This window comes from Eublepharis macularius, chromosome 15 (genome assembly GCF_028583425.1).
Source record: "Eublepharis macularius isolate TG4126 chromosome 15, MPM_Emac_v1.0, whole genome shotgun sequence".
NCBI classification, from domain to species: Eukaryota; Metazoa; Chordata; class Lepidosauria; order Squamata; family Eublepharidae; genus Eublepharis; species Eublepharis macularius.
In genome coordinates, this window is record NC_072804.1 from 27,362,480 (window position 1) to 27,506,317 (window position 143,838).

At 47.4% G+C, this 143,838-nt stretch overlaps 1 protein-coding gene across 4 annotated transcripts; it reads left to right on the forward strand.

Moving 5' to 3' along the window:
* Positions 1-10,232: 10,232 nt before the first annotated feature.
* FGR (FGR proto-oncogene, Src family tyrosine kinase) lies at positions 10,233-103,293 on the forward strand. Of its 4 annotated transcripts, XM_054999162.1 has the most exons (14): positions 10,342-10,384; positions 20,215-20,278; positions 66,948-67,005; positions 70,597-70,862; positions 71,249-71,351; positions 74,777-74,875; positions 76,579-76,682; positions 86,962-87,111; positions 87,818-87,982; positions 92,970-93,149; positions 94,593-94,669; positions 96,915-97,068; positions 98,502-98,633; positions 102,908-103,293. In XM_054999162.1, the coding sequence occupies exons 4-14, from the start codon at positions 70,610-70,612 to the stop codon at positions 103,114-103,116; spliced, it is 1,626 nt and encodes a 541-aa protein (XP_054855137.1). In that variant the 5' UTR covers positions 10,342-10,384; positions 20,215-20,278; positions 66,948-67,005; positions 70,597-70,609; the 3' UTR covers positions 103,117-103,293. The 4 variants fall into 4 exon arrangements, with proteins under 4 accessions (XP_054855136.1, XP_054855139.1, XP_054855137.1 ...); XM_054999161.1 differs by lacking the exon at positions 20,215-20,278 and having other exon boundaries at positions 10,233-10,384; XM_054999164.1 differs by lacking the exons at positions 20,215-20,278; positions 87,818-87,982 and adding an exon at positions 90,460-90,615 and having other exon boundaries at positions 10,233-10,384.
* Positions 103,294-143,838: the final 40,545 nt, after the last annotated feature.

A 143,838-nucleotide genomic window follows, 5' to 3' on the forward strand; every position in this document is an offset into this window, starting at 1 on the left:
TTGTAAGTTTGTCTCACTTCGTTCTATTTTTCTTTCAAATGGATGTGTCACCTTAGAGGCTTGCTCCGTGTTGACATTTTTTTTATCTTGTTTTCATCCACTTCCGCTCCAAATATCCCATCTGCTTTAATTAATATTTCTGCCATTAGTTTGGAGGCTTCTTGTAATTTGGTAAGTACATCTTCTTCCCAAGAAGCCATTTCAGATTGGTTATATGTATTATGGTTAATCTCTCATCACAGTGGTAAAAAGCTTTGTTTTGTTAACTATGTTTGAAAATTTATTGCTTTCCAGCCGTCTGCTGAGAGAATCGCTTTACAATCTCTCAGTCTCCCCCTCCTCCTCCCAGCTTCAATCCAGTGGCCGCTTCGCAAATAGGCTGGCTAGCCCTCATAAAGCCATAAAAACAATCTGCTTACTTGGTAGAAGGGGTCATAAATCTTTTGAGCTGTCTTGAAGTTTATCTGTCCTGTTCGGAATCTGCTTATATTCGCTGTAGATTTCATTTAATCTTGTTGGACTTTTGGTTTCTGCAGCTTCATGGCCTTAGGCCCTTCAGTTGGTCCCTGCTTTCGGAACCGGTGCTGAGACTTCTCAGGGTTTGCCAGACCCCTTAGGCTCTTCACCTTGTTCCAGCCTGCCTCCCCTCTCTGGAGGGGGGGGGGGACTTGGGGGCCTGAATTATCAGGTCCCAAGGAACCAGGAATGTCACAGCAGGGAGCTCATAGAACTCAGCTGCTGTGGCATTGCTGTTTCATTCCGTAAGTCTGATATCAGCTGTTTGATGATCCGTGAATTCTGATATCTGGAAGGAAAAAAACCCTGCACATCCAACAAGCGTCATCCCAGACTGTCCCATGAGCACAGCAGGAAACCCTGTGACATGTGAAGACCTGAGAGTCTCAAGATCCTAAGAATGTCCCTTCAGTGTGGGCCACAAAGCAATCAGTGCAAATCATGCCCTGATTGTAGCTGTCCAGATTTCTGGGCTTACTCTTGCAGATTAAAATCAGGTCAGCTCCCTTTGAAATCCCTCCACTAATTTTGCAACAATTCATTTTCACTCTCTGGTGCCGCAGACTCCACCACCTCAGGAAGGTGGGTTTGGGCTGAGTCATCCTGTAAGAGTTTCCCAGGGTGTGGAATGCTAATGAAGGGAGACTTCACTGTATCCTGAGGAGGTTCTTTTGCATATGGATTGGTGCTTGATATGCTAATCTTCTCTGCAGGGCTATTGTAGGGTGTAGAGTATTTTGTTAGCCTGGTATTTTTCAGGACTGGAAACCATGCTCTATTCATTCTTAAAGTCTCTTCTGAGTAGATATAAATTACCTGCCAACATCTTCTCCACACTGTGACACTGAGAGATCTCTGTCTTTTGGTGCTACACCTCTGAAGATGCCAGTCACAGCTGCTGGTGAAACGTCAGGAACTACAATGCCAAGACCACGGCTATACAGCCTGGAAAATCCACAACAACCATCATTCTCCAGCTGTGAAAGCCTTTGACAATATATAGAACATGGGTTCAATTTCAATTTGTTCTTTTCCAGCAATATATGATATACTCTTTTCAAAGTGATGTGAATGGGTATTAGAATAAAACAGTGAAATGATAATAAATGTTAACAAGTTAAGAAGTCTTGAGGAGATGAGGTGGGGCATAAATATTTTAAACAAATGAATAAAACATAAGAAGATCCCCTCTAGTCCAGCGTCCTGTTGCATACACAGCCAACCAGTTGACCCTGGTGGCCAACAACAGGGCATAGAATCGGAGGCCTTCCCCTGAAATTTCATCTTGGCAATGGTATGCAGAGGCTAACCGCCTCTGAATATAGAGGTTCCCTTGGGTCACCGTGGCTCAGTGGCCTAGCGAGGACTGAGAGCGCCCTGGGCAAGGCAAATATTATAATGTCATCACACAGCTGCCCATTCCACCACAGCCAGCTCGGCAGCTGCAGGAATACCAACTTTGCACCTAGTGAGCCGGCTGCCCCATCGGTGCGGGCTGCCTCCCCAAGAGTGAGGTGCAGTCTCTTGTGCCCGTACAAATTTTGCACCCAGGGACAACCACCCCTCTGCCCCCCTCCCACGCTACGCCACTGCCATGGCTAGTAGCCGTTGATGGGCCCGTGCCCCAGTTTGACATTTAACCACTACCCCGTACTGTCTGTGATGGAGGCTATTGATCGGAGGTATGTGGATTTTGTTTTAAATAACTGAGTGAAAACTCTTTTGCAGCTTTTCCTGTCCCGAGTCCCTCTATTGCCTTCCCCTTCTCTTTGTTCTGCCAAGTGCCACTTAGCCTCTCTTCTGGCTGGGTGGCAGAGCCTGTCTCTGCCTTTGCAGCCAGCCACTAGTGCAGGTGAAAGAGGAACCTCAGCTTCTGCTCAAAGGTCCTGCAGAGGAAGTACAAGTGGATGCCAGCTTTTTACAGCAATTTCCAGACTGAGTGGAGGTCAGGATAAAGGCAACCTTTGGATGTCTCATTTTAATGAAGCAAAAGGGGGAATTACTCGGTTCAATGAAAAATTAAGTTATTTGACTCTGTGTGTATCTTTTGCCTATGTCGTTGTTCTTGTAAAGACTTAAACACTTGGTTCATATATCATGCAGAAACTTGGTTGATGTTAACTATAAGTAGTCTGTGAGCCCAGCATTTGGCTCACAGACAATTGCTCATAGCCTGGTCTGTCTCACCAAGCATGGGATTTCTTGCCTTCTCTCTGTAGCCTGGGCGGGTGTTGTTGGGAACAAATCAGGATTAAAACAGGATTAAGCCGGGATGTCCATGTTTATACATCATGCAAAACCGTCATGTTAATAAACTACATTCAGCATTTGACACATCCTGACTGACTGTAGGATGCTTCCTTGTGGATGTTTTGGCCCTCCTTGGTTCCACAGTGAAGATCTGTTTTTTTAAAGTATCCTGTCCACACGATGCCAGAAGCCCCTACCTTTTTGAGCCTGCAGGCACCTTTGGATTTCTGACACAGAGTGGTGAGCGCAACCACAAAATGGCTGCTGCAGGAGGTACGGCCAGTCACAAAATGGCTGCCACAAGAGGTGGAGCCAACCACTAAATCTCTGGGGAGAGATTATGCATGACTCTAATGGTAAATCTTCCAACATTTCAGGCCGAAGCTCTGTTTAACAGGATGCTTTTTAAAAGGAACGTACTGTTTTAAAGTATCTTCATTTTTTGCATACATACAGCTTACCATCAGTCACACAGTTAAGATCCATATGCTGTGGTGGCAGCCGCTGCCAAGCAACATTTTTTAAAAAATCTGCACAGCTAATCAGAAGGCCTGCTGTTCAAAAGCTCCATCTGGCCCTGCCCTTTTCCTAAAACACTTGGTGGGTGCCAGGAAAGTTGTTGGCGGGCTCCATGGATGCCCACGGGCACCATATTGGGGATGCCGGCTGTAACCATCCATTTTTCAGGTATGCCCTTGCTTAGCAGCAGCTGTGGAAACAATCCAGAATGGTTGCTGTGTGGATGCAGCAACACTTAATGCGTGGGTTTCTACAGGCCAAATACGCATGATTGAAAGAGACTCTTGATCCCTTTTCTCTTCATGTCCCTCAGAGATTCCAGTTGTGAAAACAGCCCGTTCTCCGTGTGTTCTGCAGTGCGAATCTGGATCAGGCACTGTGTATATGGGGACTGAGGGGAACCCATAATTTACATCTGACTGTTGTTTATTTATTGTCTGCCTTTCTCACTGAAACCTGAGGCTGATTCCACAGTGCTAGTGACTGCAATATAATCAACAGCCAGGCCATTCACTGAACAAAATAGGATTAACAGGACATTCAATGAACAGATACAATAGGATAGAGTAGCAGAAAATTTGAAAACAAGCATAAAGCTGAACACAGAGATTAAACCTTTCCAAAACAAAGCATAACTAATTAACATGACATCTTTAGCAATGTGGAAACTAAGTACCCAATAGGAGCATATTTATATCAGCAGACAGTACCCAATAGTATAGTCTAGGGACCCTGTCCTTTACCAAGGTATCTCTTTGAGCTATTTATTATAACACAGACCTATAATCTGAGTAGAAAGTCCTCTTGAATAATTTTGCACAGTTTGTGGAAAGCCAGGAAAGTGGGAGCTTTCCTGACCTACTCAGACAGGCCTTTCCATAAGGTAGGGGCTACCGCAGAGAAAGATAGTTGTTAATTTAGCCCAACTGCAGGGAGGTATCATATGAGTGATGCTGCCATGGCAGAAGATAGGGAGAGAGGCGCTTGCACAGATATGAGGGGCCAAGATATGAAGGGCTTTGAGTGTGATAGTCGTGAGCTTGAATTGAGCCTGATAACTGATGGGAAGCCAATGGAGTGACTGCAGAATGGGAGTGATATGCATGCTCTGCCTAGCTCCTGAGAGTAAATGAACTGCAGCTTTCTGCACCTCTGGGACCAGAAAAACTGACCCGGGGGGCATTGTTCATCCTCCACGCCAGATTCCCCAACTCCATCCCTGCCTCTGCAAACAGCGAGAAGGACGGTGGTCTGTCTTCTCGGGGGAGGAGCCCCAGAGATCCCAAGATGTCGCTCCACATCCCTCCTCTCCCACCAGCAACATCACCTCCCCGCCCCCCGCCCCCCGGCATGCAGTGGACATCTGCCTGGCTTATCAGATGCCACCAGCTCTGTCCGTCAGAGAATGAGAGTCCACAGTGGTGCTCCCCACCATCCCACTGCCTGCTGTTACAATGAGGGGGGGAAGGGGGCAGGGAAGCTGGATAGGGCCCCCAGGTGCCACTGGACACCTGCTTCTTCTGGAAGCACAGTAACGCTAAGGCACGAAGGCTTCTGGAGCTGCTTTGGACCCACCCCATCCATCCCAGCCCTGAGCCAGGAATCAGTCGCAGGGATATGTGGAAAGACAAGGAGGTGGGAGGAGGGGACTACTGTCATCCACTGGTAAGCAAACAGACAGGCAGTGAGTTGTTTTTCAACACACATTTTACTGAACTGCAAAAAGTGAACACGTGTCTTTCCAATGTCCCTCAGCCAGGAAGGGAGAAAAGGCAGTTTGTGCAGCAGTTGGATCCACGAGATCCAGTCCTCCTGCTGCCCTCTGGTGCTACACCTCTGAAGATGCCAGCCACAGCTGCTGGCGAAACGTCAGGAACTACAATGCCAAGACCACGGCAATACAGCCCGGAAAACCCACAACAACCATCGTTCTCCGGCCGTGAAAGCCTTCGACAATACATAACAACGGGTTCTTGATCGAGTTTCTTCTTGAAGTTCAGAAGGTTCCCTGTGGATTAAAATTAGCAAAAGTTGGGAATATTTGCTTGGCCCTCGTGGTTTAACATCTCAATTCCTTTTCAGACACAGATGGAATTGTAATATATGAAGCTGCGAAGCCTGCAGCTTTTATTGCTAAGGTTTGCACTACAGTTATCCAGAACAAGAAGTTGAGTCACAGAGGTGACAGGTTGCCTGGAATGATTCACTGTTTGTTTTTTTATGTTAAAGAAAAAAATTCCGTATTATAATTATGCTGAATGTCATGAGACTGGAAGTTGGGTTCACTCTTGGAAAGTCTGCACAACTGGTGTGCCAGGGGTCTGTTCCCTTTGGGTACGGAGTTCAGCCAGTTTGGTGTAGTGGTTAAGAACAGCAGGAGTCTATTCTGGAGAACCGGGTTTGATTCCCTACTCCTCCACTTGAAGCCAGCTGGGTGACCTTGGTTCTGTCATGGCACTCTCAGAGCTCTCTCAGCCACACAGCGCGATTGTTGTTGTGGGGGATAATAATGGCATACTTTGCAAACTGCTCTGAGTGGGCATTAAGTTGTCCTGAAGGGTGGTGTATAAATCAAATGTTGTTGTTGTTATTATTTCCTCTGTTTTTACATTGGTAAATCAAACAAACACCTCAGAAGAAATCGTGCCTTCCCTTATCCACAGAAAAGGGTTAGTCAGGCAGTCCGGTCTGTGGAGCTTCTCATCCTACACACCACTGGGTGTGCTCTCAGGCCCCCATGGCAGCAACCTCTGGAAAGCTCATTCAGAGATTAGGGCAGCAACTCAAAACAGGCCCCCTGTTATTTAACAGGACTTAAGTAGTAAGTCAGTCACATTTTAGTCACTGGGGGTGACTCCAAGGAAAGTGTTCTTAAGACTTCAGCCTATGATGTATCTCACTCCCCAAAATCCCAGTAACACCCACCCCCCCGCTCTGCCCGCTGCAAGCTAGAATAGCTATCTAGGCAGGAGCACCACAGGTGAAAGCTTCTTTTCCTCAGGGTTGATATATACTACAAATGTATATTGATTTTATCCCATCTTAACTGTCATAGCTTTCCACAAAGAATTGGGGGAATTATAGACAGGTGGGAATGTCAATAGCTTTGTTAGAGATGGCTGTTCTCCATCCCACCACCTCTTTTCACAGAACTGCAGTTTCCAGAGGAAGATGGAAGGAGAGTTAAACTACATTTGTGTCTTGAGTACAAAAAAAAATGCTAGAATATCCGTGACTGAATCTTCCCAGTGCCTTTTGAAGCTCTATTTAACTCACACAATTTATTTATTTAGAGATTTAGATTATTTTTGCTTTGCTTTTATTCACTATGGAGACCCGAAGTGGCTTCCAATAGCCTTCTCTTTTCCTCCATTTCACCCTCACAACAACAGCTCTGTTAGGTAGGTGAGACAGAGAGACAGAATGTCTTCCAGTGAGCTTCCATGGGAGAGCCGTGATTCAAACCGGCTATTTCAGATTGTAGTCCAACTCTAACTACACACTGGCTCTCTCAAGGCCCCAATTTGGACTGGAGACACAAGGGCAGGGGAGAAGAAATTTAACTCTTTCACCCTCACACAGTTTTACAAACTGAAACTAGGCTGTGTAAGCTATTATAGCACAGATACCCTTCAAAGGGCTGATTATACCACACACACCTATTTCAATAAGCAAAACTGTTCAAGTGTGTTCAGAATTAAACTGTGTCCCCTTCCAATGCAGTCCTGATCCAAATTAGGGGACTCACAAAAGATCCACAATTGGTGTCATTTTTTTTTTACTCTTATGGGGCTAAGAGGAAACAAACCTCACAACTCTCTTTCTGTTCATAAACCACAAATTACAAGCTCAGGCAGGGTGGAGAGAAAGACGCTGGTCAGTATTCAATCTAACTCTCCTCCTTCTATTAGCATTTTAAAGGAGAAAATATGTGATTTTAAATCCGTATCTTTCTTCCTTTAAACTGCTAATGACAAACCAGGAATCTTCAGTTTCAAATATTAAAACCAAGTGGTTTTAATATTTGAAAAGTTAAATCCCGCCCCCTATACTCCTTGCACAGCCCAAAGGCAAATTGAGCATTTTGGGTCTAACCAAGACCTGTAACCTTTGCCTCACCTGTCTGAGCACTTAGATGTAGACAGATCTCCCAAGGCTGAACCACACCTTAAGAGTGCAGCCTTGCCCCATCGTCTCCAGCTCTCTTCAGCAGAGTTAGAGCTTTCTAAGAGCGGAACTACAAGTGACAAAAGGCACAGGTTGGACACTTGTCAGCTTCCCTCAAGTTTTGATGGGAAATGTAGGCATCCTGGTCTTGCAGCTTGGCTCTCTGACTGCTGTCCAATGGACTTTTCAACTGTCACTTGTCCAACATTCCGCCAAGCTGCCTACATTTCCCACCAAAACTTGAGGGAAGCAGACAAGTGTCCAATCTGTGCCTTTTGTCACTTGTAGTTCCGCTCTGTCCACTGAAGTCTTAAGAGGGTGGAACTTTGCTTAGGATTACTCTGTCATCTGCATTTCAACTTGCTCTGAGTTGCACCAGGAAACTCTCTTTGCTTTACCAGCCTCATGTTTAAATTAAACGTTACCTTTCCTAATTGGAAGGAAGGAGGAGTGTTATATTCCTTGTCTTAAAATATGTGTATACACAGGAAATGTTACTGTGAAATTGCTGGATCGAGATTCATTAACAGGTTTCATACTCACCCCCAACCTAGAACAAAGACTTGCTATCTCTTGCTCATTATAGGCGTTAACTAGCCCAGCGTCGCTAGTGCATGGTCTCTGTATTTATTTGAATTTTGCTTCATTCCAGTATGGCCAAGGCGTCTTCCATTTTATGGCCCTTTCACCTGGTAGGGGCCCCACCTCATACCCCATAATTAAAATGACTGCATACTCATTGCATCCAAAGACGTGGGTTCTAGTCCACCAAAGCTGGAAGGAAAGCTGGTGAGTCTTTGGTCTGTTCCACACAGCAATGCTTTCCTGTGGTTTCTTGATTTTCACTGAGGCTACTGATGTACCACAGTTGCCGTCAGGGCTTCCACATCATGGGCTTCCTCACATTTCCAGTGCCCTGTGAGTGGCCACTCCCTCTCCCTGCACCACAGGTTCACCTCTGGGAGTGGTACCATTATATCAATATGACAACCCATTTTATAAAATGAAAAAGACCCTGTTGTGGCACAAGGAGAGGATGGCTGCTAAAGGGACTCTGAAAGGGAAATGGTGTCAATGTGGGGAGGGGGAGGGAACCCACAGACTTTCCTGCTCACGAGGCAGCCAGCTCAACTTTGCTGCAATCCTTCCCAACCCATCAAAACAAAATGAGAAAGGTGGGGGAAACATGGGAGGTGCACAAAAGTGCCATTATGTTGTGGGGAACCCTCCCCCCCCCCCTTTACAATAGCTTCCATGTTGGGGAAGACAACCTGTGTGGAAATCACCTTTGAGCTCTTTTCTGCAACAAGAGATGCAGCTCCACCTTCTGGAATGACAAACGTTAGTTATCCTGTCCCATAAGCCTGCATGCCTGTGAATGCAACTGCCAGCACACTATTCAAGCCAGGCAGAGTTTTTAGGCTGTCCTGGACCACATCTGTGAGCCCATCACATCTGAAAACAACCGCATGAACACACAGCAAGCTGCCTTGTCCTGTGGCAGACCCTTCTTCTGTCAAGACCAATCTTGACTACTCTGCCTAGCAGCCCCTCTCAAGTGGAGGTCTTTTACATCACTGCCTACCTGACACTTTTAAATAGAGATGCTGGCGTTGAACTTAGGACCTTCTGCATGCCGAGATGTTCAACCACTGAGGGCCAAGCTACACATGACGAATGACACTTGAACAGCAAGTGTATTTCTCCCTGTTCACTTGCCCTCCACTCAATCCACTTGCCGTTCAAGTGTCATTTGTCATGTGTAGCTTGGCCCTGAGCCACAGCTCCTTGCCTCTTAGTGGTACCCACCAGGTATAGACCACATGGGTGAGGACTCCTGCCTTTTCCATCCATCCAGGCACTGGTCCTCTGGGAGGGCTATTTAACAAAGTTTGTAGGGCTTGTGCTCTGGCTTTTTTAAAAAAAAAGACTGATGTAATTGATGGTTTACCTTTGGGCAGAGCGAATGTCTGGTTTCATGTATGATGTTTACTATTTTGTTTTCTTTTGCAAGTGATTTCTGATTACTGTATGCTACCCTGAGTATGAGTCTCTCTACACAAGACATCTTTCACAGGACGCTCAAGTGACTTCTGTGTGGTCTTAGATTCAAGTGTACTCTGTCTCCTTGGCAATGCATGCGTGTCCACAATAGGAAAACAGGTGTAAGGTCTTTCACTTGAGCACCCCCGTGTAAGAGGTCTTGCATAGAGACTCTAAGAGAAAACAAGACCTCCGGGTTTTTAAAGCAATAAGAACACCCAAGGTTCTCTTTCAGGTCAGGATAAAGGGCGGCTTTTGTACCGAGTGTTGACCCCAAGGAAAGAAAGTTGCCTTTCCATTGACCTCGGCAGAAAAAATAGGGGTTTTCCAGGGAAGTGTCAAGCATTGGGCAGAGTTATTCGGGAAAAGTCCCAGGGACGGCACGTTGCAGTCCTCGCTTGCGCAGGAAAAAGAAACAGCAACTTCCAAGCCAATCGGACCGGCTTTTCGAAATCCTGCCGAGGAGCTCTTGATTGGCTGCTCGGCGGCTCCTCGGGAAAGCAGCCAGTGAGGGGTGGGCACGGCCGGGGGGGGGTCCTTCTCTGCCAGCTGATGCCCCGGGGTGTGCCCGGCAAGGATGCTCCGGAGCCAGCGCCGCCCCCCTCCCGCGTGAAGCGAGCAAGCGAGGGAGGGGAGCGGAGCGGGGAGGGAGGGCGAAGGCAAGAGGAAGTGGGTTGGAGGCGCCTTCGCCCGGCTGGAGGGTCAGGCCGGGGACGCAGACGCGCGGCCACACGCGCGCACCACACGCCCCGGGGCCGCCGCCGCGTTGCCGGAGGGATCGCCGGCCCAGGAGCGAGTCCTGCAGAAGAGGGGCGCCGGGGCAGGAGCGCCCGGCGGCCACTGCTGCAGCCCAGGCACCGGACCGGACCAGACCGGCGGGCAGCCCAAGGTAGGCGGGGGCCTCTGGCGCAGGTCGGCGCGCTCCGCCTGGGACCGGGGCTGGGGCGGCCCAGGCTGCAGGCGCCTCGCTGGCCCTGGGGCTGGCCGGGGAAGGCTGCGCGGCGGGGCCGGAGGGGAGCCCAGGCTCCGGGCAGTGGGCGGAGGCGCGAGGGCGAGGCGGGGAGAGGCCGGGCTGCTGGGGCGGGGGATCTTTGCGGGGTCCGGCGGAGCGCTCGGAAGCGCCGCTGGGCGGGCGACGGAGGACGGAGAGGCGCTGGCGAGCTGCGCCCGCCGAGGGGCTGGGGCTGGGCCGAGAGCGAGGCGCGCCTTCGGAGGGGCAGGTTGACTCCTCTCCCGCGCTCCCTTCCTCCGGTGCCCTTTCCGCGCTCGGGCGGCCAAGCAGAAGGACCCGCCCGGGCGCCGCGCTCGCCCACGCCCGGCCTGGCCCTCCCTCGCCGGGCGCCGTCCGCCGTCCGCTGCAGCGTTGAGCGGGCCGCGCCTCGGGGCCCTTCGGGGCCGCTTCCCGCCACACGCACCAGACCGGGATGCAAACGCCACGTCGGGGGGACCGGGGAGCAGCCCGCCCTCGCCCGCAGTGCCAGGCAGGGCAGCGCAGCGCTGCCTTGGCTGGCTCCGCCGCAGCGCAGACAAAGGGGCGAAGGGCCGGCGCCCCCTCTCCAGTGGGTGGTATACGGGGGAGGGGTCTGCTCGCCCTCTCCGCAATTCCGACCCAGGCCCCTGTGACAGGCCAGCGGCGTGTCCGGAGGCATCGCCCTCCTCCTTTTACGGAGCCCCCACCCCGCCCCCTGGCACAGGCCTGCTTGCTGCCGCCACCCACCCACCGACCGACCCCTCCTGCTCAGGCCCGCCTCTCCGCAGGCGCTGGGGACGGAGTTCTTGCGGGCAGGAGAGCCCTGCCGGCGGGGGATCCGCAGCTCCTGTCCCAGCCTGTTAAGGAAGAAGAACGTCCCTTTCCTTTCCCTCTGGACTACCACCCTCACTGCCGCCGCCCCCTCCCTTGATCCCGAGTCAGACCCTTACAGCGGAATCCTTCGCAGAGTTACTCCAGTCTAAGCCCTTTGAAATCAGTGGGCTTAGACTGGAATGACTCTGCTTAGGATTTCACTGTTTATCATGGGCAATAGTGTCTGCTCTGGCTGGCAGTGACTGTTAGGCAATATACCTGTCGGCCATGATGGTGAAATGGATCCTCCATGTTCAGGCGCAGTGTATCACACACAATTTGCCTTAGGTGGAGCCAGGCCTTTGGTCTGTCAAGGTCAGGGCAACTCTCCAGGGTCTTGGACAGAGATATTTTCACAGAACCTGATCCTTGTGACTGGGGGTGGCGGGGGTTGAACCTGGAACCTTCTGCATGCAAGACAGACGGCTGGCTGCCACCGAGCCACAGTTCCTCCCCAAAGCAGGATCTTTCTGTCTTGTATTATTTGGGAGTTGAGGCTTGGGAGGGGAGAACACAAGCTGCTGTGTACTGATTTAGACCTTTGGTCTGCCAGTGGCTCTCCAAGGTCTCAGGTGGAGATCGTTCACATCGCTTGCTTCCTGGTCCTTTTAAGAACCGAAGCCAGACCTTCTGCATGCAAGGGGGTATTGCGGCGCTGAGTCCTGAATGAAGCTGGAGCTTGCTATGGGGCCTGCTGGGGAAGCCCATGTGTATGTCCAGGAGCACATGGAGCTTCCCCAAATGGCACCTCTGGGACTGTTTCAGGTTTGGAAAATGGTTCAGGGGGAAGGTTGAAGCCCCTCCTCTGCATGCACTTTGGTCCTGATCCTGATTGGACAGTGCACATGTGGGAATTGAGAAGTCATATGTGATTGTGTTGCGTCTGATGCAGGTTAGGGCCCAGACCCAACTCATGTACTCTTTAATGTGTGAAGAGGTGATGGACCCTGTTTAAGACAGGCAGCAGCTTTCCAGGGTCTCCGGTGGAAAATCTCGTCACCTTCTGGCTGACACCAGGGATTGAACCAGGGAACTGCTACATGCCAAGCAGATGCTCAGCCGCTGAGCTATAGTCCTATCTGATTGTTCAGTGTCCCAAAGGACAGTTGTTTCCGTCTCTTTCCCGAAACTCGCAGATCCGGGAATTGGCCTCTCCTTCCCTCGGAAATCCTGTTTTCCTGAACTAGGGGATGTTGTGGGAGAAGATGATAGGGCTCTTTGGCAGTGGGGGAGGTGGGGAAGGGGTGGAGAAGGGGTTACTATGACTACCCTTGCACACTGAGTGTTTCCTCCCTAGCTGTTAGCAGAAGAGAGGATTCTTTTTTCTCTCCCTGTGTGTAGGTGTTTGTTTTTGGCTCACAGAAAATACAGTTCACAGGTTACAAAAGGGTGGTCCCCACAGACCGTGGACCGTGGTGAAAGAGGCGCACCTCCAATCCCTGCCAATATTGGGGAGAATTTAAGGAGCAATTTGTGCGTTATGTTGCCTCCCTAAAGTCCTCTGTCCAGCTTAGGTTGCTTCCATACGACAATGATTCTCCGATGTGCATTCATTGCCGCTGCAGATGCAGAGACGGCGATAGAGAGGTGGCTTAAACTTTTTCAAAGGAAATCGGGCTGGCAGAATGCCTTGTGGTGATGCCAGGGGATTGAGGCCACAGAGGGATGACGTCTGTAAAATGGTGCCAGTGTGGGTGAAGTCTCGACTACATGCACCTTCCTGTCTGCGCGGTGTGCCAAGCTGCCCGGACTCTGGTCTTTCTGGAGATATTGTAGCAAAGCAGTGGAGCGAAACATGGCAGCAAAGGTGGGGGAAAGCCAGAAAGCACACAAAGGGAGCATGTGCGGATGTTCTGAAAAAGGCAGCAACGTCCAGTTTGAGAGCCAAGGAGGGGTAAAACAGCCATGTGTTGTTTTCCTTAAGATTTCTTTAAAGATATGCTGTTTGGGGTTGAGAGGGTGGTTTAGTGGTTAGAGCGTTAGGCTAATAAGATCTGGTGTACCCGTGGAGAAGAAAGGGGGGGGTATAATTGAAACTAATAATAAATAACTCTGGTGCAGGGGTTAAGCTGGGGCTCAAGCTGCCACATCACCAGGAATGAACTTGGAAACCAGTCACAGATCTCTCGGCCGAACTTCCCTCGCAGGACTGCTGCAGAGATAGAACAGCGCATGCTGCCCTGAGCTCCTTCGAGGAAGGGCGCAATTAAAAATGAGATAGAAGGAACATGTGGATGGAGCAGGATTGGGGTTATATCCCTGGACCCTGACTTCCGCATTCTCATTGGACCACATGTGTGGAGGCTATCCACCTATGGCTGTCTCCATGCCAGCAGGAGCTCTGGTTTTTTAGTCTTCCCAAATTATGCAGAGGGAGAATACATTCATAGACATTCAATGCACAAAAGTGTGGGTGGAGCTTGCTGCCGCGATCTTGCTCCCCATCTGTTCTTTCTGTTCAGATAGAAAACCGTCTGTTTGGCCCATTTATTCCACATCTTACTCATTTAGATATTTATACCTTGCTTTTCTTCCCAGTTGGGAATACCTATAGCCTTGCTCTCCCGTCCTCTATTTTTTTCCTTACTACAACAACCCTGTGAGGTAGGCTAGGACAAGAAAGAGAGGGACCACCCCATGGACACCCAGCAAAACGGATTTGAACCCAAGTGTCTCCGATAATCCAGTGCTCTGACCACCGCATGCTCTTGTTGCTTAGTCTTTGGTATTTAAAGGATTAGATTTGCCTCTAAACATGGAATTTCCATTTATCTCTTATGGTTGGTGACTATCGATAAACCATATCCAAGTTTCCTATTTTATTCCCTCAACAACCTTGTGAGGTAGATCCTGGCAAAGTGCAGATATGAACTCTGGGCTCCCAGATCTGATTCTTAGCACTACGTCGCGTTCAGCTATTAGGTGTGATTGATTTGGGGGAGAAACCTGGGTTTAGATAATCTGGATTAATTCCAGTGTTTTGAGTCTAGACTAGATTTTCTCCAATTTTTCGAGCATCACCTCTTCTAATTGATTCCACTGTCTCCCTGCGCCTCAACCCAGCTCTAATAACGTGCCACAACTGAGTGTGCCAAAGCAAATGATTAATGAGCTAAAATTATGTCATTGGCTGATTATGCTTTTCATTTCAGCAGGCTAATTTGGGTGACAAAGGTTTAGAATGCCAGTTTAGGCAGAGTTTGAGCGAATCCAAGGCGCTGAATGATTCAGTTCAGAATCCAAAGTTCTGGAAGGTTTTCTTAATGCCAGGGCTGGACTCTGGATGTAAAGAGGAACTTGTTTAATGGCATGTACCAGAAATTAAAGGGCATGTCTGGGACAACACTTGCTGTTAAACCCATTGGACTTTAGAACCTACCAAAACTTCCTTATTTTTAATTGCTACTCTCTTCTGGTTTTGGTCACATTTTGGTCAGAGGGCCAGTAACAAATGCTGGATTAAAATCATCTTACATTTTTTGGCTTTGCTGTTTATTTCTGGTTTATTGTGTTTTTGGAAGCCTCGTCTATCATCATGACTCTTTTCATTATTCTTGGGAATTGTTCTTAATTGGAAGAGTTTTTGAGAGCAAGCCTGGGGGGAAGAACAGCAGTCGAGCATCCTAGCTTGGTGGGGCTGCTGTGTTTCCAGGTGGGGTACAAAGAGAACAATCCCAAGCAAGTCAGCTCAGAATCCTAGTCAGGTGTGTTCAGTGGGGCTTCGCTGAAAGAGATTCACAGTGTAATCTCAAACAGAGTTAGGTTCTTCTAAGGCCATGAGCTTCAATGGAGAAGTGTGTGACTGTGTTCAGAATGGTTCAGGCTCGAGTAGATCTTGTGTAGCGTTGCCAGTCCCCTGATGGGGGCAGGGGATGCCCCACTTGCACCCTCTGCCCCTCCCCACCATTCAGCTTGCCAGCAGGGGGGAAAGGGCAGGAACGGGCCTCCCAGAAGAGATGTCAGTGTACAGGCCATGGGAGTGCTCCTGTGCTTTCCGCCAGGCTAATTGGGGCCCCAAACGGGCTTATTCTTTAAGAATCAGCCCAGTGCAAAGTGTGGGAGCGCTCTCACAGCCTGCACAATGATGTCAGTCCCTAAAGGTGAGTGCCGGGTCACCCTCCCTCCTGCCGGGAGGGTAAGAGGCCCTAATCTTGTGCTCTGTCTGCATGTTGAAGCCCCCCAATTCAGTTCCTGGCTTCTCTAGGTAAAGGGTCTCAGGCCCACATATGACACTGGAGAGGGGCTGCTGGGAGATGGAGGAGAAAATGCTGAGTTGGTTAGGTGGGACAGGACCAGCTGTCCCGGGTTTGAACTAGAAATTTTCCATTAAAAAGACCAAAACAAGCTCTAAATATTTAAATGGATGTTGCCATGCCTCAAATTGAAAAACCTGTTTGCTTTTTAAAAGTTTTTATGGAATGGAATCAGTATTCCTATTTATTTATTTAATTAATGTATAGCCCACCCTCCCCGCAAGAGGGCAGATTACAAAAATAGGTAAAAGCATACAGGGGTGAACAATAAAATCACAAATCTCACAAACACATAACTTTGCAGCAATTCACTTGCTCACCACATATGAAGGAGGGTGCAGGTGTGGATTGGTATCCTGTAGCAGCTCACATGTGTGGGGGTGACAACCAAGGGACCCCCCCAATCCCTGCAAGTAGGAGACCGTCAAGGAGATTCATTTGATAGGTTTAATGTTGGCCTCAACCATATGCCTGGCAGAACATCTCTGTCTTGCAGGCCCACTGGAAGGATGTAAGATCTTGGAGGGCCCGAGTGTCCTCCGACAGGGAGTTCCACCAGGTCGGGGCCAGGACCGAAAATGCCCTGGCCCTGGTCAAGGCCAGTCGAGCCTCCCCGGGGCCAGAGACCACTACTAGATGTTTACCTGCTGATCTCAGCACCCTCCGGGGTGTATACAGTGAGAGGCGGTTCCTCAGGTATTGGGGTACTCCACTTACTGGCTTATTACAGGAGTGGGAGGTGGTACATAAGAACATAAGAAGAGCTATGCAGAATCTGACCAGTGGTCTGTCCTCGAACATCCTGTTTTACTCAGTGGCCCTGGAGAGCCAATGGACAGGGCAAGGTGGCCAAAGTCTTCCCTGATGCTGACTCTTAGGGGGGGAAATGTATTTTAGCTGACCTGGGCCCAGTTCAGAGTGCGGGCAATGACCTTGAAAGCCCCAAATAGCTTAGAGCCAGTCTGCCCGAGGTGTCTCCTCTGTACAGATGAACCTACAAGTAGTCTTCTGCAGGAGCCCAGTCTTGCATGGGACATGAAATAAAAGATAGGGCTTTTTTGCCTATTAATGCTATGAAACAACTTGTGGAACTCACCACCACAAGATGGCTACTATCGAGTTGATTTAAAAAGGGATTAGGCAAATTCATGTCTATCTATACAGGGCTATTGGCCATGATGAAGAGACAGAATGTCCACGTTCAGCAGGAGCATTCTTCAGAGGTCCGCCTTGTTCCTTGCATTCCGACATTCTGTTCCTTTATTTGCATGGCATGGGGTGGCTTAAGCTTTGAGCTTTCTGGTGTGATTGTTTGAGTTCCAGATGGGAAGATGTGGTAGTGTGTGGCAGCAAAATAAGAACACAAATCTTGTGGCCATTTAAAGATTAACAAGATTTATTAAGGCATCAGCTTTGGTGACTCGCCTCATCAGATGTTTAATAGACGATTACTTCATGCATCTGCTGAAGGGAGTTTTGACTCACAAAAACTTATGCTGGAATTCAAGATGGGCATGAACCAAAATACGAACCAAAGTTTATCATGAGCCAGGCTGGTTCAAGGTTTGCAAACCAGTGGTTCATCAAAATTCATTTTCTGACAAACCGCGACAAACCACTATGATTTTAGAGCGGTTCATTTGGTTCGTTTTTCAGTTCGTCACTGCTGACAGCCTGGCGCCGATCAATCGGTTTCCTAGGCAATGGGAGGGGGGAGTGGCTTTCTGCAGACCTGCTGCCCCAGAAGTGACGTTTTCACAAACCAAACGAACCAGTTCACAAACCGGGCAATTTCATGCCGGTTTGTGGTTCATGGTTTGTAAAATGCGACGAACCACGAACCGCAACAAACCGCCATTTTTCCAGTTCGTGCCCATCTCTAGCTGGGGTACATTTTAAGATGTCACAAAACTCCTTTTTTAATTAGACTATTTTAATTGTTTACACTGTTCTTGGAAGGAGAATGAGAGTTTTTGTTGTGATCTGTTATTTACTGTTGTTTTCAGTGTGTACTGTTTGATATTTGATATTTTTAGATTCTGTTCATCACTTCATGTACTAGACCTGTCATCGAAACGTAGGATAAAAATATCCTAAATAAATAAATGGTACTGGAGATATTTTCAAATGGCAGAAAACCAAAAAGAAATTACTTTTTCCTTGCAAAAGGCATCACATAAATCTATCCGCTGCATTTCAAATGTTTAAAATAAATAAATAGAGACTTTGGCCTGACAATACATATGCCTGGCAACCCCTTTTTGCATATATTTTTCAGGCAAGAGCCTGAAGCGAAACATATGCATGCCATTCAGAAATGCCGTTCTGTACCTGCTGGTTGTACTCAGGAAATTGGTCCCGGAGTACAGAGTGTAGCATATGAAGCAGCCCCCGCGTTCCCTGCCAAGACATCCCTCTGAGTATTCAAGGATTTTAATGGCATCTGGGAAGTGTGGGCTACTAGGCTGTTGAATGGATCCATGGGTGGGGGTGGGGGGGTTACTTCCTCTGCTGCACCACGCAGATCTACTTGCAAAAGAAATCTTGATCTATGGAGTGAATATAATATAACACTTAATAAACTTGTCATGTAGAAAGTGTGTTGCAAACCTTATGGTATTAGTCCAGGTATCAACTGGGTATTTCACATGCATGCCTGCGTTGGCGATTGGGGAGCCTGTAATGTTTTTTGGGATGAGGTTTTCAAGAAATGCAGACAGGCAGGGGGGACACCGAGGGCAGTCTGGTTGCCCCAAAAATTCAGTTCTGCAGCACTGAGCATAAACTGTGGGCATAAATTAGCCCTTTTCAAATATTCCAATTTATTCAGGGTTTCTGGACCTGCTGACAGCACCAGTTGATCATTCCAAAGAATTAGAAGCCCTCTTTACATGTTACAGTGAATGCACGTATGTTCTGCAGGCACATGCATAAATCTGTTTGCAAGAACGAGCCTATATGCATTCACTTTATGAATGAAACCGGGGACCACTTCCTGAATACATGTGGGGGTCTCATTACACATTGAGCTGCACAGGTGTAGAAGGTAAAATGAGAATTACTCATCATGTGTATAAAGAAAAACTAAGTACTTGGATTTTATGTGTTCACTGTAACTTTTGAATGGGGCTTATGTGGGTCAGGCTGTCCCTCCCCCCCACCCCCCACCCCGCTTTCATTACATGTGATTAAAACAGCTTAAAAGTGCCAGAGGCCATTATTTGATTTTTATACCCCTCTATTGGTCCCCAACCTCCAATTTATCCTCACAACAACCCAGCAAGGCAGGTTACTCTAAGAAATATGCTTCAGATACTAGCCTGACGCTCTGACCTGTACATCTCATTGGCTCCACTGTAAGTTCTAGCATCTGGAGCAGCAGCTTCCCATCTGGGGGTGCCATCAGAGAGCATGAAGTGTGTTTATGCTCCTGCCGCTTTAATTGGCGTGCTGATGCTGGGAGGTTCTCTTGCAGCCCCAGCACCTGGGAAACTGAGGCCATGTCAAGCTCACAGAAAAGAGTTGTGACAGCAGCCAAGTTGTTGAATTGTGCTTTGCTGTGAACCGTACATGAGCTGTGAAGTGTTATGAACTAACAGTGGAATAAGAAAAGAAAAAACCAAAAAAATTGTAAAAGGAATGAAAAGTGCAATTTTGAAACTAGCATGCATGGAGCCCAAAAATCCAAAGAGCATAAGCTGCAACATTAAAAGTGTTTGGTTCTGAATCTTGCCTTCCTTTCCCCTGACACTGTGTGAAAAATAATTTTGTGTGGTGGGCAGGCTGACAGCAGTCAGACTGTTTCAGTGGACGTGGAGCATATTTAAGCACCTTTTGTCATTCAGTGGCTGGAGTGCTGAGCCTGGAAGGAGAGGGTGCAAAGTAGGGCCGGAAACTAGGCAAAAGTTCTTTGAGCTGCTTTAAGTAGGCAGAACTTCTCTTGCCAAGCAGCAGGTCCTCAATCCTCAGGAGCAGGGAGGACAGCAAAATCACCACTGTGTGCAACCCCAGCTCTGCATCTAGTAGAAGTAGGGTTGCCAGCCTCCAGGTGGTGGCTGGAGAGCTCCCAGAATTACAACTGATCACCAGGTGACAGAAATCAGCTCCCCTGGAGAAAATGGTGCCTTGGAAGGTGAACCCTATTGCATTAGAGCCAGAATTACAACTGATCACCAGGTGACAGAGATCAGTTCCCCTGGAGAAAATGGTGCCTTGGAAGGTGAACCCTATGGCATTATAGCCAGCTGAAGTCCCTCCCCTCCCCAAACCCCATCTTCTCCAGGCCTAACCCCCCAAATCTCCAGGAATTTCCCAACCAGGAGCTGGCAACCCTAGGTGGGAGAGGAGAGTTACAACACCCATCATGGGAAAGATTGTCATAAGGGCTTCTGCCCGAAAGCTGAGATGAGAAGCTTCACTCTTTTTTCTTGTAGAACCATGTTAAGAGGTAGGGACTTGATGGGAACAAGTTACTGTGTTCTGCTACTCTGGTTTGCCTTTAGCAGCATCCCAGAAGACAGGGATGATCAGTTGCCCACTGGCTGGGATTGTGATTTATTTTCTGATTGCAATCAGCACCATCAAACTGTATCCCCGTGCAATCTCACGCTTCCCTTTCTGCAGGTTTTCCATCCAATGATGGCTGTTGCTGCCAGCTCCCATCTTCACCTGTAGTTTGCCATGTTGAGTGAGTATATTCAAGTAATTTACGGTGGTTTACAGACCTGAGATGTCTCTGCGTCCCTTATGATTGCCTTATTGGGATCTGTTAACGTCCGAGACAAGCAAATTATTTGAATGTGGATGAATTCTCATGTGTGTTCTTGTACTGTTTCATAGGAATCGTAGTTCCCCCTCCCCTACATCCATCAAATTTTTATTAGAAGTGTGTTCCAATCACAAAAGAATTGTATTGGAGCAGCATGGCTTGTGTTCTTGGCCTATCATGTCTGCATGTGTCCAGCATTTTTTTAAAAAAAGGGATACTGTTCAGATGAGGAGTATTTTGTGTATGCGGGGACTTCCGGTTTGGGATTCATGGAGGTCTAACGCAGCTCCATTCGTGGAGCTGACCGGACTGCCGTTTTAACCGGCCGGAGGGGTGAAAATAACCCGCGGCCGACTGCTCTCAGGCGGGGAGCAGGCAAAGAACGCTCAAGACCCTAGGGTGAGCTAGATCTCGGACGAGGGGGGGCTCTACGCAAGGAGTCTCCCCCCCGATCCTTGAGGTCCCACCTTGCGACGGGTCGGCTATAATCTCTGCGGCAGTCTTGGGGCCAATTCGGCTGGCATAAGACCTACATACCCAAGCTTCGATCGGGGAGGGAAGTTGAGAGGAGAATTTAAGATCGAAACAGCGATTACAACCCGAGAAAGTTGAAGAGAAGGTAAAGATCGCTATCTCTTGAAACGGGACAGATTGATAAAAACAGAGAGGAAAGAAAGTAGATTTTTAAACTGCAACAGCCTAGTGAAAAGGAGGTGAAGACTCGGCAGGAGTTGTATTTTAAAAGAGACTAAATTTAAAGAAGTTATTGCAAAAATCGGACTATTGTTTTGAATACCTGTGGTTTTGGAGCTGTGGGAAAAAGACACCATCGCGAGACCTGCTGTGGGAAGACGGGAGACAGGAAGTGCGTAACAACAATAGAGTGGCTGGAGGGAAGCGGCCCTTGCCGACGGACAGGAAGTAGGGAATCGCCATTTTTGAAAGGGGAAGGGTTGCGGCTTCAGCGGAAGAGGAAGTAGGCCATCTTGGATTACAATAACATAGAGAAACCATAGAGAAAAGACGCCCGACATTTTGGATACAAAAAAATTAATTTTGGCAAAGATTGGGACATTTGAAAAAAAGGAAAACGTTTAAATATACGCCACGGAGCTAAGGAAGAGAGCAGATTAGTGGGAGCGAGCTAAAGCAAGCCCCACGATGTCGAAAAAAGAGTGGCAATCGGCAATAGAAAACTTGGACAAAAAACTTATAGACATGATGAAAGAACTTAAGGATACGAAATTGGAGCTTATTAAAGAGGTCAAAGAAGTTACACAGACAGTAAAGTCGGAGCTGTCAGAAGTGAAAAAAGGCGTGGAAACGATTAGTAGTGAATTACAAGGAACGCAGCAGAGAGTTAAAACAGTAGAAGACGCGATGGAGAATTTAATAGACACGCAACAAACAGAGATGAGGCTGGTGAAGGGGAGGATGTCAGTTGCAGAAACTAAACACATGGAGAAGCAGCTTCGTTTTCGTGGTCTGCCAGAAGTGGAAGGGAAGTCAGCGCAAGAACAGATGACTGAGGTGTTGGCTGATTACCTGGGGAAGGAGGAGGAGGAAATTGTGGCTATCCTAGATGTGGCGTATCGTGTGAATTCGAGAATTGCAACCCAGAGGAAATTACCAAGGGATGTGATTGTGCAGTTTACAACTAGAAACATGAAAGAGAGGATTGTGACAAAACAATTTCAAGATCCATTGGAGATTGATGGCAAGACGATTATTATAATGAAGGAACTGCCCAGATCAGTGTTATTGGACAGGAAAAAATATAGAGTGCTAATTCAGACTTTGAAGGACATGAATATCAGATACAGATGGGAGTTACCGGAAGGAGTGTCCTTTGAGTTTGGAGGGGCAAAAAAACGCATCAGATCTGAGCGGGAGATGGAGAGATTTATCAAGGACAATGAAAAAGACTTACCAACAAAACCATGAATATGGAGTGTAAAGTATTATCTTGGAATGTAAATGGACTAAACTCACCGAATAAGAGAAAAAATATTTTTCATTGGCTACTAAAACAAAAATGTGACATTGTTTGTTTGCAGGAGACCCATATTAGAAAACAGGATGTAAAATATTTAAAATCTGGAAAATTGGGCAAAGAATTTGTAGCGGCCTCTAACAAGAAAAAAAGAGGAGTGGTGTTGTACATAAAAGAGGAGCTGCAGCCAAAATTTGTTATGAGAGATGTTGAAGCTAGATTTGTAGCAGTGGAATGTAATTGGAATTTAAAGAGAGTGTTGGTAGTCGGACTTTATGCACCTAACGGTGCAAAGGAAAGCTTCTTTGAGGATTTAAGGAAGCATTTAGACGATTTTGTATATGACCAGATAATTCTTGCTGGAGACTTCAATGGAGTGACAGATTTGGAACTAGATAAAAAGACTACAACAGCACAAAAGAAAAGAGGACTATTGCCAAAGCTTTTTTTTGAGTTGATTCAACAAGAGACTCTCGAAGACGTATGGAGGAGAGAATATCCTAAAACCAAACAGTTTACTTTTTATTCTGCAAGGCATCTTACATTATCAAGAATTGATATGATCTGGGCCTCAAAGGACTTAGCGTTATGGACTAAGGAGGTAGAAATAATGCCGATGGTAGGCTCAGATCATAATCCAATTATGTGGAAATTTGGAAAAAGGAGAAAAAGGAAAGCCTGGAGAATAAATGAGGACTTGTTACAGGAAAGTGAGAATATGGAAATATTGAGAAAAGAGACAAAGTTTTTCATACAATATAACGTGAATAAAGAAGTACCAACCAGTAAAGTTTGGGATGCGTACAAGGCGGTTGTAAGGGGCATACTAATGGACTTAAATGGCAGAGCAAGGAAAAAGAAAGAGGAGAAAAGACAAGAGATTGAGGAGAAAATAAAGGCCAAAGAAGCACAGTTAAAAAAGAGACCAGGGAAAAAGAAAATACATCAGGAAATTAAAATTCTTCAAGAACAGTTAACAGCAATGAGCAATAAAGAAATGGAGTGGAACCTTAAAAGACTGAATCAAAAAGCTTTTGAGGGTGCTAATAAACCTGGGAAATATTTGGCATGGCAATTGAAGAAGAAAAGGGAAAAGAAAATAATAAATAAAATTTGTGAAGAAAATAAAACGTACCTGGAGCAGACTACCATTAGTAGAGCCTTTTATAAATTCTATGCTAAGCTGTATAATAAAAAAGAAGTAACCAAAGAATCAATAGCATCATATTTGGAAAAAACTAAACTTCCAGAGATTTCGGAAGCTTGGAGAAATAAGTTGAACAGTGAAGTAACTGATGAAGAAATAAGTAAGGCAATACAATCTGCAAATCTAGGAAAGGCGCCAGGGCCAGATGGACTTACGGCTAAATTTTATAAGACAATGGCCAACGAACTGGCACCATTCCTAAAAGAGGTGATGAACGGAGTTTTCAGGGATCAAAGAATTCCAGATACATGGAGTGAAGCGAATATATCATTGATCCCAAAAGAGGGCCAAGATCTGACTAACGTGAAAAATTACAGGCCTATATCATTACTTAACAATGATTATAAAATTTTCGCGAAGATATTGGCGGAGAGACTGAAGGGGTGGCTCTCGGAAGTCATAGAGGAAGAACAAGCAGGCTTTTTGCCGGACAGACAAATAAGAGACAATTTAAGGACAGTGATCAATGCTATTGAATACTATGACAAGCGTTGTGATAAAGAGGTTGGTTTCTTCTTTGTAGACGCTGAAAAAGCGTTTGATAATTTAAACTGGGATTTTTTGTTTGCCACTATGGAAAAGCTACAACTGGGAGAAAGATTCATCAGAGCAATTAAAGAAATTTATAGAGACCAGACTGCAGCAATTGTAGTGAATGATGAACTGACCAAGAAATTGACGATTAGTAAAGGAACAAGACAAGGTTGCCCGTTATCTCCATTGTTGTTTATTTTAGTACTGGAGATTCTGATGATACAAATACGACAAGATGAGGAAATACGAGGAATAAAAATAAAGGACTATTCATATAAGGTTAGAGCATTTGCAGATGACATAATGTTAATTGTAGAAGATCCATTGGAGAACATGCCAAAAGTGATAGATAAGATCAAGGAGTTTGGTGACTTGGCAGGTTTCTTCATTAATAAAAAGAAGTCAAAGATATTATGCAAAAACATGATTAAGCAGAAACAACAATTGTTAATGGAAACAACGGACTGCGAAGTAACTAGTAAGGTGAAATATTTGGGAATTGAACTGACTGCAAAAAATATAGATTTGTTCAAGAACAACTATGAAAAATTATGGACTCAGATAGAGAGAGACTTGATCAAATGGAATAGACTGAATTTGTCATGGTTGGGCAGGATTGCAGCAGTTAAGATGAATGTGTTACCAAGAGTAATGTTTTTGCTACAGACAATACCAATCATCAGAGACTCTAAACAATTTGAAAAATGGCAGAGGAAAATATCAGATTTTGTTTGGGCAGGCAAGAAGCCTCGTGTGAAAGTAAAAGTCCTACAAGATGCAAAGGAAAGAGGCGGAATGCAACTGCCCAACCTGAGACTTTATCATGATGCAATCTGCCTAGATTGGTTAAAAGAGTGGATGACATTAAAGAATAAGAAACTATTAGCCCTAGAGGGATATAAAAAATTTTTTGGATGGCACGCATACCTATGGCATGACAAAGTAAAGGTCAACTCGATGTTCCTGCATCATTTTGTAAGGAGAAGTTTATATACAATCTGGAAGAAGTACAGAATTTACCTACAAGAAGGAACCCCCTTGTGGGTGGTTCCATATGAGGTGATAGATCCGAGAGCTGTTGATAATGAACAACAATGTTTAATGTACAAAGAAATAACTAAAACTGAAGTATCTAAACTCAGAATAAAGACGCAAGAGGAACTGTCACCTAACTATGATTGGTTCCAGTACAGACAGATTAGAGACTTATACAACTCGGACTTTGCAAAAGGGGGCATACGAACAGAGAACTCGGAACTAGAGCAGACCCTTCTTAAAGAAGACAAGAAAAGAATATCCAAGGTATACCAAGTACTGTTGAAATGGTATACTGAGGATGAGATAGTTAAAACACAGATGGTGAAATGGGCTATAAATTTCAATAAAGAAATAACAATGGAGGCATGGGAATACTTGTGGAAAACTACAATGAAGACAACGACATGTATTAATATTAAAGAGAACATTTTCAAAATGATCTATCGTTGGTACATGACACCAAAGAAGATTGCGCTAGGGAACTTGAATACTTCTAATAAATGCTGGAAATGTAAGAAACATGAGGGCTCCCTCTATCATATGTGGTGGTCGTGTGAGGTAGCTAGGCAGTTCTGGGGGGAAATAATAAGAGAAATGAGTGAAATTTTACAGTTTCAAATAAATAAGAACCCAGAACTCCTGCTGCTAAACTTGGGAATGGAGGGAATTCCAGCCCATCATAGGACGTTGATTTTTTATATGACTGCAGCAGCTAGACTTTTGTATGCGCAGAAATGGAAAGTACAAGAAGTGCCAACTATTGAAGATTGGATCTACAAATTGCTGTATATGGCTGAAATGGACAAGATGACAAGAAAACTGAGAGATCTGGACTCAGGGCAGTTTAACACAGACTGGGAGAAGCTGAAACAATATCTGGAGAAGAAATGGGAGGTGGGAGGAAAACTGTGGCAGTTTGAGAACTACTGAAGTATAATAAAAGTATAAAAGAGAGGGGTGACTTTACCGGGGGAGGAAGAGAAATGTGAATTTATAAGCAGTTAGATTAATTGATTGAGATATATATAGATATGTATAGGTTAACTGATAGAACATTGATAGAGAATAATTAATGATAAGGTTTAAACATGAGGATTGAGTAATTAACAATATTTTCTTTCTTTGATAAGATTTATATGCACCAAACTGAATGTACAGAAGAGTTAAATTGATTGAGTATGCGAGGAGTTATATAGAATTACCATAAAAAGATGAAATGAGTAATATATAGAGAACAAATCAAATTGTTTGATTTAAATGTGGGAAATTTTTATGGTTTATGATATATAGGTTTATATAGAAATATTCAAAACTGGAAAATGGGATAAATTGTTTATCTAAAGACGTACAGTTTGGGTGTATAATAAGTAAAGGAGTTAAAGATGTACTGCTTAATATAATGGAGAATGTATATCTGTTTTAGACAGAGGAATTTAATAGAAGTAAGGGAAAAGGGGCAGAGGGTGGGAAAGCTGTTGGAAGTCAACAAAAGGGGGGAAAGGGAGGGGGTTAGAAACGAAAAATTAGGGGAAAATTGATTGTAATGTAAAAATAATAATGTTCTAACCCAATAAAAAACTTTTCAAAAAAAAAAAAAAAGGAGTATTTTGTGTATGCTTTTTGCACAGCCTAATGGGAATTGTAGTTATTTTTTCAAAGGATGATTGATAATTCCTTAGGAAACCATGTGACAGAGCAACCAAATGTCATGACAAAGACCTTCTCTGATTGGCTGCCTTCATCGTGACATGGCATGGGGTGTAGTGGACCGGGATCTGGGAAACCAGGCTCAAATCCCTGCTCTGCTCGGAGACTTTAGGCCAATTGCACCCTCTCGGCCTAATCTTGTTGTGAAGATAAAATGGAGAGGAAAATGGAAGCTGCTTTGGGTCCGCATTGGGGAAATTGGAGGGGCATAAATGAAGTAAATAAATGACCTTGTAGCATACAAAGCAACATGTGCTGTAAGTGCTGCAAGAATGGCTAGTGCACATGTGCAAAGCAGCTCAACGTGGCTTTAGATTGAAGCATCAGACAAAACCTACAAACAATCCAATGAGGGGCTCAGCTCACACATAGATGAGTGCTTTGATCATGAGAAGTTTGAATATTGATCACAGTCATTTTGAAGTTCATATTATCCTTGTCAGAAATTAAAAGGGAGCAGGGTGCAAGCTGCAACATGAGAAGTTACAAGGGTCAGAAGCACATGTTCCCATTGACTGGATTCCTTAGAGACCATTCCTAGTTCCTTATATCTGTTCCTGGTAAATCACTATGTTTTGTCCTATTTTTGCCTTTGAGGAATCTCAGGTTAAAATGTTCATTGTGATGTGTTATTCTTCAAAGTACAATGCCCTCTGTGGGATCTAGCCATTTACATCTTGAAAGAGGACTAAATGCATCACCTCTAACGTCATTGTTTGCACATGAACACGAGGGCCCTGTGCAAAGGTCTCTCTTGAGCACTGCATCACCTATTTAAGGACGATGTGTTTTTCTGTAATTTATTTGTAAACTTTTAATTAAAAGTTAAATTTTAAAAAATTATTTGTAACCTCTCTGTTACAAACGTCTGTTGCAACTTCCAACCCAAATTAAAAGAATACTAAAATACATTAAAAAGATAAAACAATAATCCATAAAACTGCAGCAATAAGACAAAAATAGATGCTGAGCTGAAATAACAGAATTAAAGTATCAGCAAGGATTAAAATAGCAGCGGGACCATAAGGAGGAGAAATAGGGAGAAAATGTGGCAAAATGGTTTAAGTGCTGCAGGAAAACGGATCCGGCAATAAAAAGAATGTGAGGAAACTGGGCAGAGGAACGAAAAGCACAATAAAACAGAAACTTCTGCAAAGGCCATCTAGAGGCCGCAAAAAATAACAGGTGTGGACAATAACAAATATCCGCCTGATGCTTGAAACGCAAGATTGGTTGCCAGGGCAAATCTCTGTGTGGAGAGCATTCCGTAGCCAAGGTGCCGCTGCAAACAAGGCCATTCTTTTTGTCACACGTGAAGCTGCTTTATACTGAATCAGACGATTGATCTGTCAAGGCTAGGATTGTCTACTTGGACTGGCAGTGGGTCTCCTGGGTCTCAGGTAGGGGTTGTTCATATCACTTACCAGGGCTCATTTTGAGGGGAAACGTGCAGGAACGCAGTTCCGGTAGTTCTCCAAAAAGGTCACATGTCAGGTGGCCCCGCCCACCTGATTTTGGGCCTGTTTCGGCCTGGATCAGGGCCGAAACGGCCCAATTCGGGCCCAAGATGGCCAGGATCAGCTCCCAAATAGCCAGGATTGGTCCCAAAACGGCCAGGATTGGGCCTCTGACGGGTGGTGGATCACTGTCCTGCTCAGCAGCAGCCCAATCCTGACCATTTTGGGCCCCTTTTTGGCCATTTTCAGCCCCCTTTTGCTATTTTCGGCCCAATTTTGGCCCTGAATGGCCGGGATTGGATCCAAAACAGCCAGGATAGGTGATGTCAGAGGGTGGGGCATATGCAAATCAGTTATGCCAATGACACAATTCCTGTGATGTCAAGGGGTGTGGCCGATGCACATGAGTTGTGCTAATGAGTTATGCTAATGAGTTCCTGCAGCCCTTTTTCTACAAAATGACCCGTCACCTACTATGTGATCTTTTAAATGGAGATGCCAGAGATTGAATCTGGGGGCTTCTGCATGCCAGGCAGATGCTCTGAGTCATAGCCCTTCCCTCATCTTACTTCAGAAGGGGCTTTAAATGTCACTTGATGGGCAGATTAATAGTAGAGATCGGTGCGAACCGGGAAAATGGTGGTTCGTTGTAGTTTGTGGTTCACAAACCATGAACCAGCATGAAATTGCATAGTTCGTGAACTGGTTCATTTGGTTTGTGAATACATCACTTCCGGGGCAGCAGAACGTCTGCAGAAGGCCCATCCTCCACCCCTCGTTGCCTAGGAAACTGATTGATCGGTGCCGGGCTGTCTACAGTGACAAATCAAAAAAACGAATCAGCCTAAAAATTGTTGCGGTTCGTCAGAAATGCCCTCCAATGAACCACCGGCTCACGAACAAAACGCTCCAAAACCGGCCTGGTTCATGACAAACTTTTTTCGTATTTTGGTTTGTGCCCATCTCTAGTTGATAGTTAACCAAAAGAATAAGCATCTGTTTGGTTTCTAAATGGGCAGAGGACAGGCAATTGCAGAGTGAATGTATACTTGCTGAAAGCAGAGCAAAATCTTTGGCAATATGGGTTTGGAGGTGGGGTGGACAGTGATCGTTTGATATGAGAATTAGGATGTCCTAAACATGTCTCTATATTCATCTCTTTGGAGATGGGGCATAGGATAGAAGGGGTTCAAAGTCTTTCTTTCCTCCTGAAGCAAACATTGGCTGATTCCGCACACGTTGGATAATGCACTTTCAATGCACTTCAGCAATCGTTTGGAAGTGGATTTTTTGTTTCACACATGGAAAAATTCAGTTCCAAATGATCTCTAAAGAGGATTGGAAGTGCTTTATCCAACGTGTGTGGAATCAGCCAGTGGCAGAGGCAGCTGTAGACATTTTTTTTATAGTCAAAATAATATTCCTTGTTTTGGACTGCAGTCTTTAAAACAAAACAAAACAGATTATAGCAGGGATCCCCAACCTAGTGCCCACCAGAGTGCTTCCTGGTGCCTGCACCCTTCTTCCCCAAAATAAAGAGCCAATCTTGGTTTTCCTCCGCCTCAGTGGGGTGGGAGGGGCTTCAGAAGAATCCGGGAGGCATCACCTTTGTGCCTGCCGGGAGCACGCATTTGGAAGCAGTTGTCCTTATCATAGGAGGATGCTTGGCTTGGAGCCTCCGGACGTTGTGTGATCGGTCCCAGAATACCCCACAGCAGACATTTTGTGGTTGACTGCACTCCCCGTCCTCAAAATTCCAGTAGCTCCCAGAGACACAAGTTCAGAAGAAAAAGAATGGTGTTATTTTGGGAACCTGCTGCTCTAAAAAGCAGCTTCTCTTTGCTTTGTTGTGAGGCCAGCCCTGTTCATATGCCACAGTTTCTGATGGATGCGACATTCTGCTCTGGTGACTCTCAAGCACACGGTTGCACAGGAAGCTATGGAGAAGGGCAACATATTCTAGAGCTTTGCTGACTCATACCAGAGCTCTGGGCAAGATGTTTCCTCTTCCTATGGCCCTGATGCCTCACCCTTCCTTTGGGAAACATAGATGCTAGTGCAGTGTCTCCTCCAGCCGGCAGCCCTGGTGGCTGCTGACACGTCAGAGATGGGGCAATCCATGGCTAGAAACTGCTGAGAAACACAGGAGACAGAAATATCATGAGGTATGCCATTGTGGGGGAGGATGTGGTAGTCAGGCAGATTAAACAGCCATCAGCGTTTGCGATGGCTGTTTAATCTGGGTCTTGTGGTGGGAATACGACTTTTGCACAAATAACTGCAGAAGGCTTGTGACTCAACTCTCACACTTATTGATTAGCTCAAAGAAAGCAACATCCAAGCCCCCCTCATGGCCAAATCACGTTAAATAATAGTAGCGTTTTCAATAAACAAAGCAGATCACATTTTCCTGTCATTCTAACAACAGGCTTGTAAAGTAGGCGAGTATCGTTGCCCTCCTATTACAGATTTGGGGGCACTTAGGCAGCGTGCTTGTACGCATGCAGGTGTGCCTGCTGGCATATACAGCAACAGTAATATTTAGAATGCATATAGCATTTTCAGTGTTCTAAGTACTTTATAATTATTGGCAAACTATTCTTTGAAGTAGACTCAGAAGTAAGGCTATTTAGGGTTTTTTTTGTTTAATTATAAGTCTGCCTTTCTCCTGGAAAGATAGGTGACAAAATCAAACCAAACCATCAATAAAAGTGACTTAAAACATTAAAAATAGCTATTAGGGTTGCAGCCTCCTGTAGTTCTCACAGAATCACAACAGCTCTCCAACCAAGAGAAATTGTCCCACGGGAGGAAATGGCAGCTTTAGAGGGTGGACTCATACCCCTGCTGAACGCCTTCTCTGAACTCTGCTCTCCTCAGGCACGGTTCCCCAAAGCTCCAGGAATTTGCCAAGCTGCTGGCTGCTATTCTTCTACTGTACAGGAGGGGCTGAGGCTGTTGGGACCCTCCAGGGCCAGGCTCTATATTTGAGGGTAGGGCTGCCAACAAGCCTTGAGAAAAATGTTCTAACCCTTTAAGAGAGGCTTTGGGTTTGGAAATGGGCCGTTTGAAGCTTTTCATGCCATGGAGGTCGATAATTTCACCATATTTAAACCTCTGTTAAAAGGACAGGGCATTTTTTTGTTCTCCAGGTAGCTGGCAATAGGGTTGCCAGCCTCCAAGTGGTAGCTGAAGATCTCCTGGAATTACAACTGATCTCCAGGCAACAGAGATCAGTTCCCCTGGAGAAAATGACTGCTCTGAAGGGTGAACTCTATGGCATTATATCCCACTGTGGCTCCTCCCCTCCCCAAACCCCACCCTCTCTAGGCTCCACCCCCCCCAATCTCCAGGAATTTCCCAACCTGGACCTGGCAACCCTAGCTGGCAATTTCTGACATCAAAAAGACGACTGCACCTGCCTCTGTTTATGGCTTCTCACAGGATCTTGACCCAACCCAAGTCCTTTCAGGATGAGGTCCCAGAAACGTCCAAGAGAGGGATGGGGCTGCTTTCTCTGGGACCAGTGAGGTCTCAATCTAGGCCGAGAGCCTTGCTGGATTCAACTGTTTTGATTTGATTGGTTTGCAAGTAACCAGTGGTTGACAGGTTTCTTTGAGACAGTGACTGGATCCAGATGTGGAGCGGGTCTTGTTTCTGTCTTTCAGTCTGTTGTCCTGTGGAGTTTCCATCCAGTGACTTTTAGGAGCTTTTCTGCTGTTCCAGCATCCTGCCAGCTGAGAGCAGAACAGAGTCTATGAGACAGTAGCTCATCTCATGGCACCTACTGAGTTGCCGTCAGGTTCCCAGCCAGCCTCACAAATATAGTCACTACCACTGAATACTTCTGTATGTCTCTAGGTGCTGGGGCTGCGGCTCAGTGGTGGAACATCCAACGTTGCGCAAGAAGGTCCCTGTTTCAATCTCTGGAATTTCAGAGTAGACAAGACTGACCTTGACTGGGAGCTGCTGTAGCAGTGGTGGCCAAACTTGCTTAATGTAAGAGCCACATAGAATAAATGTCAGATGTTTGAGAGCCGCAAGACATGATGTATTGAAGTGACTTCAGATGAGGAGGTGGGTTTGGGGGAGTGTCCTGAAAGTGACATCATCGGAAGGGGGAGGGTTTGGTGCAGTGTGTTGGAAGTGACATCATTGGAAGGGGTGGAGCTTGGGAAGAGCCATCACCTGACCTTTGACTTGGAAGTGACATCACAAAAGTGACTTCACATCCTTCCTAGGCTCCACCTCCAAAGTCCCCAGATGTTTTCTGAGTCAGACCTGTCAACCCCAACATTTTAATTGAAAATAAGAAAGTCATAAAGGGAAGGAAGGAAAGGAAAAGAAGAGAGGGAAATAAACTAAACTAAAATAAAATGTATGGCCATGGTGATACTCGGAGACCTCTGGGAGCCACACAATATGTCTAGAAGAGCCACATGTGGCTCTCGAGCCTCAGTTTGGCCACCCCTGTGCTATAGCATAGTGGCTGGGCTGCAAATCAGCACTCTGCTAGTTCGACTCCCATGATTGCCATGAACTCTGCAGGTGGCCTTGGGTAAGCCGCTCCTCTCAGCCCCAACTCCCCAGGTGTATTGTGGCAATAATAAAAACACTGAGTTTGTTCACCGCTCTGAGTGTGGTACTGATCTGTCCAGAAGGGCAGTATATAAGCACACTGTTATTATGTTAGTATTATTAAGGGTTGGAGTCAGTAGAAGGTAGCTTCTTGCATAAGGGGAGGGGCGATGGCTCAGCGGTGGAGCGGAAGGCCCTGGCTTCGATCCTGGCAAGGATCAGACAGAAGTGATATAAAAGACCTCTGCCTGAGACTATCGAGCCGTTGCTGGTCAGACCATGCTGAACCTGTATAAGGCAGCTTCAGGGCTAATTTCGAGGGGGGAACGCACCGGAACACAGTTCCGGCAGTTCCCCCAAGAGGTCACATGTCAGGTGGCCCCACCCACCTGACTCGGCCATTTTGGGCCCGTTTCAGCCTGGATTGGGGCCGAAACAGCCCGGATCCGGCCTCTGATGGGTGGTGGATCACTCTTCCAGTCAGCAGCGGCCTGATCTTGACCATTTTAGGCCCCTTTTTGGTCATTTTCAGCCCCTTTTGCCATTTTGGGCCCAATTTCGGCCCTGAATGGCCAGGATTGGGTCCAAAACAGCCAGAATAGGTGATGTCAGGGTTTGTGGCATATGCAGATCAGTTATGCTAATGACACACTTCTGGTGATGGCAAGAGGTGTGGCATATGCTAATCAGTTATGCTAATGAGTTCCTCCAGCTCTTTTTCTACGAAATGACCCCTGGGCATCTTCATGTGTTTGCATGTGTACAGGTGAAGTCAGAATCATGTGGAAATTAGCATAAAATGAGGATGAGTTGATGCTGCTTTACTATTGCTTCCCATCTCCAGTCTGCATGGGTCAGTCTCTCAGCAGAGGATTGGTGCCAAGTGTCTCCCGCTCAGGGTCAAAGTGTACATTCCATAGAGTTGGCTGCAGGTCACCTACTTTTCACTTTCTCCTCTCCCGCAAAAGGCGACATCCGCATCCACAACGTCAGACCCTTTTAATCAGAACTTTTGAAACTAGATTGTAGGAGGCCTTGTTCACAGGGACGCAAACAGCTTGGGTCCTGCCTAGTTGAAGGACTTCCTTCTTCTGTACCAACCTGTCTGAACTCTGAGGTCAGTCGTCCTGGAGATCAGTTCCCCTGGAGAAAACGGCTGCTTCGGAGGGTGGATTCCATGGCATTATACCCCACTGAGGTCTCCATCCAATCGAAACCCTGACCTTCCCAGGCTCCACCCCCAAATCTCTAGGAATTCTCCAACCTGGATCAATCTGTGATCAATCAATGCTGCCTTCCTCGGGCAACCAAGTTGATCTGAAGTGCGATGGATTGGGATCCATGGGGGAGGTTTTTTCAGCTGCTCCCCCAAAGTCTGGATTTCCTTCTTCAGGAGGTGGGAAGGGCCTCATCCCTACAGATCTTGTGGGGTGAGTTGGACCTTCTTTTTTCTGGAAGTCCTTTGTGGTAAATAGACGCTCGGTTGAGCTGTTTTTGTCATGAAGTTTTGGGTCGTTGATATCTTAATTGATGCAGGTTTTAATTTCACTGCTTTGAGATCTGGATTTTGATTTCCAAAGTGCATGCCTTTCGCCATGGAGGCTTGTCCAAGCCAAATGGTGGTATATAAACTTGCTTAGTTAGTTAGTTAAGATATTCGTATCCCTCCTCTCATAAATACTTGTGAGACCGTTTCCTCTGTAAAAGCAAAATAAAACAAAAATACAACCTCCCAATAAAACTATCTACAAAAGTAACCTTTGTTTACCTAACCCACAAAAAACCGCTCTAAAATAATTAGAAGAGTATAACACCAAACTGAATTGTGTCAAAATATTTCTTTAGAAGCTACCAAGAAAACCATAACTATCAAAATCAGTATTAGTCAATTTTTAAAGAAAAAAATTGAAGCCCCTTATGGAACAATTTCAGCTGCTGGAAGGGAGGCCAAAGCAGCACCATAAAAATCTAGGGGAAAAGAAAGATGTTCACCTGGCACCTATGTCACTGGCTAGGCGAATCACTGTAGGGAAGCAGTTCCTATGGGGCCACTACAGAGGAGGCCGTGTCTCTGGTAACCACCCATCTCACTACAGAAAGTGGGAGTACACTAAGCAGGTCCTCCGAGGTTTTAATTTCAGGCAGGCTTTTAGGAGACTGAGAATTTTTCTCCTGTAGTGCCTTTAAAATTTTCTTTGCTTCACTACGACCTCAGTGATAGGCAGTTTGCAAACATGTGACTGTTTTTCAGTGACTGCATATATGCCTATGAGTAATGTCTATCTCCTCTTGCCCATGCATCCCTTGTGTTAGAAGTGTTGGCAACCTTAATCTTCATGCCATTCAGGAATCTTCCCACCATCCCATTCCAGAACCTGTATGCCAAATAGGAAGGGTAGAAAATGGTGAGGTTGTATTTAACTTCCTTGAGTCGGTGAGCTACGATGTGTGGATTCTGTGTTTTGGGTTGCTCTGTATAAGGTTTTTAAAAAATTATTATTTAATCCATTTATACCACAGTTTTCTGTCCACTGGGGGCCCAACATAGCTTACAACATTGTCACCCTTCCCAGTTTGATCCTAACAACAGCCCTGTGTAGGGCTTTTTTTCAGCTGGAACGAGTTCTGGCACCTCTTGAAAATGGTCACATGGCTGGTGGCCCCGCCCCCTGATCTCCAGACAGAGGGCAGTTTAGATTGCCCTCCGCACCCCTCCAGCAGCGCGGAGGGCAATCTACACTCCCCTCTGTCTGGAGATCAGGGGGCGGGGCAACCAGCCATGTGACCATTTTCGCCAAGGGCAATTTAAACTTTAAAAAACTCCCTCCTTGTTCCACCTGACCCAAAGTAATGTCATTGTGGGGTCCTGAGTTCCACCACCTCTTTTCCCAGAAAAAAATCCCTGGCCCTGTGAGATAGGTTAGACTGAATGGTTCTGAAGTAGTAGTCCTTAGTCTACCCATGCACTAAAATCAGTTCATAACTAGGTGGCAGAGTTCTGATATATTTATTTGTTTACTTCATTTGTACCCTGCCTTTTTCTCTAATGGAGACCAAAAGCAGCTTACATCATTTTCCTCACAACAACCCTGTGAGGTGGGTTAGGCTGAGAGGGTATGCCAGGCCCAAGGTCACCCAGTGAGCTTCCACTGCAGAGTGGGAATTCAAACTCAGACCCTAGTCCAACATTTTAATCACCACACCACACTGGATGGACCCACGTCAGACTTCTGGTGAGAGATGGTTGTTCCAAGTTCTCCTACATGACTAGTTCCCTGTAAATGGAAAACTAGCACAGCATATGAACAGCCAGACTGCAGTCTTTCACCCTGGTTATTTACATTATTTATAGCATGGCTTTCTTGCTGAGATTCAAGGTGGGTTACAAAATATAAAAGCAATGCAGTCAGAGAGTGTAAGACATCCAATAAACACATGCAATAAGATTAAGATTGCAAAATGAGAAAACACAGCAAACCAAATGTATAAAATAACGTACCATAAACAACACGGGGACTTGATTTCAAAAGTAGAAGACAATGTAGTAAGGGCAAGAGAATACATTCAATAAACAGGACAATAGTCTGCAATCTTGCTACCTTTCTAAAAGCACTCTCCTGAAGCATTTCATTTCATTCTGCTACGACTCTATGCAGGAAATTTTTCTGTGTGTGATGAGATGTCTGCCTGGCTGTGTATCTATCAAAACATGACGCCTCCTCCACCTGCTTTCTGGAATGTACCACCTCCGAATTCTACATCTTATCCCACTTCACAGGCAGAAGAAGCCATTCATTATGAGGATCGGGTGCTTTTTTGATTGTGAAAATTTCTAGTAGCATGAATAAGATGGTTTGATCCGATATGGAGATAGCTTCCATGTGCAGTGATTTAAACTGAGCTTCGTAGGGCAGTTGAAATGTGCCACTTCTGAGGGTAGACCACCTCTTCTGGTAGCTTCTACTGGGCATGTAGCTCAAGAGGCTATGGGAACTAGTGTGGTGTTGTGGTTAGGGTATTGGAGCAAGATCTGAGAGACCCAAGATCGAATCTCCACTCTGCCAGGGAAGCTTGCTGCATGGCCTTCGATAACCACTCAGCTTAACCTCTTAGGGTGGTTGTGAGTTAAAAATGGAGAAGAGGAATCCAACGTAAGCTGATGTGGAAGAAAGGTGGGATATGAATGAAGTAAAGAAATACTACGTAAGCCAAATCTCATGCAGTATGCCAAGATAAGAAACCAAAACCAACCCACACACTAGATGTGTCCGTAGTGAATCTGATAAAGATGACGGTTGCTTCCAGACTCCGAATACCAACCCATTTTTAATCCTGCTGTTCCTCTGAGTAGCTTAGGGTGGCATACACGGTTTTCCACTTGCTCATTTTATTCTGTCAATAGCCCTGTGAGGTAGGCTGAAGCTCACTCAGGGAACTTCATGCAAAATGGGGATTTGAAGCCAGGTCTTTCCAGCCCAGGTCTCCAGCGGTACCTGCAATGGCTCTCTGAAACCAAGTATCGCCATGACCCATGAATTCTCAGAATAATATTTTGGAATTTTAAACCCATCTTATACCTAGAATTCTCAATGGTAGTCCTGGATATTTAAGAGGAAAGAGAAATGCAGGCTTTTAGAGAGGGGGCAAAGGCCCACCCTGGCCAAAGAAAGTCTCCGTAGGGTTGAATTTCAGATTTTCTGCTCGTACATCACTCTGTGCCTTGTAGGCCTTTTATGCTAACTGGAAGTGATTGCACCCAAGCTTTCTCTTCTGCATATGCAAATTATATTCCGACTGTGTCATTCTCTTTGGTTGTGTGCTGTGTGCTGTAGTAGTATTGCTGGTGCAAGTGGACCTGTGCCGAGCGTGTTTTCCTTTTTACTCACACTTCCTGCCCATATTCTGCAGAAATAGAAATGGCCTAGAAAGTGACATGAAAAACACAGTATTGAGAAAATCTCATCTTTTGAATGATTTTAGTGGTTATTTTAATGGTGTTTTGTGCAGCAGGAGGGGGCCCTTTGGAGCGCAGAATTTGCTTCCAGCATAGAGCATTGCTCAGAAACACAAGGAATGTTTTTCAGCCCCTTCTGCTCACCTTCCAGACCCCCACAGCCCTTTGCAGGTGTTCACATTCATGCAAACAAGGAGCATGGGGTTCCTATGATGCACTTCAAAGGCAGTCACCATAGCATGTGAATTGAACACTGCATGGATTTCCCATGCATGTGCCATCTCCATTGTGTGTGTAAAAAATTCATGCATTCTACAATTAACAGAATGTAACGATTGTGTATATCAGGTGGACTGCAGGCTCTCAGTTTGCATGAACGTCATTGCAGGAGTTGCAGGCTCCCAGTTTGTGTGAACGTAATGACTGCAGAGGGCTGACCGCCCAGGGCTGAGAGCAAGACGGCCATTGTGAAACGGCAGGTGCGCCTCTCCTTTCACCCGAATCACTACTCCTCTCTCGGCAGTCAGAGAATATAGTTTTGCAGCTTCTCTCCCATCCCCCATCCCAGTGCAATTGCTTTGAGCCGGACCGGAATGTTGTGGCTTCCTGTCTCCGTCCTGTTTCCCTCCAGCAAACGCCCTCCGCTCCCCTCCGCCACTTCCTCCCTTGCTTGTGGGTCAGACCTTCATTCGTCTTTGAGGCTTCTTTGTGCGAGATCCCCCTCTACGTGCAAGAACCGTCAGAGAGGAGCACTGCAAACATTTATTACTTTTGATTACTCAAGGGTCTTTATGATCAGCATGTAACAAACTGACCTGTAAACTCCTTTTTCAATCCCAAGCATTCTTCTGCAAGGCTAGATCAAAACTGCAGAACCAGAGCAGATGAGAAGCGGCACAGGGCTCTCTGGAGCAATGGGGGCATGTCCCAGCACTTGTTAAAAAAGAGAAATCCCTTAAAATAAGGAACACATCTAGCCACAAATATATTTCAGGCCCTTTTTAACTGAGGTTCTTATAAAGTGTGCGAGCCATTCTGTGAGCCAACTGAGCCTGAACTGTGCTGCCAACTTCTCACAGGCTCACCTCGGTCCCTTGGTCCTACCTGCTGAGCCCATGGTATGCTCAGCCCACATGCTGGAGACCCTGCCCCCCAGCTCGAATGGATCACACCAATCATGTATGCTTACCCAGTCTCCTGCTATAGCAGGAGATCACCACCTGCCCACTGTCTGGGTTGCTGCTTGGCAAGGCAGAATGGAGAGTCAGTCTTTGCACTGTTTCACTTCTGGCACCAACCAGGGCATGACATTACCATGTTGACATGATGCTGTAGGATCCCAAAACCACAGAATTTTGGGGAGGGATCCTAGAGCCTTGCAGAGACATAGTGATGTCCCTTCAAGGTTTGTGCCAGAAGTGGCATGTGCTGTCAGTGCAACGCCATTTCCTCCATCCCCACCTCCTCCAATGTCCTGCCAGTTGCAATGGCTGGCAACCCTAGACCAATGTCATGACAGCACCAAATTGTGTCTGATTGCCCACTGCAACTAGCAGCCAATGAAAATGCAGAATGCTGTGATACCAGGTCAAACATCAATTTGACTAGAAGCGTGGGGAGGAGGGAGGAAGCAGCCAAAGTCCGTCTAATTTGGCTCTGGAAGATGGCAAGTTGTCCTCAAGGCTTTGAAGGTGAGAGGCCGACGTTTTGTCTCAACACTCTGGCTGCTGTACCTCATTGACTCATCAAAGGGCATTTTGTCCTCGTTCCCCCTACCCTAATCCAAATTCTTTCAGTGGCTGAATTAGAGAAATTTTTCAGAGGGTGGGGAAATAAGTTGCAATGCAGAGTTTGCTTTTCTTCCAGCATAGAGGATTACCCAGCAGCGCAGGGATGCTCGACCTCAACCACTTCCTTATTATTTACTTGTTTAACTTCATTTGCATACTTTATCTTTCTCCTGAATGGAGACCCAAAGTGGCTTACACCGTTCTTCTTTCCTCCTTTTTAACTTCAAAACAACCCTGTGAAGTTGGTTAGGTAGAAAGTGTGTGTGACTGCCCCAGGGTCACCCAGCAAGCTTTCATAACAGAGTGGCAATTCAAACCTGTCTCCCCAGATCCTAGTCTGACACTCTAACCACTACACCTTCTATATTCCTTCTAATTGTATAGCCTTTTGCAGGTGTTTTTATGCATGCGTGGAGGGGGGAAACTAGCACGTCTTGTCCTGTGCTCCATCCTCTACGGTTTGGGTCCCTGCTCTCATGTTCACACTTGACAAACTGTGCAGAATCCCAGCATCTCTGCTACCCCGTCATTTCCATCTGTCTTGGCATGCAGGCTGTGGTCTCGTTGCCAGGAGCTTGGGATGCTGGATGGAGCCCAAAGACCACTCCGCAGCAAGCTGCTGCCTCTCCCCTCAGAGAAGACCACATCTTACGCAAACAAGCTCCCTGGTAGCCTTTGGCCACAACCACTTCTGGTGCTGAAGATCAGAGTTGCACTTCAGATGTCTTTAATTTCCTTCACAAGCAACCATTATTGAGAAGGGAAGGATTTGGCTCAGAATAGTGACGAACCCTTAAACTCCGGGCTGTCTGGAGATCAGATCACGGACCTTTGGCATCTCCTCTAGTTGTGCCCTTTGGCTGTTTTGGGAAGGGACGCATGGAAGGTTTTTGCACTGCTAAGATGTGTCATTCAGATGCAAAACACTGCATGGGCCAGAATTATTTTTCTCTCTTCCACTTTCAATGCTAGACCTGTGATACCCACACGGTGGCTTGGGAGGCACTTGTGGCTCTTCCATTCCCCAGAGTGGCACCTGCCCCATGTTCTAGGAAAGAGGGCCAGCCTGTTGCCAGTACGGCGTGTCGCTGGCAGGTGGTTCCTCCCTCAGGCAACTGCTGCCAGAGGAACTGGAGCTGAATCCTCCCTGCACTGTGGGCCTCATGCCAGGGGTGGGAATCAAGGGCCTGGCGTTCCCAGCAACTCCACAGCCTTTGCATTCCCATCGCTGCACTCGCACAGCTGGCAGGAAGAGCAAGCTGGCCACGGTGGGGTGGGTGGCGATTTTAACTTTTCTTCGGAGCCAGCTCTTTTTCCACCAGTCACCTAGCAGTCTCGCTCTCTCAGCACTGCCGTACCTCATGCTGAGGAGAGAGCAAGAAGGTAGAGGCAAGCCCTCCTCCCTCCCTCCCTCCAGATACACAAGCGCTGGCAAAGGTGGGAAGAGACAACTCTACATGCACAGAGGTACTCTGAGGCAAATAAAAAAGCTATAGCTATATATTTCATATTAATGGCCATATCTTATATTATTGCATGTGGGTGTTCTGTAGGGCATACAGTGGCCACGTGGATCTTTGGATTGATGGGAAATGCGGGTGGCTCTCTGAGAGCTAATGTGCCCCACTTTTCTCCCCAAGGGAACTCTGAGTGGCTTAATGCTATCCTCTCAACAACCCTGTGAGGTAGGATAGCCTTAAAGTGACTGGCTCAGGGTCACTCAGCAAGCTTCCATGGCAGAGTAAGAATTTGAACCTGGGTTCCAGATCTGAACCGTGGCGTGCATGGAGAAAGGGCTTCCCCTGCACCGTTTCCCCAACCTGAAACAATTTGTGTGCGAGAGAAAGACCCACATATATCTCATATGATACTGTGAGTCCTTTGGTTTCGACCTCCGTTTCCTTGAACACCTGAAGCTGCCCTTTGTCTATCATGGTCAGTATTGTCTGATCTGAGCGGTGGGAGCTCTCCGGGGTCTCAGGAGGTCTTTTGCATCACCTACTGCCTGGTTCTTTCCACCTGGAACCATCTGCATGCAGGGCTGATTCCTCAAATGCATGGCAGAGCTTAGCCTGTATCTGAGATGAGAGAGGAGCCCCACTTTAGAGTCTGCAGGGGGTCCAGCTTGCTAGAAGAATATAACAGAAGTCTCAGGTGCACCTTAAAGACTAGTAACATTTATTTTCTCCGTAAGTTTCAGGAGTCAGAGTTCACTTCTTCAGATGCTAAGAAGTGAGCTCTGACTCACAAACACTCCTGCTGGAATCCATGGTAGTCTTTAAGGTGCCCCAGGACATCCGTTTTATTTTCTACAGTGGACTAGTACAGCTGCCTGCCTACGCTTCTGGAATTAGCACAGCTAGAAGCTCCGCCTGCCTCCTTGAGGTTCGTCTTTTTCTTCACTTTCCCTGGCCGCTGCACCAGGGCAGAGCCTGTGAAATCTTGAGTTTTTGCTTTGCCACTTGTGGGGAGTGCTGGCAGATTCTCTGGGGACAGGAGGCCGAAGGGGAACTTGTTAGTGGGATGTGGGAAGTCAGGCCTTCCTCCTAGCCAGAGGTCACTGGGTTCAGCTATTTTAAACTAGCTTTGTAATTCCTGTGACTGCCCTTTTAATTATTGCAGGAGCAAGCCCAGCTTTGGATTTGGGGCAAAGCGGAACAGAACCCTTTTAAAGGAGATTTCCTTGCTTTGAGTACAGGAGGTGGCATTTGTGAGCATCCTCCTGCAGTCTGCACAGGGCAGCCACAACAGAGGTCACCTCTGTGCCTGGAAAACAGAACTGGAGTCCAGTGGCATCTTAAAAGAGTCACAAAATTTATTCCAGCATAAGAATTTGTGCATCAGAGCTCACTTCATCAGATGCATGAAGTGTACATCCATAGCAAAAAATATTTATACTTACACTTACAAATATGTACCAAATTTAGCTGTGAATCTTGGAGTATGTTCTCCAGTACATATTTATTTCTGGACATCATCTTACAAGACAGTGCATCCAAGGCTATGGGCCCCTAAGTATACCATATAAAGGGCCAAGCTACACAATACAATTTCTAACATGTGATATCTGAATTCCCTAATACCTGACTCAGACAGATACCAAGAATGAGTAAGAAACTTATTTCCCAAGGATGAAGGGCTCCATCTTGTATTGCAACCATGGTGCAGGGGGGAAAGGGGCCTTCACCCCCCCCCTTTCTATTTTCACAATCAAAAACAGCCTGGAGGTGCTTTTGCCCCATGGGAGGAGGGGGGCTATACATGAACTGATAGTCGACATGTTCAGCCCCAGAGTATGGCTCATAATGCTCCCGGGGGATGTTTCAGATCAGGAAAATGGGGAGGGGTGCTGAAGATCCTTATCTCCCCGCTATGCAGTCCTGATCTGAATTGGGGTCTGGAGCGCTTGGGAAACCAATTCCTTCGCTACTAACATCTAGCTGACTGAGTCAGTATCAGGTTGAGGGAACCAGACACTACAAGTTAGGAACTTGCAATATGCTGTTTGGGTTTAAGGAAAAGGGCACCCCTGCCAAAGGCATAGATTTCCCCAGGGCAAAAAACAGTCTTTAAAGTGCCACAAGAATCCTCTTTTATATTTGCTGCATTGGTTACCCTTCTGGAATTATTACTTGCTAATCCAGACTCAGTTTGCTGGGTCCGAAAAAGTGTAGCATTTAAAGCAAGGTTTGTACGGCATCTTGTCAAACAGGAGAATGTGTTTCAAAAGGGATGGGAAAGGTATATTTTAAAGAAATACGTTGTATTTCTGGACCTCATAAAAGTTGGGTTCAAACTAGATGTAACATCTTACATGGGTGAGGACATGGATGCCCTTCCCAACTCATGGTCACCCAGAAGAACGGGTCATTTTACCTGAGCAGTGCTCGGTAAGACTCTGGAGTGCTGCAGCCAGGAGAGGCGGGCTTCTGGCTTCCCTCCCATTCTGTTTTCTCCAGTGGAAATGGCCACGGGGGAGGCCTGTTTGCTCCTAAGAGAGCCAGAGAAAGAGACAAACACCTGATGAAAGCAGCGCAGGAGGGAAGTCAGATGCGCCTCCTCTCTTGAGTTGCAGCACTCTAGAGTATCATGGAACACTGTTCAGGTGCCCTGCTCTTTATGAACAGCGAGCCAGGGCAGGCCACCCCTGTCCCAACCTGCATAAAGTGTTACATCTAGTTCAAGCCTACGTTGCCCCCAAACCACTTGTTTGCAACTCGTAATGTCAACAAGTGTGGTATCTTGGTATAATGGGGACTTCGTGGTGTCCAAACTAGGCAGGCCTTGCAGCCTGCTCAGTTCCTGGATGATAGATTTCATGGAGGGGAACGCCATGTGTTTTTTTCCTAAGATTAGGGTAGAGGGGGAGAGGGAAAGATCTTTGCCACTTGGCCACGACTTAGTTTTACAGTCTGCAAAAAGCCCTCAGGTGCTGGGGGGCGGGCGGGGATGACACCAGTGTGGAGAGAGCCTTCCAAAATGTGTACCTTCCCATCCAGTCTAATGTACTTGGGTTGGGTTCTTTAAGAAAGATCCCTCCTTTCCCTCCCTGCTGAGGGCAGGGAACACTTAGAGCCAAGCTACAAGTGACACCTGACACAGGTTGCACACTTGTCAGCTTCCCATAAGTTTTGATGGGAAATGTAGGCATCCTGGTCTTGCAGCTGTAATGGAGAGCCAAGCTGTAAAACCAGGATGCCTACATTTCCCGTCAAAACTTGAGGGAAGCTGACAAGTGTCCAACCTGTGTAAGGCGTCACTTGTAGCTTGGCTCTTAGAGGATGAATGGATTAGGAAATGCTGATGGATGCTCCCCACCCCCTCAGCACTCTTGGGAAAGGAGTAGAAAAACACCCTTGTGGAAGCAGCCTGTGTTTGTAAGAAGGGCAGAGAATTACTTAATAGGGGTGGGATCTTAAATCGGAAATGCTGATAAGGTCAACATTGGGAGGCTGGTACAGGAGAGGTGAGTTGCGAAGACTGTTTGGAAGCTCTGTAGGGACCCCCAGTAAGGAAGAATAAACTGGAATCAGCATTTTATCCCAGCATAAGCTTTATTGGAAGGGAGCCCACTTCATCCAATGCTGGTAGTAAATTTAGTTTTGTCTTTAAGGTACCACAAAACGCCAACGTATTTTTGGTTACAGCAGGCAAACACGTCCAAAACGAACTTATGTATCGAGGAAGGAAGGAATCCTTAGAGCTCTAGCAGTATCTTTTGGTCTAACAGGAATGTTGATGTCAAAAGTTTGCAAGGAAGGGCAAGGACAGAGGGTTCTAAGAGCAGAGGGTGTGGGAATCAAGCTAGAAAGGTTGATCCAGCCTGTTTGGTTAGAGTTGCCAACAGGCCTACAGAAAAATGTTGGGCTTAATGTGTTGAAATGGGCAGTTGATGCTTTTCATGACATGGAGGAAAATAACATCACTTGGTAAATAACATCCCATTAAGCCTCTCTTAAAGGGACCGGGATAGCCCAGGTGAGCCTGATCTCATCAGATCTCAGAAGCTAAGTAGGGTTGGCTTTGATTAGTAATTAGATGGGAGACCTCCAAGGAAGACCAGGGTTGCAGAGACAGGCAATGGCAAGCCACCTCTGTTAGTCTCTTGCCATGAAAATTCCACCAGGGGTTACCATATGTCAGCTATAACTTGAGGGCACTCTCTACCATCACCAAAGGGACAGAACATTTTTTCTCCAGGCAGTTGGCAAGCCTGTTTTAGATGTTAAGAGCTCCACAACACTGAGCCAGCACCATTTGTTGGAGAACCTCAATGAAGAAATAAGCAGCTTGTAACATTTCAAATGAAAGGGATCAGAGCATAAGTAAATGGGGGTAAACTTTGCAGTCGGCTGCTAAAGGAAAAGCAGCTCCCCTAGACAGGGACTTTGCTGAGCACTGTGCCATTAACAGAAGTGAATTAAGACTAATATCAAAATTTGAAGATGAATTAACACCAGAAGAAAACTGCTACTTTTGCAAAAGACTGTCATATACAGTGTGTTCATTTTTCCCCTCCTAAAATGGGAGCACCTTTAGGAAGGTAATTTTGAAGGACTTAAAGTATCAGAACGTTTGGGCTCCTTAAGCTCAGTTTATATAGCCTGCAGGGCAGAGCCTAGAGCCATCACGAGACTGTTTAAATATTGGCAAGTATGCAAACTCCTTTTCTCTTTCAAACATAAAATTAACACTTCCAGTCTCCTTCCCAATTTCCACTCCTCCTCCTAGTGTAGCTGTTGTGATGGCTTGTGAGAGGGAGATGGGCTGCCTTCTACAACAATGACAACCTCTGTGTGTACCCCAGTGATACTGGGGTTGTGCCAACCCCTCGTGTGCCTGACTGGAGCAGGGCGTGGGAGGACAGAGGAGGTCTTCATGGCGCATTAGCCAACTTAATAGTGGCTCTTGTGTATCTCTCAAGTCTGGGATGCCTCTTTCATATTCATAGCAGGCCCCAGGGGATATTTCATGGGTCAGGGCACCTCACTCTGTGACGCACGTTGTGCTTCTCTGGGGCTTTTGACCCTCTGGGTGAGATGCCAGAGCGCCTAGAGGGCAAGATGGGTCATGCTCTGCCCTGAAGTACAAGCAACCTTTAAAACCACCATGTGGAGCTCAAGCAGACAGTGATATGTATTTCTTCGATCAGTGCTCAATTCTTACTTTTTTAAAAACAAAAGTGAGATCTCAGCCGCCATTTTGGGTTTCCTGAGCAACCAGGAAAGCTGACCAGTGAACTCTCAGCTGCCATTTTGGGCATGCTGTTTTGGGTTGCCTTTCTACTTGTGTCCTCATGTGGTCCTCCTCTTGATAACTTTTCATCCTGGCAAAGTGTGGTCAGATGTCTTTACTCATAAGCAAATTTATGGAGATGTTGTGTTCCTGCTAAATAAAGAGCTTTTGATTTACCTCAAGTCTGAACCCACTATTTAACACTGGCGACGAGGCAATTTAACCCACTATTTAACACTGGCGATTAATATTTCAGCTCAGGTCTTGGGGCTGCATACCCAAGCACCCTGTTAGTGATTTCGCTCTGATATTGGGGCTGCATTTAATCAGAGATCCCATCCTTATCGCCAGTGTTAAATAGTGGGTTCAGACTTGAGGTAAATCAACAGCTTTTTATTTAGCAGGAACACAACACACACTGACAGACTGAACAGAAGCCCTCAGTATATATACAGCAGCTCCACCCCCAGAATAACTGCTAGCCAACGAGAATACATACTTTACAATACCATCATTTGCATAAACTATATACTATGTTTGTTTTTTTAAAGAATTTTTATTGTATAGGTTTACAAACTTAAACATAAAAATTATTATCATTATCCACCCTACTGCATTTTCCCCATCCTTTCCCCCCCACCTTTTCTGGTGACTCCCAGCAGTTTTCCATACCCAACTTAATCTAAAAAGTATATCATATAAATTCTTAAAATCTATAATAATAGTATAATGTATATCTATATTATACATACTAATCAAATCTCTTATCTTAACTATCTACACTAACTATATTACTTATCTTAGTTAAAAATATAAAAATTATATAAGTAATAGGTACATATACTAACTAAAAAAAATTCATATATATATATATATATATATATATATATATATATATATATATATATATATATATATATATATATATATATATATATATATATATATATATAACATACTATTCCTACATACCAATTAACTATATTATCTATATTTCACATATACTCCCTATAACCTTATTACTCATACTTATACTCCCCTGTAAATATACTATACTAATCCAATAAAATACAATAAAGTATACCCCTTTTTAAGCTTAATTGAGTTTCTATCTCCCCTAATTCTCCAAAGACCACAATTTCCCCTTCATGTCCCACTTTTTTTCCACATATTTCTTAAATTTTTCCCAGCTTAATGTATAGTCCAATTCTTCTTGTTCTTTCAATTTCCTTGTTAATTTGTCCATTTCTGCCATATTCCAAACTTTCAGAATCCAATCTTCCATAGATGGTATCTCCTGAATCTTCCACATCTGTGCATAACACATTCTGGCTTCTGTGATCATATAAAACACCATAACTCTGTCCATTTTATCAAAATCTTCTAGGTTCATACATAATGACAGCAATTCCGGGGTTTTATTTATATTCCTTTGTAAAATATCTGACAACTTTAACTATATCCCCCCCAGAACTGCTTAGCCTTGTCACAAGTCCACCACATATGATAGAATGAACCTTCATGCTGTTTACATTTCCAACATTTATCAGACATCTGGCTATTACCATTGGCCAACTTCTTCGGTGTTAAATACCATCTATACAACATTTTATATAAATTTTCACGCACAGTGGTACATGCTGAAATACTTTTTCCCAAGCTTCCATTGAAATTTCCTTATTCCAGTTTATTGCCCATTTGACCATCTGAACTTTAACTTCCTCCTCTGTAAACCATTTCAGTAACTATATATTATGTTTGAAGTAGGCAGGCCACTGACTGGTCTTTATTATAGAGGACTGATAGGCTGCTGCCTTGAAAAAGTAACCTGTGATATTGTAGGGATTAAGGACCAATGAGAATGCAGGCATTGAAAGCCTTGACTGAACCCTAAGCTCAACACAGTATAGTGCATTGCAGTCAATACAGTAAATACCTTAGAGGCCTTGCTCGGCCCAGTACACAACACCCCTTAGTTTGGAACACCCTGTTGTTCGCAGATAGGCTGGGGAAGGTGAGCCAAAATACATTAGAGGCCCTGAGCCCAATACATCACAGGAGACAAGATCTCTGATGTGTTTCTGAGCCATGTTTGGCTGATGGGTCAGACAGCTTGGCTTCTCATACATGACTCATGGCTCTGACGCATCTAACTTTTCCCTTCCCACTCTCACTCTCTCTGGAATCCCTTCTCTGCTGTCTTAGCCACCCTTACTCCCCTACCTGTGACATCAAGCTGTCTTCCTTTGTGCCAGAAGCCCATGTGGTGCCAGGGAAGAGAAGTCCCCGCAGCAGAACACCAGTACAGCAGAATAAGCTGCTATTTGGGAGATGCAGACAAGGATCTCAGCACTGTGCCTGCAGCTGCATCCAATCTGGGCCCATTCATATGTTAACCTGCGCAAAAAAGCGTGCCGGTTCTTCAGGGTAATATTGAATGTCCAGAGACCATGTAGGAAGGGCAGAGGTTATGGTTATCCCCATGGTGACCGGATTAACTCCTGAGGAATGTCCCCATGGGCCATGTGCCTGCCCACTTGGTTTCCAGCAGCATTGGCAAAATTTGATTTCAGTGGGGCCAGTTCTCCAGCAAAATCACACAAGCAATTGTGTGGGGCAGCACAATGTGGTGGGTGCCAGCGCCCCACAAGGGACTTGCTTGCTCTCAGCCACTTGCAGTCGCCTCCTGGACTCATGCCACCTCTAATCTGGTCTAGGCTGAGCCCTGAATCCACCAAGCGCACCTTCTTTGGGATGACAAAATACCTTGAACAAATTTGAATTTGGTAGCACTTTAAAGGTCGACAAAATTTCCCAGGGTATAAGCTTTCACGAGTCAAAGCTCAGGGTGTCAGATGCTGCATCTGATGAAGTGAGCTTTGACTCACAAAAGCTTATACCCTAAAAAAAATTGTTGGCCTTGAATTTTGTTCTGTAACTATAGACTAACACAGCTACCCACCTGAAAATACCTTGATCCTAGGATTTAGAGAAGAAGCAACAACACCACATAGGTAGGAAACATAAATATCAGTCCCTTCTTTGCCTCAATTTATTCTTTTATATACTTATGCCCGACCCAAAGGGCCTTGCATCAGTCTGTCTTTTATCCTCACAACAACCACCCTGTGAGGTAGGAAAGAGAGAGTAATCAGCCTAAGATCACCCAATGCACTTCCAGGACAGAGCTGGGATTTGAACTGCCAAATCATAGTCTGTCTGATATTGTAACCACTATAGTTTCAGGTGGGTAGCCATGTTGGTCTGTAGTAGAAGAACAAGATTCAGGGTATGAGCTTTAAAGAGTCAAAGCTCCCTTTGTTACTTGGGTTGTGGATTTCAACCTGGTCTTTGAAAAGGTCTGGAATGGGAGGCGTGGGGAACCAGCCTCTGGACTACCACTAGGGATGCTGGCTTCTTTTTTATGTTTCTGTTGGGCTGAAATTCAGCCGGTGGAATCTATTCGTCATCTGAGGGAGGGAAAATGCTGTGCTAATTTTCTGCAGTTGTTAAAGGTTTAGGAAACCTGCCGATCGGAGCTGGAGTTGTTTTTGGTTTAATTTTGGAGGTGGCATGTTTAATGTTGACTTTATTTGTTCGTGTTGTTTTTACATTGATACTTGCTATGGGTCCCGCTATGGGTCTTTATTTACATTATTTATAATCTGCCTTTCTCTGTGAGAGTCAACGTGGATTGCACAGTAAGTGAATGCAGTCAGCAGCAGGGACATTCGATAAACAATGCAGTAGGGTATACAAATGCAACATTAGCAGAGATTTGTAAACAAGCAGACATCAATTGCAGAGCTGAAACCGTGCTGAAGCAAAGCATAAGCTATTCTAAACCTGACATATTATAAAATGCAGAAATTGCTCAATAGGATCATACTTAAAACAACAGGCAGTTCGTGGTATAGTCTATAGTTCCTATACCTTTACCAGTGCACATCTTTGAAACTGCTTCCTTACAGTACAGCCCTTGCTGCAAGGTTTGCAGCAAGCTAGGAGAGCTACCCTGACCGCTTCAGCAGGCCGTTCCCCAAGGCAGGGGTCACCCTAGAGAATATGTGTGTACAGGCAGTTGCTGATTTTGCCCTTGTGCAGGGTGGCACCTGTTAGAGGGCCATGTTCAGATGTGTGAAGCTTCCCTGGCAAGGCATAGGGAGAGAGGTGGTCTCATAGATATGAGGGATCGAGACCATGAAGTGATAGCCAATACCTTAAATTGAGCCAGGTAACTGATGAGTAGCCAATGGAGTAACTGCAGAATACTACTACTAACGACAACAGCAACATTTGATTTATATACCGCCCTCCAGGACAACATAATGCCCTCTCAGAGCATGTTATGTTATTATTATGTATATGTTGTTATTATTATATGTTAAGTATGTTATTATTATCCCCACAACAACAATCACCCTGTGAGGTGGGTGGGGCTGAGAGAGCTCCTAGAAGCTGTGACTGACCCAACTGGCTTCAGGCGGAGGAGTGGGGAATCAGATCTGGTTCTCCAGATTAGAGTACCACTACTCTTAACCACTACACCAAATGGAAGTAATATGCAGGCTCTGTCTGATAATAATTGAACTGCAACATTTTGCCCTGTAGTCTCCGAGCTGAGTTTGAAGGGAAACCTATAAAGACTGCCTTATAGTAATCTAGTCTCAATGTTGCCATAGTGGCCAGATCAGCCACGTAGGGGGGCCAGGTGGTAGGATTGCCAGGTCCAGGTTGGGAAATTCCTGGAGATTTTGGGGGCATAGCCTGAAGAGGGTGGGGTTTGGGGAGGGGAGGGGCCTCAGTGGAGTATAATTCCATAGAATTCACCCTTCAAAGCAGCCATTTTCTCCAGGGGAACTGATCTCTGTCGCCTGGAGATCAGTTGTAATTCCAGGAGATCTCCAGCTATCACCTGGAGGCTGGCAAGCCTACCAGGTGGCCAGATCAGCTGTGTTAAAGTAGGGGGGCATCTTCTGACTCTGTAGAAGGCATTTATGCAGCTACATTTACTTGCTTCTCTAGCAGCAGTGCTGGATCCAGTATAACCCCTATGCTCTTAATTGAGTCCAAACGGGTCAACTGAACCCCATTGAAAGTGGGGAGTACAACATCCTTCAATATCTCTGTCTTCTCAACCAGCATTGCTTCTGTCTTGTCTGGGTTGAGTTTCAATTTGTTCACTTTCAGCCACTTGACCGCAGCTGTCAAACAGGGACTTAAGACCTCTACTGCATCACCGGGGGTTTGGATAACGAGAGAGAGAGAGCTGTGAGTCATCATCATATCAATGATACCCAGTTCCAAAGCTATGAATGATTTCTCCTAGAGATTTTACATACAGTTTGAAAAACATGGGGGAATCCCACAAGATAATTCCCATCCAAAAGATGTCGTCTCCAACAGCAACCTTAGAGTCCATTTCTTAAGGAACAATTTAAATCAGTCCCCTGCTACCCACTTCTGCCTCCAAACTCCTCAACAGAATGGCATAACCTACTGTGTCAAAGGCTGCAGATAGATCCAGGAAGAGCAACAAAGAAAGAAATTCTAAATAAGGAAATAAACCTGGCCGGGAAAAGGGGGATTTTTAACCTCAGCGTTTTAAAAACTTCCCTTTTACAAGAGTGTCATTTATTTTTTTGTAGATCAGTATTTTACACTTCCCCCCTCTTCCTCCCTTCTTCGTTCCTTGAGAGAAGGGATTTTTTAAAAAAACTTTTAATTTAGGAGGTGAAATTAGCTAGAGGGCTGCACCATACCAAAGCTTTCACCAGAGTGGGGCCACTGGCCCTGCCTGAGTATTTCCCCCTCAGGAACCATACTTTTAGTTGGCAGTTTCTGTGGGAGGAATGGGAAATGCTTTTTTTCTGGGTTTTGAAATAAAAATCCCCTTTTAGCTACTATGACATTAGCTTTTTAGTGAACTTTTTTTGGTAACTAACATGACTTTGATTTTGCTGGGCATGTTTGGCTGCTGTGTCATTTTGCTAGCTTTCGGCTGTTTCACCTCAGCCATGCCATCACTGCTTTCACACGCACTTCATACCAATTGGCTGCGTAGGCCATAGTCCAGTTTGCGAAGGGTGTTGACCCACCAAATGAGGAAACTGACTGTGGCCCTGGATCAAGTAAGTCATTAGCTGGCCAGTTGACAGTCATGCCTTTATGCAGTCACGGGGCTCATCCATCCTTTTTATACCTCTGATACCCTTTCTTAGGGCGTACCAGTAAGGATATGGGATCCCATCTCCCCTGGATGCTTTTGGTAGTATTAACCTCATGTCACGACTCACAAATCCTAAATTAAAGGTGAAAAAAATCTTGGAGTTGTGAGTTTTTTAAAGCATGGGTGACCAGTGTTACGCTGACCTAGATGGGCAGGTCTCCTTGTGAGTTGGAGGAGTTAGTATTCAAGGAGACAAAGCAAGAGGGGGTACCTGGGAAATCTCCACCCATGTATACCAGGATTATTCCCCTTAGAGAACTCTCAAATAAATAAGCAGATGTTCTATAGGAAAGGTTTCTTTATTAACAGAGCAATAAAAGGCAAGCACAAAGAAGACACACACAGAGCTAACTAAGAAAATGGAGGAAAATGGGGGAGAGCAATTGGAATAGGGTGATTTTTACCAGTCTCAGGGAGAAGGAGGAGGTCCACAGAGGAGCAGCAAAATGACCACAAACAGAAGAAGGCTCAAGTGAACATGAGGGTGTGTGGACAGTTACCAAGGCACACAAATAGAGAGCACATGGTTGGAGAGCCCAATTATAGTGCAAAATGTACCCTGAAGCAAAACTAACATCTTTGCCCCCAAGCAATGGCTTAATGGCTCGTCTGGTGGTAGGAAGGCATGATATGGCTATCTGGCTGGACTCTTGGTAAAAATCTAGCTTGACGAATTGATAAGTATTGGCTAGGAAGGCTATCAGATGTGCTGAATAGCCCCATTAGGTAAGTGGGAGAGGAAAGGTGGAGGAAGGCATTGATGAGATTAGGCAGGGAAGTGTCTAAGGAAGGTTTAGGATTAGGCAGGGAGGTGTCTAAGGGCCATCAGTCAGTCATTCCCCTATGACTCATGTCTTGGTAACTTTCCAGTCTAGTCACCAGCTGGCATCGTCTCTGCCTGGAGCCAGGCAGTTTCTGGGACTTCTGGCGAGGGGTTTCTGATGTTTCATATCCATAAACTGCCCTTTTAAGTATGAGATCTGACTGCTAACATTATGGGTAGTGGGAGTTTGCAGTATTCCTAGATGGTACAATGATTGGACCTAAAGGCCTTCACTCCAGCCGATTTCTCCTGTAGCATGCTATTTCAGTGCAGAGTAACATTATCTCACTCACTGGACTGGACTTGAGTACCCTTTCCAAAACACTGTGGCTGTTGCTTCTTAATGGACATACTATTTCACCCCAGATTAGTGGACTATAAATTAATATATATTGACACATGCATATTTACTCTTGACAAAGTCCTTGCAGCTCTAATCTGGTCTCCACAATGGCTTTTGATTGGGGAGAGGCCGTGGCTCAGTGGTAGAGCATCTGCTTGGCATGCAGAAGGCCCCAGGTTCAATCCCCGGTATCTCCAGGTGGTAGGTGATAGGAAAGACCTCTGCTTATGTCCCTGAAGAGCTGCTGTCAGTCTGAGCAGACAACTGTGATATTGATATGGTGTGATTCAGTACAAAGCAGCATCATGTGTGTTGATTAGGTGGACAATGGGAGCTTGGAATTTAGTTCCCTACTGCAGACAGGTGTTAATCTGAGTAGTTCTTAGTAATGTTAGCGGCTGGCAGTCTGTTTGGATCAGCAGAGTTTTCACACGTGCACAGTTTTGTAAAAACAATGCAAAGGTATTCAGCAGCCATTAGAGGAGTGCGATTCAGGTTTTGTATGCGGGTAAAGTACCCAAATCAGACCCAATTCTCAATGATTCAGGATTTCCAAGCTGGGCCCAATTCGGAAACCCCGAATCAAAGCTTCCCAAAGCAATTCAGGTCGGGGGTTTAACTGCCCTTTTCCGTGCTGCTGCGAAGCTGCGGGGCATTTAAACCCGTGGATCAGCTGTTTGGCAGGGAGATCCCCAAAGCGGGAAATTCGGTTTTTTTAACAGTGCACACCCCTAGCAGCCATGCAAGTTGTTCAATGCCAAACTAAACAGATCTGACAGTCAACTCATGTATGATCAGCAGTCTGATAAGAGGGTAAGTTCAACTGTAGAACACATGGGGAATTTCGTAGCATCCCTATATACAACTGGATTTTCCTATGTGGTCCAAATATTCCAGTTGCAACTGATTGCTATAATGCGATATCCAATGATGTGCAAATGCAGCCTGCGAATAAGACTTGTTAAATACAGTAAGGTTAACTGCTGTGTGAGCAGGTAGAGAATCAGACTACAATCACTGGATTTTATGCTGCAGATTTGTAGGGTTGCAGTATCAAGGTTTTCTCAAGTTGTAAGGAAGAGGAAGAAGCAGGGCTGCTTTCAGTTTCCACAAAGCGCCTTTCAACATCTCTGCCAGAATCCACCATGCTCCAGGCATGTCCTGAGATTCAGAATTTGCAACCTTGCCACAACCCACCTTCCTCTTCCTTTCTGAGAAATGCAAGTCTCAGCCTATAGTAGCCTGCAACCATACGGAAGTGAGAGTTGGGTTGTAACTCAGAGCAATAGACCCACAAGGCCAGCGTCTTCGTTGTGTTTGGAAGTGTCCCGATGCAGGCTCGCACAGGCAGCCGGCAAGGGGAAACTCCCCAAGTTGTCAGAGCAGGATAAATCACAGTTCCAGGGTTCAGGCACCGATTAGACAACACTCACAGCTTCTAGTCCAAGGGGGTATTCCAGAAACAAGTCCACAATAACAGGCCAAGGTCAGAGGCAAGAGACTCCATTCCAACCACAGCAGCAAGGTCAATAGTGAACAGCCATGCTACTTCCACACAGCCACTCCCTTCTTTGCTGCTTTTAAGCCTCTCGCTGCTCAGCCACCTGTGCTGCATCCTGCACCTGTCAGCTGTCTCAGTCCGGCTCCTGCAAGCACTCATCATCACTATTGATGCTGGGCTGGTGCTGTGCTGCTAGCCTGGCACTGCGCCTTCTGGCTTGGAGGGCTCTCCTAGCCCTCCTCTGACGGCGCTTCCGAGGCTCTGGTGATGAAGGGGGAGAGCTGGCCCGTACCTGGCTCTCTGTTGCGAGCCCAGGACTGGGAAGCTGAGGGACCGATGTGCTGGGACCTGGCTGTGGATCTATGTCTGAGTCTTCAGAGACTGCCTCCTCCTGCCACAGTGTCTCTGCCACTGGCTGTGGATCTGGGTCAGGTCCGCCAGCTGCCTCTTCCTCAGAAGAATCCTCTGTGCCTCTCTGCTCTGCTGGGCTGGATTGGTCCATGACCGGAAGGATCTGAGACCTAGGATGGCACTTCGGAGTCTCAAGGAAACCGAGCCAGAGATCCGTGCTCATGTCTCGACATCTAAGTGCACGCTGGTTTTGTAAGGTGACTTTCTCATATCCAAGAGATGCTAGACTTGGGTCATCACCAGGGCTTTTTTTCTAAGAAAAGAGGTGGTGGAACTCAGTGGGTTGCCCTTGGTGAAAATGGTCACATGGCTGGTGGCCCCGCCCCCTGATCTCCAGATGGAGCGGAGTTTAGATTGCCCTTCAATCCAGTGGCATGGAGGGCAATCTCAACTCCCCTCTGTCTGGAGATCAGGGGGCGGGGCCACCGGCCATGTGACCATTTTCAAGAGGTGCTGGAACTCCATTCCACCGCGTTCCCGCTGAAAAAAAGCTCAGGTCATCACAATGGATGACCGCACTGTGGAATACTGTCCACACACCCCTTTGCCTGGTGCCAAATCTTTTCAGTATCAGGTCAAAATGTCATGTGGGAATCCAACAAAACAAGAGGGTGCTGGGTATTTTAAAATCTTAATCGATACTGCTAATTTTAAAGACTGTATCAATGGAAATTTTTCATACTGATTTTATCTAAATCTGCTTTTATCAAAAGCTTTTCCATTTTTTAAAAAGAAAATGTAACATTTGTAGGGCTTTTAATGTTTGAGATGTTAGTAGTGTTTTTATGAATTTTGATGGATTTGTTTGATTTTTATAATTTTGATGCCATGTAAACCATTTTGAGTTCCAGAAGAGGATAAGATTGGGATATATAAATACAAAAATACACATGAGGTGGGGTAGTGGTTAGACTTTTGTGTTAGGATGGGGAAGACCTGGTTTGAAAAACTGATTAAGCCATGAAGCTTCCTTTGGACCAATCACTGTCCCTTGCTCTAGCCTACCTCACAGGGTGGTTGAGTACACAACTAACAGAGAAGTGAGGTTGCAGAAGCAATAACTTGCCCCAGTTTGTGGACATTCTTAGGAACATGCACATAGAGTCTTATCTCATGCACATAGAGTCATATGTATGTATGATTTGTGAATGCACACTGTACGTACATAGATGTTTGCATAGATGTTTGAGCCAGTCGCATTCTTTCAGCTTAACCTACCTCACAGGATTGTTGTGAGGAGACAATGAAGGAGAGAATGATGTAAGCCGTTGGGTGCCCATTGTGGTGAAAGGCAAGGTATAAACGAAGTACAAATAAGTATGCAGAGGCCAAGGGCAAAGCTTTTTATCACGACCTTAGTCCACTCAGTGTGCATTCATTGTATACCTACACAGGCCTCAAATCATGACTGACTGGCAGTGGCTCTTTAACTGGAGATGCCGGGGATTGAACCTGGGACCTTCTGCATGCAAAGCAGATTCTTTATCATTGTGAGCCAAACTAGACATGATGGGGTCCATGGGCATGTGCCGTGGACACCACTGCCATTTTAAAGTGATTTAAAATACTGCAAGGGCCTGATCCTGATTGGCTCCACAGCATGGCAGGCTGCAGCACAGTGGTTAAGTGGTTCGACTGCGAATCAGCACTCTGCTGGTTTGAATCCCACTCCTGCCATGAGCTCAGTAGGTGGCCTTGGGTAAGCCACTCCCTCTCAGCCCCAGCTCCCCAGCTGTATTGTGGGGATAATAATAACACTGACTTGTTCACTGTTCTGGGTGGAGCACTAATCTGTCTAGAAGAGCGGTATATAAGTGCAGTTATTATTATTATTATTGCACCCCCTCAATGAATTGCCAAATAGCGATGTGGTGGCAGGGGTGGGGATGCAGCCCTTTTGTCATTGGAAAACGCACCATGGGGAGGAGGACAAGAGTGCCTGAGCCTACCATGCAGCGTTTTTAAGTTACTGTCAAGGACCCCTGGGCGCTGTCACATCCAGTTTGGCCCGGAGCCACAGCCACCCCCCACCCCCCAGAGAAGGAGCACAGGATATGGATTGAAATGTGCTTGTTTGAACCATGGGAAGTAAAGCCTTTCTCAGGTCTCTTTCAACTCATAAAAAAACCCCTTTGTGACTCCAGGTTCTAAGCAACCATCTGTGGCCACAATGATGCTGGAGTTTTTAAAAAATTGGCAAAATTTCAATGGGGTAATTTTGGAAAGTGTGAAATCATTGTGCGTTGTTATGAGATGAACTTTCCATTTTTTGTCAATTAAACAAGAATTTCTTACAATTAATTAATGGAGATATATATGGGGAAAGCAGAAATCTTGAAGGGCGTTGTGCTCACCACTTTGGTTTGGGTTCAGCTGACCCTTGCAGAATCTGCTAGGAGCCTAGGAGTTATGCATTGCAGCACTGCAGCTAGAGAAGCAAGTAAACGCAGCCGCAAAAATGGTTTTCTCAAACTAGCCTGGGAGACAGCCCCTTACTTTGATATGGCCAATCTGATCACCTGGATCTATGCCAAGGTAACATCAAGACTAGACTACTGTAATGCACTCTACATAGGTCTCCCCTCAAAGACACTCCAGTTGGTGCAGAATGCCTGGGCTCAATTATTATCAGGAGTTATGTGGAGCGTGCATATCACTCCCATTCTGCAGTCACTCCATTGGCTTCCCATCAGTTACCAAGCTCATTTCCAGGTATTGGCTATCACATGCAGAACCTTTCATGGTCTTGGTCCCTCGTATTTACAGGACCGCCTGTCTCTCTGTGCTGCACCATGGCAGCTTAATTAGTCTGAACAGGGCCTTCTGCAGGTGCCAGCCTGTAAATGGGCAAAATCGACATTCTCTGTGGTGGCCCCCATGGCCTGCCTAAAGAGGTATGGAAAGCTGTCTTGATTTTCTGCAATCTATGGAAAACTTCAGGAGGGCTTTTATTCAGGAGGGCTTTTAAAGTTAGATAATAGGGCTGTGCTGTAAGAAACGGCTCAGAGAAATCCTTTGGTAAAGAGTCAGGGATTGTAAGACTATACTAATGCTTTGTTTCAGCAATGTTTCATCTCTGTATTTAGATTGATGCTTGTTTTCAAATTTCCGTAATCCATATCCTATTGTATTGTTCACGGAATGTTCAATATGTTGACCATATTGACTTAACACTGCATAATCTGCCCAGAGTCTCAGTGAGAAAGCTGGACTATAATCACACAGATAGCCAAATAATATTGCAGGCATTGCAAGTGTTTGCTAAATAGATGTGTGGCAGACTGGGGTTTTTTTGCATGTGTGAACGCCTGATTTAACTGTGATGCTGGCAGGCAAGAAGAACGTAAATATTGGGGGAGGGCTGTGGCTCAGTGGCAGACCATCTACTTTGTATGTAGAAGGTCTCAGGTTCAGTCCCCAGCATCGCCGCTTAAAAGGGTCAGACACTAGGAGCCATGCTACAAGTGATGCCTGACACAGGTTGGACCCTTGTCAGCTTCCCTCAAGTTTTGATGGGAAATGTAGGCGTCCTGGTCTTGCAGCTGTAATGGAGAGCCAAGCTGTTAAACCAGGATGCCTACATTTCCCATCAAAACTTGAGGGAAGCTGACAAGCGTCCAACCTGTGTAAGGCGTCACTTGTAGCTTGGCTCTAGGTGATGTGAAAGGCCTCTGCCAGTTGGCAGGACTAATCTTGATAGACCTCCGGCCTGATTCTGTATAAGGTGACTTTATGTGATGTCAGAGCATCTTGCTTACATTGAACCCTGAGCAGCTACTCTGCATACTAGCAAACGAGCCTGGGTGATCGTTGCGTTGATGTGCTAACCTTGCGCTCTGGGCATCTGAGAGCCCAATATGAACACATTTCTGGACACGTGCAAGATTGCAACCAGAGGCACCTGCCAGGATCATGTTGAAACGATGCTTGTGTCTCTGTACCAGTGAGTGGTACGCGTGTGTGTATGTGTGTGTACACATACACACAGTGTAACAGAACAGCTCAGGAAGGTGTTTTTAGAAAGGAACAGGGCTGTACGTCTTACGGCGATCTGACTGCATTGTGTTCTAATTCTGTAAATCCAGTCTCTGTACTGTTTACCTCTCACACCTGATTTTTTTTTTTGCATCCCCCCCCCCCTAATTTTTGGAATCCTAGTCCTATCGCACTGTTTATTAGATATCTCATGCTATCATGCTGTTTGACTGCATTGTTTTATACTGTGTGTGTAATCCACCTTGTGGCTCTGGGAGAAAAATGAGCTAAAAATGAAGTAAGTAAATAACAACATGGAGGGATATTAAGAAAAGGGTTTGTATTGTTTCTTGGTATTGCAGGGACCCTCATTCCTTGGCTTGGTTTAATAGCCAGGCTGCTGTTTGGGATCACTGCCAATCCTTCTTAACTCCCACCCCCCACGCCCTTCTATCATCTTTGCACGCAGGAAAATTTGGACTGATGTGACATCTAAACTGTGTCAGCCATGGGGACTGGGGGTCACACTGCAGCTGAAAGTTCCCTCTGGGAATTCCATTTGGAAGTGCCAGAGAAGCCTGATTTGGGTCAGGACTGTGGTGCAAGGGGGAGACGGGCCTCAGCCTTCCCTCTGCACCATCTTCCTTGGTCTTGAACGGCCTTGGGAGTGTTGTTTGCCATTTGGGGGAGCTACATATGCAGTAATAAGCACATGTGCAGCCCACCCAGGGAGCAAATAACATCCCCCAGGGGCCATTTCAAGTTGGGAAAGGAGCGAAGGGGAGAAGCCGAAGCCCCGTGCCATGGTCCTGCTCTGAACCAGAATGGAGTTCCCACAGAGAGTTCGCAGCTGCAGCGTGACTGCCGGTCCCTTTGGCGCTCCCATTCCATTTGCCGAGCAGAAACAGCAAGTCTCGGCTGTACAGCTGCTGCAGAACTCAGTTCTCCAACCGAGAGAGGGGAGGAGGTTTTTCTATGGCAGACTTGGCAAATAATTTCCGCCGCCCACCTCCCAAGTTGAACAGCGTGACGTGAGAACCCCAGAAGGCACGGCGTGCCGTTTGAGAGTCTCATCTCCCTCTTGCTCCGCCTTTTTTCTCTGCTGTGGACCATCAGAAATGCAGGATCAAGCATTTATGTCTCCTGCGGATGCAGCTGGATGTTTACTGGCTTCCAATCTGAAGTCCAGCCATGATTAAATTCTCCTTCTATTCCCCCGAGGAACAATGCAGGTTGAAATAAGAAATTGGGCTGGCTGTAGCTCAGGAGGTGGATTTTATTGGCGTGAGATGGATTAGAATAAAGGTGACGCTTATTACGTCTGGACTTGGTTATTGTTGGTTGTTGTTTTTTTCTTCCCACCAAAGAAATATTTGGGAATTGCGTGTGAATGAGTAGAAATATTAAAATGCTTGGCTTAATAGGATTTTTCTTTTAACGTTTCTGTTTAAAAGTCATTGTCTAAAGTAGCTTACAGAATAAAAGCTGTAGCATTTTTACCCTGTTCTTCTTCCAAGAAGTTCAGGACACTCTATGCAGTTCTCCCCTCCTCTGTTTCATCCTCACCACAGCCCCATAAGAGTGCATTAGCGGTCCAAGATCCCCCGGCGAGTTTCTACGGCATAGTGGGGATTCGAATTCGGGTCTCCTGAATCCTCGTTTGACACTTTAACACTACACCACACTGGCTCTCAGGTGACCCTGCAGGCACCACTTAGCTTAGCTTCCTCTAGGGGTTTGAACATTCCTGTCCTCCCCTGTCTGAGATACCATTGCATGTGAGTCTGCGCACCTGACGTGGCAAGCTGCAGGGCTTTTTTTCAGCTGGAAGGCGGTGGAATGGAGTTCCGGCACCTCTTGAAAATGGTCACATGGCTGGTGGCCCTGCCCCCTGATCTCCAGACAGAGGGGAGTTGAGATTGCCCTCCATGCCACTCCAGCAATCGAAACTCCCCCCTGTCTGGAGATCAGGGGGCGGGGCCACCAGCCATGTGACCATTTTCACCAAGGGCAATTTAAACTTTTAAAAACTCCCCCCTTGTTCCAGTTGACCCAAAGTGACGTCATTGGCCCTGGGAGCATGCACACACTTTGTTCGTGCGCATGTGGTACCAGGGGCACCACCTCCCGCCAAGAGTTGCCCCCTGTGCTGGCAACCCACTGAGTTCCACCACCTCTTTTCCCAGAAAAAAAGCCCTGGCGAGCTGAAACATGCAGTAGAGAAGCCTGGTGTGTTTGTGGGGGGTGATAGTACTGGACATCTACAGCAGAGGTTGAGTCACATGAGAAGCCGGGTTTTGTTTCCAGCCTGGTGCTTTCTGACAGGAAACGGGGCAGTGAGCCCTGAGATGCAAATTGCAGTAGTACTCATGCGGGTGAAACCACAGGGCTTATTTTTGTGTCATCTTGTCGGACTTTGGCCAAGTTGGTTTCTATTGAAGGAAACGCTCTCAGAATCTGGTTCAAAAGAGGACTCAGTGTGTCATTTTTAGGGGGCTTCCGACTTTTCAAAACCATGGCTTTTCTTGAGAGCAGTTGAGGGTAGCTTGTTCTGTTGCAATAAGACCAAATAGAAAGCAATGGCTTTCCTGCCCCGACTTTCCCGCTTAGGTCATAGGCTGTGGAGGCAGTTACAAAAATGGAGATGTCAGTAGGTAGGGAGTTGAGGAATCTTGATCAGGGAAGAGAGAGTTTGCCGCACTTATTAAACAGGCCTAGACCACACATTGTTAAGGCACATTATGCCAGTGGAGGAACCGTGAGTGGTAGACCACCTGGCATTGCATGAAGAAGGTGCCAGGCTCAGTGCCCAGCATCTCCAGCTAAAAGGGTTTTGGGTAGCAGGGCTGGGAAGGATGACCACCAGTTAGAGGACACAGCCTTGGACCAATGACCTGACTTTGCATAAAGCAGCCACTGGAGTGTTATGGCATCGGTAAGACCAGAAGCACCCAAAGCATCTTGCTAGGACATTCAGGGTCCCGTCCTGTCCAAAGGAATTAAAGCTGTGCAAAGGCCCTGGCAGGCTTTTGCAATGTTTGCCTTCAGAGATATGTTTATATCCTAAGGTAGAGAAGTGTTAGAGAGGACTGTGGCTCAGTGGTAAAGGATCTGCTTTGTGTGTGGAAGGTTCCAAGTTCAATCCCTGGCATTGCCAGTTAAAAGGATGGGGTAGGAGATGATGGGAAAGGCCTCTGTGCTGAGACCCTGGAGAGCAGCTGCCAGTCAGAGTAGGCAAGACTGATCTCAACAGACTCAGCAGAAGGCAAGGCAGCTTCAAGTGTTGATGTATCTGTGCACATACTTCTGTGGGAAGAGAGGAACTGTGGCTGTCTTTGATGGACAAATGGCATGTGTGCTCAACTCCCATTAATTTCAATGGAGAATGGGGAAAAGAACTTCAGTCCTGCCTGCTTTTGAGAATAAGGGCTGTTGCCCCCTTGGAGCATGTTGAATCAACGGACCTCTGAACCCAGCTTCCTGTTGCCCACAGTGCCCAATCAGAAGGACCACAAGTGATGGCAAAGAAGTTAAAGCTTTTCTCTGTTGTTACCCCAGTTGTCATTCAGAGGCACATTTCTTCTCAGCATAAAAGAAGTTCCCCTTATTCATTCCAGCTCGTAGTCTTTGATGGGTTTATTGCTCATGAATTTGTCTAAGCTCTCTTTATAACCATTGGCATCGCCATCACTATATGCTGTGGGAGTGAGTTCCACAAGTTAAAAATGCATTGTTTGGGGTAAAGGTACTACTTTTCATTCTGTCCCGTAATTATTTGGTGTGCCAAATAATTTTGACAGTTGTAGCATAACTTCTCATCACTGCTGTGGTTGTGGAAATCACCAAGTGGGTCTGTTTTTGTGGAAAATCAAGTGGGTCTGTTTTTAGCGCATCTGGGGGTTGACTTACACAGAGCGAAGGAAGTCTGTGCGTGTTGGCTTTTAGAATCATGGCAACCCCTAAACAAGATACAGAAAAAATTGCAAAAATCTGACAGGTCTGTGGATAGATGCATTGGCAGCAACAGATGGTGAACCCAGATAAACATTGCAGCATGGATAGGTCTCCTTGCATGCCGCCCAGTAAAGGTTAAGTTGCTCTGTTTGGCATGGCTGGCTCTGGCTTCCCTGAAGAGACGACTTCTCCCCAGCCCACAATTCTTGCTTTCTAGGCTGCTGTGAAGGACATTCCATGCCTTAGAGCCAGGACATGTCCGCTTGCGTCCATCCTTCTGTGCTGCCTTTGTGTTAGGGCACCCACCATGGAAAATCATTTCACAGCCCAGCCATCAGGAGACAAAGATCTGGACTAACAACAGCATGCCCAGAATTTGGGCCTGATGGTAAAGCAAAGTCAGTGGGCCCAAAGCAGGGGGACCAGCCCCTGGTGTCAGACTTGGGAGCGGCACTTATTTAAGGCATATTGGAGCCACCATTTCCCTAAAAAAAAAAAAAAAAATCAGCCAGAGGCCCAAGCCTAATCTCTCTGGGTTTGCCGTAAACATGCAGCATGGGGCCCCTATCTGTGTGATTTCAGAAATGTCATTAAAACCACATTGTGGTAATGGGCTTGCAGCCTGGCCTAGCCCCTCTTGGGCACAGCAAAACTATTTCCAGGTTCTTCTCCATGCTTGGGCTTGGGTTGCCAGCTCCAGCCTGGGAAATTCCTGGAGATTTAGAAGAATGTGATGTCACAGATTCCGAAGCTGCTGTTTCCTCCGGGGGAACTGATTTCTGTGGTGTAGAGATGGGGTGTAATTCCAGCAGAATCCCAGGCCCCACTAGGAAGATGACAACCCTGGCTTTGGCCAGGGGTGGGAAGTATGTGGAACAGGTTAGCTCCAAGGTTAGCTCATGTTTATCTTCAGTGGTGAATCACATTCCAGACAGTGGGAAGAGACAATCAGACAAGCACCAAGTGTCCACCCCTAGAAGACTGCTCATTTCCCCTGTCTGATTTATTTGCATTTAATCCTGCCCTTCCTCCAAATGTACATGAGGTTCCTTTCCTCTCATTTTATCCTCACAACAACCCTATAATGTAGGTTTATGCTAAGAGATACTGGCCCAAGATCACTTACAGTGCCCATCCTAAGCAGAGTTAAGCTTTTCTAAGTCCATTGAAGTTAAAAGGTTTAACTCTGTTTAGGATAATTCCACGAGTCAAGGGGCACCTTAAAGACTAACCAAAATATACTGCTGCATGAGTTTTCATGAGTCAAAGCACACTTTGCTAGATGCACGTTCTCGAACTCTCTGATGCAGGCGATGAAGTGAGCTTTTACTCATCAAAGTTTATGCTGAAATAAACGTTAGTCTTTAAGATGCTTCTTTTTAATTCTGTGTAATTTTGCTACAACTAGAGTTGTAAAATTTTTGGAAATTTTGAAGCTATTGGGCAAAAAATACCTTGCCAGACTAAGCACGGTAGTTTGAAAGATTTAGACTGGAGTAATTCCTGCCATGGTTGAGCAGGAATTTGACCCTGGCGATCTCTGTTTAAAGACCAGCCTTCTTGGTCACCACACCAGAGGCAACCACATAACTAGTGCTTCATAGTCTGCCCTCCCACTCCTCAGCCACCAGACTGCTCAAACCCTGTTGCAATAGGGCTGGTGCGTTACAGAGATTAATCCCTTCAGTAAGAGCAAACTGGGCTCCGTGAGCCTGGAAAGCTCACGCACTAAGAGCTTGGTGTAGTGGTTCATGTGTCAGACTAGGATATGAGAGACCCGGGTTCGAATCCCTGCCTTGCTCTGAAGCTTGCTGGGTGGCCATGGGCCAATTTTTCGCTCTCAGCCTAACCTGTCTCACAAGGTTGTTGAGAGGGTAAAATGGAGGAAGGAGAACCCTGTATTGCCTCTCTGAGCTCCTTGGAGGAAGGGGAAGATGAACCTGTGTTCGAGACAGAAGTTTGGGACCTGGTGGTGGTCGAGGTGCAGAATTGCATTCTGATTTGTTAAAGATTTCAAGACGGGCGAGTGGCATCTCTAGCAACACAGTAGCAAAATTATTATTAAGAACAAAAAGCAGGACAGTGGACTGGCACCCCTTTTGAAGGCCTGGGCAGTTCAGTAGTGCAAAGCGTTCACTCTCTTGAATGGGATCTTCTGATAGAAGTGTTGATGAATTTGTCCCCCCCCCCACAAAAAAACCCCAAAAAACCAGCAAGACCATGATACCACCTTAACGATGACCTGGGTATTATTTGTCATTCTTTTATGTTGTGTGTGATGGATGAGAAATGAAAGCAGGAACCCGTGTCACAGGAATGCAGCCCTTTGCAAGCAAAGTGGTTCCCCCCCCCCGCTCTTTCCATTAGAGAGAGAAACTCTTAACATAACATAACATTGGTTGTTGTGGGTTTTCCGGGCTGTATTGCCGTGGTCTTGGCATTGTAGTTCCTGACGTTTCGCCAGCAGCTGTGGCTGGCATCTTCAGAGGTGTAGCACCAAAAGACAGAGATCTCCCACACTGAGAGATCTCTGTCTTTTGGTGCTACACCTCTGAAGATGCCAGCCACAGCTGCTGGCGAAACGTCAGGAACTACAATGCCAAGACCACGGCAATACAGCCCGGAAAACCCACAACAACCATCGTTCTCCGGCCGTGAAAGCCTTCGACAATAACATAACAGTTTTTGAAAAGATTTTATGCATGTCTCATTTTTTTTTCTCCAACTGAGAAAACCAGGGAAATTAACACAGTTGCAGCATGAAGGACGAGTTCCCCTCAAATAAACAACCAGTTACTAGGCCACCCAAGGTCTTTATTTTTTATTTATTTTATTTACTTTACCAACCATTATATATAATCCGCCTTTCTCGCTGAAACTAGAGTGTATTACAATAGTCTTAAATCAATACAATCAACAACAGGGACATTCGATAAACAGCGTAACAGGGTATGGAAATGCACATTTGCAAAGTTGTGAAACCAAGCAGAAATCCAATATAGTGCTGAAACAGAGCAGAAGTAATTCTAAACCTGACATCTTAAACAATGCAGAATCTACCCAGTAGGCTCATACAGCAATAGAGAGTACATTGTGCCGTAGTCTATAGTCCCTCCCTATCCCTTTACTCATGTGCAGGCAGTTTGTACCTGCATTCACTGTAAGATGTGAACAGGGTTGGTACGTAAACTCTTAAAAGGGACTGACAGTGGTAGATAATGAAAATCAGAGCTGCCCAGGTAAACAGGAAAAGTTGGGAACATCTGCGCACTTACCGGTAAGGTATGACAGCTTAGAAGATGTGCCCTTTGGTATCTGCCTGACCCTCTGTGTGTCTCTTTTTGTGTCTCCTTCTCTAGGTGCTTGTTCTCTAGTGAGAAGCATGGAACAATAGCATTGAGCTGAAGGGGCATTTTGGTGAGTACAAAAATAATCCGTGGTTAGGAACTGTCAAATGGAGGGCAAAGAGTGTGATGTTTGTAAATAGTCCTGAACAGACTGGGAGTGTGAAGGAAATAAAGGGGGGGGGGGTGGAAGACATCTTTTTCAAATCTCTCTAGGATTCTCCGCTTCAGAAAATGAATGATCCCCCTTTAACATCTCTCAGCTGCCCTCAACTTCTTCGCATTCTGAAGTGTGTTCAGTCCTCTGTAAACCAGTTTTCGAGGCAGGGGGAGGTATACAAAGTCAAGATTTTCTGCATACTTGGGAAGTCCCCTGAGTGTGTAGAAACCCTTACTTTGGTTGTGGGGGCCCAATAATGCGGCTTTTGTTACCACTGCAAAGGCCAGCCATTTTACTATTAATTATAGTGACAGGCTGGAGCTTTGTAAGCAATTTAAGGGATCATAAAGAATTTGGAAATTCCACCCAACCCTTCAAAATACCCATCTCTACAATTCTCTAAGTACGCAGGGCTTAAGCTCGCTGACATCTTCTGTCCTCATTTTAAAATTAATACTGAGCTGCCCTCAACATTCTGTTTCTTCTGGGGAATGTTTATTCCTCATTAGGCCAATTTGTAATGGTTTTCCCTTTGGATGAATTTACAACAGTCTTTTTTATGGACTTCCCTGAGTAGACGGAGGTTCCCACTTTATCTGTGGATGGCCCAGTTTTGCTGCTTTGGTCATCTGCACAGGGGCTAACCAGTTTGCTAATACTTATAGGGAAGAACTTCCTTCCTAACAGGGTGGAGAAAGAGCCAAGTGCGTGGGCTGACAATATAACTCCAAAGCAGCTTCTTGGAGGCTGATATGATGTATTTAGCAGGAGAATCCTGTATTGAAGCCCTGGCCTCTCTGGAGCAGCTTCAAAACGATGGATTGGCTGTTTTCACACTGCTTACTGGCCACAGAACATTGTGCTGAGCTCCCGGAACGACAGCATCTTCCTGGCGCGATTTCGCTGTTCTCGCGCGAAATTGCGCCAGGAAGATGCTGTTGTTCCGGGAGCTTGGCACAATGTTCCGTGGCCAGTAAGCAGCGTGAAAACGGCCATTGAGGGGTGGCCTTGCAAGAGAGCAGCAGCAACAGACAAAAGTTTAACCCTTTCTACACTGCTTGCTTTCCCCCACAAATTGGAACCCAGCCAGGGAGAATCTGGAAGGAAGCTTTCTGTCTTCTCCCTGAATGGAGGGGCATTGTCGCCCCCCAAATTATGACCCATATTTTGCAGGAAGCGAACTTGATTCATGAAATGTTTGGCACTCATGCAGACCCTCAGACATGCCTCTCTGCAAGCTGTTGCCGCGGTCGCTTGAGCCTTATAAGGCATGCCCCAGTCTCTGGCTTGTGAGCAACATCCCCCAACACAGTCAAGGATTTTCAGTGCCTGCCTCCGAGAGACCAGTGGCAATGCTCTTCTCCCCCCCCCCGCCCCGATTTGTCATTGGCTCTCAGCTGCCCCACTAACCCAGGGCTGTCAGTGGCAGGTGGCTGGGAGAACTCTTGTCACTCTGAATTACGAGATGTGCCTCCCACTCCCCCTTTTGCTCATGTGCTCTCCCCTCCTACCGATCTTATCCTCTCTTTCTTCCAGCACCAGACGCTGCCCCAGGGGCTGTCTGGGTGCAGCCTGATTCTCCTTGCTTTCTTCTGTGAAGATGGGAAGGGCCTATGAAGATAGTGCAAGAAGCCCAGGGATATTCCTGCTTTTCTCTTTCAGTGGGCAACCGCAGCTTCTACTCCTGGAAGTTTCCATGGCAGCAACATAAGGCCCTGGCATACTTGCCACTAACGGCATGTGTGGAGGCAGCATTTCCATGCCCTGAGTGGGAAGGGGGGGGGAACTCCCCTCCCTTGCCTCTCCCCATGCAGAGGGCATTCTTATAGCTGTCCTATTGGTGGTGGCTTGGGGAAAGGTTGAGTTCTGACCCTGCTCCGTTGCAAGGATATCTGGCACGGCGATCCTGTTCATCATTTGGAGGGCCTGGTGCCTCCTGTCCGATAAAAACGGGAGTCCTGGTTGTGCAGAGGGGGAGGATGTTGTTGCGTAGCCTGCGGGGCCCGTCTGAACCTTTGAAAGCTGACCCATCTATGATCTGCAGGTTTTTAGGTTTCTACCACGCCTCCTGTTACATATGGCTTTCTTTGGCTGATGTACCAACCATGTTGCCATGCAACCAGAATGTGGCAGGAAGAAAGAGAGTGAAAAACTGACAGTCCTTGAGAAGAACAAAGCTGGCAAATGCCCTTTATCCTCCTTCCTTCATGTGGAGTCAGGCACAGTCCCCCTCCCGTGTGCATGCCTGGCTGCAGAACATTCTTGATCCGCATGTGCCCTGCCTTTCCTGATGTGCAGGAGAGTGAAATTGCAGTCTTTTCTAATCAGTTTTGCAGGCTGGAGTGCCATTTTTCAGACCCCATATGACTGTTCTTCAGAACATTGTGTAGTCACTAGCCAAAAAACCTCTTCAAATTCTTTCTTTTTCTTTCTTTCCAATTCAGTCTTGAACAGAGATGGGCTTTTGCAAAGTAACTAGGAGTGTTCCAAGCAGAGCAAACAATTTTCAATATGTCTGGAAGGGTAACTAGTCCAAATAAAGTTACCCTGACCTTTAGCCATGAACCAACTAAGTTAGTTCTGGTCATTTTTCTGGTGCCACCACAAATTTGAAGCAATATTCTGCTTTCGGTGTGCACTTTTCCACACTAGCTGTGTGTTTCTGTGTCCCTGAGGTGGCAAATAACTCAGAAGATAAGCACTCAACAGCAAATTTGTCCAACCAGATTACTTAGCCCATATTTATACCATACTGTGTTCCCTGAGAAGTCCTATGCTTTATAAATTGTGACTCACCCATTCCAGCGATCTTGTATTAGGCTGGTGTCTAGAGTGTGAGAAGAAACAGCAATACTTGTTTAGGCCTAGATTGAGAGTCCAACCTCTTGAATACATTTCCGTTTTATTGCTCTGCATGCCATTCATCTACCTGGGTGCAGCTGCACGTGGCTACTCTGAGGTCTTTGATGAGATGGCTGGGGTAGTTAAAATGTTCAGCCGTGGGCTTTTCTAGAACTCCAGAAAATAAATCCCACAGTGGACAGAGCCCAAAACAACGATCAGCCATCACTGTCACCCTCCAAATGTCTTCCAAAAGACGCTGCCATGGAAGCTGGCTGGCTGTCCTGGGCCAGTCGCACGGTCTCAGTTTAATCCACCTCACAGGGTGATTGTTGTGAGGATTAAATGGGAGAAGGGGAGAAATGTGGGCCCAGAAACAAAACTGAGCTGAGCTGAAGAGCGGCAACAGCAGGCCGAGTCCTGCCATGACTTCCCCCTGCAATCTCTCCCCCTGGCTGCAGTGCAGGGAATAGCTGGGGGGAATTTATACCTGTCGTGGCTGCTGCCGGCCAGCCTCAATGGATCTGCAGTGTTACCACCATGGCTGAGGCTTAGCTCAATATGCTCCAGACTACCAGCAGCCTTCTGGGAAACTAAAACTGCCTTTGGCAAATGCCCTCCCTGTGCGCTCGTCTCACTTCTCACTCTCTCCTCTTCCCACAGGTGCCACCTAGCGATGGGTTGTGTGCAATGTAAAAAGAAGAGGGGAAGCAAAACCCAGAGCAATGGCAGCGACGGGGCAGCCAACACGATCCAAAGCTCCTGCTACGACCCTGACCCCACCCCCCAGAACCCCCCCAGCAGTTTCACGCGTATCCCAGATTTTAACAACTTCACAGGGACACCGGGGCCTTCAACGCCTCCCTTCCTTCCAGGCTCCGGCATCTACCCTGCCCCCTCCGTGCATTCACACGGAGTCGGAGTTGCAGGTCAGTCTCCTGGTCTGCAGGTGGGTGGGCTGAGGGTTCGAGGACTCCAGGGTGGGGCTTGGAGACAGGGAGCGAGCGGTCTTCGTTTTCTTTCTTTTAGTTAGGGGGGTGGGGAAGACTGCTGTGTGTGCTTACAGGTAGTGGCACTGGGGGTGTTGGTGCATTGGCTGATTGTCTGTGGGAGGAACACGGTCAGGAGAAACGACATCCCTTGGGTTTCTTTTTTGTGTGCATGCTTAAATTATTCCTTTCCAACCCGCTGGATGGACACCTGGGTGGTTGGTACTGGACTGGGGCGCAGTTGTGGAGTAGGATCTCAGAGACACCGAAGCTGGGCGTGGAGCCGTCTGCTGGGCTCTCACCGCCCTCCTGCTAATGCCCTGCAGGTGGAGGAGTGACCCTTTTCGTTGCCCTGTACGATTACGAAGCCAGGACCGAGGACGATCTCACGTTTATGAAGGGAGAAAAATTTCACATCATCAACAACACGTGAGTTTCACTCTGAATAGGAGGGGAAGCTAAGACAGTAAGTATTCAGGTATTCCAGACCTGGCACACACTTATTGACAAGGATGTGACATCAGAGACACATGACAGGAAGTTGAGGAGCTGAGTTACGACCTCACTAACGTCAAGGCTAGGACGGTGAGGGACAAATGAAGAGAGTCTGGGAAAGGAAACACGAGCAGAGTGCTGGGAAATGTATCGTAGTGAGGAACGAGGCAAGAGGTGATGCCGCAGAGGAATCCTCTCTGCTGTTGAGTGACCTCTCACCTCACTGCATGCATGCAAAGAGAGGGAGGAGGTGTGGCATCTTTCTCGCTGCATGTGTGCACAAGCAGCCGGTCCTCCCAAAAGGCAGCCAAAAAAGGGCAGCTTTAGAGGGGTTTGAGACCCATCAGTCAGGCCTCTGCGACCCACTAGGGTCTCCTGACACATGGGTTTGTAAAGCCACTGTTCTAACATGCATCTCTGCTGCCACACATGAGATTATCTAATAGTTGGCTAGCAGCTTTGGGCGTTCAAACGAAAGTTGCCAGTAGTATGAAGGACTCCCTCCTTGTGGTGAGATGCGCGCGCTCAACTGGACCTTGTGCGTTCCATTATTGCAGGTGAGGTGGGGTGCATGCAAGGCCACACACACGGCTCATTTCTCAGAAAGCATGAAGAGTCACACTTAACCCTGCTTGACTATCTGCACGTAATGTGGCTGTATATAATAATGCCTCTTTCAAGAAGCCGAGTTCGAGAGCTGGAATTCATTTGCTCCAGCAGGAGCACGCCAGCCTTGAACTCCATCACCAAACCACATTATCAAAATATTCCCTATGATGTTGTCTGCAGATGCACTTTAAAATCAGGGCAGGCTGCTGTGCATGCTTCAGCCCAGCCCAGCTCCCCTGCACCTCCCACTCCCCACCTTGGCAAAGACCTGCCGGTGAATTCAGCATTAATGTGGTAGCTTAACTCCCCACCACCACCACCACCTCTAGTGTTTCAGGAGGGCTGTTGATCTTTTGTTTGTTTGAACAGTTGTTTGGTGCTGCCTTGGAAAACACAACTTGCACACACACACACACACACACATCCATTTTTTTAAAAAGTAGAAAAGCTGCTGCAGGAAAGGGGAGGGCAGGGAGCTTGTGGCGTCTCAAGGATCAGCCAATCAGTGTACTTCGTTGCTGGGTTTGGCTACAAACAGGAAGAAACGAGGAAGGAGAACTGGTTCTCCCCTCCCCCTCCCCCCCGCAGTCATTCTTGAAGAAAAGTCTGCAAAAGCGGTCTTCCCTGCATCCTCTGTTCACGCTGAGGCTCTGTGCCCACGTTGTGGGGAAACCACATATGCAAGGAGCACGGGGCAAGTCCGCTCAGTCCTGTATCAGGGGGGGGCTAGTGTTTTCTTTTATATTTATTTCTTTTAGATATATATACACCACTTTCTTCCCAGTGGCTTACAACATCGTTCTCCTCACCCCATTTTATCCTTGTAACAACAGCCCTGTGAGGTAGGCTAGGCTGAGAGAGAGTGGCCCAAGGCCACCTAGTGAGTTTCTGTGGCAGAGTGGGTTCTTCCAAATGCTAGTCTGGCACACTACCCAGACTACGCTGGCTCTCTCTCCTTAATATCCGGTGGGGATTGGGCCGGCTCCTAGAGTCTCAATGCTGCTCATATATATTGCCTTGAATGCACCTGTGTCGGGTGTACTGGGCTTCTGTGCCTGAACAAAGTGTAGACTTTTGTTGCAGACCCACTGTATAAATTACGTTTGCTTGAACGCAGTCTGCTAGTCCAACCTTCCAGCCAAAAGGCAACAGGGAGACATGGAATAGCCCCATTTCTCTCCACCATGGCGGCTGCACTCATCTGAACAGGGCCTGCTGCTGAAACCACCCTACAGTTGGGCAAAACCAACAGCTGCCCGTACACAGGCTTTCTCTGCGGCGCCCCCCCCTCCCGCCCACACCTTGTGGAACGGCCGGCCTGTGGAAATCAGGGAAGCTCCCACTCTTGGCTTTCTGCAAACTATGCAGAACTAAATTTTCCAAAATGGTCTATAGAAACATATATTATTTAATTTGACTAATTTAGTATAGTTAGCATAATTTGGGGTATTATAGTATATTATTGCTGCTTGGAGGTAACAAAAGCACAACAGCAAATATTGTCAAATACTTTATAATACAATATAATATTTTTAATATTTGATTTAATAGTGAGATATAGTAAAAGAGAGGAAATAATCTCTCAGAATGGTTGCTATAAACTTGAATATGATATATAAATGATACATGGTTGTTGTGTTCTAAATAAACTATAATCCAGAGGAGTTTGCCGTGTTAGTCTGTAGTCGCAAAATAGTAAAGAGTCCCGTAGCACCTTTAAGACTAACCAACTTTATTGTAGCATAAGCTTTCGCGAACCACAGCTCTCTTTGTCAGATGCGGTTCTCGAAAGCTTATGCTACAATAAAGTTGGTTAGTCTTAAAGGTGCTACTGGACTCTTTACTAAATAATCTATGTAATGGGTATCTCAGTCTTCCTTTAGTGTAATGTGTAGCCCTGTTCCTCTTTTTTTTTCTTTTCTGTATCCTCTCTGTTGTTTAGAAAATAAAAAAACCCAAAATAACCTAAACTAAATTATTCAGAAGGGCTTTCTACCCAGAACATAGGACTATGTCATAAGAAATAGCCCAGAGAGTTCCTTTAGAAGGGACAGGGACTATATGCTATGCTATTGGGTACTGTCTGCTGATGCAGACAGGGACTAGAGAGTTTCCATGTTGCTTACCATACCGTGTAAATTAGTTATGCATTGATTCAGAAGTTTTCATCTCTGTGCTCGACTTTATGCTTGTTTTCAAATCTCCTGCTGCCATACCCTATTGTAGCTGTTCACTGATTATCCTAACTGTTGTTCATTATGTTACTTGCTCAGCGAACGTCCTAGCTGTTGATTATATTGTATCTCACTTGCACTATGTAATCTGCCTTGGATCTCAGTGAGAAAGGCGGATTATAAATGAATAAATAAATCATTATCAGAAATCATCATCATTCTGTTAGTATTTGTATCCCTTCCTTCCTCTAAAGTACTCAGCATGGCATTACATGATTCCACCCTTCTGTTTTTCCGTTGCAACAACCCTTTGAGGTAGGTCAGGCTGAGAAAGGAGAATAACTGGCCCACGGTCACCCAGTGAGTTTTAGGGCTCATTTGAATCCTAGTCCTAGTCTGGTGCTAGAGCCATCGTACCACACTGGCTGTCTTGTTTCCTCTTCACGTTCCTAGTTGAGATGCACACCAGAGATGCCGGAGTTATGATTTTTAAAGAGGCGGTTCAAGAGAAGCAAGGGTCTGCTTGGCTGCCCGAAGCAATAGCCGGCTTCATGTGATTTTCTCCTGTTTCTTCAGAGAGGGAGACTGGTGGGAGGCCCGGTCTCTGAGCACGGGAGCGACGGGTTACATTCCTAGCAATTACGTGGCACCTGTGGACTCCATCCAGGCAGAAGAGTAAGTAGCCCCCGGCTTGGGCATCTGTTTGTGTTTTCCAAAAATTGTATTTCTGCAAGGGGTCTCCCCTTACACGTTCAGACAGAAGATCCTAGCGCTTACAAGGCCAGATACCGCACCCTGGGATTTCGGCCAAGAGTCATGTTGATGAAACTGCCTTATACAAAGCCAAAGCACTGATCCATCTAGCTAATGCAGTACTGTTGACCTGCTCTCTGGGATCGCAGACAGAACAGTCTTTCCCAAGACTTACTTCCTACTTATATTTTAACTGGAGGTGCCAGGGATCAAACCTTCTGCGTTCAAAGCAGGTGCTCTCCCCCTGCTCCCTCCTCAAACGGCATGCGTTCAGGTCACAGGAGGGTAATTCCAGCTTTGAGTGTTCCTTGACTTTTTTTTTTCAGAAACCTTTCCTGCATGTAGAAAACTTGCTCAGCAGGGAGGATGGTTCTACCCCCTCTTTGCTTTCTGCACTGGCTTTTTGTTGCAGGAAGTTTTTAGGTTGGGTGGGGCATTCCAAAAATGCAAGCTTCCCCGTGCAGTCTGGTGCAGTCCGTTCTTTTGCCTCAACATCCTGCTTGTGTGAACCCAGATTCGTTAACTCTGCTCGCAGTGCTGTGCTTCCTCACCTGAAGGCATGAAAGCGGATGCTCAGCAAAGGCCTCCATCATAACAGCTGAGTTCCAGTGCAATCCCATGTAGAGTTTCTCCAGTCTAGGCCCCTTGATTTCAGTTTTCTTAGACTGGAATAACTCTGCAGAGGATTTCACTGTTAGTCCTGCTACTTAAGTAGCTAAATGAGTTGGGCTGGCGTCTTCTGCCTTTATGTGGTGTGATGCACCACATATGTGTGGGATGGGGCTGTGGCTCAGTGCTGTGGCATCTGCGTTGAATGCAGAAGGTCCCCTGTTTGATTTTTGGCATCTGTAGTTAAAGGATCAGTTAGTAGATGATAGATCCAGAGGAATTAGCCATGTTAGTCTGTAGTTGCAAAATAGTAAAGAGTCCAGTAGCACCTTTAAGACCAACCAACTTTATTGTAACATAAGCTTTCGAGAACCACAGCTCTCTTCATCACGCACAGAGAGCTGTGGTTCTTGAAAGCTTATGCTACAATAAAGTTGGTTAGACCTAAAGGTGCTACTAGACTCTTTACTATTTAGTAGATGATGTGAGAGACCTCTGAGACCTTGGAGAGCCACTGCCAGTCAGAAGAGAAAATGTTGACCTTGGTAGTCCCACAGTCTGCCTTAGTGGAAGGCAGTTTCATGTGTTCAGTACTTGAAGCGTTTTACGGGGAGGTCCTGTGGCCCAGTGCTGGAGCATTCGCTTGGCATGCATAAGCCTCCCCAGTAGGCATCTCCGATTAAAAGCATTGGGTAGAAGGTGGCGTGGAAAGCCCCCGGGACCCTGGAGAGCTGCTGGCAGGCAGAGGAGTTATTGCTGAGCTTGGTGGATAAAGGATCTGGCTCTGAATAAGTCTAATTCATAATGCAGTTTAAAAAGTATCCTCGAGGGAACTTTATGAATTTTAATAATCCAATTCCGGGCATTCCTTCACATGCAAGAAACGGAACCTAGCGGGAGGCTGTGCCAATTGGAGTCGACTCCGTCGCCAGGCCCTGATCGGGAAGCCGAGGGGCCAACAGCTTGAGTCAGTGTAAAGCAGCTTGGTGCATTCACATGTATGTCTCCTTTCTCAGGTGGTACTTCGGGAAAATTGGCCGTAAGGATGCAGAGAGGCAGCTCTTGTGCCATGGCAGCCCCCGGGGGACCTTCCTGATCCGCGAGAGCGAGACCACCAAAGGTAGCTGCACTCAGGACAGGTGCTGTTCTGGCCAGGGTAGTTTCTGGGTTCTGTGGGGTCAGCAATATCTTCGGGGGCCTCCTAGTCTGGCTTCAGTAGGGGAGTCGATCCCGTGTTGGGGCTGAATGAGACCCTCTGGCATTTCCACCAGAACCGTGTGCTGCATCAGAAGCAGATGTGGGGAGACCAAGATGTGGGCAGGATGGATGAGGGGAAAGATGTTGGAGGAAGGGAGTTACGCTTTTTGGACTGGGATTCCAGATGGGGAGTTCAGCTCTAAAAAGCAGCCACAGAAGGGAAGCCTGATGTGAGATCAAGGCTGTGGATTTGGGGAAGTTGTGGTTAACTCTCGCCTCATTGCCATTCCCCCAAGACCATTAAGTCCAGAGTCAAAATTGACCTAACTGCACCACTGGTGCGGTCCTCTCTCAAGACTCCTATCACTTCAGGATGTGCCTGTGTGAATTGCTTGTCAAAACCTCCTTACCTGTTGGAGGGAGAGGGGAGAGAGAGCAAACACGAGGCAGTTTCTGCAAGCAAGTAGATTTTGACAGGAGAATATACCCTCAAAAAAGCTGTCTTGCAAGTACATCACAGAGATGATAGGACTGTACCACATCCCTTTGTGGAGCTTTGAAGGAGCTCCGAGAAACGTGTCATTTGGAGAGAAGGTTGATGTTGGGGAAGGGTGTTAAGATTTAGATTTTCGCTTTCATTCATTGAGCCCTGACCTCGATAGCCCAGGGGAGCCTGATCTCATCAGATCTCAGAAGCTAAGCAGGGTCGGCCATGATTAGTAATTGGATGGGAGAACTCCAAGGAAGACCAGGGTTGCAGAGGCAAGCAATGGCAAACCAATTCTGTTAGTCTCTTGCCATGAAAACCCCACCAGGGGTTGCCATAAATCAGCTATGACTTGAGGGCAAGACACACGCACATTGTCTATTGCATGTGTTTGAAATACATCATGATCCATGTGGCCTCTTGAACTGGGTGAGTTTAGAAGCCTAACGCTTCAGTCCAAGGCAGAATTGCACTCTTCTCTGATTATTGAAGTCTATGGGCTTAGCCTGTTCCTATGCTGGCTTTGGCCAAGTACCTCTCTCCCATATTTTCCTTTAAAAAATAAAGAATCCTTATCCACTGCTCAAGATCACTGAATCAAAGGAGCTTGAAAGAAAAGGAAAGGACTGGCCCTGTTCACAAGTTAAAGTGAAAGCAGGTACAGTCGATGTACAGTGCACACTTGAGGGGGGTTTGTTGTACGTGCTTTGAGTAATTCTGATGTGACATTCAGTGTGTGTACAGCTGAACATGTCATTGAAACTGCGTATTTATCCAGGTGCTGGTCCCCCATTTCATTTGTAAAGTGAATGTGCATTGGGTCTTTCTTACAAACCAATATATGCACATACATGCAGGATGTACATGCATTCAGTATAACATGTGTACAGGGATTCTGTCCGTGGGATCAGCTGAACAAGGTGGCAAATTATGCCTGTAAGTGACTGTTGGAATGGCAGCAATTGCTGAACTGGATGTTGCCATAAGCAACAGTTTCTGAGTTCATAATAGAGGTGATTTTGAAATTCTCATATCTTCCATTTCAACCCCAAAATCCCTGTTTCGATTTCACTTCCCCCTTGTGTGAGCTGAACCTGTGATTGCTTAGTTGTGCACCAATTTCTTTTTTATACGCACCAGATTTCCACCTCTAAGTGTAAGCATTTTCCAATTTTTGCGTGCATTAGCACATCAGTCTGAAATGTTATCCATGCACATGGAACAGTGGTATCGTGTTTTATGAATAAACACTATACACTTTGCATACAAAGTCTATACAATCTGGATACGTAACACAAACAGATCTATGCAACTAACTGTGAAAAGTGAGCTTTAAAAAGAAATAGTCTCTTTTTGTTTGTTTTGTATATCATCTTGGCTTTTAAAAATTTTTTGCATACTTTTTAATTTTCACACATCCATATATTTAGTAAAAAAAAACCAAAATTCAAGCATATGGCAGAACTGAATGTTCATTTGCAGTCCAGGGATTAAAAACAGAGCACAAAAAAAACCCTAAAAAAAAGACTTAGGCTGCAATAGTAACAATGTTTTCCTGGGAGTAAGATCCATTACATAAAATGGGATATACTTCTAAGTAGACCTGCTTAAGGTTGCAGCACAATCCTATGCAGAGTTACGCCAGTCTAATCCCTTTGAAATCAATGGGCTTAGACTGGAGTAATTTGGTGTAGGAACAGATGAGTGTGCATAGGATAGCAGCCATAGCTTTTCCTTCCCTAGGAATTTTTTTAAAAGCCCACAGCCAGCCAAAGATGTGAGGGTAGATTTTGGATGAACATTAGCGGAAATTTCCTAGGAAAGAGAGAAAGTCAAGAATGGAACCAGTTTGTGAAGGGGGTGGCAGGCTCTTCCTCACTGGAGATCTTCCAACAGACAGGACAGCCATGTGTCAAGGGATGCTCCAGTTTTAGATTTCTTTCAGCAACAAGGGGTGGACTAGATGGCCTCTAAAAAACTCCAACTCTTGGATTGGTTAGTTTAACCAGTCAGAGATGCTGAAGAAGGGAGCTCTGACTCTCAAAAATTTACACTCTGAAAATCTGGTTGGTCTCTAAGGTGCCACTAGATTCATATCCTGCTGTATGTGAACTTAAGGTGGCTAACTGCCTGGAGGGAAAAAACCATCCCTTTAGTAGAGGCTTAGTGTGATATTTTTAGCAGGGGATGTGTCACGGGCTGGGCTTGCCCAAGCTGATAGTCCAAGCACTAACACAAAGCCAAAGGAGCGTTCAAGATTCAAAAGGCAGGTCCAGTCCATAGTCAGAGCACAAGGTAAACACCAGGGGTGTGTCCAGTCAAGTCCAGTCCGTAGGTTGGAGCACAAGAGTGTCAAGTCAAGGTGCAGGCAAGAACAAGATGCAAGGTTCAAGGAAGTGGTCACAGGTAATCAACATGTTGCTTCCACGCCTGGCAGTTTCTCCAGACTGGCTTTTATAGCCAAGCGTGGTTTTCAGCCAGCTGCTGGGGCTCCATCCTGACGTTACTCATCATCGCTCTCCAGCGGCTGGCGTTGGCTCAAGAGACAAGCACTGCGCCTCTCTCCTGCAGTTCCAATCTCTGGCGTTGTCTGCAGCGTTCTTTGGGCGTGGGTGAATCTGGGGATGGAGATCCCTGGATGAGCTTCCCCTGTGGTATTGGGGCCGGAGGGTGCTGGTGCCTCTGCCTCATCTGCTGGCTGTGAGCTCTGATCACCACCGGCTTCCGCTGAGTTGGGGCTAGGGCTGGTTACACAGAACTCCTCTTCTCCTGAGGAGTCCTGGCGGGCTACATGAGGTTCCTGTCCTCCAGAGGAGACCTCACCCTCACTGAGTCCAGACTGGGCCATAAAAGGATGTTACTTACTAGAGATGGGCACGAAATGGGGAAAAAATGAACCCTGAGTTTCATGGGTCGTTGCATAACACGAAACATGAACTTTCACGAAATTGTCCTGTTTCGCAAAACGATTCATTAGTTTAGTGATTCGTCAGATCCCGGGGCCTACAATGGCCCCCTTCATACCCAGAGATGCCAAACTCACATGGAGACTTCAGCAGGCTCTCCTCCAGCCACCCTCCAAGTAGCTCTCTACAGGCTCTCTTTGCTGACTTTTCCCTCTCGTCCTCCTGGCCTCCTGCTTTCTGCTGCTACTGGAAGAAAAGTCAAGCAAAGTGGATCTGCTTGGGTTGTCCTCTCTTCAGGTTCTCTTTGCTGATTTTTCCTTCCTGTCCCCTTCTGCTGCTCTGACATGCCCTCCTCCCTGCCTCCAAGTTCTCAAAGGAAAAACTGAGCAGAGTGGATCCGCTCAAGGGTGGGAAGGCATGTCAGAGCAGCAGGAGGATGGAGGTGGAGAGTCAGGGAAGGGTTCCTGAAGCTGACAAGCAGCGAGCAGCAGCAGAAGGAGCTGCTGAGGCTGCCGCCACCACTACGACTCCACCATCTCATTCTTAAAAACGGAGAAGGGAAACGGAGTGAGGAAGGAGTCTCCGACTACAGTTCCCAGGTAAACTTACGCAGACCCGCATTGCTCAGCTCTCAGGTTGGCAGGGAGAGCTGCCTATCAAGGTTATGTGGGCTAAGATTGGGGTTTCCATGGCAACAAAAGGTCTGCAGACATTCCAGGCCTGTGTTGCCTAGGGAATCAATGGATCGGTGCCAGCCTGTCTGGCATCATGAAGCATTCATGAATTGAACGAATCAGCCCCAAAAGTCATGGATTTCATGAAAAATGCAGCCCCACGAAACACGTTTTCGCGATACATGAATCGGCCCAATTCGTCACAAAATTTGATTCGTATTTCGATTCATGCCCATGTTTATTACTTACCTCTGTCATGAGAAGCTTCCACTACCTGCTGGCAGCAGTATGAGGGTCCTTTTACAACTCCTTCATGGTCAGTCTTCTGTGCAGATCCACATGGGACTGTGCATGCGCAGGCCTGCCAATCAGTAGGTTTTGCAGCTTTAAAATCCTTTAGGGGTTTCCCTCCTCCCCAGAGTGCATGTGTGGCCGTTTCCCACCAAAAAAAGCCTACACTCTGGGAGAGGTAGCGCCCCTAGCTCTTTGTTCCTCTTTCACCACCGATCTAAGAGGTCCTACTGCAGCACGCTCTTCCGTTCTTGCTGCGTTGGACCCAGGTCTTCCGACGCCACTGATCACCTAATGGGGAAAGAAAGAAAGAGTGGGTGGGTGATTGGAGATGTTCAGAATTCTCCAGATTTGTAAGAATGGCTGGGAAAGCCTTGTTCAAAAGATGCATTCAGTGCAATAGCAAGATGGCATTCTCTTTGCCTCATCTGCCTGGGGGAAGAATACAATGTGAACTCTTGCAAGCACTGCCAAAATTTCAACCCTAAGGTTCGGGCAGGAAGAGCCCCTATGCTCCAAGCTGCACTGTGGGAGTGGGCTCTATCGGCCCTGAGCAGCCTGTCCATGAAAACTGCTAAGTCCTCTGCTCTCACGGAGCTAGCTGATCGGTTGGACCTAATGCCACTATCTGCCCCTGCGTCAGGTGCTCTGAGTCCTTTGGAATCAACGATGACGTCTCAAATTCCGCACTAGCACCTGGCTTTGGACACTTCGAGCCCTTCAGATGCGTCTTGGATCTCACAGCAGCATTCAGCCTCAGGCTCTCTGAGCCCGTCAGATCCAGCTCAAGACACCCAGGATCCGACAGCACTCAACGTTGAGGGAATCTTCGGTCATGGTGGCCAGAACCCAGTCCCTGGGACCCATAACTTCAGGTCCACTCTTAGATCCAAACATGGAGAGATCCAAAGGGATGGAGAGACCAACTCCAGAATGACCAGAACTACCCAGGAAGAAAGCCCCAGGTCTGTGTCATGGCACTCTTCCACACAGAAGGAGGCTTCTCATAAGAAGCCGAATATTGAGGTGGAGACAAATGGGGTTGAAATCATTGAGGCTCCACATACCCCCTCTGAATACTCCTCAGAGGAAGAGGCAAACTCCACGCCAGCCTTGCTGTGCACATAGATGCCCATCCTGGTTTCAACAGGTCACGGGGACGAGGTCTAAGCTAATTCCAACAGGTCGCAGGGATCGTTGGCAGTGCTCCCTAAAAGATGTACCCCTGCAAGATACGTGCAGAGCAGCGACATGGACTTCAGCTGATACCTTCATCATCAGACGTTATGCCGTGGATGTACACAACAAGAAGGAAGTGGCAGCGGGTCAAGCAGTCCTACAAACGCTATTCCAGTGAAGAGCCTGACGCTCCTCCTCGGATACGTGGCTTGCTAATCTCCAATGTGGGACTGCAGAAAAGACCGACAATGAAAACAGGGTTGCACTAACCTGTAACTGTTGTTCATTGAAGTCTTCTGTGCAAGCACACCATTCCCTCTCTCCCGCCCCACCGTGTGTTCTTCTCTATTTACCTGGCAAGTCCAGTGGCTCAGGAGAAACTGAGGGCTGAGGGCACTGCCTTCCCCAGAGTGTGGGCTGTTTTGGTGGAAAACAGCCATGCAAACAGTCTGGGGAGGAGGGGCATCCCCTAAAGGATTTTAAATCTGCAAAACCTACCGATCAGCAGGCCTGCGTACGCGCAGTCCCATGTGTGCCTGCGCAGAAGACCTCAATGGACAACAGTTCCCGGTAAGTGCGGTCTTCTTTTCCCGACTTCTCCTTGGCTCTCTTTCACCAACTTCAGGCTGTCTGATCATGATGCAGCACTGGCCACAGAAACCACGAGTGGCAGGATTCTCTTGCCCCAGTCTAGTCTAATGAGGCCAGGCAGGCCCACGTTCAACTTTCCACTCTGCCAGGAAACTCAGGGTGTGATTTTGGGCCAATCGCTCTCTTTTACCTCCATCTAGTTTGCCAGTAGATAAAATACAGGAATGGAGAACTACTGCTGTCCCCTTGAATTCCTTGGAAGGGCAGGTTAAAAACGTAACAGGTAGATACATTCTAGTAGGAGCTGCTCTGTTCTCTTGCCTGCCTAGGGCACCAACCCTCTCATCCCTGGGGCCTGAATGTCATTCCCCTACCCCCAGTCCCACACCCTTCATGGCTCTTCTACAATCCCCCACCCATTGCTTTTCAAATAGTTGCTTATTTAATCCCTTAACCGGTTCAGATGTTCACCAGCTTAGCAAAAGCAGGGAGGCTGCTTTTTCACCAGTTTACTGCTGTTGCAAAATAGCTTTTCTTGACGACGTTGGATATTTCATAACTATCTCACCCTCTACTTCCTGTATTTCACGGCCTTTGGACACTGCAGTTACTTAGTCACCTTACTTCCTTTATAATCTCGCGTATGTGTGTGTAGTGAGAACCCACCACATGCATTTGATACCAGGATGGAATCCAGAGGAGGCCACCCTCTCTAGTTGCCTTAGAGGGTGGATCCAGCCTCCCTGGTGACTACCCTGTGGTCTCATTTAGCCTTTGACTTGTGTCGTGTTCTCAGATCCAAACTGCATGATATGTTTGGGCACCAGTTCATATTTTCCACAGCCAGATGGCAGCTGCGGAGAACTTAATCACACAGGTAATATAAGATCGAGACTATGGGAGGAGTTCATTCTCCCCCCTGTACAATTTCCCTGATCCTAAATGGTTCCAGGGCCATTATTTTCCACACTGGGGAGATGCACTTGAACTAAATATGCCCGTCCCCCCACACCGACTCATGTCCAAACATATTATGCAGTCTGGACCTCAGTATTTAATCCTTTCCTTGGGCTAGGTTAGCAGAAGTACAATACAACACAAGACTAAAAGTCACACTTTCTGAATACAGTGGGTGCGAGAACTAAAAAGGTGTGAAACCGTATCGCACGGGGAGGGCAGCACAACTCAAATCGGGAGGACGCCATCACCGCCAAGAGAAAGAACTTCTATATAACTTCTGACTCCTGCACTATTGCGCCATCTGCTGGCTCCCTGGGTCTCTACATCTAATAATAATAATAATAACTGCACATGTATACCGCGTCTCAAGAGTCGTTCTACCTGGCTGGCAGCATTTAAACAAGGAGGTCTACCAGAGTGCCATTAAATGGCTTCAGCATTTGGCTCAGGGGCAGGGCGTCTGCTTTGCATGGAGAAAACTCCCAGATTCTGTCCCCGGCATCTTCAGTTAAAACGATCCGGTACAAGGTGATGTGAAAGGCCTCACTCTGCCCATCAGAGTGAACAGTGCTGACCCTTGATAGACTAAGGGTCTGATTCAGAGAACAATTGGACTGGGATCTGGGAGATCCGGGTTCAAATCCCTGTTCCATCATGGAAGCTGGCAGGGTGACCTTGGGCCACTTGCTCTCTCTCAGCCTAACTTACTTCACAGGGTTGTTGTAAGGACAGAATGGAGGAGAGGAGAGCAATGTTAGATGCTTTGGGTTCCTATCAGGGTGGAACGTGGGTATCAATGTCGTAAATTATGTTAAATTCTTACAGGCCAAATGACATATGATCCACAACTGGTGGCAGTGGAGAGTGCTGTCAAGTCATAGCTGACCTTCAGTGACCCCTGGTGGGGTTTTCATGGCAAGAGACTATCCGAGGTGGTTTGTCATTGCCTGCCTCTGCGGCCCCGGTCTTCATTGGAGGTCTCCCATCCAATTACTAACCAAGGCTGACCCTGCTTAGCTTCCGAGATCTGACAAGATTGGGTTTGCCTGGGCAACTACATCATTAAATTTGGCTGAATAAAGCAAATTAGCCAAGCAACTAAAAGAGCTAGGCTGGAATGTCTTTCCTTGCTGGGCTAATTTCGTACCGACAGGGAGTTTTTGACGTAAGAATGAAAACTAGACTCTTCCTGCTTGCACCTTACATTTCAGCCATCTCATTCCACCGCTTGAGCAGTTCGGTACCTTAGTCCCATTCCTGCATTAGATGATGCAGGCTGTTGCCTATGAAAGCTCCTTCCGGCACGCATATTTATGGCATGACAAAGTAAAGGTCAACTCGATGTTCCTGCATCACTTTGTTCGGAGAAGTCTATATATAATCTGGAAAAAGTACAGAATTTATCTACAAGAAGGAACTCCTTTGTGGGTGGTTCCATACGAGGTGATAGACCCGAGAGCTGTGGATAATGAACAACAATGTTTAACGTACAAAGAAATAACTAAAATTGAAGCATCCAAACTCAGAATAAAGACACAAGAGGAACTATCACCTAACTATGACTGGTTCCAGTATAGACAGATCAGAGACTTATATAATTCGGACTCTGTAAAGGGAGGTATACGAATAGAGAATTCGGAACTAGAGCAGACCCTTCTTAAAGAAGATAAGAAAAGAATATCCAAGGTATACCAAGTACTGTTGAAGTGGTATACCGAGGATGAGATAGTTAAAACACAAATGGTGAAATGGGCTATAAACTTTAATAAAGAAATAACAATGGAGGCATGGGAATACTTGTGGAAAACTACAATGAAGACAACGACATGTACTAATATTAAAGAGAACATCTACAAAATGATCTATCGTTGGTACATGACACCAAAGAAGATTGCGCTAGGGAATTTGAACACTTCTAATAAATGCTGGAAATGTAAGAAGCATGAGGGCTCCCTCTATCATATGTGGTGGTCATGTGAGGTAGCTAGGCAGTACTGGGGGGAAATAATAAGAGAAATGAGTGAAATTTTACAATTTCAAATTAATAAGAACCCAGAACTCCTGCTACTGAACTTGGGAATGGAGGGAATTCCAGCCCAATACAGGATGTTGATATTTTATATGACAGCAGCAGCTAGACTTTTGTATGCGCAAAAATGGAAAATACAAGAAGTGCCAACTATTGAAGACTGGATTTACAAATTGCTGTATATGGCTGAAATGGATAAGATGACAAGAAAACTGAGAGATCTGGACTCAGGGCAGTTCAACACAGATTGGGAGAAGCTGAAACAATACTTGGAGAAGAAATGGGAGGTGGGAGGAAAACTGTGGCAGTTTGAGAACTACTGAAACATTGAAGTAGAGGGGGGAGACTTTACCGGGGGGAGAAGAGATAAATGCGAATTAATAAGCAGTCAGATTAATAGATTGATTTATATATAGATATATATAGGTTAACAAACAGAATATAGAGAAAATAATTAATTATAAGGACTAAACATAAGGATTGATTAACTAACAATATTTTCTTTCTTTCTGGCAAGTTTTGTACCAAACTGAATGTCTGAAGATATAGATGGGTCAAATTGATTGACTACGTGAGGAGAGATATATAGAATTATTATAAAAAGATAGAATGAGTAATATATAGAGAATAAGTCAAATTGTTTGATATAAACGAATGTATGATCTATATGGTTTATGATATATAGAAATATTTGAAATTGAAAAATGGGATAAATTGTTTATCTAAGATGGAAACAAAGACTTACAGTTTGGGCATACAATGTTAAAAATAGTTAAGGATGTACTGCTTAGAATAATGGAGAATATATACATGTTCTAGATAGAGGAAGCTAATAAAAGTAAGGGAAAGGGGACAAAGGGTTGGAAAGCTGTTGGAAGTCAACAAAAAGGGGGGGAAAGGGAGGGGGTTAGAGATGAAAAAATTGGGGAAAATTGAATGTAAATGTGAAAATAATGGATTCTAACCCAATAAAAAAATTTTCAAAAAAAAAAAAGAAAGCTCCTTCCATAAGATACCCGATAAGATGCCGATTTTGTCTTCTGGAACTCCCTCGAGCATAACCTCTCTGCTCTTCCTTCCGGCAGGTGCCTACTCCCTGTCTATCCGCGACTGGGACGAGGTGAAAGGCGACCATGTCAAGCACTATAAGATCAGGAAGCTGGACAATGGAGGCTATTACATCACCACGCGGGCTCAGTTTGAGACTGTACAACAGCTAGTCCAGCATTACATAGGTAAGAGAGCAGTCTAGGGGTCAGCAGAAGGGTTTGCAACGAGAAGTCTGACTCCGGGAAGCTGCTTCTGGACTCTTGGGGGGAAGATTAGTGATGCTGGTTGGATCAAAGAAATGCTGGCCCGAGAGTTAATGTCCTGGAGCTCATTGGCTACTTTATGGGCGATTGCACTTCCATTGCATTGCAGCGGTCTTCTGACGCTGGATTAACTTGGATGGATAAGCCCAGCCAGAAGGTGAGCAATTGCTATAATGCAGATATCCCCACCATGGTGCCCACCGATGTGTTTTCTGACCTGCTTGTTCTTCCCTAAAGCAGAGAGCCAATGCTGGCTTTCTTCTTCCTCTTTGGATCAGGAGATGCTTTAGAAGTGCCTGGGAGGCATCACTTTTGGGACTTCAGGGAGTACCTGTTTGGAAATAGTCGTCTGCATTGTAGGAAGACATTTGGCTTGGAACCTCCCAACATTTTGTAGCTGCTGTACTGATGGCAGCCATTTTGTGATAGGCCCCACTTCCCATGGCAGCCATTTTGTGATGGCACTCAGTACCCTTTTACAGCAAGGTTTGTTTATTGATTTCAGAAATTTGAAAGAGTCCAGCTCAAGGCAGCTTTTGTGAGGTGTTTGTTCCTGCTCTCTCATTATTTTCTCCCTTTCTTTTGATGTCTCTCTCTCTTTCTCTTTCCTCACTTTTCCTTCGGCAAGAGAGAGCCGCGGGGCTCTGCTGCCGCCTGGCTGTGCCCTGCCACAAGGGGATGCCCAAGCTGGCAGACCTTTCCGTCAAAACCAAAGATGTTTGGGAGATCCCACGCGAATCGCTGCAGCTCATCAAGAAACTGGGCAACGGGCAGTTCGGGGAAGTGTGGATGGGTAGGGCTGGCCTCAAGATGCTGGGAGGGCTGAGTGGGAAGGGAAGGAAGAGGAGGAGGAAGAGGGCACCAGGCCTCTGACCAGCCACTGGCAGGCGGGGGGTGGGATTAGCCGCACCAAAAAGCTGCCACCACTTTGGAGATGGATGTGCTTTCATAACATTCACACTTCTAGGGCAGAGAATCGCTCTCCCATTTCAGTTTGCTTTTTATCCCACATGGATGGATGTTCTACACGATATGCCCAACATGTACCAGCTCAGGAGTGTGCAACCAGACTCACAGACCGACGTACATCAGGGGAAATCACCTTTAAAAGAGCTCGGAGCTGCAAGGGGGAGAGGCAGCTTCCTGTTTCCCTCCTATCCCATTTTTGCCATCCGGGAAACAGGAGGCTTCCCCCTCGTAGCTCCTTTTCCCCCTTCGCAGCTCTGCTCAAAGAAGCGTTTTTAAAGGTGAGTTCCCCTGACATGTGGCTGCAAACCCAGTGTTGCTTCACCCTCAGTTACATCTTCAGCGGCATAAGCTGCCCCTGCACTTGCCACATTGAGGAAAAATATTTGAAAAAGGAAAGACGGGGTTCTCAGATTGGCACCTTCTTGCCTTTCTGCTCTTCTCTTGCATATTTATACACTGCTTTTCTCCGCAATGGGGACCCAAAGTAGCTTACAACACTGTTTTTCATTCCTCTATTGTATCCTCACAACGACAGCCTTGTGAGGTAGGTGAGGTTGAGAAAGACAAGCTCAGGATCACTCAGCACGCCTCTGTGGTGCATGAGTGTAAATCAACCCTCTCTGGGTACATGCTGTGCTATGGCAGACGCAGCAGCATGGAGATTCTCCTAATGGTGCTGCTTACTCACATCTTCTGGCAGTAAATGCTCCCCCCCCCACACACACACACACATACAGGCTGCAACATCACACAGCAGACTGCAGCTCTTCGTCCCAAGTGGCTCCACTGGTAAAGAAAGGGTCACAGTTCCTCCTCAAAAGAAGTTCTGCTAGGAGCTGCTTTGGCCAAAAGACAAAAAAAAGTTCCCTATCTGGGGCCTTCCCCTCCCCTAGCCAGAGAAGTGAGAGAACTCTGTTTCCCTGTCGTAATAGATCATTGCAGGAGAAGGGATTCCCCTTGCTGTTTCCCTGGGGCAACCGGATCCTGACAAAGAGCAGAACCACAAGTGACAAAAGGCACAGATTGGACACTTGTCAGCTTCCCTCAAGTTTTGATGGGACATGTAGGCAGTTTGGCGGAATGTTGGACAAGTGGCAGTTGAAAAGTCCATTGGACAGCAGTCAGAGAGCGAAGCTGCGAGACCAGGATGCCTACATTTCCCATCAAAACTTGAGGGAAGCAGACAAGTGTCCAATCTGTGCCTTTTGTCACTTGTGGTTCTGCTCAAAGCCAACGGACTCTGACACAATCACATCTGCCATTGAAAGTGCAAGAAGGTTGAAACATGAATTTAAATCCATGGCCGTTGATTGATTCCGAAATCTGGAATGTGTACATGTTAGGCACTGTCAAGTTGCCGCTGATTTACGGTGACCCCTGGGGGATTTCAAGGAAAGACTGACAGAGGTGGTTTGCCAAGAGCACATTTAAAACTGCCTTTTTGTGTGCATACTGCACCGTTACAGCTGCCCTTTGGTGTTTCACACCTGCATACCAGCAGTTGGAGAAGGGCTGGAAATATTTTAAGCCACACTTATGAACATGGTGTTTGTAGGCCACAGCCAACCTCTGACTGGCTGGACATCTGACCAGGCAGCCTCAAAACTAGCCACTGGGAAGGGCAGGCAACACAGTGAGCAGGTTGGCAAGGCTCCTCCTACATTTGTTAGGCATTCTTTAATGGACCCGTCACCTTTTTTTTGAGTTTAGCATTCCAGATCTGTTCTACAATTTCCATTTTTAGCCATTCAGTCTAATTACCTCAAAGCTCTACAAAACCAATTATCTGAAGATCTAAGAGGGCCTTAGAAAATAACTAAAAAGTCCTTTCCAAATTCCATTTTCTCCATAACTATATGAAAGGTTAGGCTTGACCTGAGTGTTCCAGGTAGCCTTATCTCATCAGATCTCAGAAGCTGAGCAGGGATTGGCCTGGTCAGTATTTGGATGGGAGACAATCAAGAAAGGCTGAGATTGCTATGCATAGAAAGGCAGTAGAAAACCACCTCTGATGTCTCTTGCTTTGAAAACCCTACAGGATTGACATAAATTGGCTATGACTTGATGGTGTGCACAGGCTCACATGCAAAAGGTTACTACCGCTATAAATGTAAACTGAGGGCTCCATCTGGTGGTTAAAGTTGATATTGCAGTCTGGCAACATTGGAGGCCTGAATTCACCTCCTTGTCCTCCTCCTCTTCCTCCTGGGCTCTTGCGCGGGCGCATGCCAAACTCATCATTCCATTTTCCATCTCGCTCTTTCTCCTTCATTCATCCCACACCCATCCCACCCTTTACAGAGTTCAATGATGGTCTCTGCCACCTACTAACCACGGTTTGCCCCAATATGAAACCCCAGACAATGGGACTGGCCAAAGACGCGTGGGAAATCGTGCGCGAGTCCATATACTTGGAAAAGAAGCTTGGCATGGGATGTTTCGGAGATGTGTGGATGGGTAAGGCAGGGTATATGTAATGCTGACAGCCTGCGCACAGCTTGGAACATTGGCTTAACAGGAGGTGTGGGCTGAGATCATAGTGCGAGATACCTTTTAGCATCAGCCAGCTTCTCCACGGAGACTAGTGGTTGGAGCGGGAATGCCTTAACAGTGACAGAGAACATGTCTTACAGGTGTGAGTTAGTCTCTTTTATCTCAAGATGAACCGGGCTTGGGTAGAAAGGCCAGGAAAGACTTCTGCTGGAATCCTTGGGCAGCTCTTGAGTGGCTCTTTTCAGCAGGACTGGGCTAGGTGAGCCAAGAGCCTCTCTCAGTTTAAGGTAATTCCTCGTGGCTCTTAAGAGGATTTTGTGGGTTCATTGCACTGTGTAGGGCTATACATATTGCATGTATCCAAGATTGCACTTTGCAAACACAGACTGTGGTGGTATATGTGTGTCAACCTGAGAAGATGAGAATTATTTTGGAAAGAAAAGCATGTTTCTAGAGTAGAGATGGGCACGAACTGGGAAAATGGCAGTTCGTTGCAGTTCGTGGTTTGTCGTGTTTCACGAACCACGAACAGTATAAAATTACCTGGTTCGTGAACTGGTTCATTTGGTTCATGAACACGTCACTTCCGGGGCAGCATAAGGTCTGCAGAAAGCCCATCAACCCCACCCCCCCGGTTGCCTAGGAAACTGATTGATCGATGCCAGGCTGTCTACAGTGACAAACCGAAAAAACGAACCAAACCAAACTAAAAATTGTCACGGTTCATCAGAAATGCCCTCTGACGAAGTGCTGGTTCGAGAACCAAAAAATGGCCCAGTTCATGACGTACTATTTTGGTTCGTGCCCACCTCTATTCTCAACCTTAGGATTTCTCCAGCTAGTATTTGAAAGGGTGCAGGTAAGGTGCTCAGTATGAGGGAGGAAGGCAGAGTTTGATGGATAGTCAAAAAGGTGGGCATTCAAAGTCCTGTGTGGCTTCTGCAGACCTTTATTAGGATGATCCCATTGATCTCTAGCAATGTTTTTCTTTTTATTTAATACATCTAAACTCCATACTCTCAAGATAGTCAGCAGTTGTCCTTCAGGAACACCATCAAGTTACCTCCATCAGCAGATCTTTAAAGCATTTAGACATCCATTCTGGAGCAGCAGCGAGGCTAAAAAAAGCCAAACAATGACCAGTTTTCTTAACAACCAGTTGGTGGCACCATCCTGAAAAGCCAATTAGCAATGCAAACCAACAGAAGCAAAACTTAGCACAGAGCATCAGCATAAATTTGCTATAAAAATGCTAAAACAATAAAAGGAGTCTCTTGGCAGCTTAAAGACTAACAGAATTTATTGCCGTGTGAGCTTCCGTAGGCTACAACCCACTTTGTCAGGTACTTGAAACAAAACCTCAGTGCATACGTACGAGCTTGTGCATGCACTCCCACACACACAAAGAGAAAAAGACAGGTTTAGTTTTTGCAACCCAATGCATTGTGTAGTACTGAAAATTCCACAGACCTGGTTCTGGGCACACAGCTATCAGGAGGAAGTTCTGCGGTCAGGGTGCCACAGCGGAGAAAGCCCTGTCCCTTGAAGATGTCCATCTCAACCAGAAGGAAAAATCTGTTAGTAGCTTGTACTCTTGTGTAGTAGCTCCCTGCCCTTGCCAAGTTTTACTTGCTGGTTTTGTGCAACTCAAGCATCTGTTCAAGGCACAGAAGACAGCCAGCTGGGGATAGTTTCTGCCCAGCATCATTCTGGTGCCTTACAAAAGACACTGGACAAACAAGCCTCAAGCAGGTCTCGGAGAGGGAGGGAGGGAGGGTGCTTTTTCCCCGGGCTTGTCCCAGTTTAAAGAGGTCTGCCTTGGGAATTAGACAGATCCATGAAGGAAAAGGTCCTTCAATGGCTACTAGCAGCAATGACTGAGAGCCACCACATCAAGAAGCAGTTAACCTTGGAATACCAGTGCTAGGAGTCGGCATCGGGGGGAAGCCCTTGGCCTCTGTGCCCTGTTTGGTGGCCCTCCAGGGCAACTGGTTGGCCACTGTGTGAGACAGGAGGCTGGCTTAGATGGACCGCTTGTCTGATCCGGCAGGACTCCTCTGAACGTTCGTATTAAAAAGGGGATATGCTAGGTGCCTGGGAAAACTCGTTCTTATCTTCTTTATCCTGGAGGCTTTATTTTCACGGCTGCACATTTTCTCACCATTCATGTTGTCACTCGCACCATTTCAGTCTGGTCATGACTTTGCCCGTCCATCTCCATTTTCCACTCGGGTTTTGGGGAGGGTGCGTGCATGCAGGGCATGCTGCCCATCCTCCACCTCCGTGGACCTGATGCCCCTTTCTTTGCCGGCTCTCAGGCACCTGGAATGGAACCACCAAAGTGGCGGTGAAGACCCTGAAACCGGGGACCATGTCTCCAGAAGCCTTCCTGGAAGAGGCCCAGATCATGAAGCGCCTGCGGCACGACAAGCTGGTTCAGTTGTACGCCGTGGTGTCCGAAGAGCCCATCTATATTGTCACCGAGTTCATGAGCCAAGGTCTGAAACGAGGGCTGAGTTCAAGAGACAGCAATGAACCTCTGGGCTTGCAAATGGCAGGCAGGGAGCTGGGGGTTGCAAAGAGGGGTCTGGATTAGAAACATAGAAGCAGAACGGACTCCAAGGGTCATCTAGGCCAACCCTCAGCACAATGCAAGAAATTCACAGCTCTCCCCCGCTCAGTGACCCCTGCTCTATGCCCAGAGGAAGGCCAAAAAACCTCCAGGATCCCCGGGCAATCTGGCCTGGAGGAAAGTTCTTTCCTGACCCCGAAGTGGTGATTTTCATTACCCTGGGCATGTAGAAAGGGCCACAAGAGCCAAGCACCGGCTCATCCCTTCATGCCCTCCCTCCCCTGATCTGCCGACATTCATATTGAGCCATAGAACCATCATTGCAGCCTCTGCGTAAATACCTCCAACGAAGGCGAGCCCACCACCTGCACAGAAAGCCTGCTCCACCGAGGAATTGCTGCAACGGTCAGGAAGTTAGAGGTTAGGCATACCCCAGATGGAGCTGGGACCTCCTTATAGCGCCCCTATTTATGCACTTGGTGAGAGCTGTGGCTCTGTGGTTATTCACTGTGGAGGGCTCTTCTCTGTGCAGTGGAGGAATGTGTCCTGCTTTTTATCCTTCCCTTCCTCTAAGGAGCTCAGGGTGGCACACGCAGCCCACTTCTTCGCCATTATATCCTCACAACAACCCTGTGAGGTGGGTCAGGCTGAAAGAGACGGACGGCTCAAGGCTGCCCAATGAACTTCAGGGCTGAACCCAGTCCTCTTTCAACACTATGTCACACCACACTGGTTGTCCAATAGAGCTTGCAGTGAAAGTGGTTTAAAGGCAAATGGTTTAAAGTCGTTCCAAACAGACGACGTGTATCCTTGAATAGGGCAGCAGTGGTTCAAAACGGCACTTGCAGCCACAGCTTATGAAAAGGGCAGTTTATGCATCTCACGGCACATGTGCACGTATTTCTTTGCATATGCACAGGGAGCAAAATGTAGCCTGTCCCCCTCAGGTGTAACTTCTGGCCATCTAGAACATCTCAGACATTTTTTAAAGAAGGCCCCTTCCTCAAGGCAACTGTGATTTCCATGGGTCTGGAAAAGAGGGCCCGTCCAGGCCAAATCAGGACCCCCCTGAGTGGCTGGTGGAAAACGCTGAGATCTTCGAAATGGAAAGTTGTGGGAACTGAGCAGTGAGGGTTGGTGGTGTTCTTGGGGCTTTGCTTTCTAACCCGATATAAAACCGAGGAGGACTGCCCAGTTTCTTGGGTTATTATGGGCTGGATCCATCATGCACGGCTTGCCTCTCGATAACGAGAGGAGCAGAAATGGGAACAAGAGGTAGAGAGCGTGGGACAGCCTGGGAAGGACGCGTGGGGAGGGGTTTTCCCCACACACGTCTGTTTTGCTGACCTCCCTGCCCTCTCCTCTACAGGGAGTTTGCTGGATTTTTTAAAAGACGGAGATGGGCGCTTCCTGAAGCTCCCGCAGCTGGTGGATATGGCAGCTCAGGTAAGCAGGAGGTGCTTTGATTTCAAAATCAGACTCCCCCAGCAGGCGTCCGAAGAATAAATAAGCCTGCACTTCGGTCACTGATTAAAAATGTCTCCTCCCCATTACAGTTTGCCCCAACAGATTAATCAACTGACGTGCATGGTTTGAGCAATCTAGCAATTATGTTGATTAAAGCTTCCCGCTCCAGCTACGAACGCATCCCTCGGCCGCTGGGTCACCAGGCCGCAGTGTGAAGAATGTGCCTATCGCTTTAAATTTCCCAGCAGAAGGAGAAACAGCTTTATTTCTGTCCTCTCTCCTCTTTGCACCCCACTGGGTGGTCAACCGAGGGTCCTACTTTGTTGCAGTAGATGGGGTATGCGAAAACAGGTTGGACATGGCCAGGGCTTTTTTTCAGCTGGAACTTGGTGGAACAGAGTTCCTGAACCTCTTGAAAATGTGACCGTTTTCTCTGAGGGCAACCCACTGAGTTCCACAACCTCTTTTCCCAGAAAAAAAACCTCGGACATGGCCAAGGCCAGCTGTATCCCCCGGAGCCAAGCTCCACCCTCTGGTGCCTTCTACAGCTTCCCCCTTTAGGCTGCTGCTTAATTATTTGGGGATTGGCTTTCCCCACTTTGGGTAAATGTGTTGAATTCGGAAACATGATTGTATTGCAAACATTATTGTTTGGGAACTGAGATGTTGTGCAACTAACAAAAATTAAAACATGGGATCTCAGTGTGAGAATAGGCAGGCAGTCGCGGGGGGGGGGGATGTGATTTGTGACAGTGGAGGAATGGGATCAGATGGCAGTACTGGGGGAGGTAAAAAAGGTAAAGCACCGAGTCATTACTGACCCATGGGGGGATGTTGCATCACAACATTTTCTTGGAAGACTTTTTATGGGGTGGTTTGCCATTGCCTTCCCCAGTCATCACACTTTACCCCCAGGAAACTGGGTACTCATTTTACCGACCTTGGAAGGATGGAAGGCTGAGTCAACCTTGAGCTAGCTACCTGAACCCAGCTTCCGCCGGGATCGAACTCAGGTCGTGAGCAGAGCTTGGATTGCAGTACTGCAGCTTACCACTCTGCGCCACGGGGCTCTGGGGGAGAGGCATTCAGAAATGCTCACACCTTTTTTGTGCTGGAAGAAGCCATTTTTTCGGAGTCGTTTGACTTGAAGAAGCCAGTTTTCAGTGCTGCTGATGGAGTTATTCCCCTATGATGTTACCGCCACCTTTTATTCCAAAGCTGTTTTATGGTTAGGTTCTTAAAAAATATTTCCCGAGGGGAAGTGGTAGTTTTAAAATATTAAGGAAGCTTGCATAAATTATGTATGTAGTTTTGGAAAGGATTTTAAATGCAAGCAACCCACACCTGCGTCTATGGGAGAGGACAAGATGGAGGGGTGACCTGTAGTTTAACTTAGAGGCCAGGTAAGATCTCTCCGTGAGGACAGAACTTGCTGAGACCATCGTTTCAGTGTCAGCATCTGTCTTTAACCTCGGTATGGAAGTATGTTCTCAATTTGGCTGATAATAAGAAGACATTTTGTGGTTACAATTCCAGATGGGCAGTTGGGTTGGTCTGTAGCAGCCAAATAAAGCAGGAGCCCGGTGGCCTGTGAGAGACTGGACAAAAATGAATTCAATCTTAAGCTTCCATGAGTCAGAGCTAACTTCATCAGATGTGTAGGAGTGTACATCCCACGATGTCGTTGCATTTATATTTGCCAAAGAAAGGCAGCAGGGAGGGGAGATTTTCCAAAAGACGTTTGCTAGGCTGTTTTTATGGCAGTTTTTCCCCTGGAGAGACAGCAGCTTTTTTTAAAAAATACCTAGACAGGCAAAGAGACAAACCAACAACAACAAAAAGCAAACAAACCTCTGCTGTTCCTGGTTTGCCAAGCTGTGCCTTGCAAGTCCCAGGCTGCAGCTCGTAGGCTCAGGCCTCTGGCCCTGCCCCAGCGAAATCCCTGCAGGAAGAGAAGCGAAGGAAAGTCAGCCAGATGGAGTCCAGTTGCTGCTCACTTTCTGCCATAAAGATCTCCCTTATGTCCCCCCTCTGCTAGGGAGAGAAACGTTGACCATGGACTTCGACTTACTGTGTTCTCTTATCGTGCTGGGGAGGGGGGCATTTGGGTGGAAATTCTTCAGAGGGAAAACAGTACTAGACAGCTGAGAGTCAGCCCCTGGATGACTGATAAAGGTGGCGATGCATTATCCATCGGATCATCGCCTTCTCTTGTCCTGCTCAGATTGCAGCTGGAATGGCCTACATTGAACGGATGAACTACATCCACCGTGACCTGCGGGCAGCCAACATCCTGGTGGGAGACAATTTGGTGTGTAAGATTGCTGACTTTGGCCTGGCTCGCCTCATTGAGGACAACGAATACACAGCGCGTCAAGGTTAGCTTCTAGGCGTGCCCTGCAAATAGGGCGGCATCGGCAAAGTGAGCCTGGAGAAAGAGGGTTGGAGGAGTAGAATTGGATGCTGGTACTGGAGGCTCAAACTGATGGGAGGAATATCACACATCTGGTTCCATCTATGAAATTTAAATTGCTGACTCCTCAGCCTCAAATTGCCTTGGGGCTATGCAGGGAATAATAACGTTTGATTTATATATCATCCTTTAGGATAACTTAACGCCCACTCAGTGTGGTTTACAAAGTGTGTTATTATCCTTACAACAGTCACCCAGTGAGGTGGGTGGGGCTGAGAGAGCTCCAGAGAACTGACTAGCCCAAGGTCACCCAGCTGGCTTCAAGCGGAGGAGTGGGGAATCAAACCCGGCTCTCCAGATTAGAGTCCCACACTCATAACCACTACACCAAATTGGCTGAAGTGAGAAGAGGTTTTACCCTTCATCCTCCACTTGATTTTGTTGTTTGGAACAAGATTCCCCAATTTGTCATCATCTTTTTTAAAAAAGCAATGATTAAAGGACATTCCCCCCCTTTAAAATTCTAATAGCGAAGCAAAGGAGCTGGTTCTGAATCACACAACTGATTAGAAATTAAAGGGTTAAATTCCCCCACATGCCCCTGAGGCAAAATGAGGCTGAACAAGTTTGCAGATTTCATTTAATGGACAAACCAAAACCCGTGATGTTTGTCTCACTTCTTTGAGCCCTAAGGCAAACATAATCCACTGTTTGGCCCTATGGACCATGTCAAAATTAAGACTGCAGGCAAGTTCTGACTTAGGACATAATCACTGGATAAGCAAAGAGGCACTTTTATATTTTTATTTTTGCCTCTAATGTGACTTGTGTTTTGAACTTGTAGATTTTGTTGCTGCAGTGTGCACCATTTCTATTGACTGACTGAAACATTTGTACCTCCCCTCACTACAATGTGGCTCAAAGCACCTTATAAGCCACCTATTAAGACAGAAAAAATAAATAGCAACCTTGAAATCCAGAAGAATAATACTCCAAGCCCCCACCACTCTTGGTGAAATAACTCAATAGTTAAATACCCAGAGAAAGCACAGCTTTGTGCTGGTGATAGGAATATCATCAACGAAGACCTACAAACCTCCCTGCGAAGCCTTTCCCCAAGGACTGGGGCTCTAGCAGAAAGACCCTTGGTCTTACTGAAGAAGTTCATATCTGACAAGCAGATGTTCAAGCCTCCAGAAACTGCTCTGTGGGCCTAAGTCAGTTTGCAGGCAGTCTGTTTTCAAATGCCAGTGCTGAATTTCCTAATGGCTCCCATTTCTCCAGAGTGGCATAAAGCCTCCAAGGAGTGAGCAAGCAGGTCAATGGACAAACGTATGATTGTTTAGGCACACTTCTTTTTCTGAACTCTCATCGTCTCACCTGTCTCCTTCCTGGCAGGTGCCAAATTCCCCATCAAGTGGACAGCTCCTGAAGCGGCTCTTTATGGCAAGTTTACCATCAAGTCAGACGTGTGGTCTTTTGGCATCCTCCTGACTGAGCTTGTAACCAAGGGCCGGGTACCATACCCAGGTAAAGCCATCTTAGCAGTACAGCCCTCTCCTGGGGCCACTTCTCCCTTTGACTGGGTCTACTTTTGAGGAGGGGATTTTTACATTCTCTTCTAGACGCTGAGGGCTCAGGTGATACAGGGATTAAATTTGAATGACAGGGGGCACAACGGTCTTTTAAATTTAGTGGTTTTTATACCAACTCAACTGTCACCATTTCCCCACAAAGGATCTTGGGATTTGAAGCTCGGCAAGGGTGCTGAAAAAATGCTGCCTTACAGAACTACAGTTCCCAGGGTTCCTTGGGACGAGGGAATGACTCTGAAGCCACCCCCTTTTTGTAGTATAGTTCCACCCTGAGACAGAAGTCTTCTTGAGGTCACTTGAACAAATGAAGTTTAGTTGTATTTACTTCATTGATAGTCTGCCTTTCTCACTGAGATTCAAGGCAGATTACAAAATTTTTAAGAGCAGTTCAATCAGAGAGAGAGGATCTCCAATAAACAACACAGTAGGACTAGATTGCAGAACTGGAAAACAGCAGCAACAAAAATTGTCTAGCTGTGACAATGTAAAAAGTGGATTACAAAGGTAGAATATAATGCAGAATGTGCCTTCTGCTGATCCAGACCATTCATTCATTCGTTCGTTCGTTCATTCATTCATTCATTCAAACTTTTTAACCTTGCCATTCCTTGTGGTTCAAGGCAGCTAACAATAGTAGATTAAAAACCTTTACAGTTAAAACCAAAACAGCCCGCAATTCTTTCTTCCCCTACTTCAAAGATGTCTGCCGTTCAAACCTTGGTCTACCAAGATCGGCATTGCCTGTGCTGACTGGTGCGGCTCTCCAGCGTTTCAGGCAGAGGCCTTTCATCTTACCTGCTATCTAATCGTTTTAAGTGGAGATGCCCAGGGCTTAACCTGTGACCTTCTGCATGTTAGTGGACCACTTAGGGCCAAAGTAGACATGATGGCACCCTGGTGGCCACCACAAGGGCGACAATGTCATTTCAAAGTGATTTAAAAATGTCACAAGGGCCCGATCCTGATTTGGCCTGTAGCATTGCACTCTGGTTCCCGCACCCCCAGCCTGTGTTCACCTTTTCGAGGACTGATATAGTCACAAGGAGGAGGGTGCAGCCAGTTTGGCACTTGATAAACTGCGGCGGGGAACAGAATCAGGCCTTATGACATTTTTAAATTACTTTAAAAGGGCAGCAGCATCCCCTTGGCAGCCACAAGGCCACTGTCATGTCTATTTTGGCTGTTAGTGATGGCCCTTTATTAGCATTATTCTTGGTCAACATGTCCCTTTCAACTTTTCTTCGTCAAAAATAATACATTTTAGATCAGTAAGCAAGCAAACATGGGAAGGGAAGGGAAGGGAAGGGAAGGGAAGGGAAGGGAAGGGAAGGGAAGGGAAGGGAAGGGAAGGATGTCTCTAATAATTCAGAATCAGATTGAAAGAAGAATGAGATAAAAACGTGAGATCCAAGTCCACCACTCCCTCTTCTGCTGATTATCATGAGGGCCCGCAAACCTCGTTTGAACTATTAGACATTTTTTGAAATTTTGAAAACAGATTAGATACCACAACAAAATGGCTGCCTTGGAGGGGGGTATTCACAAAATGGCTGACACGGGGGCAGGTTCCAATCACAAAAAGTTGCAGGGGGGGATCCACAATGCAGGCAGCTGTTTTGAAGTTGGTACTCCACCCCCTGCAGACGCAAAGGGTGATGCCTCCTGGGCTCTTCTGAAGCACCTCCTACTCCAGATGCGGAGAAAAATCAGGATTGGCTCTTCGCTTTAGGGAAAAGACATTTTGAAGAAGAAGCAAGTGGGCGCCAGGAGACACATTGGTGGGCACCATAGGGCTCAGGGGCACCACCCTGGGGGCCTTGGCATTAAGAAATGCCATTCTGGTGCTATTGTATGCTTCAGTAGGCTTGTACTCAGGAGATTGTGGTGTGAGGATGTAGAATGACTGCATGATGCATACAGACTAAGGTTCCTATCCCTCACAGCCATGAAATTTAAAAAAAAAAAATCTAAAATCACCTAAAGAGACCTTATCGTAGTAGGTAAGTATTGGTTAGATTTTTATCTCACCTTTTCTTGTAGAAATGCAGGATGCACGTTCTTTCCCCTCTTCTGCACAACAACCCTGTGAGGAAGTTTAGGTCTTTAAAAAAAGAGGCCTAAAGTCGCCCATGGAACTTGAAGCCTGTCCTGGTTTGACCCAGGGATTTGCAACCGTGTATGGCTCAGCATGGAACTAAAAAAAATGTAATGATTCTGCACACGTTGGATAATGCACTTTCAATGCACTTTATCAATTGTTTGAGGTGGATTTTTTGTTCCGCACACAAAAAAACCCCGTTCCAAATGATCTATAAAGAGGATCGGAAGTGCATTATCCAACGTGTGCGGAATCACTCAAGGTCTCTTAGAGGGGTAGGTGGGATGGTAGAATAACCGGTCCATGCATGGGGATTGGCAGGCAAAGATTTTGATGAGACTAAAAGGCTTCTGAGGGATGCTTTAAAGAAAGGGAAACAGAGATGAACAGTTGCCAGGAATCCAAGAGGGAACCGTGTAGATTTATGCCAGTGCACTAAAACAATAGGGCAGGGTGCTCCTCTGTATATTTATGACTTATTGTGAGACATTGTGTGTGCCATTTCCAAATGAAGAACGTGCAGCATCCACCATTTGGGTTATTAATGTGTCAATGGTTAGTTGTGCGAAGTTGTATTGTTTCAGTTATACAAGTGGGATTTATTACTAGACATTGGCACGATCCAAAAAATAATCCCAATTTAGCTGATCGCGGCGCCGAACCCAGGTACCCGAACCTCGCCGATCAAGTCCCGTTTCCGATACAGAATCGGGAATCGGGAAGGCCGACGCGGGAGGGCGCCCCACCACCAACACTCCCCCAGACCAGAGTGACCAGGCACTAGAGTATGTAATACTGTGTGAGCCCTCAGCCAAGGAGGTGCCCACTGAGCTTGGCCCCAGAGCTAGACGGCAGCCCTGGAAGCAGAGAGAGAGAATAGGAATAGAGCCCAACCCCAGCTGCAACACTCCCCCCCAGACCTGAGCCCTCAGCCGAGGTGCCCACCGAGCTTGGCCCCAGAGCTAGGCGGCAGCCCTGGAAGCAGAGGAGATAGCTCCCTAATTCCCTATCTGCTGAAGCCCAAAGCTAAAGCTCCCTCTCCCTCTCTCTCTCTCTCTCTCTAGCGCTTTTCCAAAAGCGGCAAGCGAGAGCTCGCCTCTGTCCCACTCCACCCGCAAGTGGAAAGTGAAATTTTGTTGCGCAGCACATGGCTATTTATAAAGCCTGGGTCTGCTACTCAGGAGGGCTGTGCTTGGCCGTAAGAGCTGCCTCTCAGGCTTTGCAGGGATGAGATTCGAGTGCCCATGGCTACAGAAGAACACCCCCTTCCCCCGCCCTCCCCTCTCTTCTCCCAAATGGACGAGACGGGCGCGCGCTTTTCTGGCTGCTCCATGGTTGGAAGGAAGCCCTGCTGATCAAGGAAAGCTGGGCTTCCATTTGCGTTTCCAGGGCGACAGAAGGAGGGCAAACAGCTCTGGCATTCCCCAGGCTCCGTTTCCACGGGGCTCCATTCCCTCGGGAACAGATGGCTGGCACCAGACTGTCTGCAGACTGCAATCCTGAACGTAAACTGATCGATCCGATCGAGACCCGATAGAGCGCCCCCACCCGAGCGCTGAACCGGGAGCTGTGGACGGAACCGATCAGCCCGGTCCCGATGGCGCAAATGCCAAAATCGGGGCAGTTTTCAGACCGTAATTCCGATTGTGCCCATGTCTATTTATTACCCTAGATCTGTTCTGCCCCCCACCCAGCAGCCAGCCTCCACCTGCCTCACTTCCCGGCCTTGAGTGGGTTGCTAGCTTGTGGCAACAGCTGCTGCCTGCCCTTTGCTTGAGATTAGGGTCAGCCCATCGGCCCACTGAGACTCTTCCCGGGGGCCTTAATGGCTGACCTGCCCCCTGATTATTTATTTATTTACCTCACTTTTACCCCATTTTTCTCCCCAGTGGGGAACAAAGCGGCGTGTGTCATTCTCCGCTCCTCCATTTTACGCTCACAACAAGCCTGTGGAGTAGGATAGGCTGAGAGTGTGTGACCGGCCCAAGGTCACCCAGCAAGGTGCCATGGCGGAGTGGGGATTTGAACCTGGGACTTCCAGATCCTAGTCCAACACTCTAACCACTACACCACACTGGCTCCCTGACGCAGTTCCTGTTTCTCTTCTGCAGGCATGAATAACCGGGAGGTGCTGGAGCAGGTGGAACGGGGGTACCGCATGCAGTGCCCGGGGAACTGCCCGCTCTCATTGCATGAGTTGATGGTGCAGTGTTGGAAGAAGGAACCCGAGGAGCGGCCCACCTTTGAATACCTCCAGTCCTTTCTCGAAGACTATTTTACTGCCACAGAGCCTCAGTATCAGCCGGGCGACAACCAATAATAGTGGCCCGGGATGTCAGCTGGGACTCTTGACTGTGGGCAGCGCACTGCAGCTGCCGGGCCCTCGTTGGGGCTGCGGCATCTTGGGACTGTCTGTACAAGGAAACTGCTCCTTCCCTCTCGGAAGCAGAGGGCAAGGCTCTCTTTTTGTACTATTGGGGTTGAACTCCAAAGTTTTTTTAATACTTCTACTTGGGGGGCGGGTGTTGTTTGTGAATTTGTGTTTTAAATTCTGCCTCTTCCTGGGTGACTACCATGCCAGTTTGGGGAGAACGATGAGCCAAGGTTAGGGTTAGCAGGGAGAGAACGCGGGTTTTGTATAGTGCACCCCTTCCTTTACACCACTGCCTCCTTTCTCCCACCTTGGCCCGTGCCAATCATTCTGGAAGGTGGTGAAGAGGTCTCAACAGGGACTGCTCTTTTCCTGTCCCTTTGGGTCGCCCTCGTGCCCCCACCTCCCTGCTTACAGCTACCTCCTCTGCCACATCCGTGGGCCGTCTCACGTGGGCCATTGGGCTTGTTGGCATTGTGGCTTGAGGGTACCCATGTAGGCTGCGTTCAGCTCCTGGCATAGCAGTCATCCCACTGGGCGGCAGCATGCCTTCCATATGTGTTGGCAGAGAAATCTTCCCTTGATGCTGGGCATTGAACCTGGGACCTTCTGCATGCAAGGCAGCTTCTCTTCACACTGAGCCACAGCACCACCCCTGCCTAAGTAGCAGAAATGTCATAGCTAGACATTTCTGCACACAGAGCAAACTTGAAAATCAGGGCGAGGGGGCAGCTTACATTTTTGAACAAGGGTGACCATTGCAGTTCTGGGGTTCTCATTTTCCCCATCTCTAGCCCTTGCTGACCCTTCCCCTCCCAGCTACGCCTGGGGTACCTGCACTTGTTACCCTACCATAATAACCACTCGTCAAAACCCACCACTAGCTCCATTGAGGTGATCCATCCCTCCCTCTATCTAATAATGACATTTTGTTTCCCACCCATCCTTCAAAGAGTTCAGGGCAGCACCTGTGATTCTCTCTTCCTCCACTGTATCCTTATAACTACACTGTGTGTCCGGTGAGGCTGAAAGAGAGCCAACGGCCCAGGGTCGCCCACCCAGCATCCTGGCGGGGCATAGATTTGAACACAGGTATCCCCAGTCTTGTGTACTGGGTGGGTCGCTTGCGTGGACTTGACAACCAAGTTCAGATCCAGATCTTGAGCTGCATATCCAACTCCTGTTAACATAATGCACCATTTGGCCCTTAAAATGGGGGGCGAGCGATAAAGACATGCACAGTGTAATGGTGTCATTTCCATCAGACTCACCCAGTTTCCTGAAGACGTCATCCTACACAGGACGGACTGGCCCTTTTACTTCCTGGGAAAGTTCCCGAGCCAGGCCCAACAGCTCTGCCAAGGCCAGATGGGCCACTTGGTTTAGAACCTTCCATGCCCATCATGGTCAGTGCCAGCTCACCAATTGCTTCCTCCCCATTGTTGCTGCTGCTATTTGGCTCAAAGCTGAGTGTCTGCTGGGAGCATCACTGGAGCAGTTCAGGTGGGCTCATTCCAGGGCTGTTGTAACTTCCCTGTCCACCCTGATCACCGAGCTACCTTTGACATGATTGTCCCTTGACCTCATCGATGGGCTGTCTGAGTTGGCTTGGAGACGATCTTCAGGATAGCGAGTGGGCAGGGGGACTTGTATTTCCACTGGGACCGCTCAAGCAGAACAGGTGTTCTCTGCCCCCCAGCCTTGGAGCTGGTAGGCACAACACCAAAGATCTGTGATGAGCTTCTTCTATGTTTTAAAAGGCTAATTATCAGGTCCTGGAGCTGCTATGAAGATCACTGGATGCCCAGTCTCCTGCCCAGCCCCACATCCAGTTGAGAGGAGTGTTTCACATCTTGGGAAAGACATGAGAAGAAAGGTTGAAACCCCTCGCCCCTCTTTCAGCAGCTCTTTGATGCAGCTGCCTTTAAAAAGAGCTGCAGAAGATCCTAATTTCCTATCAGTTTTTGGCTCTGGCTGCGTGTAGACCTCACAACACATGCTGAGTGAGCCTACACCTGTGGTGTTCATCACTGCAGTGCAGGTTCCAGCTGAGCAGTCTTCTGTGCCTGGCCTCCAATCATGCTCCAGAGCTGCAGCCTGCCAGGAATTTCCTGGTAAGTTAAAGCATAAGCCCACCCCGGATTCAAACCACCTTTGCCGCCCTGCCTGAACCGATAAGCCTGACGTGAAGCCCAGATATTTTGCCACCGATCATTTTTGTGTTTCACACCTTCCTCACCAATTGTCCCCCCTGCACACACACCCCACTTCTATGTTCTTAACCAGAGCCGAAATTATTAAAGCCATAATCTGCTGGTTGCACGTTGAGAGAGTGGACAGTGGTGAAAAAAAACGCAGCTGAAATTGGGGAGGGAGGGAGCTATGAGTAACCGTACAAGTCCTGCTCACGGCCGGACCAGGAAAAGAGACTTAGCCTGAGAAGGGAACTTGAGCTGCCATGTAGCTGTTGTATTGTGCCTTCTGATAATGACGTAATGTCCCTTAAAGGGTGGGGCATGCAATTCCCGATGTCCTCCGCCTGATGAAGGAAGCCAAGTCTGCATCTGGATCTCCCAAATTCATATTTGAGACTTCTGGTAAAGTGCCTTACTTGTGTTTACACATGCGCAAGTCCAGTGGCGATCGATCCGTGGTCAGGCCGGTCACAGAACTTGGATTGTGAGCCCCATATAGCTGTCATTTTGCTGCTTCTTGGAAGACTGGGCTGTTAGTGCACACATGCACAAAGCAAGGGCAGGGTCAGGGGAAGGTAGAGTATGGGGAGGATATACCATCACTTCTGGATGACAACCTAGGAATGTCCCCCCAATCTCTGTAGTAAAGACCATAAAGCTGTAGGGAAATTCCTGGAGTGTCATCATGAAGAGCATTCTCAACCATTTGTTCTCCTGGTCTTTAGTTTCACAAGGGTGGGGGATTAGGGCTGAGGGCAAGGGTTTATCTGCTATACGCGGACAAACGGCACGCCTACTTTCTGCCCTATGCTTGCAGTTCTTGGGATCTCATGTAGCCCCCCTTCTAGTTAAGGGTGAGTCCTGAGTCTGGAGAGGTTGGAGACCAGAGCTGTTGACCTAACCACTTTGGAAGGCAGAGAGCTGCAGTCGTTAGGTTTGTGTTCAATCCATCAAGGCAGTGGTTCTGCCTTGCTTTTTTGGGTGGGGAAAGATTCTTTTGTTCACACGATCCAGTGGTCTCTTCAGTGGTTTGGACATTCAGGTGGGTCGTGTTTTGGGTTGCTAGCCCCCTCTAGAGTTACCCCTTTTTTGGTTACCTTTTGAAAGTGCTGCTAGTGAGTATGCGTCAAGAGCAAGCCTCCTGCTTCTCACATGCTGAAAAGAGTAACAGCTTGGCAAGGTGAGGTCACTCTGTTTGCAAAGAGCTCTTCTGTGGCTCTGATCCTGGCTTGTCCCTCACAGGTGCTTGGCTTCTGGTTCCCAGTCTTCGCTGTCTTGGCTTGCTGCCCGCAGTCCTGGTTTTGACACCAGGGAGGGCATAGCTATAGCTCCCCCTGCCCTGTCACGTGACTGTAAGGCCCCATGGTTTCCTATCATGCGCCTGCACCTCTGTGGCTCCCATGCTTGGTGAGTCCAGGGTCTGGAAAGGTGAAAAGCCATTGCTGTACTCAATAGTATTGTAACCCTGGTTTAGGGATGTCAGGATATCCTAGAATTCATTTCTGTTCTGCATTAGAGGGAAAAGTAGGGGGAAAGATCTATACTGCAAACATGCAAGAAGTTGCCTTATGCAGAATCAAACCAGTGGTCCATCGGGGTCAGTCTTGTCCATTCTGACTGGCTGTCCATGCTTGCAGGCAGAGATATTTCATATCACCCACTGCCACCTGCTTTTAACTGGAGAGGCTAGGGATAGAACCTGAGGCCTGTGTGCAAGGCAGAGGCGCTCACACTGAGCCACAGCTCCTCCATTGTGCGGTACTGGGTCCAGATTGGGTCCTAGATAACAATGTGCAAAGTGGTGCAGTTCAGAAGCCAAGTGGGAAGCAAAAAAGCCTAACATCTAAACTGGGTATGCTGCTAGCAGGCTACCCATTTCGAATGTGGCCATTTTCCCCGCATAAGCCATTGGAGGGCACAGCAAGCAGCCAGCAATGTGGCGAAGAGCTGACAGGTTTGAGATCCTGGTAGCAATTGTGCCATGGGCATAACATGCATCCGGCCTCCAGGAAAAGAACTGCAACACACTGAAGAGCTGCTTGATTTAGAGAAACTGAAGGTGCGAGTGCTGCCATACAGCAAAATATTTGGTGCAAGAGGGGAAAGCTCTGTTCCCCCTAGGATTTCTGAAAGTAAATGGAGATGTCTAGCAGAGACTGCGGGCTCCTCTTTGGAATGAAAACTACACGATGGGTTAGCCACTGGAGGCCTCTGGGCCTCATCTGTTGCACGAATGGTGCCAATTGGATCTCCAGGTACCAAACGAGAGGCAAAGGTCCTCTGCAGAAATTGGCATCTGTAGGTATAGAACATCCACCAGGCCGATTAAAGAGAGGTGGGAGGTGGTCGATTGTGCTGGTTCATCATTCATCTCTTGCTTCTTCAAATGCTCTCCCCCGCCATAAAAGAAGTTGCTGGGAGGAGCATCAGATGTGAGCACTTGCAATTGTCACATTCATAAATGTATGCATATTCTACTCCTTTTTGCTCTAGTGCCCCCCATCACTCTTGAGTTAGATCTCTCTACTCTGTTTTTTGTGCTCAGTCCATCCCATCCCATATTCCTGCTGCGGCTTCCACCTGCCCTTTCCCTTGCTGGAAAACAGTATATTCAAGATAATGCTAGCCACTACAGCAATTGCTTTCTTCCATAAAGTGCAGAGTCATTTTTCAAAAACCCTGAATTCTGCACCCAAATAAAAATTCCATCTCCGTGCTGTGTGTGATTGCTGGGCAGGTGGCTGAGTGCAAAGCAAAACAAAGCCTCTGCACTCCCTGGTACAGAAGAGGATTTTGACTGCTGTGTTTCTAACACTTAACAGAAACCAGCTTACCTGCCAAGCAACCCTTTGTCCACACGAAGCAGAGAAACCTTGGTCTCTTTGGGGCATCCTAGAAGCACAACACCTGCTTGCGGAGTTTTGAATTGGACATAGAATTCAGCGTCTTGTCAAATGACCTCAGGGTTGGCTTTGGGCTTGGGAGCCCTTCGACAGGATGAGACGATCCGCTTGCGTGGCCAGAGAGACAGCAGGCAAACGGGGCAAGGAAGAGGAGCAGACCCCACCACCAATCAAAAGGACATGGCAGGAGAAATGGCTCCTCCTCGCTGTTCTAGCAGCTCAAGTGTCCAGTACGATAGTAGATAGGGAGGTCAATAATGGGACCTTCTATAGTAGTTGGCCTTTAGTAGTTGCCCAAGGAGGCTGACACCAGCCCTGAATTACACCAGGCATACTGTGGAATGCTGAAAGCCCTATGCTAAATTTATTTGTTTGGTACATTTGAATCCTTCCCTTCGCCCAAGGAGCTTAGGGCAACATTCTGTACTCTTCTATTTTTACAACAACCCTGCAAGACAAGTTAGGCTGAGAGAGAAAGACATCACCCTGACTGGTGCTTTGAACCTGGGTCTCGCTGACACTAACCACCACACTGTGCCTGGTAAGGTGCCATCTGGAGTTGCAGAGGCATGCCCAGACTAATAAACTAAACACTCGGGCGTTGGGTAATTGGAAGAATTCTTTATGAGCCTTTTGAACAGTGGACAGGAACAAGCCAGAGGGACCAAGCTACAGTGTCTTCCAGCGTGTGAGTATTTAGTATGCTTTTATCCTGCCGTTCTTCCAAGGAGCCAGAGAGAATGCACGACTCTCCTGTCTGTGTTTTATCCTCCCAACACTCCTGTGGGGCCAGATAAGCTGAAAGAGGGTGACTATCCCAAGGTCACGTTCAGTGAAATCCTAAACAGAGATACTCCAGTCTAAGCCCATTGATTTCAATGGGCTTAGACTGGAGTAACTCTGCTTAGGATTGCACTGTTAGCTACATGGCAGAGAAGGGATTCGAGCCCCAGTCTTGCAAATCCTGGTCTATTACTGCTCCACCCAGTTCTCATTCATTATACTTCCCACCTTTCTTTAGCTTTTTAGAAGTAATTTTTTTAACGTTTTTATTTTTTTTGTAACTGGTAGGGGGTACAGAATAGAGGGGAAAGGAAAAAGAAGTCATATATTTGAAAAATTTAACATATTACACCGTTCAGTCTAATATATTTCAGCCTCATAATTCTTACTACAGATCTTTATGTTCAGCGACTCATCTGTTATTTTCTATTTTTCCATTTATTTTTAGTTATTGTCCATAAAGGTCTTCATCTTGATTGTAAGCTAGGTTTCTTCAGTCTTAGCTTTTTAGAAGTAATTTTGATGTTGCATCTAGCACATGTACAGCTGAACGGTTTAGACCCCACATCTATCCAGTTAGTGGATCCTGGTTTTGTTTGTAAAGTGAACATATTTTAGCTCTTTCTTACAGGTGTTCACCCATACATGCAGGATATATTTGCATCCAGTATAACACACCAATCGAGCTTTGGTCTTCGGTTTCTGGGTAGAGATGCTGAGAAAGTTCCTTCCAAAGTTCCACCCTTATTCCCATGGACCATACTTAGATGAATTCTCAGGTTCTGATTCTCCCAGAATCCGATGTGGGTCTGTGCACTGAGAAAAGTTACTATTCACTGCAGCGGTGTGAAATATACACGTCTTCACACCGCTGCAGTGAATAGTAGCTTCAGTAAGGTATAGGCTTGTTTATTTCATCAGGATTAGAACGTAAGTACAGAAGAGGTGCCCTACCGGACCAGCGGTCTGTCTGCTCCAGCATCGTGTTTCATACAAGCCAAACAGTTGCCTGAGAGGGCCAACTAACAGGACATAGAGGCCAAGGCTTTCCCCTAAGGTTGATAGTGGACAGCCAATAGATTTAGAGATTCTCCTTCATCACTGTGGCTAGTAGCCATGGATGGACTTCTCCGTGAATCTGTCTAATTTCCTCTTAAAGGCATCTATATTGTGGCTATCCTATCCACCAACAGCACATCTCAAAATTTACTTCTCAATAAAAAAGTACTTCTTTCTGTCTGATTTTATCAAATTCACTGGGGTGTCCTGGCGTTCCAGTATTAGGGGAAAGAGAGAAAAAGTTCTTTGTAACCACTTTCTGCAACTTGGCCATAATTTTATAAACCTCTCTTCTGTCCCTGCCATAGTCATCTTTTTCCCAAACCAAACTCCAGCCTTTCCTCTTAGGAGAAGTGCTCCATTAGCTTAATCATCTTTTTTGCCCTCTTCTGCACGTTTCCCAAGATTTTAAGAAAACATTTCAAAATGTAATTCGCTCAAGGGTGTGACAGACAAACCACGTGCCAACACAGCTGGAGTACAAGCCTGGCATGATAAAGTTGGCAATATCTTTCTGGTCAAGAGTGGCCACATAAGGAGGGCAACAACTGATTTGTCATGAGAGAAGTCCAGTGCACTTTGGAACTGGGAAAAATTGCAGTACAGACAAACATGAATAGAAAAAAAGGGACTTTGGAAATTTGAAAACTGTGGGGTGAAAGCAGGTATGACATGTTGGAAGCCAGACCCAGAAATTTCCCCGTTTATCTGTATACCTTTGAATTACCTTTTCTATACTACGCTACTGGATTTTTTTTTAAATCTGTGAATAAGGATAAATAAACCTTAGCAAGTATGCACCATGCCAGTTGCATTGTAAACCAATGCTTCTTCAGAATAAAGTCAGGCTGGTTCTCAGAGCTCCTGTTGCCATGGGTCACTCACAGGAATGAAGTTTATAATTTTATCCTAGCAAAAGCATGTCAGTTTGACAATGTGCTTGTCTGGAACAGGAAGATGCTTCTCTCTCTTCCGTGGTCCTTTCCGATGGTCTCTGACTCCTTTTCTTTCCCTCCCCAATGGGATGTGCAAATCCTCTGCTCAGCATAGCTGCTGGAAAGGACATCAAAGCAGCACGTGCTTTAAAAGAGGCCTGGCTGCCTGGGAACCCCACCAAGCCAGACACAGTCGTGGGTAGAGCTGTTTAGATTTAGGACAGACAAAAGGAAGTTGTCTTCATCTGTGGGATACTTAGCTTGGGCACACACTGCCACGGGATACAGTGGTGACCAGCAGGGCTTTTTTTCCGGGAAAAGCAGTGGTGGAACTCAGTGGGTTGCCAGCACAGGGGGTAACTTGGCAGGAGGTGGTGCCCCTGGTACCACATGTGCGCGTGCAAAGTGCATAAATGCTCCCAGGGCCAATGACGTCACTTTGGGTCAACTGGAACAAGGGGGGGAGTTTTTTAAAGTTTAAATCACCCTCGGTGAAAATGGTCACATGGCTGGTGGCCCCGCCCCCTGATCTCCAGACAGAGGGGAGTTTAGATTGCTGGAGTGGCACAGAGGGCAATCTCAACTCCCCTCTGTCTGGATATCAGGGGGCGGGGCCACCAGCCATGTGACCATTTTCAAGAGGTGCCAGAACTCCGTTCCACCGCGTTCCCGCTGAAAAAAAGCCCTGATGACCAGTCACTTCATTAGTTTAGAGGAAAAGTCCCTCCATGGCTATTCCCCTCAAAGTCAAAATTTAACCCCCACCCCACCCCCATGTCAGAGGACGTGTTTCTCTGGATACTAGTTCCTGGGAGGCAACAAGAGGAGAGGTGCCAGCCTCTGTGCCCTTCAAATCTCTGCTTGGTCACTTAAACTCACCAGGTGATCTTCAGCTAGTAGCTGTCTCTAGGCATTACATACCTCACGGGACTTTTGTGAGGATAAAACATAGCCAGATGCTGGACTAGATTTACTATTTTCTGATCCAGGGCAGCTACCCGTACGTTCTTCCATTCAGTGTGGTTAGAAACAAAGCGCTTGTTTCATAACTAAGGATGTACGATGAGTGCAGAGCAGTGAAATGAACTCTACATGTACATTTGTGTGCCCTGAAAGCCCAAATGGTGAAGTTGGTAGGGTGCTGGAGCTGGATTGTGGGCAGACTGGGAACTTAAAATGGCCTGGGAGCCAGACCGTCTGACTGGCCCCAGCAGTGCTGGCGGTGCTACTGGGACACAGCTCTGTTTGCTCCTGGTAGGCAGCAGCCCGCCTGGAATCTTCCCTGAATGTTAAATAGTCAGTCCACCCCTACTCAAACCTCTGCTTCGCCAGTTAAACTCACCAGGTGATCTTCAGCCAGTAGCTGTGTCTCAGCTTTGCATACCTCGCTGGACTGTTGTGAGGATCAGGGCTTTTTTTCAGCTGGAATGTGGTGGAACGGAGTTCCGGCACCTCTTGAAAATGGTCACATGGCCGGTGGCCCTGCCCCCTGATCTCCAGATAGAGGAGAGTTTAGATCTAAACTCCCCTCTGTCCGGAAATCAGGGGGCGGGGCCACCGGCCATGTGACCATTTTCGCGGAGGGCGATTTAAACTAAAAAACTCCCCCCTTGTTCCAGCTGATCCAAAGTGATGTCATTATGCGGTCCTGAGTTCCACCCCCTCTTTTCCCAGAAAAAAAGCTCTGGTGAGGATAAAACAGAAATGGGAGAACCATGCCACCCTGAGTTTCTCGGAGGTAGGGTGGGATTTAAATGCCCTAGATAGATAGAGAAGCTTGGCTTATGGTTGCTGATTTGGAGAGGGAAGGAGTGAGATGCAGAAGAACTCTGCATCATGAAAGCAGTTCCCATCTGTCCAAAAGGATAAGAGATTCAAGGCTCAGAACGTGCATATGGAGGGTCACCAGATTCAGACCAAAAGATGCTGCACCTCTTGTGCGTTGAAGGATCATACAGAATGGCTGTACCCATCAGTCTGGGTTTTCTGGACCCTGCTCTTGTAAGCAGCAGCAGCCAGGTGGGCTGTAACCAGATTTGGGCCACCCAGTGTGGGCCCTGCCAGCTCTCTGCACCTTTCTCTGCCTCTCTCTCCTCCCTTCCCTTCCCTTCCACAGCCAGGCATATTCCCCTTGCTCAAGGACAGAAGCACAGAGAACAGCTTGCGGGAGGCCTGGCACCCAGGATGTCAACATTGATCGCAGTGAGAAAAATGCAGCTAAGCGAGAAACCTCCTAAGCCCCTGCCCTTTTCCCCATCCAGCTGGTGCTCGTGACATGGCCTCCCCTGCCGCAGTCTGAAAACTGGCAGCAGCCAAACTCACGCTGCCAGCCGCTCACAGGATCAGGCCACCAAGCTCTGCCGGCCCATCTCGCTGCTGCCAGCCTGCTAGGAATCCTGCTCCAAGCCATCTGCAGAGGCCATTTGGTGCAAGCTCCCCTTGCAGCCAAGCTTGCTGGGGAGTTGTTTTGATGCTGACCCAGCCAGCGAAGACAGCAGGCTGTGCAAATGTGTAGAAGGGTCAAAAGAAAGAGGGGAGAGAGGTGGCTTTCTCTGGGAGGGAGAAGGAAGGTCCAAAAGGAATGGACTTGCTGGGTAGTCCTGCCTTGGACAGTGCTGGTGCAGTGCAGTGGTGGGCTAACAATGTGGCAGGCACGGAGTAAGGAGATCTGCGAAAGCTGGAAGGAATTTACAGAAAGGTTTGAAAACAAATGCTTGTTTCACAGAGGAGGAAAAAGGTCCAAAATCTGTTGTCCTACAAACCAGTCATTCCCAAGCACGGGAGGCATAGACGTCTACCCCATTTGGTTGACAGAACGTTCACACTCAAACTATGCACAGTAGTAAATATAATGCATGAGGAGAGTGTAAAATGCTGAAGATGTCACACCACTTTACCCCAGTTCATTTCCCTTCTAGAAAAGCAGGCTTTAGCTATCACCTAAAGTTGGAGTGTGAAGACAAGGCTCAGTTTTGAGCCGTTTGTTGGTGCATAAAGCCAAAAAATCATTTGAAACAAGAGACACTGAATGGAGCTGGTATTTTTTAATTTTTTTAAAAAACCCATCAGTTTCTATGCCTGTGCAAGAAGCAGATGTTGCGGTTCAGTAAGGCTACAAGGGGGGACCATTCCATGACATGAAGTCAGGTGCAGGTAGCAGACATGCGGTATCCACAGGGTCTAACTATATGATATGTTGTTCCTTGGTTCATACTGCTGTCTACCCTGGGTCCTGCAGCTCACCTCCCGTGTCCAGGCCCTGGAGCAACCAGTCCCTCCTTGCCAAACCAGGAGGTTGTTTTGTCTGGAAGTAAAACAGCATACTGCAGCTCTTCGCCAACAATGATGGAAGGTTTTTATTTATTTCATCCAAATATTTATACTCCACTTTTCTCCCCAATGGTGAGCCAAAGCAGTAGACAACATGGGTTCTCTCTTTCTGCAGTTTTATCCTTGCAACAGCCTTGGAGGTAGGATAGGTGGGGAAAGAAGGACTCGCTCAATGAGCAGCATGGCAAAGTGGGGGGGCATCAGACCTGGGTCTCCCAGATCCTAGTGTAGCACTCCCAACTGCTATGTCTATTATGTCTTCCTGAGCTTCCCAACTCTGCCTTTCTTATTCTTCCCATTTTGCACTAGATTTTCCAAGATTTCTATTATGCTCCAAAGAAGTAAGTTAGGGATATCCTTATCTGTAGGAAGACGGTGTTCACTGAAAATAACTTTAAGCTTCTGCAGTTAAATTCAGGAAGGGTGTTGCGGGCCATGGGAGTGAAGATTTATTTGCCTCCAGAGAGGCAAATCTCCACCCCACCTATGTTTGAGCTCCAGTCTATAGATTTAAATTATATTAAACTAGCTTGATACCTGTGCTTTGCTACAGTATTTAACTATTTTAAATCCATTTTACTTCAGGACACATTCAATGACTCCCAATAGCAACTGCATACTGTTTAGAATGTGGGGGGTGAGGAGTTGGACCAATCAGGATGCATACTCAAATGACCTCTGTGTTCCAACTGTCTGTGGAGGGAGGGATGAGGTGTGGAATGCTGTGAGCCCCAATCACCCCACATATGCAAATGACCATGAAAGGCTGGCGCAATCAGGGACGAGCTGGTAGTGGGCAGGGGCGCAGGCAGGCAGCAGCTGCCAGCCACACAGGCAAGCTGTATCCCTTTGGGAAAACACATTTTACCCCTTTTTATCCCCTTAGGAGGTGGATTTCTTAAAATCCCTTCTTAGTGAGTCTCTACATCACAAAAGGAATGTTCTCCCCAAATTTCACATTTTTAGGTCCAGGAGTTTGGGCTGGGCGTTGATGAGTCTGTCAGGACACTTCTCTTTATATATATAGATAGTACATTATTTAGAGTGTGAGCCCTTTGGGGACAGAGATGCATTGGGGGTGGGGGAGAGACCCTGGTGTGATCTGCCCTGAGTCCCTGGGAGAGAGAGTGATATAAATAATTTTTTAAAAACTGTTCTTCTCCAACTTGTGGGTTTCTGAAGCTAACACGTCATAGAAAGTACGCAGAGCTACATGGGCCAGGCAGCTGTTCTAGATCATGAGAGAATGGCCTGTTCTCTGTTCATTTCTGTAGCCACATCTGGAAAGGGAACTTTGTGAGCAAGCCTAAGCAGGTCTCATCAGAAGTAAGTTTCACTTTATTCAAGGGGCTTACTCCCAGGAAACTGTTCTAGGGCTGCAGCCGATCTCTCCTTAAGCAGGAAGGCTGGCGGCAGCCCTGGTGTGGCACTCCCGGCAAACAACCCACCACGCCTCACACGCTTGGCTTTCCCTAGTTCCCATAGCTGATGGGTTGCACCAGTTGACTTTTCTGTCTGATTTGATCAGAGTTAGCTGTTGCCTTTACTGTGTTCTCACCTTTGAAGGCCATGCCTGCCTGTTGACTTGAGGCCATCCTGCTTTTGAAAGTCTGAGGCCTGTTTTAGGGATTTGTTCAGCACCCACTGTCTGGCAAGGAAGATGCAAGAGCGCAGCCAGACGAATGGACCATCCTTGTTTTTGCTGCCACAGTACAATGGGTGACTTTTCATGAAGTCCTCAAAACCAGGCCACCCATGGAGAAGAGCTTCTACCTGTTAGTGAGACTCTCCTGGTACACAGAAATCAATCAAAAGAAAAATTAGCCAAAAGAAGAAGAAACCCACCCACCCCCACACCCAAACAGCCTGATGTGGACTGAATATGTTTCTGGCAACATGGAATACTTGGCAGCCACTTAGAGGGCTGAGGAGATTGACTTAATATCACCCTTGAGAGTTCACAGTTGGAGGACAATTCCTTAGTCATTTCTCTTTCCCCAGTGGTTCTTCATTGTTTCCTTTCATTGCTCATGAGGTAAAACACAAACAACGTAAATATATAAAATAAAAAGGGAGACAAGAGTTGCCAGAAGAGTCTTTTGTTGGCCTGACAGGGAAAATTCTGTTCTGTCAAGTAAAGGGTATTGGGTTCTGATCAGGCCTTTTTTTCTGGGAAAAGAGGTGGTGGAACTCAGTGGGTTGCCCTCAGAGAAAATGGTCACATGGCTGGTGGCCCCGCCCCCGATCTCCAGCGGCGCAGAGGGCAATCTAAACTCCCCTCTGTCTGGAGATCAGGGGGCGGGGCCACCAGCCATGTGACCATTTTCAAGAGGTTCCAGAACTCCGTTCCACCGAGTTCCAGCTGAAAAAAAGCCCTGCTTCTGATAAAGTGGATTCTGGCCGGGCGTTGCCCCTGAACCCAGGCTACTGCTATGCTCTGTTTATCATGGTCCCATTCTGCATTGAGATGCATCAGGACTGTATTCACATACTGCTTCAAATGGAGAAGGATGTGAGCTGTTTTGGATCCCCATTTAAGGGAAAGATTGGGTACAAATGAAATAAATGAATGAATAAAAGATCAGTCAACCTTTCTGATGCTATTAGTGTGCATGTGTGGGAAAGAGAAGGGTGGTCTTAAATGCGCATGCCCCAGTGTTCTGAAACAATGAATACAGGAAGGCTGATTTACAGCCTCGTTTCTCCATCCCTGTACTTTCCAAGGCACGGACACTTTCAGTGTAAGACTTCAGGCCAGCCAGCTTCATCAAGGCTGACAAAGTCACAGCCATGATGTTGCAGTCGCACAAATTATGGCAAACGGCGCTCTCGTAAGGACTATTCAAGAAGAGTTTGCCTTCCTGAATACATTCACCAGAAGGGGCATCCTGCACTATAGTGTCATATGGAATATCCCACAGTTCTCCAGTGTTCTTCTGCTCCCTAGGCCATTTCGACATGCCTTTATAGGGACAGCCCACTCACGGAACGCTGGCAGTTTCCCCCCAGAAATCCAGACATCTCCATTTGCAAAATGGTTGCTGGCTGTTTGGCTTTCGTTTTTTTCAGCACCTTTTCTGGGAACACACTTTCTGCAGTCCCAGAAAAGGCACTGAAAAAAACAGAAGCCAAACAGCCTGCAACGGTTTTGCAAATGAAGATGTCACCAGCGTTCCATGAGTGGGCCGCCCCTATAAGGGAGTGTGGAAATGGCCCTTAAAAGGAAGAAACCACTCTCTCTATGAGAGACAGAGGCCGTCGTCACACGGGCATCTCTTCCGTTAAATTTACAGCATATAGCGTCCTACCTGTTATCGGCACAGTAACGTTTCTTTGGGTCACCTAACGGCTCTTCGCGCCACCAGCTGTCCACACCGAAGCACTCTGTTCTGTTCTCTCTAACCGCGCAGAAGCAGCTCCCCCCCCTTTTTTTATTATTCTGGCGTTTAATTCCGCTATAACGGAATAACAGCATATAAACATTCCGTTAGAGCAAAACATTACGACCCTTTTGTTTTTCCAACTTTGAAATTATATAAGTAGCCCTTTGCCAGCAGAAAACTCCCTGTCTGATGTGATCCCCATCGCTGAAGACTCTGCCATGGTGATTGAGTCATTTTTACTTCAGCAGAAAGTTTGCATTGTGTTATGTCGTTATGGCGTTATAAGGACATAATAAAATTTAAAAAGGGGGAGTCGCAGGAAGAAATGGATTCTGGGATTGAAGGGAGGGCATAGGACGTTGCAAGGCGAAATACATCGATATGAGGCATTCACACTGAGGCACAAAATAGCACGACTATCAAGCACAAAGCAGAAGAGAGAAAATCGCTACAGTGTTGGAATAAGGTGGGTGTTTGCCAGGAAATAGCGCCATTTTAGCGCTAAATAAAAGCCCGTGTGACGACAGCCAGAGGCACCCTGGGAAGGGGCAGGTGCCCTATTCTAGTAATGTTCCCATGGGCAAAAATGAAACTGCCTTATTCTGAGTCAGACCATTGGTCCAGCTAGCCACAGACTATCTATTCAGCTGGCTGTGGATCTCCAAGGTATCATTCAATGGCTTTCCCCAGGATCACTACCCAACATACGAGGAGCCCTGTTGGGTCAGACCAGCGCCCCATCTAGTCCTGTTTCCACGATGTGGCCAATATGTAGCAACAAACCTAGCAGAGAGGCTGCAGCCTTCCCCTGAGGCTGCTCCCAGCTGAGTTTCCGAGGCTCTAGACACGGAGATCTCCTTGAGTTACCATGGCTAGTAACCATCGTTGGGACCTCTGCTCTAGAAATCAGTCTTACCCCTTAGAAAACCATATATGTCTGCAGCCATCAATAGATGTCACAATTTAATCACTCATGAATTAAAGAAGCATCTTTCTTGTCCATTCAATGTTCTTTCTCACTGGAAATGGCTGAGATTGAACCTGCATGCAGGGCTAGGGCTGGGTTGCCACTGGAACACCTTAGTAGCAATGGGGGGGGGGGTTAGTTAGCAACGGAGGAAGATGGATCCTGAGCAGCATAAGAAGGAGCCCAGGCAGCACAGGAGAGCAGGGATCTTGTTGAGACTGCCTTTTAGAGTTGCTCAATCGTTGTGTGGAATGTTTCATCTCCGTCATTAACAGCCCTTGAAGTCGCACAGGAGCAGAGCCAGCAACATGAGCCGGGACTGGGAAAGCAAGAAGATCCAGCACTGAAAGGGAATGTCCACACAATGCGATGCTTCTTCCAAGCACAATTTCCAGAAGTCTGGAGGCATTTGCTTTTAACCCAAAGGGGGAAGGAAACCCATTTTAATAAGGTTCAAAGGGAATGCATGGCTTCTTCTGCCACAATGGGGACGGGGACAGAGCTCAGCTCCTATTGTGATAGGGTAAGGGAAGTCAGGGGAAAGGGGCGTTTCAAGGCCACAAGGTCCCTGTGTGATCACCATACATATGTCCTTTGGCACACCTGGCAGGGAGAGGGAGGGAAGGGCCTGCGTGGCAGCAGGCAGCAGCTCCGGAATGGGATGGTGGCGGTCAGTGTTCCCACGCCACTTGCTGCAGCTGTTTTCATACCCCCAGGGGGCAGCAGCCTCAGTTGGGCAAAATCATGTGCTTCCAGCTGCAGAGCTTCCTGGGAAGGCAGGCAGGACGCTCAGCCTGTAGGCTGCAACCACTGCCGTCTGCCTACCTGAGAACTGAACGGCTGCCACTCTCTGCCCCGTCAGCAAGCGGCCTCCCTCCGCCCAAACACCTTGGTTGCCCCCCAAACTCTGCCCAGCTGTCGTCATCTACCAGCTACAGGCCCTGGAGAAACACAAAGGCAGCTTTGGCCTCCCGCTCAGCCTTGGGGGAGTGGATGGGCACGGATCCAGTGGCAGCTCAGGGCTGCTGTTTGAAGTATCTCACATGCTTAATTGCAGCTGGTAGTTTCCTGCTGTACTGAGGAATGAGCAGGCTGGGAGGCCTGGCCCTGCCAGAACGAGGGGGAGGGGAGGGGAGGGAGTCAGGCAGCTGCCCTGTTTTTTCCATGGCTGTGATGGAGTTTGCTTCAGAGAGAGACTCAGCCCTGCTAAGAGCTGTAAAGCAGAAGCTGAAGGAGAGGCAGGCTTTGCCTGGCCGGGAGGGGAAGGAGAAGGGGGTTTATGGCATTGCAGACCTCCTCAGAGCAAAATACCATTGGCTGCATTTGTCAAGGAAAAAGATATTTAGCCTCCTTTGCAAAGAGGTTGCCCCTTTTCTCTTTAGTAAGACTGTAGGTCTGAAAAGCGGGGCCAAGGCGTGTTTTATTGCCTGCGTTCCAGTGCTTTAGCAGCCCAACACAGAAGGTATTGAGCAAATGATGCTTTCTGCTCCATCTGCATGCCGAGAATATGTCACCCGCTACAAATCTAGAGCCTTTGCTGAGTATGGGACTGGGGGCGCATGGGTGCACTGCCCCACCTGGAGCATCAATTCAATCCTCCTGCACTGCTGTTTTTTGAAAAACAGTTTTTATAATGTGGGAGGCGACAACTTCCGATGTAAAGCAGGAGTGTTTGTTTTTATAACAGGAACATTTTTCATTAAAAAAACAACTGCTCACAGTGGTGCACTCCCCAAGTGGAAACCGTACAACCTCCACACCTACCCCTGGATCTGTCCACTTTATTCCCCGTGGCTCACACTGGAGTATCAAGATCAGGGCTTTTTTTTCTGGGAAAAGAGGTGGTGGAACTCAGTGGGTTGCCCTCTGAGATAATGGTCACATGGCTGGTGGCCCCGCCCCCTGATCTCCAGACGGAGCGGAGTTTAGTTTGCCCTCTGCAATCTCAACTTCCCTCTGTCTGGAGATCAGGGGGCGGGGCCACTAGCCATGTGACCATTTTCAAGAGGTTCCCCTGCGTTCCAGCTGAAAAAAAGCCCTGATCAAGATCACTTTATCATTAAAGTAAACCTGTCAATGTAGTAAGTAAAGGAAGTCCTTGCAGATTTCAGGAAAGGGTTCTTAACAAGTTTCTGAATTGGAGAATATTGTTTCTTGGTCACCCTGAGCTAAAGACTTCCAGGGCAACTGTTAAATAATAGCTATAAAATTTAAACAATCCACACAAACCTGCTGTGCCACATCCCCCCTAGTTTGGATGTGCAGTCTGCATGCACCAGGGCTGGGCTGGGCTGGGCTGATTGGCCAATTAGCTCACAAGAAAATTCCCAGAGGCCCCAGAGGACCACTAGTGGTCAGGAGGAAGCAGAACCAAACTCCAACAGCTCTGCCCATGCCTCAGTGGCCACTTGGCTCGGACCTTTCAGCAGCTGTGAACATTGGTGTCCACTCACCAATTGCCTTCTCTCATACAGCCCCCCATTTGCAAGGGGAAGCACTGGGTGAGCATACAACCATGTTTGCTTACAGCACTAAGGAAACAATTCTGCTTGGCTTGCTCTGGGATCATTTCAACTTCTCAGTCCACTCCTGAAGTTACGACTGTCCCCATGTTGAGAACCAACATGGTGCAATGGCTAGGAATCCCCAAACTTGTCGAGTCTGTGGGCACTTTTGGAATTTTGAGAAAAGATATTGACAACAAAACAGCTGCCATGGAAGGAGGGACAAGCCTCAAATTGGCTGCTATGGCTGGAGGCTAAGCCAAGAGTCCTCTTATAAGGGCTGCTTCTGAATGGGTGCTACTTGTAGACATAATGGTGATGTCTCCTAGGTTCTTCTGAAGCACCTCCTTCTGCAAGGAACTACAGAAAAGTCCAATAGGCTCTTTAAGGAAGAAGCACACCTGCTCCTTCCTTAAAGGTGGTCACCCTGGCCACGATGTTGGAGATCACGGGATTAGAGCGTCAGAGGCAGATCTGTCAATTCCCCTCTCAGACACAACTCTGGACCACCCATCAGGGTCACTCTGGTCTGCTTTGACTGGCAGCGGCTCTCTTGGGTCTCAGGCAGAAGTTTTTTCACATCACCTGCCATCTGATCCTTTCAAGTGGAGACACCGTGGTTTGAACCTGGGGACTTCTGCATGCCAAGCAGATGCTCTGTCCCTGAGCCACGGCCCCTTTGGACGAACGAGACAGCTCGCCCATGAAGAGGCGGTGCCCGCTTTCTTAGGGCCCCTTCAAATCCTCCTGTTTGATTCTCCCCCTGCATTCATACGCCCTGCTTTGTTTTTCTCCCCCAGTTCCTGTTCCTGCTCCTCCTGGCATGTGTGTGTGTGTGTGTGTGTGTGTGTGTGTGTGTGTGTGTGTGTGTGTGTGTGTGTGTGTGTGTGTGTGTGTGTGTGTGTGTGTGTGTGTGTGTGTGTGTGTGTGTGTGTGTGTGTGTGTGTGTGTGTGTGTGTGTGTGTGTGTGGGGAGAGGGGGGTAGCCCTTCTCTTTGCCTGACAGCTGAAGCGATAACTCTCTGACCTGCTGCTGACACCCCCCGGCACACGACCTGCTTTTAGCCCACTCAAAAGCCCTGGCGGTGGCAGGAGGTGATTAAAGGGGATGCTTCTGTTAATTGTGCAGCACAGCCTCATTGCTTCCCATCCCTCAGTAAGAGGCTGTGTGGCTCTTTCGGAAGGGTAGGGTGGGGGGGGGATTGATTTTATGTTAATCACCAGCCCGGTGACTAGGGCGGTGTGACTGTGAAATCAAACGGCACTTATCTGCTTTCCAGAAGGACACTGCAGGGAATATGGCTGCTGTGTTGTTTCTCTCCCAGCATCCCCTGCTCCCCTGGGGCAGCCCTTGCTCTTTTTCTGAAGTATGTCTCTCTGTTTATGCTTCAGGAGGGATCTCTGGGGGCAGAGGCAGGAAAGAGGCTGTGCTCCAGTTCTCGGGAACAGATCTGCATTCTCCACCGGAAAGGTCTCTCTGCTGATTTTTGCCCTGAACTCAAGTGTTAAGAGGTGCAGCTTCCTTGCTGCTGCAGAAGTATTTCTACAAGCTGGGGAGGGGAGGGGGAGTTGAAGCCCTACCCTCCGGCTTAATGTTGAACTGGCAATGGCTGAGTGCAGGAGCAAGCACACAGACAGGCCCAGATTTTGTAAAGAGTTTCTTCTTCCCTGGCTGTAGCACTTTGGTACTAACTGTGTACCTGGGAGACATGCCCTGCAAACAGAAGAGGGTTTCCCAGGCAACACAGTGGCCCTGTGCAGTGTGAATAGCACACCCTGACCTTCATTCGATATTTAGTCCACTCTTTCTCCCAAGTACCCTGCTCAGGGCAGCAGGCATGGCTTCGTGCCTTATTTTAACTGGGACTGCTGTGAACGTCGCAGTGAAGATATTCAGTGGGCAAATATGCTGGTGTTGTCAGTTGTGATCACTCGCGAGCTGAGCCTTGGACCTCCTTGCCGTGCAGCCACTCGACCCAGGCAGCTATGCAGTAGCTGTGGAGGCAGTTTCACTTCTGTTTATGCATCCGGTGAAACCGATGCAAGGGTGGTGGATGACTGGGTGTGGCTAGGACTCCCATAATGGTGTGTAGAAGTACGTGTGTGTGTGTGTGTGTGTGTGTGTGCACGCACACACAGACAATCGCCACAAAAATCTTTCTTTGCTTTTAGGCAAATCAGACTGAACTGGCCTCCCTGCAAATCCATCCCAGAGTATGTTATCCCTGTCACGTCCCCCCACCTTGGCTCTCTCTGCCTGCCCTCCTTTGAACTTTCCTCTCCTTTAAAAGCCTGCTGCCGGTGCTGTGCACAGAATCCCAGGCGTGCTCTGGGCAATGCAGAGAGAAAAAGATGCTTGGAAAAAGCAGCCTCCAGTCTGCAGGCGTCTTGCTTCACACATCCCCAATTAGAATGCCTCCTTCTCCCTTTGCCATGTAGGAACTCATCTCCCCTTTGCCTCCCGCCATTACCTTGAAATCGCTCTCCTCATGACCGCCTTCTAATTAATACTCCCCATCTCCAGATCCGCCTGCTATTGATATATCCTTCTTAGGTATCTTTGGCTTGTGCTGAGCCACTTTCAAGTTCCAGTCGAGCAACAGTAAGGTGGTGTGGTAACTACCGAGCACACTCCTACACACACCCGGCATGTGGCACACAGCCGCGCACTCACGGCTGCAGGTGGCTGTTGGATTTTAGATTAGATTCCCCCCCCCCCAGCAAGCTATCACTTGTCATGGCTTCACTGGATGCAGAGAGCCAGCATTAGCATGCAAGTATGCCCTCCTACAAGGCATCAGACCTCGGTTTGCCAAAGTGAACTGGTTTGCACAGCTGTAGCAACCTGCAGGAAAACTATCCAAAGTGATGGCCTACTGCAGAGGCCAAATTACATGCTACAAATGGGAAGCTTTGCATTTCTCATTCTGGCCCAGAAATCCTTACTGAGGGTGCTTGAACACTACAAGTCCCGCTCACATCTTGTTTGCTGTTCATGAACAGAAAGCCAGTTTTTCAACAGACGGTTCACTGATTCATAAACCCATTTGTGGCTGTTCAGTATAGGTTATTTCAAGTATTCCTTAGTAACAGTACACTGCAACCAGCTTTTTGCACATGTGCATTCTCATGCAGCCCGGTGGTGGAGAGTGCCCTCAAGTCATGGCTAACTTATAGCTACTCCTGCCAGGGTTTACAAGGCAAGAGACTAACAGAGATGGTTTGGCGTTGCCTGCCTCAGCAACCTAGGTCTTCACCAGTGGTCTCCCATCTGATTACTAACCAAGGTTGACCCTGCTTAGCTTCTGAGATCTGATGAGAGTAGGCTTGCCTGAGCTATCCAGCTCAGGGCTCTATTGCCCCTCCCCACACACATGCTATTGCTTCACATGGCAGGTGTATGTCAAAGACAAATTTTTATGAACCAGTCATAAGTATTGCTGTGTTGTAATAAAAATCCTGCCATGCTATTTGTCAAAGTAGTCCTTAGTGGCATCAACGGCTGCCAATCTGTTTGGATTGGCAACATTTTTGTGCACACACTGTTTTGCAAAAGCCCAGTGCAAACCCGTCAGTCAGCTAGGTGGGCCAAAGTTCTGACTCAGACAGCTTCACTCGTAACACCCACTATTACAGGCTAATCACCTGCCTAAGGTGTTGGGCAGAGCTCCTGTTATCTAAGATCCATTTCACTAAAAATGGTATGGATTGAAGCTTGTACTATCAACTTGCCAAGTTCTGGCTTCTCCCTCTTGGAAGGTGCCATGCCCCACTGCAACCCACATTGGTTTGCAGCCATTAAAGTACACTGTGTGGCTAGTAGATGTCTTCCACCAGAACAAACTAAAATATATATATATATTTGTAACCTACTTTTATCCCCAATGGAGACCCAAAGTGGCTTACATTTTCCCATTCTTCATTTCATCTTCACAACAACCCTGTGAGGTAGATTAGGCTAAGAGCATGGGACAGGCCCAAGGTCACCCAGCCCATGGGTGATTGGAGATTCACACCCAGGTCTCCCAGATCTTAGTCCAACACTGGAACAATTTCACCATGCTGGCTTTCGGTTCTTAAGCACACACTTCTTTTACAGGTACCTGCAATGACGGATGCAAGAACCCAAAATCTGCATGCCAGAAAAGACCAATAATTGGCCCATCTAGATCACCTATTAATATAATGAGAGAAGTTCTCCAGATGGTCACAGGGAGGATCATCAGCCAGGAAGGACTCACCTGCTGATAAATAATTACCGTCATTGTATTGTCGAAGGCTTTCACGGCCGGAGAACGATGGTTGTTGGGGGTTTTCCGGGCTGTCTTGCCGTGGTCTTGGCATTGTAGTTCCTGACGTTTCGCCAGCAGCTGTGGCTGGCATCTTCAGAGGTGTAGCACCAAAAGACAGAGATCTCTCAGTGTCACAGTGTGGAAAAGATGTAGGTCATTGTATCTACTCAGGAGGGGTGGGGTTGAGCTGAGTCATTCAGCTCAACCCCTGGGAAACTCTTACAGAATGACTCAGCTCAACCCCACCCCTCCTGAGTAGATACAATGACCTACATCTTTTCCACACTGTGACACTGAGAGATCTCTGTCTTTTGGTGCTACACCTCTGAAGATGCCAGCCACAGCTGCTGGCGAAACGTCAGGAACTACAATGCCAAGACCACGGCAAGACAGCCCGGAAAACCCCCAACAACCATAATTACCGTCATGTTTCTGGGCCCAACTCGAAGTGCTGGCTCTTACTTTTTAAGGCTGTACACAGGTGAGTTGCCAGACAAGCACTGGAGACAGCAGGAGGATTTGGGGAAGTAATAACACAATGTCTCTTCCAGTCAAGCAACAGGAAATGATGACATGATGCTCTAAGAATTCCTTGATCTCTTTGGTAAAATCTAGGGAGATATTGAGAATTCCTAGAGTGTCATGACATCAATTTCAGGTACAACTGGGAATAACATTGCAATGTTGATTCCCTACTGCACAGCCTGCGGCTGGGATATCGGGCAGGCTCTCTTCTTCCGTAATGTCTTGCCCATCAGTCATACTCCGGAGACACACTGATCAGCTATGGCAGCGCTGGCTGGAGCGGGCACAGGGATTGGACAGAGACTCTTCACCCTATACTGCTGACACAAGGGCTGAATCGGCGGTGGCAACGGAACAGAATGGAGACAGTACAGTGGCACCAAGCTGTTCAGCAACTCAATTGAGTCCAGAGAACTCCTCCACTTCTCCTAGCAGGGAAGAGGCCATTGTCAATGCTGAGCCATCTGTCTGAGGCCCATCTATAGCAGAAGGGTTGCATAGGTCTCAACGGGCTCGCCATACCCCAGCTTATCTTAGTGACTTTGTCTGCAAGGGGGTAGCCTGAACTTAGGAGGGAGGGGCAGGGCTTTTTTTCTGGGAAAAGAGGTGGTGGAACTCAGTGGGTTGCCTTCGGAGAAAATGGTCACATGGCTGGTGGCCCCGCCCCCTGATCTCCAGGCAGAGGGGAGTTTAGATTGCCCTCTGCCCTGCTGGAGCGGCGTGGAGGGCAATCTAAACTCCCCTTTGTCTGGAGATCAGGGGGCAGGGCCACCAGCCATGTGACCCATTTTCAAGAGGTTCCAGAACTCCATTCCACCGTGTTCCAGTTGAAAAAAAGCCCTGGGGAGGGGTGTTATGTATTGCTTGAGGAGAACGAAGGTTCCTGAGTCCTACAAAGCTATTGGTGTTTGAGTGCCAGCACGGCCAATCAGAACTGTGGCCTTGTAGTCCAGTTGCTGTGCTTCCGTGGTGGCATCATCTACTGGAAGCTGCTGGTATGCTTGTGCCAGGTCGATCTTCGCAAAGATCTTGCCCCCTGTAAGCGATGCCAGGAGGTGACTCATTACCAGCACTGGATAAGCATGCTGTTGCAGTGCCTTATTTAGGGTGCACTTATAGTTTGTGCAGATGCGTACTGCCCCGTTGACCTTGATGGGCGTGACGATGGGAGTCTCCCAACAGGCATGTGACACTGGTTCAAGGACCCCTTGTGCGACCAGCTGGTCCGGCTCCTCATCAATGCTTGTCTTGAAGGGAACATGTCGAGCCTTCAAACGGATCGGCAGCACAGTAGGGTCCAGGTCGAAGAATACCAGTGATCTGGTGTATCGTCCCAAGGAGCTGTCAAATACGGACGGAAATTCAGAGCAGACAGCCTCAATGTTCGATTGGCTGATTTGTTGGATGCTGGTGATATGGATTCCCAACGCTTCAAACCAATTGAGTCCTGGCAAACTTGTGTGGTGCCCCTCAATGACTACCAGGTGGAGGGGGCCACAACAATCTTTAAAACTTCAAACTTGCCGACGCCCACCACCAGAACACAACGACCCTGGAAGTCCATCAAGTGTATGTCGCATGGCTTAAACTGTCGGTCTCTTTTCTTGGGGCACAGTTGGTGGTAGGTGTCTGTTGAGATGATTGAGAGTGCCGATCCGGTGTCAACCTCCATCTTACACGGCGTTCCTTCGATATGCACTGTTACCCTGATCTTCTCTCTGGTAGGTATTTGGGTGTTCAGGACTGTTGTATGGCTGGAGCACTTGGTTATGGAGTGGTACTCTCCGAGCTGGTAAGAACCCCTTTGTTCCAGCCGCTGTCGTCGTGGCTTCTGCAGCAGGGAGCCTCTGCTCTTGGGTGCCCTGCATGCCCTTGCAATGTGCCCTCTCTTTTGGCAAGCCCAGCATTCAGCGTCACAGAATTTGCAGGACTTCCAGTTGTGGCTTCCTCCACAGCTGGCTCAGAGCAACCCATTGGTGCATTGCAGTTTGGATTGCTTGGACGGTACCGCTTGAATCCTGTGGACCTCGTCATTGTCCCCCAAATCGCTCTTGATGCTCTCATGGTGGACCAGTTCCGCCTTTTTTGCTAGGGGAGAACTCCACAACTGGCGCACCTCTCTTGTCGACTGGTCAGCTGCTTCTGCTGCTAGTGCCTCCTCAAAGGCTTCCTTGAACATGAGTTCCTTCTTGGCGAATAGCCATCGTTGCAACTTCTCATCCCGCAAACCACATACTAGTCGATCTCGGAGTGCAGTCTCCAGGTCAGTGAAGTTGCATTGTCGTGCCGCTTGCTGGAGAGCTGTAACAAAAATGGTCATCGACTCGCCATGAGCTTGGTCCCACTTGTAGAAAGCGTATCGGCAGGCGATCTCTGACAGCTGTGGCGAGAAGTAGTTTCGGAGCCAGTCTTTGATGACGTTGAATGCATAGCTTGGAGCTGAGCCGGCACCACGAGTGCCCAGGCTATGTCAACAGTGGACTGCCCACAGATGCTGAAGAAGATCACCCTCTGGAGGTCCGCATCCATGACCTTGTTCGCCTCAAGATAGAACTCGAACCTCGCGATGTATGCCTCCCTGTCCTCGGAGGTTGAGTCAAAAGGTTCAAAATGGCCCTTGGAGGCCATGATTCACTGTCGACGAATCACAACGGGGCAGCTGGGTATCAGCTCTGAGTCGTGATTTAGCTCTCGGTGTTGCGGGGCTGCCTACCCACCTTTGGATCCCATCCTCATTGCCAGTATTGTATATTGAGATTAATAGCTCTTTATTATAATAAACATCTTTATTATAAACTGGAAGCAGACAGACTGAAGACTCAGGTGCAACAGTAACCGATTTATACTTGTAGAAACCACACTCACTTTTCCAACAACCAATACAATGTAAGCAGCTAGAATCCTTCGTTTGCATGAACTCAGGGCCGGATCTACGGTTGCCGGCACCCAGGGCAACCGAAGACTGGCCACTCATGTGCACGTAGGGTTGCCAGGCCCCCTTGATCTCCCAGCGGGAGACTGGAGCCTGGCTCTTACCTGAGGGGGGGCGTGCGTGCGGAGCGCACGCGCGCGCTCCTGCAAGCGCGATGACGTCACTTAGTGACGTCACCACACAGCCCACTTGGGCGTGGATCGGGCCCACGATGGGCTCAATCCATGCCAAAACGGGCCCAATCTGTGCCCATTTTGGCACGGATCGGGTCCGTTTTGGCACGGATTGGGCCCGTTTAAGGCCCCTGTGGAGCATGGGAGCGTTCCTGCGCTCTGCAGGGGCCCACAACGGGCCTGATCCGCGCCAAAACGGGCCTGATCCGCACCCGTTTTGGCGTGAATCAGGCCCATTTTGGCATGGATTGGGTCTGTTGTGGACCCTTGCGGAGCGCAGGAACGCTCCCGCGCTTCACAGGGGCCCTGATCCAGGCCAAAACAGGCCTGATCCTGGCTGCTGCTGTGTGTGGGGGCGTGCAGCAATGCAGGGGGGCACGCATTGAAGGTGCGCGCTCCCCGTGCTGGCCAGGTAGGTGGGGGCAGGGGTGGGAGGGTGGGCAGCCCTACGGGGGGTGGGCAGCCCTACGGGGGCGGGGTTCTGGCAACCCTACGTGCACGCACAGCGTGCACGCAGTCCCAGCACTGCGCGATGACGTCACTTCCGCTTGCAGCGCGCCCCCTGTCCTGCGGGGCAGGCGAGTGACACGGGCGGCCTCCCAGCCACCCACACTGCCTTTCGCCTGCCCCGCAGGACAGGGGGCGTGCGGCAAGCGCGCCCCCTGTTCTGCCGCCTGCGCACTCCTGGGACACACCCGGCGCCCCCTCTTTGGTGGCACCAGGGGCAGACTAACCCCCCGCCCCGCCCCCCTGTTGATCTGGCCCTGCATGAACTATATACAAGTATCTATTTTTGAGCACAGCGATTGGACTACAAGGCCACAGTTCTGATTGGCCGTGCCAGCATTCAAACACCAATAGCTTTGTAGGCCTCAGGAGCCTTCGTTCTCCTCAAGCAATACATAACACCTTCTAAGCCCTGTTCTACTTGCCCCCACCTGCTCAGGAGAGGCGAGTGGTGGCCACACACGGGGCTTTCTCAGTAGTAGTTCCTCGCCTTTGGAATGCGCTTCCCCTGGAGGATCTCTTGGTACATACCTGCCTGTCTTTTAGGTACCAGGGTACAGCATTTTCCAGCTTTTAACTTGTGTTGCATATTTTTGAGCTGGCCTGCTTCTAGCCTGAGTGCCACTTTATGGCTTGTGGGAGCCAGTTTGGTACAGTGGTTAAGAGTGGCAGGACTCTAATCTGAAAAGCCAGGTTTGATTCCCCACTCCTCCACTTGAAGCCAGCTGAGTGACCTTGGGTCAGTCACAGCTCTCTCGGATCTCTCTCAGCCCCACCCACCTCACAGGGAGATTGTTTTGGGGTTAATAATAACATACTTTGTAGACTACTCTGAGTGGGCATTGTTGTGCTGGAGAGTGGTATATAAATTAATTTTATTGTTATTATTATTATTATTATTATTATTATTAGTCTGAAAAATTTGTGGGTTTATTGTATTGTTTTTACTGGTGAGCTACCTCAAGCAGGGCTTCAGGGCTGTGACATATACATTTTCTAAATACACAAATGTAGTACCCAGTTGCTGAGATTTCATAGTGCCCTTTGGTTGTTATGTCTATTGGTTCTTCCAATAAGCTGTGAATGATGTCGTTTTAAAGCTACTTAGGAAGATCAAAAACACATAGGGTGGGCTCGATTCTACAGCTCCCTCTGTTAAGTATGGAATCTTGATCCAGAGGACACCTCCATGCACCTGAGGAAAAAGACTCCTCCTTTACCAAAGAGAGTCATAGACTGCAACTCATATCCGCAAATGAAGCTGCCTTATATTATATCCTTGGTCTATCCAGGACAGTCTTGCTTACTCTGTAGCGGCTCTCCAAGGTCTCAGATGGAGAAAGGTCCTTCACAGCTAACTGATCCTTTTGAAGTGGATACAGAGGAGTTAGCCGTGCTAGTCTGCAGTTGCAAAATAGTCGTCCAGTAGTACCTTTAATGCTAACCAACTTTATAAAGTTAGTTAGTCTTAAAGGAGCTACTGGACTCTTTACTATTTTTAAAGTGGAGATTCTGGGGACTGAACTTGGGATCTTCCACATGCCAAGTAAATGCTCTGCCACTGAGCCACGAACCCACCAATGTTCCACAGATGAAAGCAGGGCCGTTTCCAGACGGCCGACCAGCATGCGCGACGTCGCGCCACGTTTCGGATTGTGCCGGGGAAAACGCGAAATATCGCGTTTTCTCGCGCGAGTTTTGCGCGACATCGCGCAAAACTCGCGTGAGAAAACTCGATATTTCGCGTTTTCCCCGGCACAATCCGAAACATGGCGCGATGTTGCGCATGCTGGTCGGCCGTCTGGGAACGGCCCAGGATCCATTTGTAGGCCCTGTTCCTCCTCCAACTAAATGAATGGAGAATGGTCTGCAAGCTTGACATTAGGATCAGACTTTGCCTCCTGTGATCATGCCCCCCCCGCTTGTACCAGTGTCACATGATACTTTTGTCTGCTCCAGCACTGCTTGCCTGTAGCTTATGTGTCAAGCACGCCTAGAGGATACTCGGTGCTCTTTGCCCCTTCCATGTAACTAACTGGAAGGTAAGCGGAGGGATTGGCAGCGTTCTGGCTGTGAAGAAAGCTGCCTTGCAACAGACAACTAAAATGCAATCAGCAACAACACGTCCCACTTCCATTTCCTTCAGCTGCGTCAGCTGCATTGTGAGAAGCAGCAGGCAGAATAAAAAGTATGCCCAGGAAAGCTTGGGGCATCAGATCACCAAGCCCAAGGAGGTTTGATATGATGATTTCAACTCTTTTTTCCCACAGACGATTGCCAGGAAAGTGATGGTGTGAAGTGGGGGAAGGCCACATTATTTTAGACTAGCAACAAAGCCTATTGTGGGGGAAAATACAATGGGCTCTAGAAAGCTGAGGCTGGGGAGGGCTGGCAGATGAAGGGGCAGACTGGGGAGGGCTGACAGGTGGGCCAGGCATTCCCACTGCCACCGCCGTGCCTGGATCGGGGCTGGGGAGGGCTGGCAGGCAGACTGGGCATTTCCACCACCGTCGCTGCACCCTGATCGGGGCTGGGGAGGGCTGGCAGGCAGGCTGGGCATTTCCACCACCGTCGCTGCACCCTGATCGGGGCTGGGGAGGGCTGGCAGGCAGGCTGGGCATTTCCACCACCGCCGCTGCACCCTGATCAGGGCTGAGGGCTATGCAGGCGCGCCGGGCCTTCCCACCACCTACTCAGCCCAATGGGGGCTGGGGGGTGGAGCCAACGTGCTGCCGGGTCCTTCTGAGGCTGCAGAGGCTTCAGAGGAATGCAGCTACACACGAATAAAAGGTGAGTCATCGCCAATACGGATCACCTTTTATGTAGTAGGGTAGGATTGCCAACCTTCAGGTGGGGATAGGAATTCTTCTGGATTGCCAGACTACAGAGACCACTTTCACTGGAGGAAATGTCGGCTTCAGAGAGTGGGTTCTGTGGCACCACCACCCGGCTGAGCCCCCTCCCTTCCTCAAGCTTTGCATCTCCAAGCACAGTTCCCCAAATCTCCAGGAATTTCCCAAGCTAGAGTTGGTAATAAATCCTATTTTGGAATCCAAAATCCACGTGCCTTTTGCGTCCCGGCATAATGTGCTTGACACATATCCCTCCATGGATACATAGCAGTGAAGAACAAAAAGTATCAGCTTCCGTCGTATCTGAGCTTTCACGTATCTTGGTAACTGAACTTCAAGAGCGTTACAGAAGCGGCTTTTGGAACCACGCAATGTGTGTGTGTGAGGCGGGGGGATCTCTTGACAGAAGGCTCAGGTTAGCCCCAGGATGACCTCGAGGTTGTGCGCAGCCTTATATACCATGGAAACCATGAATTATGCCCATGGGCAAGGACAAAGTTGTACATTGATTTCCTCATACAGGTGCCTGGGAGGCTGCAGTGGTTGCTTGCTCACAGGGCCATCCTTTAGAAAGGCCTCATTATGCCTCGAGGGCTAATCGCCTTGGACTGATCTATGCAGTGCAGGTCTATCCGTCTTCCAACGTCTAGGATTTATGGGCCGCCTTTCCTGATGTCTCTCTAAAGGTGTTCTGAGGCGTCTATCCTGTGACTGAGTGAAGACGTGACATTTTCTGTGCTGGAGAAGTAGATTTCTGCTTCTCCTATTCTCTCCATCCCTTCTGCTCTCTTCCCCCTCCCCTCAGCTTCCTATCTCTAAAGAGTCTTAGGCTAGAAGGAAATGAGAGGTGCTTAAAAAATTTTTCAAAAAGAGTTGAAGCTCATATGAAATAGTTTGTGGAGCATACAGTCATGATTCTCCAGTATCCCATACAGCTGGCATGCTGGGTGGTGCTGAAGGGGCTATTTTAAAGCAATACAATGCTTGTGGCAAGCAAAGTGCTATGCTTAGAGCGGGTAGTGTCAAATGTTTGTCACTGGCAAACAGGTTCAGCAGGTTTTTTGTATTGTTTTCAAAGCATTCAAAAACTATTGGGCCAGAGGCAAATCTATTTACTTACTTCATCTCTCCCCGACAGGGACTCAGAGTGGCTTACCTCACTCTCCTCTCCTCCATTCTATCCTTGCAACAACCCTGGGAGGTAGCTTGGGTTGAAAGCGTGTAACCGGCTCAAGGTCACCCATCACGCTGGGGACTTGAACCTGGCCTCCCAGATCCTAGTCAGACTCTGTAACCACTCCACCACAGTGTCTCTCAAACATGGAATAAAGAAGCATGTCCTTATATCCAAAAGAACTCACCAAACCCCTCTCAAACTATATACAATACTCTTTTTTTAAAAAACTATTATTGGAGGCTTTTGGTGACTGCAAGCCCTTTCATGCATAAGAACCAAAACCAGTATTTCTACAAATGTGAAAAGTCAGCCCCTCAAAGGCAATTTCTTGCCACCTCCTTCTTTAGGTGGAGAGATTGATTTGCATGCATCTGTGTAATATAGTTTCTTTCTAGGGCAGTAGTCGCGGGGCACACCTGGCCAACAACAGCATCTTCCCTTCCCCTTCCCTGTTTCTCAGCCTTCTTTCACCCAGTACTGCTACCTTACAAGAAAGAGAGGGAGGGTATATGACCTTTAGAAGGCTCTGAGTAGCACCCAAAGAAGCCTTGAAGGGCAAAAGAGAAGCAAGAAGCAAGTCACTCCTTTGGCTCCCCATGATCTACCGTGCTCAGTTCAAGGAACTGAATGCCGTACACAGGCATTCTCTGTGGTGGCCCCTACCCTGTAGAACGGCCTGCCTGAGGAGGTCAGGAGAGCCCCCACTCTCCTGGCTTTCCGCAAACAATGCAAAACTGAACTATTCAAAAAGGCTTTTTACTCAAATGGGAGGGCTGTATTGTAGGGAAGGGGTCTCAGATGCTTCGCTATAGCCATAGCAGGCAAGCCATTGTTAGACTTCTTTTCCATTTTGTCAAAATCTCTTTAAAAGCCAACAAAATTAATAGTCATCACTGCAGTCTGTGGCAGTGAGTTCCACAAGTTAACCACATCTTGTATGAAAAAGTGCTCTCTGTCAAGCGTCCTGAACTTAACAACCCATCAATTTTACTGAGTTCTTGAGTCTGAAAAGACCAAAATTATACATATTATTACCCACTTTGCCATGGAAGCTCACTGGGTAACCTTGGGTCATCCACTCTCTCAGCCTAACCTACCTCACAGGGTTGTAGTGAGGAAAGAAGGGAGGAGAGAAGAACAATATAAGTTGCTTTGGGTTCTTACTGAGAGAAAAGGTGGGGTATAATTGAAGTAAAACAAATTAATATGCAGCTTCACCAGAGGGCTAACTGAAAGCATCAAGCTAAGGACTGCTTCAGCCTCTTTCCTAACAGCTCCTAGTATCAAGATGGGTAGCTGTGCTAGTCTGTCTGTAGCTGTAGAAAAGAGCAACAGTCCAGTAGCACCTATAAGACTAACAAAATTTGTGGAAGGGTATAAGCTTTCTTGAGTCACACAGCTCACTTCTTCAGATGCTCTACAGTCCCTAGTATGGAATTTATCGTTCACTATTACTGCAAGTCCTGCAAACTTTGACACTATCATGTTTGCAAGGTAAATATACCTTGGTTAACTCTGTTGATTACATTTCATTGATGGGGTTGCCTCAGTATTACTATTGTTGAACTTCATCTCCAGCAGGTTTGCACCTGCCTAGTAGCTGCTTGTTCTACAGGGCCACGTTGCTGCAACTTCTGGTTGCTTTTGCCCAAGAATTCAGTTTTCTCAATCAACAATTAAGGCATGCATCCCCCTGAGTCATGGGAGTAATTAAAGTGACCTACTCGTATTTTAAAGAAGGGAATTGCTTGCAGTTTCCCCCCTCTTTCACCTGATACCTGCATCCTTAACATGACCAATATCGGCTAGATTGCATTGCCTGTTTTTTTGTGCAGGCACAGAAGAAAGCATCCATCTTAGAAGTGATTGCGACAAATGGTCACAAGATTCGCAGCAACCATGGGCAGACACAGAAAACACACAGAGATACTAATAGTAAGTCTCAGCTTAAAAATGCCAGACTTTTTCCTCTTTAAATGATGTGCCTTTTTAATTTGGAGGCAGTAGATGAGTGGGGGGGACTGCAAAACCCCCCACTAGAACTGAGTAAGAAAGCAATATAATTGTGGGAATGGACTTGCTCAAATGTATTTGGACCCATCCAAACAGTTTGCCAAACAATCGGCTTCCTGCTCACATAAACCAAACTGGAGTTTGAGCATGCTCACTATTTCAGGATCTCTTTCTTGGTCATTCACTGGCAGTTCAGATCACGTACCCCCCCCCCGCAAGTGGATTTGTTCCCCTGAGAATAAAAAACAGAGCTGAAGGCTAGTCAGATCATGAAGATCTTTTACCTCAATAAACTGTTCTGGATGATTGTAGTCAGGCCTGATTCAGATATACAGGGCCGGTGCCAGGGTTTCTGGCGCCCGAGGCAAGATACCTACTTGCACCCCCCCCCCACTGCCAACCAACTTGATATAGTAGGCTTAAAAATGATGGATTTTAAATACATCTCCAAAATTATACCTTTTCCAGCTTTTCCAGCCTGCTTTCTGCATTCTTGGTGATTGGGAGGGGCAGTGGCATAGCGTGGTCGTGGGGCTCCCAGGGCAGGAAGTGGCTACTCTTGCCCCATGCACGCATGCGAAACACACGTGCACTCCGGCCCTGCATGATGATGTCACTTGTGATGTCATCACACAGGAGAGTCCCCCTCACCTGAGGCGAGCGGCAGTGGTGAAGGGGCAAGGAGGCAGCCCGCTTCCCCGCTCGCCTCCCTGCTCGCTGCCGCGCTGGGAGCCAAGCTGAGACAGGCAACAGCGGTGAAGGGTTAGAGAGGAAAGCAGGGACACGGCCCACTTCTGGGTCAGGAGGATGTTGGGAGCCAGCATGGCATCTCCTTCAGAGTTCAGCACTCGAGGCGGCTGCCGGCACCGCCTCCATTGATGCGCCAGGCCTGATTCAGATATAGATGTGCACTTAGAAGCCCTGAGAATCTGGTTAGCTTTCCTATATCAAACCATGGAACTCCCGGCAAGAGGTACGCCACAGATAACGTTCTAGAAGACCCATTGTCTATTGTACACAAGTAATACAATTATGGAATCTCTGCTTCCATTCTAAGCTTTTATTAAAACACGATCATTCATTCAACATTCTTAATATTAGCTATAGCAACAAAAACCATGTCCTCCCTTATAACTACATAGATCATTAAAGGAGAGTAATTACATGAGTCCAAGAAAGCATCTTACCGAAAGATAAGTAGATGAGAGGCAAGGAGTCCCTCCTAAGAAGTTCCCTATCAATTCAATTTCTCATATTTATAGGGTTTCAGCAGGGCTTTTTTTCTGGGAAGAAAGGTGGTGGAGCTCAGTGGGTTGCCAGCACAGGGGGCAACTCCTGGCAGGAGGTGGTGCCCCTGGTACCACATGCACGCGCACAAAGTGTGCACACACTCCCAGGACCACACAATGATGTCACTTTGGGTCAGCTGGGACAAGGGGGGAGTTTTTAAAAGTTTAAATTGCCCTAGGTGAAAATGGTCACATGGCTAGTCTCCCCGCCCCCTAATCTCCAGACAGAAGGGAGTTTAGATTGCCCTCCGTGCCAAATGGCGCAGAGGGCAATCTAAACTCCCCTCTGTCTGGAGATCAGGGGGCGGGGCCACCGGCCATGTGGCCATTTTGAAGAGGTGCCGGAACTCCGTTCCACTGTGTTCCAGCTGAAAAAAAGCCCTGGGTTTCAGAACCATCTCCTAACAATAACTGATGGTCCCTCTTGAGAAGGGATCTCATTCTCGACTAATTATTTTATAACATCTAATACCAGACAAAATTTTCTATATTTGAAACATCTTCTCAATATATGTAAGACTGTTAGTCCATTCTTGCTACATTTTCTCTTAACAAAGTCTGTGTAGAATTAGGGATTACACATTTCTCATGCCTATGAGTATCTTTTGGCCATCGACTAATGTACCCATTCTTGAATCATATCTTCAACTTCTGTGAAATTGTACGTTCTTGTCAATCTCAGATGCTCTCTGTACCTGGGCCTCAACACATAGTATCTATTGATATGGGTTAAATGGCTCTTCTAATCTACACAAGGCCACAGAACTGTATAACTTCTCTGTTCCGTGCCCCTCTCCATGGCGGTTCTGTTCTAGGCCTCCAAGCTCTCTTTGTGGCATACCTTGCTGTGGGGCCAGGCTAACCAGGGCCGTTTCCACACAGCTTACCTTATTCTGCAAAATAGCGAAATCTTGCGCGAAATCTCATGAGAAGACGCTGTTATCGCGTCTTCTCGCGCGATAACAGCGTCTTCTCGCGAGATTTCGCATGAGATTTCGCTATTTTGCAGAATAAGGTAAGCCGTGTGGAAACGGCCCTGGTTTCGGTGTGCAGAAACATCTTCTGTGATCTTGGTCAAATCCAGCAACAGTTCCCTGATATTTCTAGCCTTGGATCTCAGTGAGAAAGACAGACTATAAATAAAAAATAATAACAACAACAAAACTAACCTGAATAACAATCCAGGAGTTGCCAGTTCAAGGCAGACTTTGTCCAAAGTCTTAAATCCAGGCTCATCAGAGATTGTGAAATAATAGGAGAAGCAGTGGGGAAAACGGTCCTAATCCACCAAGGCTCCAGGCATGTCTGACACAAGCAGATTTCCTACAGCCAGTTTTTAAGAGCTAATTCATACAGACCTATGTAACGCTCAATTTCCCCTGGCAGGATTACTTAACAATTGTATCCTGACAGATGAGTGCAAAATGATTCACGTTGCTTCTACATGGACGTTTTTCTGTACCTTTGCGTCCAAAGTGGAGCGCTGTTTTTGACAGCATCCACATTATGTTATCCTCTAATTGGGCACATATTTGAAAGACCTCACCACATCAGTGCCATTTTCCATGCATCAGCCCCTTGCAGCTGCTGTTTTCCTTGCTGCAGCCCCAAAGGGCTTTTTATGTTTTAAAAATGCTATAGCATTATTACACTATAGTGCTATAATACTGTAGCAGTACACCAATTATCAATTTAAAAAAAAAAAAACCAAGGAAACTCTTTGGTTCTGTAGTGGGGAGAATGCAGGGCAAAAGTTGGCTGAGAGAAGAAAGTGCACCGAAAATTCCCAAGTGGAATTCCCATTCCATTACAAATACAAATTAATGTGACTGAGAGCGGAACTACAAGTGACAAAAGGCACAGGTTGGACACTGGTCAGCTTCCCTCAAGTTTTGATGGGAAATGTAGGTATCCTGGTCTTGCAGTTTGGCTCTCTGACTGCTGCCCAATGGACTTTTCAACTGTCACTTGTCCAACATTCCACCAAGCTGCCTACATTTCCCATCAAAACTTGAGGGAAGCTGACAAGTGTCCAACCTGTGCTTTTTGTCACTTGTAGTTCCACTCTGACTCAAGGACAGTCAGCTTCCATCGCTGAGCAGGGTTTTGAACCCTGACCCTGGTCCAATGCCCTAACCACTACACCACATTCACCATTGGTCTGATCCCCAGGATTCCTTTTATATTCTTTAATAAGGTTTTTTTTTAAATGCCACTTTTTAGATGATCTGAGCCTTGGAGTGCCGATCATTACCTGACATTTAGAACTGCTACACAATATCAGGTACCTGAGTGCCTGTTGGATAACCTGTGCGTCCCAGAACACAGGTGATATTGAAAAAAAGGATGTGGAATGAATTAGTGATTGAACCAAAGGGCATGAACCCTATATGAACTTCCTTCGGTCCAGTGATGGGGAATTGCTGCCCCTGGAGACAGGAACTGTTTCCAAGGAGATCTGATCTTTCACTTCAGGTGCTTCCTAGTATGTGATTGCTTGGCTTTGCTTATTAGCTTCCCAATGGGACTCACTCACATAGAAATACTTTTCCCCAGGATGTTGTTCTGGAAATGTACTTTAAAACTGGGTGAAAGCTTGCCCTTCAGCCCAGTTGAGGCCATTCTGCATGAGGCTGTAGGATGGGGGAAAGTTTCAGAGAGAGAGAGAGAGGCCGGCTGGCTGGCCCTTTTCTTCTGTTCCTGAAGCTCTGCAGAATTCTTACAGGTATGTGCTAGAGGAATAGTCATAATGAATGACTTTTGTGTGCAGAATTTCCAAAAGATTGTGGCATCAAAACACAAGCCACCAGAGTTCTGTTGGAACTCACAGTGTGTTTTATTCACTGTAAAAAGCAGATGTGTGGGGGGGGGGGGCTATGTTGGGAAAGGGGAGGTTAACTCTTCACATATGTACTGATTCCATGGTAGAAAATGCCCCTACTGGGCTGCTTAGCCCTGGTGGGGTCAGTGGGGGGAGGGATTGGTTTTTTTCTACTAGAGCAAAACCAGCCCAGGGGCATTTTTGATCAGGGAAATGGTGCAGAAGGGAAACATTAACACCCACTTTTCATTATGATCCATCTAAAAGTGGTTCATATCACCTAGCCCTTAAACTAAAGCCACCTAAAAGAAGGCCCTGGGTCATCTTTGGCCACAGTTTAAGAGTTGCTGCCAAAAAGGATCCATGCCCTAAATACATCCCAGCCATATACAGTAAGTTTCCACAGCAGGGTCAATAACAACTCACTGGGGCTGCTTTGGGTTAGGAAAATGGCCCAGGGGGGAGACTAAGGTTGCCAGGCCCCCTCAATCTCCCCCGCAAAGCATGATGCCGTCACTTCCGGGAAGTGATGCCATCACGCAGCGCCCCCCACCCCGAGTGCCCACACTCCTCAGGGGCTCGTGTTGGGGGCTGCTGTGGAGCACAGGAACGCTCCTGCACTCCACAGTGGCCCAAAATACGCCCGCAGATCAGGCCCGTTTGGAGGCGCTGCGGAGCGCCGCAGCATCCCAAAATGGGCCCGATCTGCGGGAGCGTGCAGCTCTGAAGGGGAGAGGGTGCACGCTCCCCCACCGGCCAGGTAAGTGGGGGTGGGGGGTGGGTGGCAAGGGTGGGGGATCCCGCGCCCCCACCAGGGGTCTGGCACCCCTAGGGAAGGCTGAAGCTAGGAGTGCTAGGTCCCTTGGTGGGGTGGGGGATCCCCCACTCCCAGCCTCTGCCCCCCCATCATTCATGTGGCCAGCAGGGGGGGAAGGCCTGGTGAATGGGCGTGGGAGGAAAAAACCTCCCGAGCCAGTGCGCAGCTGCTTTGCTTCCCCCAGGTGCAATGACGTCACTTCCTTGAGTTATGTCATCATGCAGGCAGCAGGCATGCTCCTACCTTTCACTGGGGCCCAGTGGCCCCTGTGAAGGGCAGGAGCATGCCTGCCGCCAGATACAATAATGTCACTTCCAGAAATGATGTCATCATGCTTGCCGGAAGCACCCAGGTAAATGCCAGGTGTCCCCCCCTCCCACCAGGTGGGTAAGGGGACCTGGCAACCCTAGCTGAAGCCCCTCTTGATAAATAAATTGCATGTAGGCCCCAGAAACCTAATTAAAAGATCCCATGTTTGAGCTGTTATCAGAGTCTATCAGTTGGCTTAGGAAGCATGATTATAGGTGGTTTAAGCTGGTTCTGCTGGCTGGTGTGTGTGCAGGAGAGAAAATAATAAATCATACACTTGCTTTATATTTAGAAAAGAAATAAGAGTTCTTTATTGTAGGAACTCCATACTCTGATAGGAAAGGAGGAGAGATCCTAACTACCTATCTAGTCTAAGGATGGACATGGATGCTAGGTCAAGTCCTGCATCCACGCTGCCAAGATGGAGGGAGGAGAGGAGAGAGATGTTGCCTGGAACAATGCCAGGAAGAGAAGAAGTGAGAGGGAGGAAGTCAGGAGGAGGAAATCCTGAGAATAGCAATCTACGTATCAAAGGATAATCAGAGCAGTAAACAGTAAACAGAGTGCCCTGACCTCTCTATCTTTCTAACTCTTTGGTTTGTCCCCCCTGAAACCTGAGGAAAGGGACAGCGCTGAATCCTCCTCTTCCAACACTTCTTCTGTGCTCCAAGTTCCATTCTGAATCAGGAACTCCCTTTCCTGGAAATTGATTCCCATCCGTATAATTTCCAGGCCTTATTTGTTCATTGGATCTGAGGTTAAGCCTTGAAAAAGTATAACATGCAGTTAAGTCCTCAGACTAAAATGCCATACAGTCCACTTTCACAACAGCCATTTTCTCCTGGAGAACTGATCTCTGTTGTCTGGAGAACAGTTCTGGGAGATCTCCAGCTCCTACCTGGACGTTGTCAACCCTCATGCTGAGAGCAGTGAGCCTGAGCTGAGCCCTAACTATCAAGAAGCAGGCTGACCTCTATCGATGCCAGAGGAGGTCAACTGAGTCCTAACAGTGGGAGGGAAGGAGGGAGTGTGCTGAATGGAGCCCCAGGAGTGAGGCCAAACCCCAGTGATGCTGATAAGGAGGACCTGATCCCCACTGAGAGCAGCCAGTCCACCTATGGGGCCCAGAGTCTTCTAGAATCACTACTGTTCTCCAGATTACAGCGATCAATTCCTCTGGAGAAAATGGCTGCTCTGTAAGGTTGACTACATCGCATAAACCATACTGAGATTTGTCCCCTCCCCAAACACCACCCTTCCTAGACTCTACTCCCAAAATCTCCAGGAACTTCCCAACCCAGAGTTGGCAACCCTAGCACAGTGATGGCTGTAGAAGGACCACTTTATTCTGGCCACAAGTACCATTCCTCTGCGTCACTGGGGTCAGGGCTGGTGCCAGGGCTTCTGGCACCTGAGGCGAGATACCTACTTGCACCTCTCACCGTGTGTGCGTGCAGAGCTCCCGCACTTCATCCATCGTGCAGGAGCGTCCCCCTCACCTGGGGCAGGTGGCAGTGGCGAAGGGGCAGGAGGGTGGCTCGCTTCCCTGCTCGCTGCTGTGTCACCTGGGCACCCGCCTCAGGAGCCGAGCCGAGGCAGGCAGCAGCAGCGGAGAGGTGAGTGGGGGGACAGCCTGCTTCCAGGTCGGGGGGGGGTAGTCGGGGGGGCAGCACAGTGCCTCCTTCAGAGTTCAGTGCTCGAGGCGGCTGCTGGCACTGTCTCCATGGACGCGCCGGGCCTTCTGGGGTTCAGCTTGCTTCTGGCTGCCAGAGGCCCTGATAAGTGCGAGTCTGAGGAAATGGGATGCGGGACTAGAGGTGACTTTGGTCTGAGCTGTAGGGGGGGAAAGACACCGGAAGGAAAGAGAGGAAGGACCAGGCCAAAGGCCTGTGCTCAGTTTTTGTCAGTGATGTCAACAAAACAGCAGAGTAGGAAAGTACGCTGTGGAAGACTCCGGAGGCTTGCCCTTCCTTGTGTGAGGTAGCAGGCCTAATGCAGGAGAATGGCAGCTTTGTCTAAGAAGCTGGGGAGTGAGGGGAGAGGAAAATGAGCTATTTTTGGCCGCCTCTTTTGCTTCCTGGGATTTGTAGCCTGGAGCAGGTTTGAGCCAGAGGGAATGACGTGCCGGGTGTTAGCAAATTGCCCACATTGCTAATGCAGCCTGCGTGCCTGACCTGGACTCCCAGCTCCCGAGGAGCAGGTGGATGCTCTGGAACACGGGCCCTGAACCTGATGCAGCACTTTAGCGTGACTTGTTTATTAAGCCTCTGAGGAGGTCACTGTTTGCGGGCAGGGCTGGGTAGATTTCTGCCTGCCCGAGCCAGCCAAGGAGGCAGCATGACAGCAGCTGTATTCAGGCAGACTAATGATTTATCCAGCACTGGCTGGAAAATAGAAGAGCGCTGACAGATGGGGGGGGGCACACATTTTAATGCTTTGCATCTAAATGTGGAACCCAGAAAATTCCTGAGAAGCTCAACTGTTGTTTCTAAAAACACAAAGAGCAAGTTCCTAGTCCTCAGGGATACATGAGGGAACTCAAAGGCAGCCAGTTGTCAAGGGCTCTAGAAAGGGCTGCCAACTTATCTGAAATCTGTCATGACTTCCAACCAAGAAACTGTGGGAACTGTGAAGTTCTGTGAAGGGACTTGTACTAGGGACTGCAACACCTTTGGTGATTAAACAGTCAGGAGACATCAAAATTCAGGGCAAGATTTAAGAAAAGAACAAGATGGGTAGCTGTGTTAGTCTGTCTATAGTAGCAGAAAAGAGCAAGAGTCCAGTAGCAAGTTTGGTGTAGTGGTTAAGAGCAGCAGGACTCTGATCTGGAGAACCGGTTTTGATTCCCCACTCCTCCACTTGAAGCCAGCTGGGTGACCATGGGTCAGTCACAGCTTCCCAGGACT

Coding starts and splice junctions, on each gene's coding strand:
- FGR (XM_054999161.1), top strand. CDS start 70,610: ATGGGTTGTGTGCAATGTAAAAAGAAGAGGGGAAGCAAAACCCAGAGC. Junction 71,352..74,776: donor TTTCACATCATCAACAACAC/GTGAGTTTCACT, acceptor CTGTTTCTTCAG/AGAGGGAGACTGGTGGGAGG. Junction 87,983..92,969: donor GTTCGGGGAAGTGTGGATGG/GTAGGGCTGGCC, acceptor GCCGGCTCTCAG/GCACCTGGAATGGAACCACC.